The following is a 144,179-nucleotide window of genomic DNA, read 5'->3' as shown; positions in this document are numbered from 1 at the left end:
ATCCAACAGTAGTTACGTGGCCCAAGAAATAAGCAATATAGAAATTTTTCACCTTGAGAAAACCATGGCAGAAAAAGGTGTACAAAAAGAAATCTATATGCTGAGAGGTAAAATCCTAAGGGACATATATGGAGCAGAACAAATTAAAGCAGGACTCCAGATGGTTTTTATATTCTTTATTTTATTATATTATATGAAATACACAAAAATACAGTAGTATCAGTAAAAGCACTAACAATCCTTATTGAATTCACATATTACTCCCCCCCCCCAAAAAAAAAAGAGAAACCCCCCCCCCCAAATCCCCCCACCCCCCGCCTCTCTCCCCCCTCTATCCATCAATGCCATGTACATCTTCGTATTCCTAAATTCAAGCCATTTTTGCCATATCTTTTGGTATTTTTCCCGTGTGTCTTCCGTCAGATGTATTGACTCTTCAATAGATCTCACCCACTCCACCCTTACTACCCACTCCTTCATCCTCGGGGCCTCCTGAGTTTTCCACAGGCATGGGATCAGGGCTTTAGCTGCGTTCAAAAGATATGGGACTAATGTCTTTCTGTACTGGGACACCGCCTTCCCCGTATCATGAAACAGACATACCCAAGGGTTTTTTTTTTATTAGTTCACCTGTTATATATAGAATTGCTTCTATGATTCTGTCCCAATAGGATTGTATTTTAGTGCACTCCCACCAAAGATGCGCAAAAGTCCCCAGAACATCACAACCCCTCCAATAAGTTGAAGGGTGTTTTCCCCCAAACCCATGCGCCCCCTGGGGGGGTCACGTACCCCCTCGCCATCAACTTGTAGCACATTTCGTATGTCATTTTATGGGGTTTACGTGCCCAAATATATTTTAGTACCATAGATTTCAATTTTCTAAAGTAATCTGGGGGGAGTGCTATTGGGATCTTTTGAAAGATATAAATTAACATTGGGAGTATAAACATTTTTACTGCATTTATCCTGCCAATCCATGAGAGGGATTTATATCTCATCATATTCAATTGGTCCCTGATCTCATTGAGCAAAGGGATATAATTGGCTTTGAACATATCACCCAGGGCTGGTGTCAATTTTATGCCCAAATACCCCAACTCCTCCTTACACCACACAAAAGGGAACTTAGGTTGGATTGCCTTCTGCTCTTTCATTAATAAAGATATGTTCAGAATATCAGATGTAGCCATATTTATTTTAAAGTTTTGTTAATTTCCCATATCGATTTAACTCCTTCAGCACTATAGCGATTGCTGTTCTGGGGTTGGAAATATAACAGAGAAAATCGTCCGCAAACGCAGCTACTCTGTATTCCCTTTCTCCCACCCAAATGCCTTTAATAGCTAATAGGGGTTCCAATGCTATTTTAAACAAAATTGGGGAGAGAGGGCAGCCCTGTCTTGTCCCGTTAAATAATTCAAGGGGAGAAGACAGGGTTCCATTTATTTTGATTCTGGCCGTCGGGTGGTGGTAGAGGGACGGAGTCCATCTCATCATCCTTTCCCCCAACCCTAGATGTTTCAATGTTTTAAACATGTACCCCCAATCGACTCTGTCAAAAGCCTTTTCGGCATCGATTGACATGAGGACTGCCGAGGTTCCCCTCCTAATTACTTCCTAAATCAGAAAAATGGATTTCAGAGAGTTATCTCTCCCCTCCCTCCCAGGTACGAACCCCACCTGATCAATATGTACCCACCTTGGTAGCCATAATTTCAATCTTTCTGCTATTATTTTAGCAAAAATCTTTATGTCTGTATTTAATAGCGATATTGGCGATATATAACTGCCTGGGGATGCTGAGTCCTTCCCTTCTTTCAGAATAAGAGTGATATGTGCCAATAATGACTCCTCACGGAGCATCTCTCCCTCTCCCAGTGCATTCAAATAGTCGCACAATTTAGGAACCAAAAACTTGGAGAACTTTTTATAGTATAAAATAGAGTATCCATCAGGGCCCGGGCTCTTTCCCAGGGCTATATTCTTTATCGCTCTGTCCACCTCCTCCTGCGAGATAGGGGCTTCAAGGAGCTCCACCTCCTCCTTCTCTGCCCTGGGAAGGTCTAGGTCCTGCAGATGCTCCATCACTGCTTCCTTCCACTTCTCCCCATCATCCCTTCTCTGATTCACATTATATAAGGCACTGTAATAGGAATGGAATATTTTTGCGATATTAGGAGAAGAGAATTCTAACCCTCCCCTATCATCTCTGATCTTAGGTATGAAGGCCCTATTCTTTTTTTATTTTACCCTTCTCGCCATCCATTTTTCTGATTTGTTACCCCACTGGTATTTTACCTTATTTATTGAGTGGAAGGCACATTTCCTCTCCTGTTCTAACAGCTCTTCTATCTTTCTTCTTTTTACTATTAGTTCTTGCCTTTCTGGGATCCCTTTAGGTCTTGTTCTTTGTTCGAGTTCCTGAATCTCTCTATATAAGAGGGTCATCTTTTTTCCCCTCTCTTTCTTTTTCCCTGCTCCAATCCCGATCAAGATCTCCCTTATAAAGGCTTTGTGTGATTCCCAGAGAGTTGCCTTGGATATTTCTGCCGTATCATTGATCTCAAAAAAGGCCTCCAATTCCTGCTCTATCCTTCTAATTGATTCCAGGTCCTGAATAAGGGAGTCAATCAGTTTCCAATTTTTCCCTGTCAAAGCATCCCCCAGTATTTCCAGTTGGATTTTCACTGGGGCATGGTTGGACAGAGTAATTGCTTTAATTTGTGCTCCCTTAAGGGATGGAGCTAGTTGGTGTTCTATTAGGATATAGTCAATCCTTGAAAATGACCGATGAACAGGAGAATAATAGGTATAATCTCGCTTCCTTGGGTGACTAATCCTCCATGCATCCAGCAACTGAAAATCCAACAATACTTTTTTTAATGCCTTCTGCCTTTGAGCTGTAGATCTGAGAGCACCCCCTGAAGTATCCACTCTTGGGTCAATACTCCAGTTTAAGTCACCTGCAATAATTAATTTACCTTCCTTAAAAATTTTAAGTTTTTTCAGTACTTTCTTTAAGAATTTGTCAGGGTCCTTATTTGGAGAGTAAATTTTCGCTATTGTACACATCATATTAAACAGTTTCCCTTTCATAAAGAGGTACCTTCCCTCCGGATCGGCCAGACGCTCCCCATCCACAAACCTCATCGTCCTATCAAATCCAATGGCCACGCCCCTTGAGTGCGATGATGCTGTGTCTCCATAAAACCACTTCAGGAACTGGTGTGATGCCAAGCCACCCCCTGAAGCATGCGTAATATGTCTCCTGGAGGCACACCACGTTCGCACCCAGGAACTGCAGCTCCTTGTTTACTTTATTCCTTTTTTTGCTGTATTTAGTCCCCTTACATTATACGTGACCCAATTTACCACCACCATGATTCACCACGTAAGGAGCGTCTGGTCAGGCAGAGGGGGCACCCCTTAAGGAGAGAGAAAACCCCCCGAATCCCCCTCTTCTTTCTGGAACAAAACACCTGGAAAGGCTGGACCCCTTTTTCTTGTTCAATTTATGGGCCTGGCTAACATCATCCTGATGCCGCCTCGTCACCATTTCTTCCAATGGGCTCCCACCTCAGACCCCTCCAGGCCCCCCCAGTCCCCCTAACCCCTCCTCCCACCTCCCCTCACCGCTCCTCTTCTTCCTGACTCTTTCCTTTTGACACTGAATACTACTGCTATTAAGGACCTCTTCCCCCTCTCGCACCCCCTCCACCCCCTTTATTCCATCTCATATTCCTTTGAGGGAATAATATATTCCTTCCTTCTCTCCCCATCCTGGTATGGGAGGAGGCGGGATGTCCAGTTTCCTACAGAAGTCCCCCAAATCTTCAGGGAATCTCAGGACTGCAGTTCGGCTATTTTTTTTTCCCTATCAGGCAGGCTGGGAACCCCCATTGATAGGATATCTTCGATGCCCTCATCAACTCAATTAAGGGTTTCAGAAGTCTCCTTCTTGTTAAAGTATCAGCAGACAAGTCTAAGTAGACCTGTAGTTCCACTCCTTCAAAGAACATTCCCGGTAAATTCCACATTTTTTTTCTATAATGTTGGATTTTTCTTCCACATAGTGAAACCTCACTATCACATCTCTCGGGGTTTCAGTCCTTTGAATGGAGTATCGTGTAATCCTATGGATTCTGTCTACTTTCAGGGACTCTGTCATTTCTCTTTCCAATAGAGGGTTAAATAACTGCTGCATTACTTTTATCAGTTCCTCATTGCTATGTTTCTCTGGGAGACCTTTAATTTGCAGGTTTTTGCGTCAGGTGCAATTCTCTTGATCCTCTAATTTGTAGAGGAGGCTTCTATTTGCTCTTTGGAGGGAATTAATTTGTTCCATTATGCCCTCAAATCTTTGGTTGTGGTCATCCAATCTGCCCTCAATCTCTTACACCCTTCCTAGAACTTGCCCGATGTCTGCCCTTACTGCGGCAATGTCTACTTTCAATGATACCTACATTTTTGCCAGCATCTCTACTAACATCTCTTTGATTTGCGGGACTCCCTCCTGCGTTGGTGATTGCATACATCTTTCCCCCCGATGGTTCATCCTCCCCCCTCTTTTCCTCTGTGTCCCATCTTGGGCCTTAGAGCTTCCTTGGGGGTTGTTACCATCGCTTCTTGGCCTCGTAATCTTTACATTGTTTACTTTCCCTACTTTATTCTACTCTTCAACCACCTTTTGTCTGTTTGTCCCTGAGCACATTGGGGCCCCCACCTGGGGCTGCCCTGCGCTTCTTCTACTATGCTGATGGGGAACTTTTACCTGCTTTATTTGTTTTCCCCCTCATTTCCATTTATTCGCCTACTAAAAGTATAACTTTTATTCAGTCCTGGATTAACATCCAGTAATGCTCAGGTATTGGGGGTATGGACATTCACAGTTCATGTAATGTAAAAAAATGAAGCTTCCTCTGGATCACCACACACATTATTCAGCATCTGTCCCCCAACCTCTAAGTCCCTTTGTTATAGCGTGGAAATGGGACAAAAGGACAGTTAGTTCCCCAAGCTAGTCATGTTATGCTGGGTATAAGATGAATAGCATAGTCCCAGATTATACTCCAGACCTCCTGCTATTCCGTTATTTCACCAGAGGGGGGGGGGCATAGGTTCCATAACAGTCTTTTTTACCAGCATTAAATAGATACCTTTAACCATTTGCAGGCAAAGTTCATCTTTTCCAGGTGGTCTCCAACCGCTTCTTTTCAGAGATCTAGGGCAGTTTCCTCTCCCATAGAAACAATCACTCTCACCTCCTCCACATTTAGCAGCAAGGTCCTGCAGCGAACTCCTCCTTCCAGCTACAACTTCCACACCACAAGCCAGCCAGATAAGGGAGCTCCACAAAACGTCTCCTCAGCTGCCTGAGCCACCAGGATTCATCCGCTAGGCGGTCGGAGGGCATCCAGGGTCACAGAGCGGTGGGGGGTCCCCAACAATCATCCAGTGCTGAGGGCTGTAGTCCGCCGAGCGGAGCGGGCGCTGTCATTAAGCGCCGGGGGCTCGGCATCTCGCCATGCCAGCCGTGAGCAGAGCAGGGATACGAGCAGGGCCACGGTTTCTGGAGAGCGCCCGGAGCCTGCCTACGTGTCAGCGCTCCGCCCCCTACTCGTCATTCCCCCAGACCTGGACTCCAGATGGTTAAAGCTGAATGCAATATATCAACAATAATTTCAAATGTATTCTCAACAGTGGCCAGCATAGTGGCTGAGAGCAAATATTCTTCAGAAATATGTTCATGCCATTCTGGAGCTTCAAGCAGGGTCATCTTTAATATGGGGCAAAGGGGGCAGCTTCCCAGGGCCCTGTCATTGTTTTTAGGGCCCAAAACAGCTGCCTAGTAAACCCGCACTGCTTGCAAATTGGGAGCCCCATCGGGACAGCAAAAAGACTGATCCACTCCACGCAGACGACAGCCAGCATTAGCATGCTGAGCAAAGAGTGGGTGGGGCTGTGAGCTCCATTGACACTCTGACCCCGCCCCATACCATGCCTGTACAGTGAGTCTCGCAGGTAGGCGCCGATCTCAGAGTGCCAGTGGAAACTGGCAGCACTCCTGTGAGCCCGAGCTTAGCAGACCAGGACCAGATAGGTCCTTCTCCTCCCCTGGCTCCCCATATATAGGTACCAGTCTAGTTAAAAATCTCTGACCGGCCTGTTATTTAGAGAGCAGCATGGTCCACAAGACCAGTGGCACTGTGCTGACATCTTTCATACTGTGAAACGCAGAACTGCTTGATGGGCTTCTTTTAGGCCTGGTTCACACGTATGCGGGTTTGTGCAGGCACAGCAGCTCATTCATTGGAAATGGCTGCCATGCCTGCATTTCCTTCAGAAAAAAAGGTGCATGCAACATTTTAAAAATGCAGTGGCCTTGAAATCGCATCATGCTTTTGCGCCATGTGACTTACCCGCAGTTCCTGCACCCGCATCTAAAAATGCAGCATGTTTGCAGGTACAGGAACTGAAGATAAGTAGCATGGTGCAAAAGCATGATGCGATTTCATGGCCAATGCATTTTTAAAATGTTGCATGCGCCTTTTTTTTTTTTTTTTTGCAGGAAATGCAGGCATGGCAGCCCATTCAGATGAATGGGCTGCTGTGCCTGCACAAACCCACATACATGTGAACCAAGCCTAAAGTGGTAATAAAGTCATTTTTAAAAATAACACTGGTCCCCCTGCAGGTTTAAGTCATAATGTGCTAGTATGTATTGCATACTAGCACATTATGACAGACTTGCCTGTAAACTGAGCTCTTTTGGCCCTCAGCACATCCCTCTTCTCCCAGTCTTCTTTCTGGGTGATCAACCTTTGAGCGCTTGAATGGACAGGCTGCGGTGACCTCACTCCTGTGCATAGGCAAGGGAGTCACATCTCCGCAGCACACAGAGTGGGCTCTAAATGTGATGTGAGCTGCACATGCGTTGCTCAAATCACATTATCGCTGACAGGCAGTGGGGCACCACTAGGGTCTCTTCTGTTATGATCACTTCAGTGCTGGACACTTTTTACCCCCTTCCTGCCCAGGCCAATTTTCAGCTCTGTCACACTTTGAATGACAATTTTTTATAATTTTGGTCAAACAAACAGAGCTTTCTTTTAGTGGTATTAAATCACCACTTGTTTTTTTTTTTTTTTTTTTTTTTTTGTAATGCTAAATAAACAAAAAAGACTGAACATTTTAAAATAAATGTGTTTTCATTCATTTCTGTTATAACATTTTGCAAATAATCTTCCTTCATAGATTTATGCCAAAATGTATTCTGCCACATTTTGTTGGAAAAAAATTACCCCAAATCAGTGCATATTATTTATTCTGTAGAAAAGTTGTAGAGTCCACAAACTATAGGATATACACTCACCAGCCACTTTATTAGGTACATCTTGCTAGTAGTGGGTTGGACCCCCTTTTGCCTTCATTGTTCGTGGCATAGATACAACAAGGCATTTTACTGCACATAACTGCCAATCACTGGATATTTTCTCTTTTTCCCAGCATTCTCTGTAAAGCCGAGAGATGGCTAAGTGTGAAAATCCTAGAAATACTCAGACCAGCCCATCTGGCACCAACAACCATGCCACCTTCAAAGTCACTTCAATCCCCTTTCTTCCCCATTCTGATGCTCAGTTTGACCTTCAGCAAGTCGTCTTCACCATGTCTAGATGCCTAAATGCATTGAGCTGCTGCCATGTGATTGGCTGATTAACTCTTTGTGTTATGAAGCAATTTAACAGGTGTACCTAATAAAGTAGCCGGTGCGTGTATATTCTTATCTAAAAAAAAAGTAAATTCTCTTGCTCAGCTTTTTCCAAATGTCCCTTCTTTTCTGCTGTGATCAGACTCTCTGTTAGAGGGTGGATAAGTTTCCGTTTCATGGTCCTACTGTAGGTAGAAATGTAGCCACCCACTCTTGCTGAGATGGACTATTGGATGTGTAGTGTGCATAGAGCAGTGTACATGGCTGCAACTAACATGATAGGGAATAGGAGAGGTTTTTTGGGTTGTTAGGGTGGATTGCAAAATTCTATTGGGGGGGGGGGGGGGGGGGGCATGAAAATGTTTGCCCAGGGTCCAATCCATATTAAAGACGGCCCTGGCTTCAAGAAATATTGCATTTGTATCAGCTGACCAAGACACACTGTAGTAAAAGAGGAGTTTCAGCTTTACAAGAAGAAGTCAACAATTTTTTTTTAAACCTTCACCATGCCTATCACGGATCCACAATGTGCAACACACTCCCCGGGAAATGCAGTTTTTGACCCTTCAGTTTCTGGAAACACTGTTTGTAATGGTACTGTGGAACACACCATAACAGGACAGCACCTTTGTGTTGATACTGACATAGGTTTCTGGGAAGCTGGTGAAGCACAACGCAAAGGTTCAGAAGAGATATTTCTTGAAGCAGAACTCTTTAAATTTCCACAGGACCTTGAATTAAAGGGAAACAGGTTCACGTTAAGAGGTGTTGTTGCATTCTGCGAACCAGCTTCCAGAAGCTCTTTAGGCCATTACATAGCCTACTGTAAAAGGTCTGATATCACCTGGGAAAAATATGACGATTTGTCAAATGGTATGGCAGTGGTGAATTCACACACCAAGATCTGCCCCCACGCTGTTCTGTACACAAAAGTTAGCTGTTTGTAGTTCCCAGTTTCATAAATGTAGGTAGCTAAGGTTTTGGCTTTTCATGGACAGGTGAAGCTGCCGTTTAATGAAGGCTGAGAAAAAGTCAGAACCTGATATGGTTATCTCTATATTTTGGTTTGTTTGTTCTTTATTTGTCGTAATTTTTCATACAAACGTCATGATCCACAAGTCAGAACATGATTTGTGGAATTAAAATGTTTAAGACAGATTTTACTATTGTAATTCTTGAGATTTAGTATTTCCTTTTGGCTGTTGCTATAATCATGCTGACCTCAAGTGAAGCTAGTTCATATTACCCTGTCTGCTAGCTGTGTAATGAAGGTATGCTTCAACACTATTAATGGTATTCATAAAATTAAGTCTCATGTTATTGATGTAAAACTTGAAGAAGAATGAAAAAGAGCTAATAATCCAGTGCTGCGCAAATTATAATGTGAAATAAGACAACAAGAAACACATCTTATCACCTGCTCCATTACAACAATTGTGCTGTTAGCACTCAGTATTCAGAGGAGACTATTGTGAAACATTTCCCAATCAATTCAGTCAACCCATAAGCCCCTTTCACACGGGGCACGTCCATTTTGACAGACTCTGCTTGCTCAGCAGGGATCAATAAGTTGATCCCAGCTGAGCAGGCCCATGACAGATCCTTCTCCGCTCACTGTGCTGAGACGGACCTGTCAGAGTCCCACTCTCTTCTATGGGACTCTATCCCTTTTCATCCGATCCCATCTGATTTGATCCGCCAGACAAATGTAAAATAGGACCTCCATCCATCTGGATTTGGCGGAACGGATCGGATCAGGTAATGGCAGATGTCAATGGACATGTCACCGCTGACATCTGTTGCTCCATAGAGGTGAATGGCGTGTCCGATCAGGTACGCCTGAAAAACAGACAGGTGGACCTGATCAGGCAGCATGTGTGAAAAGTGCCTAAAACGAAATTTTGTTATGTGCAGACACATAAACATGGTTACAATGTAACACAAATAAAAAAATCTAAAAATAACCCATTATAGTATGCAATTAATCAATATACTGTACATAAAGTTAATGTTACGTAAGTGACATAGGGAATAACAAAAGTTGCTTATATTTACGTACAAATTGTACACAATTATGGTGCAAAACTATAGTATATACTATATAAAAAAATAACTGTTAATATATCAAAACCTAAGAGAATGGATGTTTAAGCAGCACAGTAGCAGAGTAGCAGCACTAACTAATCAGCCAGTTTCACGTCCGTATGCTTTTATAGAGGGGAGGCTGGGTTTTGACGGGTGGGTGGGGTTTGATCAAATAAAAACAAACTTTTACAATTAAAAAAATCAAAGCAGCACACATAATAATTTTAACAGCACAAACTGGCACAAACGCAGCACTAACCAACCAACCCAGTTTCATGTGTGGGGGGCTGAGTGACCTTTGGTGACCTTTAATAAACAGTAAATAGCAGAAAAACAAAAAGCGGTAGAACTGATATTTAAACAGCACAAACCAGCACAAAGGAGGCACCAACCCGCCCGGTTTCATGCCTTTTGTCTCTTGTAGGGGGGCTGGGTGACCTTTGGTGACCTTTTATTAAATCAACAATAACTGAAAAACAAAAGAAGATAGAATGGAGAGTAAATAGGCACAAACCAACACAAACGTGGCACTAACCAACCAAACCGTTTTCATTTTGTTTGGCTGTTGAAGGGGGTGTCAGGGAAGGCTTGCCCATATCAAAAATAATGTCTCCCTGTGCATACATATGCCCAATGCGCAGACTGGCAACTGGCCGGGCAGATGAGCGCGAGCTTGTCACCAATGCTGGCGCCAGACAGACTATTTAAACAGGCTGTGTGCAGCTTCTAGAGCTGCACAATTAATCGTTAAGAATCAAAATCGCGATCTTTTACTCTTCCTGATCTTCAAAACAGCATGTCACGATTCTTTCTAACAAGTGCAGAGAATTCTTACAGTTGGGAAAAAAAAATCCAGGCAGCCTGCCAAGTTTAATCACAACAGGTGAATAAGTAGAAACAAAGTATCTTTTCATTCTTTTATCAAAGGAAAGAACTCCAGTGTGTTAAGGAAGTTTAACCATTTAAAAACCAAACCTTTTCTGACATTTGTTGATTACAAGTAAAAATCGTTATTTTCTGCTAGAAAATTACTTAGAACACCCAATTGTTGCAATATTTTATGTAACACCGTATTTGCGCAGCAGTCTTTCAAACGCTTTAAAAAAAAAAAAAAAAAACACTTTAATGAATTAAAAAAAAAACTAAACAGTAAAGTTAGCCCAATTTTTTTGTATAATGTGAAAGATGTTACACCGCGAGAATCATGAGAGAATCGTGAACTTTTCTAACTATTCAAAGCAAAAAAACGTGATTCTCATTTTAGCCAAAATCATGTAGCTCTAGCAGCTTCTGTGTGTTCATTCCTGATTCATGTGTTTGACCTCTGATCCTAACCCAGCTTGCTCCTGACCTCCGTTTGACTGCTACCTGCACTGACCTTGGCTTGTCTCTGGATTCTGCTTCTGCCTTCTGTTCTTGCTTGATCTACCTCTTGTTGCTGACTTGGCTTGTGACCCAAATATCCTGTTGTCTGCCGTCTATGCCCGATCTGCCCGACCATTATGGACCCGGCTCATCTGACCCTGCATCCTGCTCATCCAGCCTGCTACAGCTCTTCAGTCCAGCAAGGTCTCATTTGTCTCCTGCTTCCAGCTGCTTACCCACAGTCTGCCACCAGCCAAGCTCAGTGCCAGCTCATCTGCCAGTTCTGCTGGTCATGTCATCGTCTGGAAAAAACAAATTGCTATTATCTTAAAAATTAAAGCAGCACAAATTTTTATTTTTATGACACAAAAAAGTACAAAGATAAAAACAAGCTATTATAACTAAAAAATAGGGCTGTGGAAATTAAAGATTAATTATTCGTTAATTTTTTTGATCGATCAAAATTTTTTAGAATCGGCAGGCTGCCTGCCCTGGGGCCGCTTTGGACCAAGCTGTGGCTGCAGCGCAGCGCTCCACTCCCTCCTCCTCCTCCACTATATGTCATACACAGTCTGCGGGCATCTCCCGCTGTGTCTCGGAGCTGAGACTTTGGCCGTGCTGTGAGAAAAGTCCCGCCCTCCTCCTAGATCAGCTCGTATGATAGACGCAGTGTTCTGTCTATCACACGAGCTGATCTAGGAGGGCGGGACTTTTCTCACAGCGCGGCCAAAGTTTACACACTCAGCTCCAAGACACACAGCGGGAGATGCCCGCAGACTGTGTAATCCAGGCACATGCACTGACTACAGTGAGGCTGCGATTATAGGCACAGTGAGACTGCATTATGGGCACGGTGAGGCTGTAATTATGGGCACAGTGAGACAGCATTATGGGCAAGATGAGACTGCATTATGGGAACGGTGAGGCTGCTATTATGGGCACGGTAAGTCTGAGATTATGGGCACGGTGAGACTGCATTATGGGCATGGTAAGGCTGCGATTATGGGCACAGTGAGGCTGCGATTATGGGCACGATAAGGCTGAGATTATGGGCACGGTGAGGCTGAGTTTATGACGTGTGACGTCCTAGCCATGCCCCGCTATGTCCAGCTTCGGCCATTGCCATAACAACGGTGCTAAATCAGCTGAAAGTAGTTGGATCTGTATGTGCGTTATAATTAATCAAAATTAGTTGATTAATCGATTAAAAAAAAAAACGATTAATTGAACACGAAAATTTTAATCAGTAATAGCCCTACTAAAAAACCATAACCGCACAAATAAAAGTTTTAGCAGTACAAAACAGCACAAACGTAGCACTAACTAACGAGACCAGTTTTGTGTCATTTGGGTGTTGTAGGGGGGGGCTGAGTGACCTTTGGTGACATTTAATAAATCATTAATAATGCAAAAATGATAAAAGATAGAAAACAGAAAATTGTATACTTACCTGATGGTAATTTTCCTTTCCTGATGCAAAGTATGACAGCATGCACGAATGGGATAGGCTCCGCCCTCGCCCAATCAGGACTGGTTTTACTACCCTGTTTCCCCTAAAATAAGACCTAGCATGATTGGCAGTGATGGCTGCAATATAAGCCCTACCCCCCAAATAAGCCCTACCCTGAAAATAAGACCTACAAGGACTTTAACTAGGGCTTATTTGGGGGGTAGGGCTTATATTGCAGCCATCACCAACAATCACGCTAGGTCTTATTTTCGGGGAAACAGGGTATATATAAAATGAGTCACCTCCCCCCAGGCGGCATTCTCGTAACTATACTCAAATGCGAAACCCACAAGGGAGGGACCTGTCTGCTGTCATGCTTTGCATCAGGAAAGTAAAATTACCGTCAGGTAAGTATACAATTTTCCCTTTTCCTGACACAAGCATGACAGCATACACGAATGGGATGTAGCACGCCAACAGAACCTATAAGGGAGGGCCATGCTGAAGCGTTTGAATCAACAGAACTGAAGTCAACTCCCCTGCTTCCAATGTTGCTTAATTGACTTTGCAATAGGCAAAAAAATTGTTTGTAGTATATGAACCTGGTTGGCATCCTGTAAAATTCTGCACCTCTGAATTTTGCCCATGAGCACGCCACTCATCTGATAAAGTGAGCCTTGCACTAGATTGATGAATTTATCTTTGTCCTGTAAGCCCCAGGCTACTCTGACCCGAGATAATGCCATTGCCCTAGTGGACAGTGAAAAGTCTTCTTCTGATACTGCCAGGCCTGAAAAGGCCACTGTCTGACCTTCTAGAGAAGGGCCACTTCCATGTTTTTCTTCCACATAGAGTCCATTACTCCAGCTTGTGCTAATGCAGACATTTCAGTTTGGACATGCCAGAAGGGTGATGTCTTGACCCAGAAGCAAGGATGCAAACCCTTGTCTGGTGCTGGAGAGGAAGAAACCAGAGCTATTTTGTTTGATTACGGTAGCAATGAAGTCGTTTACCGCTTGACGCTTGGATCTCTGAAATAATTCAACCAGATGTAATATCCTCAAGAAATACTGCTTTAGTGTCACTGAACCTATTGAGGTAGTCTTGTTCAGAAGAATGGAGGAGTGGGACAAACACTAGTTGTACTGCAAGTTCTACGGGGAAAGAAAGATCTGTACAGGCCTTTCGGAATTGGTTCCCCCAGATGTGCGGCGGTCACTGGATCTCAGGAATTGAGGACCTGACCAAGACTTGACTACTGCTCAATCTCTTATCTTATATTACTTGCAGATATCTTAATCTTTGCAGCTGGGAGCAGAGGATTCTATCGTTAAATCCGGTGAGATTTCGCACGTTCTAGTATACCTGGAGTTTGCCGCAGGTTCCCCTGGTTTCCTCAAGGTTTCAAATAGTGGTGAGACCCCTCGATGAGCCTTCCTAACTCGGTCTCCCAGTTGCTAGATCCAACATGACTGAATTTGGATACACTTGGCTCCGCTGTGTAAGGTCTGAGATCTCAGAAAGAATAGAATAGGAGGTTCTTGGGCCAAAGACTGTACTTTGAGGACACCATGGCCTGTAAGGCCACCGGATCATTATTGCCCTTATCCCAGCTGTATGACTACGGATCTTGGTTGAACTAGATGGACTTGTGTCTTTTCTCAACCTGCCTAACTATGTACTATGATCCTGATGAGGAGCTTGGAGATCACCGAGTCTGGCAGCTATATAGGCTAACCTGCCGACCCAGCTGGATGTTAGTAGATCCACTGCTTCCACTTCTGGAAAGCTCCTCTTGCAGGAATAACTGCCCTTCCTGACCATTGAGTTTACTGCCAAGTTGAGATTCATTGAACCGCTTGTTGGTCTAGGGACTCACCCCTGATATCCAAGGCTTCGTATTTTACCCTATCTTACCCTTATCTCTGGGAAGCCAGAACACAGAGTGATGAGATGAGACAGGTTTTACTGTTGGCAAACCTGAGTGGGAGATACCTCTTGCCATGATGATAGGAGATTACCTATTGCCATCTGTTTGGAACATAACTGAGGCCTCCTAGGCTGTATTGCCCAAACGACTTCCCTAATTGGGAATCACTGTAGCACTGATATTAGACACTTTGTCCTCCATTGGCCTATGTCATTGACCTTGAGCTAGGAGGGCACTGAGGTGAATACCAAGAAAGTGAATAGACTTTGATGATTGGTATGCCTGGAAGTTGATAAGATTAACTATCCTTAGCCACCATCAACAGGACTAGTCCCATATGTGTGGTAATCTTCCCTGGAATAGGAAGCAAATCTTTCATTACCTTAGAAGGCCAGTTTATGATGTTCTCAATCTTCCAGTGCGTCCAACCGAATGCATGGATTACTGCAGACAGCTCAGCGAAGCTGGCCCCCCTACAATCAGCACAAATAAAAACTCAAGTGTGTTTCTTTAGTGCTACGTTTGTGCTGTTTTGTGCCGTATAAATTTATATTTGTGCTGCTTTTATTTTTAAGATATTAGCAATTGTTTTTTACAGACTATGACATCACCTAGCCCTCCTACAACAGCCAAATGGCACAAAACTGGTCTTGTTGGTTAGTGCTACGTTTGTGCTGTTTTGTGCTGTTTAAATTTCCATTCTATCTTTTATCGTTTTTGCGTTATTAATGATTAAAGGTCACTAAAGGTCACTCAGTCCCCCTACAACACCCAAATGCCACGAAACTGGTCTCGTTGGTTAGTGCTACGTTTGTGCTGGTTTGTGCTGCTAAAATTTTTATTTGTGCTGTTATCGTTTTTAAGTTATAACAGTTTTTTTTTTTAAACCCCACTCACTTTGCCCCCCCTACAATCAGCACAAATAAAAAAAAGTGTGTTTCTTTATTGCTACATTTATGCTGTTTAAATTTCCTTTCTATCTTTTATCGTTTTTGCGTTATTAATGATTTATTAAAGGTCACCAAAGGTCACTCAGCCCCCCTACAACACCCAAATGACACGAAACTGGTCTCGTTGGTTAGTGCTATGTTTGTGCTGCTAAAAGTTTTATTTGTGCTGTTTTTTTTTGGTTTTTAAGTTATAACAGTTTTTTTTTTTTTCACACACCACTTACTTTGCCCCCCCTACAATCAGCACAAATAAAAACTCAAGTGTGGTTCTTTAGTGCTACATTTGTGCTGTTTTGTGCTGTTTAAATTTCCTTTCCTGACACAAGCATGACAGCAGGTATCAAGGATAACAGAGGTATCGAGAGTGAAGGTAACAGCCCACTTTAAACCAGCAGCTCCACCGAGAGTTAGTGCTACACTACTAACTATTTTTCAATAAAGGCTAAACATGTTGACTTTATGGCTCACAATATTTTAAAATACATTTCTTGTTGAGCCCATGTATACGTAATAGTCTTTTGTTCACAATTCACTGTAAAAGAACCACTGGAAAGTAGAGGAAATCAGTAAACAGTAAACACTCACAAAGCAGAGTCAAAAGACTGTGAGAAGGCATGTCGCTAAGTGCTGACATCATAAAGTAAACCTGTCACAAGTAACAGAACAATTCAGATGGACCATACAGGTACCCACTGATAGCAGAGTTTTAGTGCTTATCAGGTAATGCTGATGAATGGTGTGACTTGCTAGTTACAGCATCACACATGGTCAAGGAACTTACTCTGCACTCTGCAACTGAATACCAGCAGTTCACAAAACCTAAGCAGAGCTAAAATGAAATATTTACATTGGATCTGATGCTCTGCCTTGTAACAGGGTGTAGGTGCCCAGCCAAAATGCCACAGTTGGTCACCGGATTTATTTGTCGAAAATGTTCTGTGAATGTGTTGTGCCATTACCAAATTTTCGGACATATGAAAGTTTCTAAGTAGTCCAGTAAATGCCTTAAAAAAATAAAGTGGAACTAAACTGAATCAGAGCACCACCAACTGAAAATGCTATTTCATGAAATGTTAGTATTCAAAGCAAACTCACCCATCTATTCATGACTTCGTGCTTTACATTTTTGAGATTCGCTTTGAAAAACATCCCCTTAGTATTTCTAGCCATGGCCATCTTGAGTAAGGGTAGATATAAGGGTAGATGATTCATGTAGCATTTACTTTCTGGAATTTTTCAGCCCTTAGCTCAAACATGCAGACAAGAGGGTCTTCTTAGCATAAAATTAACAAGAAAGCCCATAAAGACTCTTGAGATGTATGTCGTCATTTTAGCCTAGGTCACAAACCAGAAAGCAACTGAAGTAATGTATTTAAAAAACAAACAAACAAGTAAATATGCTGGTGTAACCACCCACTGCTTATGAAAGATGCCAGTGGCCTTCTAAGCAACACATTTCCAGGGCAAGAATCAATTATAGGAAAATCATATATCTATACACAAATTGATAGTGATACTTTTACCTACCTATATGCTAAAGATGGTTTGCACCTAAATGGAAGGGGGTCTACTGTGCTGGGCGAGAGGTTTATGGGAAGGCTGGAGGAATATTTAAACTAGAATTGTGGGAGGAAGGATGAATTTGATTATAATGGGGCAGATAGGTTAGACAGGGGTCAGCCCCTATTGGTGGGTGGAATAGGGAAAGATGGGGGGAGGGCTATGGCAGATGATATTGAGGTTCCTAAGCTACAAACAACCATTGGAAATAGTACTATTTGTACTAAAAAAAAAAAAAAAAATAGGCAACATACGTTTGCAAAATGTAACAATGAATTAAAGTGTTAGTTCACCAATGTCAGACGTCTGCCAAGCAAAATAGGTGAGTTGGAAACTCTGGTGCACGAGGAGAACTATGATCTAATTGGTATTGCTGAATCTTGGCTTCATTCTTCTCATGATTGGGCTATTCATATTCCTGGATATGCTCTCTTTCGGAAAGACAGGGTAAAATGGAGGGGTGGTGGTGTTTGTCTCTATGTGAGAAGTGATCTCAAAGAAAGTGTGAAAGAGGACCTAGTTGATGGAGAGTGTGATGAGTCTGAAGCATTATGGGTGGAACTGTACATGGGTGTGAGTACTACAAAGGTTGTCACTGGAGTCTGTTATAGACCTCTCAGTGTTAGTGAGGAGGTAGAAACTAAGCTCCTTGCACAGATGGATAGGGCTGCAAGGGCTGGGACAGTGATAATAATGGGGGATTTTAACTTCCCGGATATTGACTGGAGTAATGGCACTGCTGGGACAGTTAAAGGACAAACATTTATAAACCTATTACAAGACAATTTTATGGTCCAGTTTATTGAGGCCCCGACTAGGAATGATGCTCTGCTGGACCTGGTAAGCTCAAACCATGCAGAGCTTATTACCAATATTTGTATAAAAGAACATCTGGGTAGCAGCGACCATAACATGATTTCGTTTAAATTTAGCTGTAAGCAACAAACACATACGGGTAAGATAAAAACACTTAACTTTAAGTGAGCAAATTTTCCAAGGATGAGGGCTGCTCTCCAGGACTTAGACTGGGAGGGAATATTGGCATCAATGGACACATAACTGAAATGGGAATTCTTCAAAAAGACTGTATGCAAACTCACTGCAAAGTATATTCCCATGGGCAATACATTTAACCGCTTCCCGACCACCTCACGCAGATATACTGCGGCAGAAGGGCATGTACAGGCAGATTAATGTACCTGTACGTTGCCCTTTAAGAGGCGGCTTGCGGGTGCGCGCCTGCTGGGAGCTCCGTGATCGTGATCGCAGGTCCCGTGGACCCGATGTCCGTGGGAATACCCGCGATTGTCTCATGTTGAGGAAGAATGGGGAGATGCTAATGTAAACAAGCATCTCCCCGTTCTGCCTAATGACACTGTCACTGATCACAGCTCCCTGTAATCGGGATCGGTGATCAGTGATGTGTCACACACAGCCCATCCCCCCCACAGTTAGAATCACTCCCTAGGACACACTTCACCCCTACAGCGCCACCTAGTGGTTAACCCCTTCACTTGCCAGTCACATTTACACAGTAATCAATGCATTTTTAATTGCACCGATCGCTGTATAAATGTGAATGGTCCCAAAATCGCGCGAAAAGTGTCCGATGTGTCCGCCATAATGTCGAGGTCACAATAAAAATCGCTGATCGCCGCCATTACTAGTAAAAAAAAAATTATCAATAAAAGTGCCATAAAACTATCCCCTATTTTGTAGACGCTATAACTTTTGCGCAAACCAATCAATAAACGCTTATTGCTATATTTTTTTTTTTTTTTTTTACCAAAAATATGTAAAAGAATACGTATTGGCCTAAACTGAGGAAAAAAAATGTTTTTTTTTATATTTTTTTTGGGGATATTTATTATAGCAAAAAGTAAAAACTAATGCTTTTTTTTCACAATTTTCGCTATTTTTTTGTTTATAGCGCAAAAAATAAAAAACGCAGAGGTGATCAAAAACCACCAAAAGAAAGCTCTATTTGTAGGAAAAAAAAGGACGTCAATTTTGATTGAGTGCAACGTCGCACGACCGCGCAATTGCCTGTTAAATCTGTGCAGTGCCGTATCGCAAAAAGTGCTCTGGTCAGAAAGGGGGTAAATCCTTCCGGGGCTGAAGTGGTTAAAAGGCTAAAAATAAAACCTATGTGGCTCACGGCCAAAGTTAAAATGGCTATAAATAATAAAAAAAAGTAATAATAATAATAAATAATTTTAAAAAAATAAATGAAAAAAAGGAACGCGATCATTGTTTAAATGTTACAAAGAATATAACAGAATATGTAAAAAGGAAATCAAGGACGCAAAAATTAAAAACGAATGACATATTGCAAAAGATAATAGGGCAAACCCCCCAAAAGTCTTCAAATATATTAACCACTTAAGGACCGGAAGATTTGCCCCCTTAATGACCACTTCATGTTTTGCGATACGGCACTGTGTCGCTTTAACTGATAATTGCGTAGTTGTGCCCACAAATAGAGCTTTCTTTTGGTGGTGTTTGATCACCTCTGTGGTTTTTATTTTTTGCGCTATAAGCAAAAAAAGAGCGAGAAATTTGAAAAAAAAAAACCCAATATTTTAGAATTTTTGCTATAATAAATATCCCCAAAGAAATGTAAACAAACAAATTTCTTCATCAGTTTAGGCCAATATGTATTCTTGTACATATTTTTGGTAAAAAAAATTGCAATAAGCGTATGTTGATTGGTTTGCGCAAAAGTTATAGCATCTACAAAATAGGGGATATATTTATGGCATTTTTATTATTTTTTTTTTACTAGTAGTGGCACTGATCTGCAATTTTTTTTTAGCGGGACTGTGACATTGCGGCGGACAGATCGGACTCTTTTGACACTTTTTGGGACCATTGACAGTGATCCAAACTAAAAATAGCCACTGATTACTGTATAAATGTCACTGGCAGGGAAGGGGTTAACACTAGGGGGCAATCAAGGGGCTAAGCGCGTTCCCTGGGAGGTGTTGCTAACTGTATGGGGGCTGGGCTGACTGGAGGAGGAGAGAGAGCGTTGTTCCTAATCACTAGGAACAGGCAATCTCTCTCTCCTCCCCGACAGAACGGGGGTCTGTTTGTTTACACTGACAGATCCCAGTTCTGCCTGTCTCTGGAGTGATCGCAGGTGCCTGGCAGACATTGAGTCCGCCGGACCCGCTCGTTGGCTCCGCCGCTCGTGAATAAATCGCTGTGTACGCACCCGATGTACAATGATGGCGATTCACGCAGGGGAGCCAACTTGCCGCAGTGCAACTGCGGCGGGCGGTCCGTAACTAGTTAATAGTGAAAAGGTCAGGTCTGAGCATGTAGGGCCTTTACAAAATAATCTAGATTGGGTGACTGGGGACAAAGAGTAGGCAAATTTATTAAATACTTTCTTCAGCTCTGTGTATACAAAGGAAAACAGGGGAGCTCATATCCATAATGGGGGTGGTAGTAACACAGCTCCAAATGATCCACAATGGCTCAAAAGTGATATGGTCCAGAAATATTTAGACAGAATAAAGGTGGATAAAGCACCTGGACCAGATGGCATCCACCCACGGAACCTAAAAGAATTGAGCTCTGTCATTTCAAGGCCATTGTTTCTAATATTTAGGGACTCCGTAATGACTGGAATGGTACCATCCGATTGGTGTAGGGCCACTGTGGTATCTACTGTATATTTAAAAAGGGATCAAAGTCTTTACCAAGTAACTATATAACTTCTATAGTCGGGAAGATACTGCAGAGTTTAATAAAAGACCACATAGATGAGTTCTTGCTGGAAAAAAATATTTTAAGCAACAGACAGCATGGGTTAATGAAAGACAGAAGTCAAACAAACTTTATTTTATGAGGAGGTAAGTAAAACCTTGGATAGCGGGGTGGCTGTGGACGTGGTATACCTGGATTTTGCAAAAGCATTTGACACCGTTTCGCACACACGACTAATGTGTAAAGTAAAGTCTACAGGCTTGGAAAGATCAATTTGTAAATGGATAGAAAACTGGCTAAGGCTCCATTCACACTAACGCGTTTTTTGATGATTTTTGCATTTTGCAGAAATGCATGGGAATTTTTTAACATGGGTTCCTATGGAACATGTTCACATCAATGCATTTTTGTACCTCTGCGTTTTTGCAAAGGGTCAGGGACTTTTTTTTTCAAGCAAAATGCAGCGTTTTGCATGTAATAGAATTCAATGGACCAGCATCAAAAAGGCAAGTACAGCGTTTTTACAGCGTTTTTACAGCGTTTTTGCGGTGGTTTTGATGCGTTTTGCGTTTTTTTTTTTTTTTTTTTAGCCTGTATACAGGCTAAAAAAAAACTGTCAAAAAAACCGCGAAACGCCGCAAAAACGCAGTAAAAACGCTTCTCAAAAACACGGCAAGCACCACAAAAAACACTGCAGAAATGCTCAAAAGCAACATGCATAGATGTGAATTGAGCCTTAAAGACAGAATTCAGAGAGTAGTGGTTAATGTCTCTTTGTCAGGAAGGCTCTGTCAGAAGACAGAATAATAGCAGCAGAAGAATCCCTGTTCCCCGAATGCCTGGAAGAAGAGGAGCGTTAGCGCGTGCAAACGCATATGTGCATGTGCGGAAATGTGAACATGCGTACGCATATGCGCATGCGCGCGGCACATTCTGTGATAGATAAGGGTGGCAAATGGGCTATTTAAGCTGGATCAGCACCTAGGATCAGTGCTCTCTTATCTACAGCGTTCTGTGAGTATACTGTTTCCTGTTACCTGTATCTGATCTTGAAGTATTGATCCGGCTTGTCCTTTGACCATTCTCTTGCCTCCGCATCTGTACTTGATCTAATCGTTTTGTGTATAACCCGGGTTGTTTGACTCTGCTTATGTTCCAGCCCCTCCAGAGCTACCAAGTTGCTAGCACCTGTCCAGATACCTTTGGGACCTGCTCTTCAGCTAAGTACCAGCCTGTTCCTGCCCACGGAGTTCCCCTGCCATCTGGCGAACTACTGGATCAGCAGCCCAACAGCAAGCACGTTTGACCTACACTCGTGCGACTCTTCACTCCTGCGCTACCTGTATACACTACCAGTTGGATCACGGTGAACCCATCATAGCAAATATACAAAAGGGCTCACCCTATTTGGCATTGAGGCCCTCCCTATGAGCTTAACAGAAAAATAATGATTTTCCAGGCTGTGCCAAAGGGAAACATTGTGGGTTTTGTGGTAAGAAGGCTTAAGTGTGGGCAAGGCTTGGGAACCAATGTGACATAGGTATACATTTTTATGATGAACATCAGCTTGGCATAGCTTTAGAGGCACTGCTCCTACATTCTGCAGCCAGCACTTAGACACAGATACAGCATTAGGAAACAGAATAAAGAGGACTTGGCTGTGCCGACTGAGTCCACCGAAACGGTGGACTCAGGTCCAAAACGAGGTCCAAAACCACAGAGAGTGGCAATATTGCAGAAATATTGCAGCTAAGTTGAATATCAGAAAAAAATTAAAACATTCCTTCATCCACACAAGCAGGGTAGATGGAAGAACCCCCCAATGGAGTAGTTTTCCCCCACATAATAGTTGTAGTTTAATGGTTGGCTGTTGGTGTACATAATGCCCACAGAAATGTAATTTCCTGTTTGTGTGATTGACTCACTGATTTTCTCTGAAATCTGCACTATGACAGGAGTCAAATTATATGCATCCTCTGTTTTGGTGAGACACTCTACAAGCACTCTTAAATGCCGAAAGGGAGTCCCCCTACTGCTATAGCTACTGGTCCCTGAGCCTGACCCAGCCAATGACTGATCAGCTGCTTTGTGCACAATTGTGTTGCTAGGTGTGATTGGTCACAGTGATCACATGGTACAGACAGTGCTAATCACAGCCCATCTGTACCATGTGGTTAGATGTGACCAAACACTGGTATAAACAATCATAATGTGTAAAAAAAAAAAAAAAAATCCTGATCACTTCCCCAGAGTAGTGCAGTGTTACTATGGAAACACTGTATTGCTCTGGTCACAGCATAAAAAAAATTAATAAAAAAGAAGATTATTGAAAAAGTTGTTAACTTTTTTTTTTTACATACTGTCACCAGTCTCTGGTCACCACCACACCTGTTATATTATAATGCTGTACTACACTTTTTTAATTTCTTAATTTTCCAAAAAAAGGGACAAAAAATTTGACTTTCTACTTTCCAAAAAAGGGTCATTTTGGGGATATTTGTATTGTCCTGGTGTTTTCAGGCCATCAGTGCATCATTATTAATCGATTTTCAGATATATAGTTTCTGGACTCTATACCTTTCCTACAGACTGAATAATGGTTTAAATTTATGAAGAAAGATTATTTATATGCAAAATTTTATAACAGAAGCTAATAGAAATAACCGGAGAACCCCCAGTATCCTTTAATACTGGACTATATCAGTCACAAAAAGGAGACAAAAAAAAAAAATTTCATATGGGTATAGTGTTGCATGACCACGCAATTGTCATTCAAAGTGCAACAATATTGAAAGCTAAAAATTGGCCTGGGCAGGAAGGGAGTAAAAGCATCCAGTATTGAAGTAATAAATTAGAACATGACGTGTGCACCAGCTGATTCAATCAAAGAAGTCGCTTCCATTCAGAGTCATTATTGAAAGGATATAGTGAAACAAACAGCTTTTTGTTTAGAGCAGAAACAGGTAAGAAGAATCTGCAACAAAGTTTGTTAAAATCCCTGCAATGTACATAAATCACCCAGAAGGGGTTTGATTGTTTTTTTTAACAAAAGTAAAGTGTCTCTTTATACCCCTGCTTTTCTCCCTTTGGGGTGTTTTGTTATGCATTTAATTTAATTTGATATATATATATATATATATATATATATATATATATATATATATATATATATATATATATATATATATATATATATATATATATATATATATATATAATTTTTTTTTTTTTTTTTAAATATATAAATAGATTGTGTCATTTGGAGATATACTGTGTATCAAAATACTTTTTCTTCCTGAAGAGTTAAAAAAAAGTGCAAATGTGTGGCTCCATTATCAGTACTGATATGATCATTCATGATTGTACATTTAGACATGATTTCTATGTGCAACATTTAAAATTCTATGGGGTTTTACTGTTTTTTTTTTTTTTTTTCTTAATATATTTACATATTTTTTTTATTGTATTGATTTAGGATGGTAGCACCGGAAGGATTTGCCCCCTTAATGACTAGGTCATTTTTTGTGATACGGCACTGCGCTGCTTTAACTGCCAATTGCGCAGTCATGCAACGCTGTACCCAAACAAATGTTTTATTTTTACCCACAAATAAAGCTTTCTTTTGGTGGTATCACCTCTGCAGTTTTTATTTTTTGCGCTATAAACAAAAAAAGACCAACAATAAAAAAAAAAAAAAAAAAATTTTACTTTCTATTATAATACGCCCCCCTCCTAAACCATACCAGGCTGCATGCCCTCAAAATGGAGGGGTGGGTGTGACAAGGGGCAAGGGGCGGGCTCTCCGGGTGATGTCATCGGATGGTCATGCCCCATTGTTATATAAGAGTAGGCAGAGAGCGGGCAACAACAAGACATCAACAGAACAAGAGCGGCTTTCAAAAATTTTTTAACAGGTAACCGGCGGCGAGGAAGAAGACAGCAGCAGGAAGAGATGGCGGGAAGAGGTGTCTCAAGGAAAAGACGGTGGGAAGAGATGGCGGGAAGGAGAGGACGGCTAGAGAAGACAGAGCTATTAATAAAGGAATTGTCAAAAACCGGCTCATGTGTTTTTATTACATTTCACAGCTTTTTTGGTCAATGGGTAGGGGTATAATGTACCCACTATTCACATGGGGGGGCCCTTCTTAAAGGGGGGCTTTCAGATTCCGATAACCCCCCCGCCTGCAGACCCCGACAACCACCAGCTAGGGTTTGTCGAGAAGAGGCCTTTTGGTGCTTTGGGGTGAGGGGAAGCAGAGCTGTATAAGGGTCTGGTATAGATTTTGGTGTGGGGGCCCACGCCATTTTTTTTAATTGTGGGGGGGGGTCCCCTCTGAATCCATACTAGACCCGAAGGGCCTGGTATGGACCTGGGGGGGAACCCCACACCCTTTTTTTCACAGGTTTTTTTGTCGGCAAATTGTGATATTTTTTCTTACATTTCGCTTTCAGCGGGGAACCCTGCTGACAGCTGATGACTCATTGGTTGATAAGGATGTGGCAGCCAGCTTCCTGGCCCCCTCCTTAGCAACCAGCTATATACAGTGTGTTTTACAGTGTGTTTAAAGAGAAAAAAATATATAAACTGCAAAATGTATTAAAACTGCATGCAAAAACGCATAAAAAATGCTGGTTTAAAAAAGCAAAATGCACTGAAAAATGTGCCTAAAAAACTAATCATAGATTCGCATAGATGTGAACCTAGACTTAGCGACTTTTGTTTTTTTTATTGTCTTTACTGGTAATGGCAGCAATCTGCAATTTTTAGCAGGACTGCGACATTGCGGCAGACAAATCTGACCCCAAATTACACTTTTTGGGGACCAGTGACATTATTACATTGATCAGTGCTATAAAAATGCACTGACCAATGTAAAAATGACACTGGCAGGGAAGGGGTTAACACTAGGGGGCACTCAAGGGGTTAAGTGTGTTCCCTGGGTATGTTCTAACTGTAGGGGGGATGGGCTGGCAGGGACATGACAGAGATCACTGTGCCCGATCACTGGGAACAGAAGATCTCTGACATGTCATTAGGCAGAACGGAGAATTGCCTTGTTTACATAGGCAGCTCCCCGTTCTGCCTCTGTACACAGCGATCCCGGGTCGCCGGTGAACATCGAGTCTGCGGGATATGTGGGCATGCTGCTGCGGCACACGGCGGGTGCGTGCACCCACTATCCTCCTTGCACGGACCGACATACAGGTACATTGGTTCACGCAGGAGAGTCAACCTGCCGCAGTATATCTGCGTGAGTCGGTCAGCAAGTGGTTAAACTTATACTATGCTACATTTAAAATCCTGTGGGATTTTGTTGTTGTTTTTTTTTAAATTAATTATTATTACGATGATTTGGGATGGTAGCAGGTTGGTGATGAAATTGGTGTAAAAGGTATTCTTTGACTTAGACCATAAACATGTAGCTTTTGGTGTGACGCTGCATAACCCTTATAGTTTTCTTTCCGTGCTAAAGAAGATACAAAGGTTGCAAACGTAGCTGCTTGGGAGATTGACAACTCTTCTCTGCATAGGAATGAGGTTCTAGAGAAAGATATTTCTTTTACCAAAAGTAACTTTTGTATCTGATGTTTCAAACCAGGCGAGTGTTGTGGATAAGGCTCCTCTTCTTCTTGGTGATTTAATTGTAAAAATGTAATTGTAAGGTGTTTTTTTTTTGGAAATCATGTGGAAGTTAGATGTTTACCTATCCTACTGTCAGGAGAGATAAAAGGTGCATTTTAAATATTGTCAAGAATCTAATCAAGAGTGTAGTGTAGATGTTGTGCACCTTTGGCCAAATGATTTGTCCCAGAATGATGTACGTTCTCTACAGGAGGACTTACAGAATTTGGGCCAGGCTCTTAACCAGTTTTGGTGTATGCTTACATTTTCAGAGGTATTTCCTGTCCTACTGCAACAAGGGAAAGCACTTTGTATAGCAGAGTTCAAATTTTGGTTAAAAGATTGGTGCAATGCTGAAGGTTTTGGTTATGTTAGTCATGATGCTAGTAGGTTATCTGGTATTGAGCTTTACAAACGAGATGGTCTGCATATCTTACACAAGGGCACTGAGATTCTTGGAATGGCATTCTGGAGTTTTTTTTTTTTACATGCATTTAAACTGAGAAATGGGGCACAGATTTAATTGATGAGGGGCATTTCTGTCCCCAGCAGGTTAAAACAAATGTGAGGGTTTTTGTTGCTAGGAACTGGGCCAACGTGGTTGTTAATTTGGTTAATGTTTCTGGTGTTAAAAATGCAGCTGTAGATAACGGTAATGTCACATCCTGTGCACCAATACTTGTAATTTAGGCAACAAGCTTTCTGAATGAAAAACCCTTATGTTTAGGGACAACGTGGAACTTGTTTACAAAGACATGGTTCAATTATTCAAATGACTGGGAAAAAACTATACCAGGGTATACACCATACAGGAAAGACTGGATAGGGAAGAAGGGAGATGGCCTCCTTCCACCCCATGTCAGGAAGGAGCCTAGGGAAAGCTTCCTTCAGCTCTGATTGATTGTGTATTATTATGATAGGCAGCCAGTGGAGAGAAATGCCAACTGTCATATAGTGGGCAACCATAGTGTTGGGGACCACTGCCAGGTACAGTAGTGGAGCCAAGTTGCCGATCCACAGAACCCTGGCATTTTGTTGAAATCCTGGGACAATAGCACAAAATCCAAGATGGTTGGGAAGTATGCCAACGGTACCTTGCTGACTGCAGGCAGTGATTCCTGTACTGAGCACCTCTGTATTTCAGAAGGCAGGCTCTGTGAAATGTGTGACACAGCATTGGCTCCTGACAAGGCTTTGTAAATACATGTCACATAATTTAAAGTGGTTGTAAAGCCTTAAGGTTTTTTACCTTAAGGCCCCTTTCTCACTGGGGTGGGGGCGGCATTTTGCCATCGTATTTGCAGAGGTATTCGGCCGCTAGCGAAGCGCTTTATACTCACGCTAGCGGCCGAAAAAGGGTTAAAACCACCCGCAAAGTGCTGCTGCAACAACGCTTTGCCGGTGGTATAGCCATGCTGCCTATTGATTTCAATGGGCAGGAGTAGTGGAGGAGCAGTATACACACCGCTCCTTCACCGCTCCAAAGATGCTGCTAGCAGGACTTTTTTTTTTACCGTCCTGCCAGCGCACCGCTCCAGTGTGAAAGCTTGGGGCTTTCACACTGAAGAGACAGGAGCGGCTCTTTCAGGGCCCTTTGCAGGTGCTATTTTTAGCATTGTAGTGCCTGCAAAGAGCCCCAGTGTGAAAGGGGTCTAATGCATTCTATACATTAAAGTGGAGGTCCGCCCACCCCTGCAAAAATGAAAAGCCAGCAGCTACACATACTGCAGCTGCTGACTTTTAATAATAGGACACCATTATGTCCTGGAGTCCAGTGATGTCGGCACTGCAGTTGATGTTTCCATCAGCTGTCGGGTACTGCTGGCGCCATTGCCAGTAAGAGAACCCAGCAGTGCAACATTACGGCTTCACGCTGGGTCCCTACTGTGTATGCGCGAGGCACCGCTGGGCTCTTCTACAGGCTCGGCGGCGAGGGAAGGAGAAGGGAGCCGCGGCCTGGACTCCCGGAAGTGCGGACAGGATACCTGTCAAAGACAAATATCCGCTCCCCTCTCTCCCCCGAAAGGTTGGGTAGAACTCCGCTTTAAGGTGAAAAACCTACTATGCTGCAGCTCCCCGTGACCCCCCCCCCTTTTCTTACATGAGTCTGATCCGATCCAGCGATGTGCACAAGCGCAGTGACTCCAGTCACTGCCGCTCTCCTCATTAGACAGATTGATACTAGCAGGAGCCATTGGCTGCCGCTGCTGTCAATTAAAAGCTGTGACATGAGAGCGGGCCCCGCTGTCTGTGTCAATGGATGCAGCACCGGGACTCGGGAGCGAGCCCACACAGGTCCCCTCATGGAAAGCCGCTTTCTGTGGGGGCATCCAATGAAGAGGAGGAGCCAGGAGTACCAACAGGGGACCCCAGAAGAAGAGGATCGGTGCTGCTCTGTGCAAAACTTTTACACAGAACAGGTAAGTACAGGCATGTTTTGTTATTTTTATATAAAAAAAAAATCAAAGGTTTACAATCACTTTAAAAACCCCTTCCCGCCGAGCATACGCAGATGTGTGTACTCGGCTTTCTGGGGTTATACCGGGATAATGCCCGCAGCTACAGGCATTATCCCGGTACTGTTTTTAAGAGCCGGCGATCGGCTATCCAGGTATAACAACCGATGTGGCTAAAAGCCGATCGGCTGTTATACCGGAGGAGCGGGAGGGGATGCCCCCCCTCCCGCCGCTCTTACCGGGCCTCCCGTTGCATCGGGAGGCCCGATGACCAATCCGCCGCCTCCAGCGGCTAGGGACAGACTGGAACGAAGCCGTGAGCGGCTTCGTTCCAGCCTCCTAATTGTAAACACGGAAGCAACGTCATGATGTCACTTCCCGTTTACTCGGCTGCCAATGGCGCTGGTTTTAAAAAAATACACAGTATTCAGACTCGCGGAAAATGGCGATCTGAATACTTTGAAGTGCAAAGGAGGGATCGGGGGGATCGGGGGTCTTTTAGACCCCCGATCTCTCCATAAAGAGTGCCTGTCACCACCTATTACTGTCACAAGGGATGTTTACATTCCTTGTGACAGCAATAAAAGTGATCAAAAAAAATTTTTTTTTTTTTTAAACACAATTTATTCATATAAAATTAAATAAAATAAATCAGAAAAAAATATTTTTTAAAGCGCCCTCGTCCCCGTGAGCTCGGACAGCAAAGAAAACGCATACAGAAGTCGTGCCCGCATATGTAAACGGTGTTTAAATCACACATGTGAGCTATCGCCACGATCGTCAGAGCAAGTGCAATAATTCTAGCACTAGACCTCCTCTGTAACTCTAACCTGGTAACCGTAAAATAAATTTAAAGCATCGCCTATGGAGAATTTTAGGTACCGTAGTTTGTCCACGAGTGCGTGCAATTATAAAGTGTGACATGTTTGGTATCCATTTACTCGGTGTAACATCATCTTTCACATTATACAAAAAAATTGGGCTAATTTTACTGTTTTGTTTTTTTTTTTTTAATTCATGAAAGTGTCACTTTTCCTAAAAAGTTGCGTTTAAAACACCGTTGCACAAATACCGTGTGACATAAAATATTCCAACAATCGCCATTTTATTCTCTAGATTCTCTGCTAAATATATATATATATATATATATATATATATATATATAATGTTTGGGGCTCTAAGTAATTTTCTAGCAAAAAATACGGATTTTAACTTGTAAACACCAAATGTCAAAAATAGGCTTAGTCATGAAAGGGTTAAGGAAGTAAATGTGTGCGTTACAATTCCTAGTAATTTCCAAAACAGTGCTGCGCTACCAAAAGTACAAAAAAGTACAAAATGATCCTAAAAATAGTGATTACTACTACTTCACCTTACTGATGAAGTCACGACCATTTGACGTAACGTGTATAGGAGGAGGAGTCTCAGTTGGTGATGCAATTATCTTGTCTTTTCATGTGTTTGTAGCCCGCACTGCTGAACTTCTTTACTTGTGAGTACCATATTTGTTGTATCTATTGGAGAAATAAATTATTTGCAAACAGAGACCACTAGTTTTGGTTTTTTTATCACTATGATCTCCTGGAAACAACCGAGGGAAACCTGAGACCGGTGAAGCCAGGAAGAGGAAGAGGGTGACACGAGGGATTATCAGCTTCACGCCGGGCCCATTCATTGATCACCCCCATAGGGGATCTGCTTTATCTGACCTGCTGGTAAAACAGGGGTCAGATCTTAAGGTGAGTGGCTAGAGCACAGTGGTGGAGGAGAGCACCAGCACCCTTTGATTCTCAGTGCACAGTTTTGGGGGAAGAAATTTAAGACACTTTTTTCATTACTGGAAATTATCACTATTTTTAGGATCATGAACTTTGATTTTTTGATGTTGCACATTATTATTATTGTAGTATTGGTAGCGCAGCACTGTTTTGGAAATTATTTTGGATTAATGTGAAGTGAACATGTTTTTTAGTGTCAGCAGCAACCAGGTGGAGGTGCAATTATTGACTTTTGCATTTTTGCACATACTTTGCACTTTTGCACGTTTTGTATTTTTACAGGTTGAACTCACTGTATATACATCACCATTATATCATAGCTCCCAATTTTCCCTGATTTGGAGCAATGTCCCTCATTCTTCCTCATTTGTCCCTCATTTTGGTCTGATATATATATATAGTTGTATATAAAATACACTTTTTATATACCAAAAAGTGTTTTCCAGCGCTAAATCTTTCATCTGATTTCTAAATTTCTGCATTTGTAAATTCCAAAAGCCAATATAAAGGAATAGTAGTGGTAAAAAAAAGCACTTGTGGGTTTAACCAATCTTGTTTTTTTGTACGATTCTCCTTTAGGGGGGCGTGGCAAGGGGTGTGTCCTATCCCTGCATACTTTTCCTGATAAGTGTCTCTCATTCCAATCTCAAAAAGTTGGGAGGTATGTTATATTGTAGTTATTTGTTCATTAGTGAATTGCGCTGATATTTATTGGAACAATTCATAGTAACAAACTTGTTCAGATATAGGAATAAGATAGAGGTAATTATAATGTGGAAATGAAAATGCGATTTTACATTTTCACCATACATATAGTAATACACAGCTGGAAGGTTCTCAGTACACAAAAGATTCTAAAAAAGATTATACGAGAAACACTGCTGTAATTGCAAAGATTTTTTTTTCAGCACAAACAGTTCAAACAAATCAGCTGCCATAAGACAAAATTCTCTACCGCCAGTAGGTGGCAGCAGCAAACCTGAAGAAGTGTGTTACATGACCAGTTCCTTTGACAGGGGAGATCACATGACCAGTTCCTTTGACAGGGGAGATCACATGACCAGTCCCTTGATCAGAGACAGCTCAGACTTCCGCCAGTTTCTCCGGAGGGCTTTCGGTTTGCTTCGCTACGGAGTTGTCGTTGAGTGACGATTGTATATACTTAAGAAAAAAAAAAAGTCCTGGTAGTATTTAAAGATACAATTGGTCGGTCGATATGCAACGTATGTATATGAATGTAGCTCAACCCACAACAAAGATGGTGGCGCCAGACTCAGCCGGGAGACTGTAATGTTTCGTAGAACTACTATTAGAACATAGAAGTACTACCTGCTGAATACCTACTGTTCGCTGCAAGAACAACACCTGGAAAATGGGGTCTCAGGAAGATGTGCTCACAGACACCACAAAGCTGGCATCTTACACTATGCTTCTGCAGGTACTGTGCCAATACAGAGACTGAATATATATATGAACCATCACATGGAATCTGCTTAGAAATCAGTGTTATTCTATTCATCTTCCAATATTGCATTGTGTATGCTAACAAGGTCCAGAAGCATTTTGGTTTCAAATAGTTCCTTGATAAGGAGGTTGAATTTCTCTTTGAGGGCTCATTCAAATGCTGGGCACCGAGTCCTACATACAGAGCTCCATCACAGAGTTGTGTGCAGACAGCCCATAGAAGTGGATGCAGAGTTGCAGACGCAATGGTGTGCACAGTGGATCCAAACACCTGCTCCAGCCATGTGTGGAAATTTTGACATGCGATTGTGCAGCTTCTGCATGTACATCAACTTCTAAAGGCTGTCTGCATGAGATTTCCAGATGGAGGCAAACGCAGCAGACAGCCTCTCTGCATGGGGAAGGGACTCAGCGCCTGTCTGAATGAGCCCTATGGCTCATTTCATATAGCAGCAGTGTTTATGCATCCCCCCTGAAAACCATCTGCAGTGGATTGCTTTTCAAAGGAGGGGAAGTTTGCATCCGTTTCGGGAGGTGATACTGCCTTCTCCTGATGCCAGTTTTTTTCTACTTTTGAACAGCAATTTTGCCAATCACATTTGACTTACAGTTCTGGCACAGTCCCATGTACTTACATGGGAGAGTTTGACAGGTGGTGTCATCTGTCAAACTGGGCATGCTGCGTTAAAATCATTGCACCATGATGCAAAACATTGCGACCGCAGCAATGTGTAATCAATTTTTCTTGTAGGTGGGTGGTCAGGGTGCGGTAAAAAAACGCAAATCAACTGTCTGTTTTTTACTGCCCCTCGGCCGCCCGTGTGAAAGGAGTCTTAGTTAAAGTGATGCTCCACCCAAAAAGGGAAGTTCCGCTTTAACCACCCCCGCCCTTCCCCTGCCACATTTGGCATGTCATTTTTTTGGGGGAGAAAATTGGGTACCTAGTTTTGAAGTTCTCCCTTCCTGCAGTCTCCTGGGACATGTATGATGTAATAGACTGGAAAAAAAGTTGTAGTTGTATATGAATATAGTTTGCAGCATGCACCAGTGTTAAGACGATCTCCTTCTCTCCACAGGTTCTCTTTCGTCTCCTTACTTTTGCTTTGAATGCATTTACTCTGCGGTATGTTTCAAAGGAAATAATTGGCATTGTAAATGTGCGGTAAGTACTATACATTTATTTGTAGATTTTGTGAACTTGTAGTTTGCTAAGAAACAATGATAAGGCCTCCTGCACTTTTGGACGTTTATACAGCTGCTGTTTTTGGCTTCAGGCCTTTATTTCTGCAGCCAATAAACTCCTCAGCATGTTATCCTATGTGTCCATTATTGGTTATCAGCGTTTTATGCCAGGGCGTTTTCTGGCTGGAAAAAAACTCCAGAACTAGTGGGTTTTAAGTTGTAAAAACGCTCTAACTTTGATAAAAGCCAAAAAACACAGCTCTTCAGTGTTTATCAGCGTTTTTGAGCCATAAGCTTTTGTGGGAGTATAGTTTTGCTAAAAAACGCTACTGCAAAAAACATCCAGTGTGCATGAGGCCTAAAGGTTTGTCTTTAACCGCTTGCTGACTGCCACACACAGATGTACATCGGCAGAATGGCACAGGCAGGCAAATGGGCGTACCTGTATGTCCCTTTAAATTTTCTGCCTATCGGGGGCTTGTGTGCCTGCTGTGGGAGCGTGCCCGCGGGTCCCGGGAACTCGATGTTTGCCGGCGGTCCTCAATTGCAGTGTGGAGAGGTAGTACGGGGAGATGTAAACAAGGCATTTCCCCATTCTGCCTAGTGACATGACAGGGAGCTACTGCTCCCTGCCATTGGGAGCAGTGATCGCTGTCATGTCAGTGGTAGTCCATCCCCCCTACAGTTAGGACACACTAAACCCCTTCCCTGCCAGTATAATTTACACAGTAATCAGTGCATTTTTATAGCACTGATCGCTGTATAAATGACAATGGTCCCAAAATAGTGTCAAAAGTGTACGATGTGTTCGCCATAATGTCACAGTCACGATAAAAATCACAGATCGCCGCCATTATTAATAAAAAAAAATTATAAAAAAAAATGCCATAAATCTATCCCCTATTTTGTAGATGCTATAACTTTTGCGCAAACCAATCAATATACACTTACTGCGAATTTTTTTTTTTTTTACCAAAAATATGTAGAAGAATACATATCAGCCTAAACTGAGAAAGAAATTTGTTTTTTTTTATATATTTTTTGGGGATAATTATTATAGCAAAAAGTAAAAAATATTGCTTTTTTTTCAAAATTGTCACACTTTTTTTTTTAGCGCGAAAAATCAAAACCACAGAGGCGATCAAGTACCACCAAAAGAAAGCTCTATTTGTTTGGGTACAATGTCGCATTACCGTGCAATTGTCGGCTAAAGTGCCGAATCGCAAAAAAAGCTCTGGTCAGGAAGGTGGTAAAATCTTCCGGGCTGAAGTGGTTAAGAGAAGTAAAGGTTTTTTTTCGGTTTCATACTTACCTAGGTGGATGCAGCATGGGTCCGATGCTGCATATGTCCCCCTGTAAAGCAAAAAGAAAAGCAGCGCTGCTCTAAGGGTAGTAGGAAGTTAAAAACAACACTTTATTATTACAAATTGTACATTTGTGTGATAAGAAATAGGCATAGGTAGGTTCTCCTGGGCAACGCAGAGTCACATCACGAACCAGCTGGGCTGTGGCAGGGCCGGCCTCGGCCGCTTGCGGTGGAATCCGTAGTTTCTGATGGCTTGGGGTTCCCTCAGACAGCGCGTCAGCAGGTTCCTAGGAAGATGACGTCAGGTGGAGGAGAGCGGGTGGCGTGGCCGTAGCGCTCGCGTTCGGAGCATGCGTGTTCCTTCCTCAGGCTCCTACCCTTAGAGCAGCGCTGCTTTTCTTTTTGCTTTATCATACCACAGAGTCCCTTCTACTCTGACAAGCCGGCTGCCGCTCATCATAGAAGCCTTAACCATCTTTAACTGTTTTTAACTGTTTATTACCCCCTGGACATATCTTATCCCCCACGCTACTGCCCCTTATCTACCTACCAGCAGCACCTGTCAGCACTCCATTCCCCCTCTGTTAATATGTCCCCCTGTGCCTCTGCTCTGAGAACCGAGCGATTGAGCACCGCCGATGGCTTGGTTATCACAGCTTTCTGAGCAGAGAGCTGCTGACTGTCCTTTTCACTCACTGGAGCACTGAGCTGTGGAGGGGTAAGAAGCGGCCGTCTCATGCTCTCAGCGGCTCGCTGACAGGCTGAGACGGGTGTCAGTCCAGGCATCTGGCGGATCCAGACTTCCATTGTCGGGATGATGTGGGGCCTGGACTGATTTCTGTGACGTCAGCAGAGAGCAGACTTCAGTCCACTCTCTGCTGAAAACGGATCACAGGAGTGCAAAACAAATTGCACTCCTGTGATGCATAGGAAAAGTCCAGCTAAACGAGCTTTGGCTGGACTTCTCCTTTAAGTGCTGCTGAACAATGAGGTGACTCTTATGGTCTAAGACCTTTCTCTACACCGCATCCCTTAAATGTAATATTTCATTCCAATCATAGCATATTGGGATTGTTAGGGTGCCAAAACACAATTTGTTCTTAAAAAGAAATTAAAATAATTTTATTTCACATACATTAACCACTTCAATACTGGGCACTTTCGCCCCTTCCTTCCCAGGCCAATTTTCAGCTTTCAGCGCTCTTGCATTTTCAATAAGAATTGCGCGGTCATGCAACACTATATCCAAATGAAATTTATCATTTTATTCACACAAATAGAGCTTTATTTTGGTGGTATTTATTCACAAATCTGTTTTATATTTTTTGTGATATAAGCAAAAAAAAGAGCGTAAATTAAAAAAAACAAAAAAAACCAATATTTTCTACTGTTTTAAAAGAAATCCAATGAAATCTAATTTTGTCATAAATGTAAACAAAATGTATTCTGCTACATGTCTTTGGTAAAAAAAAAACCACGTTAATTGTATAATAATTAGTTTGTGTGATTACGGGCATATGTACGCAGATGATCATGTACAGATGTGCGCAGATGATCATTGGGACATATGATTTTACTGTTACATATGTGGGGGGCAGGTGTTTTTACTGTGTGGGGACATGTGAGGGGACAGTGTTGTAGTGGGGACACGATTTTGGGGACGTTGTGATTTTACATTGTGTGGGGACACTGGGCCGGTGATCAGTGTGTAAAAACAGCTCATATTCATTGATCACCAGCTGGCTTCAGTGATCCGCTCTCCTCTCCTCACTGACAACTTCCGTGTGAGGAGAGGAGAGCCGATCGCCTAGTAACCGGCTCTCTATTTACATCACATGAAGACTGTGATTGGACACAGCCGTCATTTGATCAGGAGGGCCAATCATAGAGCCGCCCTGCCGATCGGAGATGCGCCTTGTCCGAGTGACACGAGTGCATCGGGATTGTGCCTATGAGCGGGCACGCGATACCCCTGCTTCTGAGGGACGTTCCTGAACATCCACTCAGAAGGAGGAAGCGCCAACCCGGCCGTATATGTGCAGTGGCTGGGTGGGAGGTGTTTAAAAACATGTTAAAAATACATTATCCATATACAGCAGAACTTTACAATTAGTTGTTTCTTCCGTATAGGCTACACTGTTTCATCTATATATTTTGCCGGCAACGGCTTCTTCTGCAGGAGTGCTGCCCAATTCTTTTTATATATAAGCTAGGTCCTTATCTATCAATAGGAATCCTTACTTCTAATTAGCATTGTTGCTATTGACATTTTTTGTTATTAGATTCCAAGGTGGCACTTAAGCAGCCATGGAAGGGGCATTGCCCATGAAGGGGAGAGGAGGGAGGCGCCAGACTTACCCAACACAGGACAAACTACAGGTGATCTAACTTGCTCTCCATGGAGCCATGAAGATGCCATTAGGATAACCTTCACATGATATACGCTGCTTTATTGCAAGATAGACCACCTGTAGTTTTTGGGCAAGTCTGATGCCTCGCTCCTCTCCCTTTCTTGGGCAATTGACATTGTTATACAGCATTACCAGGACACTAGTATGGGCCCAAATCCTTGATGGCTGATGTGACACCCCACGACTTGTACTTGGCCTTTTATCCAGGTGTACTGCGCTGCTGGTGCTTGCCACTTCCCAAGGATGTACTGCACTGCTGGTGGTTGTCTTCTGCTGTTCAGAACATCTGATCCTCTGAATCATTACTGAACTATTGCTTGCCACAGGTTCAATTCAGAATCTGAATCTCATAGAGTTCCACCCCACTACTGTCTTCTGCGTGCTCCAGAATCTGAAAGGCCTCCTCGCTTGTGTACTTTTTTTTGGACATTTTTTTGGGCATTCTGGTGACACTGTACTTGGTGTGAAAATGATCAGGTACACAGTTGCAGGTTTGCACTAGTCTGATGCTGGTACAGATACTACTGGCTGCATTCGTGACATGGTACTTGTGTGACGGTAACACTGGTAGAGATGTTTTATGGCTGCAGTGATGACACTGGTACAGGTGTTGCTGACAGTACTGGTGACACTGGGACAGGTTTTGCCGGCAGCACTAGTGACACTGGGACAGGTGTAGCTAGTAATTAGGGACACAATGAATGGCTGCACTGGTGTGTAACAGTTTCACTGATTTGGCTAGCAATCGGGGCAATGTAGATGGCTGCTGTGGTGTGTGTCTAACAGCAAAATGAGACCGTAACTCACTGCAAGCACAGATTGATTTCCTCTCATACCACTCTCTATGTGATAGGAAGGAGAGCCAATAGCTGCAACATGCAGCCTTTGTTTATGTTTATGATCACTGTGATTGGTCACTGCGATCACATGGTACAGAGCTCTCAAGGGCACTCGAGGGCAGCTATAGTGAGAGGATGTACCAGTACGTCCTCTCAACTCAACACATTTCCTGTCCGGCTATATTGAAATATTGTGGCCAGGCGGGAGGAGGTTAAACACTATCTGCAACATTTATAAGAAAAAAACATTTTAGCAACTTTCTCAGCATTTGCGGAGAGACATCACAATTAATTCCAGTAATGTGCATATCATGTGTGAAATGTCATTCTCTGTTTATTTCCTATGACCGTCAGCTCCAACTAGTGTCCCAATGCGGTATTTTCCTGAAGTGCCAAAAACATGAAAACACCACATTATGGCCTCTAGATGAAGCTAAAGATCGTAGGAAATAGAAAACATTTCACACAAAATACAAACGTTATGGGGGCACAATATCTGTGCAAATGCTGAGACATTTGCACATCAATTTTTTTTTATTTTATAAATAAACCCTTATGTATTAAAAACAGAGGTGTTGGTAGCATATATTTGCATCTATATGGAAGCCGCACTGCCTTATTAACATTAAACATGTTAGGGGCCGGCCGATTATCGGGGGCAGATTTTCACATTACCGATATTACCGGTATTACCGATATTGGTCAGACCTCCTCCCCCTGTCCCCGTGCGGCGCTCTCTGCCAATCTCTGTCAGTGGGGCAGCAGAGAGATGACATCATCTCTCACTGCCCGCCTGGCATCACCGCTGTTCCACCCCTACGCTAAGGCTACTCTTCACAGAGCTGGAGCCAAGGGCGAACAGAGAGATAGCTACGTCATCTCTCACCGTACGCCCACCTGCATGTGGAAGTTTACTCGCTCGGACGCCGCAGGAGAGAGGCTGCCAAAAGTAGTGTAAATAGTGACATACTGCATATGGGTGGCAGGTGACGGAGGCAAGTGACTTGCTGCATCTAGGTGGCAGGTGATGGTGGCAAGCTGCATATGGGTGGCAGATGACAGTTGCAAGTGACATGCTGCATATGGTGGCAGGTGATGGTGATGTACAAAATATCGGCACCTGATATCGACTATCAGCCTGAAAGGCGGCCGAAAAATCGGTATTGACCCTGAAAAAACTATATTGGTCGACCCCCTATAAGGCACCAGAGGGATTCCTCTGGTCCCTTAGATTTATCTTAATGTTTCAAGTAAATTTTGGATTTTTTTTTTTTAATTATTCTTGTAGTACATGCATTGAACTGGGAGCACAGTACAGTCTAAACAAATTTAAAATATATGCAACTATACCTCTAATGCTAAAGAAAAAAAAAAAAAAAAAAATATATATATATATGCAACTGTTCAGGGATGATCTAGCATTCACATATGTGTCAACACCTTAGCATATTTGGGGTCTCTGTATTCAGGCTAAGACCCCCTTTCACGCCAACAGATCAGCCCACTCAGCAGGGGATCTCTCCGCTGATCCCCGCTGAGCAGGTAGATGACAGGTCCGTGTCCGCTTTGCTAATACAAAGCAGACATAGCCTGCTGTCCTCTATGGGTGTTGGATGAGAAAGGGACTGCCTGTCTGTTTCCATCTAAATGTCATCCAATCCGATCCGCCAGACAGATGGGGAATAATCCTCATCCGTCTGTTTTTAGCAGACAGGATCGATGTTGGATGCTGGTGGGTGTCAGCTGACATCCACCTTTCCATAGAGCGAAATGAATGGTCCGATCGGGTCCACCTGTCAAACTGACAGGTAGGCCCAATCGGTCCATCATTGTGAAAGGGATCTAAAAAAAGATTCTTACTGATTCTTATTGTAAATATTTAAATTAGTAAAAAGAATACAAAACACATTAAGTGCTTGTTCACACTGGAATTGCACAGGAAGGTGGAGAATATCAGCCCATTTATTTATTGGTACCAGGCAATCCGGTGCAGGCAAACGTACTGGGTTTGCGATCTATGTTTGGGGTCATACCCAGTGTGTTTGGAACACGGTGCAAGCCCTAAATGAGAATTGCATTTTTGTCCATTTTTCTGCTTAATGTAGCAAAAAAAATGTATTTAGGTTATTATTTAAAACGAATGACTAAATTAAGACCCAATAGGAGAGATTTACTAAAACTAGAGCACACAGAATCTGCTGAAGCTGTGCATGGTAGCTAATCAGCTTCTAACTTCAGCTTGTTCAGTTAAGGAGCAGGGCCCTCTGATTCCTACCGTATTAAAGTATATTGTATTTGTACTGTCTACCCTCAAGCTGTAAAGCGCTGCGTAAACTGTTGGCGCTATACAAGTCCTGTATAATAATAATTAAGCTTTGACAAAAAACCTGGAAGCTGGTTGGTTTCTATACAGAGCTGCACCAGATTTTGCACTCTCCAGTTTTAGTAAATATCCCCCATGTATCCTAAAACAAATGCATATTAAAAGAGAAGTTTGGGATTAAAGAAAAACAAACATTTATACTCAGGTTGATGCAGCATTGATTTGATGCTGCATTTGTCCCCTGCCACCTCTACACCAAGAACTGAGCAATCAAACACAATTGATCTCTCAGTTCTCAGATTTCAGTAAACAGAGAGGTGGTGACTTTTAGTCACCGCTCTCTGCTCTGTCCCTCCAGCTTTCACTGGAATGCTGGGCTGTAGAGGGGACAGGAGCAGCTGGCTCAGGCTCTCAGGTATTCCAGGCATCTGGAGAGAATCCGAATTTAATGTCGGGATCCACCCAGAGTCTGGACCGGCTGAGTGATATCAGCCAACAGTGAGCTTTTAGGAGTGCAGAAAAAGTACACTCCTGTGATCCCCAGGAGAAGTAGGACCAAAAGAGTTTTGGCCCTACTTTTTCTCCCTTTTTAAAACTTCAAAATTTTGGTATGGTCACAAAAGTTTTTTGATAACCTCCACACATGAAAAGGTTAAAGTGGAACTCCAGCCAACCTTCTTTTTTTTTTTTTTCTCTTAGTTTTGAAAAGAGTGGGGAAGAATGTGAACCTCTTTCAGGTTATTATTGCTGTTCCACTTTAGAAATAAAATACAGTAGTTGTTAAAGTATTTGTTTTTTTATTGATCATATTTTTTTTTTTTTTTTTTTTTTAGGCTGACCCTATTATATACCACAGTAGTGTTCCTTGCCCGAGAAGCCTTTCGAAGAGCTTGCCTGAGCCACTCCACCCGGCAGAGCTGGACACATACTATACACCTCACCTGGCTTGCGTGAGTATCACCACTGAAATGTCTCCGGGCTGTGCTGTCAGATTCCATTGCTGAAAATGCAAGCATATCCTTGTCATTCAAGTCAAGTTATTGTATTCTGTTGACTTTTATTTACTGACCTAGCTATCTACTGTATTTAGATCAAGGTCATGTTGAATGACAGAATATATTACTTTGTGGCTTTTCATGAACTACGTCCTTATTTTTTAAGTATTTTGTATTGCCACAGCCTTTTCTGTCAGTGCTTGTTCTTGACAGTTGTCTCCTTGGTTCGCTTTATAGAACCATTGATCTTTCCCGTAGATCCTATTTTGAGAGACTATTTAATTTGATAATGGGACACAAAAATACCCAGTACGCTATAATGCACAAAGGATTTTATTAGGCAAATAATTAAAAAGCTGTGTCTAAGAGAATAAGATTATACAGATCAAAACAGGATTTATCATTAGGCATACCCTGTTTCCCCGAAAATAAGACCTACTGTTATTTTCCAGGAGGGCTGCAATATAAGCCCTACCCTGAAAATAAGCCCTAGTTTAAAATGCTTGTGAAATCCTATACTCCACTCTATTATGGCGCGTACACACGGTCAGAATTTTCTCCCCCCCCCCCCTCCCCCATGCAGTGATGGAAGCAGGGAAGAGAGCTCCAGCGGGTGATGGAAGCGCTGTAACAAAGGTATTTGACACAATTATATTACAGAAACACACACATTGTACATTATATACTACTGTAATATAGTGGATTATAGGATTTTTTAAGCATTTTAACACAGCACATTACATGGTAAGACCTACCCCAAAAATAAGCCCTACTGTGCCTTTTGTTGCCAAAATTAATATAAGACCCGGACTTATTTTTGGGGAAACATGGTAGGTAGCCTGTGCTGATATGTAGAAGAGACAGAGACATCCCCAATATTGTTACAAATAGTCATCTTCTTTAGGGTTATTTAAATGTTGTATTTATGTAGTGAGCTATATTAGGACAAAGGATAAGAAAATGTACTTATAAAATATAGGTATAGTAGAAAGTATGTATCCTAATTCTTCTGTGAAATCATGAATGTTGCAAAATGTTACCAATTGGTTATTATATGCACTATGATGCCAGCTTTCTTGCATTGCTTTAATTAAAGAGCATACATTTCCCACCTGACCATTTGAAAATAATCATAGGTCATCTATAGTCTGACATACTTTGTTGTGCAATGGTTTTAGTGTTCCATTAGGAATCGGCTGGTCGTTCATTCTAGGGTGGATATGGCTTAGAGTCTTGGAAGTCCCGGACCCTGAAATTATCCCACATTATGGCACCAGCGTTTTGGCTTTTGGAGTGTCTGCTGTGGTGGAACTTATAGCAGAACCATTTTGGGTACTTGCACAAGCTCATCTTTTCGTAAGGCTAAAGGTATGTAAGTATATAAACTGATATTTTATATAGATATATACAGTGCCTTGAAAAAGTATTCATACAGTCCTGTTACAACCAAAAACGTAAATGTATTTTTTGTGATGGACCAACACAAAGTGGCACATAATTGTCAAGTGGAAGGAAAATGATAAACGGTTTTAAATTTTTTTTTTTTTTTTTTTTTTACAAATATCTGAAAAGTGTGGCGTGCATTTGTATTCAGCCCCCTTTACTCTGATACCACTAACTAAAATCTAGTGGAACCAATAGCCTTCAGAAGTCACCTAATTAGTAAATAGAGTACACCTGTGTGTAATTTAATCTCAGGATAAATACAGCTGCTCCGTGAAGCCCTCAGAGGTATGTTAGAGAACCTTTGTGAACAAACAGCAACATGAAGGCCAAGGAACACACCAGACAGGTCAAGGATAAAGTTGTGGAGAAGTTTAAAGCAGGGTTAGGTTATAAAAAAAATATTCCAAGCTTTAAACATCTTACGGAGTGCAGAGGCGCTTTGCGGTGGTATTTAACCCTTTCTCGGCCGCTAGCGGGGGGTGAAACCGCCCCGCTAGCGGCCGCATACCGACGGTAAAACGCCGCTAATAATAGCGACGTTTTACCGCCGACGCCGCCCCCGCCCCAGTGTGAAAGGGCTCTAACGCTTCAGCCTCATCACATTCTATATCAGTAAGGTCTTCTTTTGCACTCACTTTGAGATCGTAGAGACAGACACCACCATCTTTCATTTCTACCATGTCTAACGAAAGAGAGCTTAGCCAGGAATATTATTAACTCATTCATATGAAGAATGAAGCCAAGATTCAGCAATGACAATTCAGTCATAGTTCTCTTCATGCTTTAAAGTTTCCAACTCCATTTTTGCTTGGCAGACTTCTGGCATTGGCGACCAAGCACTTTAAATCATTGTCACATTTTGCACTTGTGCATATCATTTTTTTTTTTTTTTTTAGTAGTAGTACAAACAGTACTATAATTGACATTGGTTGATTGTACCATGGGAAACACTTTATTACTTGCACTAACCCCCCCCCCACCCCATCTTCCCCCATTTCACCCTCCATTAATTATCAGGCAGTAGAATCTAGAGCAGTGTACCTGAATCTTTGTCCAGTCAGAGTGCCCTTGAAATGTATTTTCAGTCTGAGGCTTGGTTCACATTACTGTAAGTCAGGGAATGCATGCATTTCTGACACGCAGCCTAACACACCTCTCTTTAGCAGACAAGCAGGGGTGGTGTTAATTCTAAATGGCACCCACACAGATTGGCAGATGTAGTGCTGCGGTACCCCAGGTGAAAGAGGCTGATCAAGAGCATCATAAATATCCTTTCATGGGGGTGCAATCCATGTTGTAACACAGAACTAAACTAATATAAATATAAGGACTTTCAGTGTGCTGCCAGGGAGACATAAGACATTATACAAATATAAAAAGATGCTACCAATATAATATGATTTTTATTGTAATAAATGCCATAAAAATAATCATTATCAAGATTGTAAATGTATAAAAGATATAAAATGACCTATAAAGTGTATACAGTTATGTGTTATATGGATGTAGCACCCAATGTAGTATCAATACTTTTCGCTTCATCAGGATTTCTTTGATCCATACAAGTTTGATCCAACTATTAAGAAACAGCAATATTGTAGTATAATGTATGTGACCAACGTTTTTTACTCATAAGTATAGGCATTACTTACAGAAATTGAATTGTGAGTCACCTCAACAACAATTTACAGTACTGGGTGTCTGTCCTACATCCATGTAAGCTATAACTGATGATCGGTCCTTGAGGCAATCTGCTTCCAAGGCTGGTCATCTGTCGCTAGGCACAGGCTGAGCGGCCACAATTGTTCGCATTCCTGTGTTTCCAGCGGTAGGAATTCGCTTGATGGCCTTACTGGTAGTTTAAATTGTTTATTTTTTTTGCCAGGTGGTTGCTGAGAGTCTTGCAATTATTCTACGTTGTTCAGTCACTGTAATTCTGGTGCTTCTGTTTCCTCAATGGGGACTTCTCATATTTTCATTCACTCAGGTAAGGCATATGTCTGTAATCAAAAGAAATCCACAATGCTTTTAAAAATATCTGGAAGTTATCATATAATTTGTTTGTAAATTTCTTTCCTTTTAGAAATGTTGTAAATTTTAATCATACATCCCGGGATACAGAGGAGTTCATATTCATGACTCCTTTGGTTTGGTTAGGCTATCACCTTCAGCTGAATTGACACTGGAATCCAGCGAATTCACTCTGGAATCCAGGCATAACCCCTTATAGCTCCACTAAGTCTGTTTTGGGCTAGTGACTGTATGGGTAGACTTTCGTGTATCTCTCTGATAAAGAGGTAGGACTGTCCAAATGGGCTGCTACAGATAATAGACCAAGAGGAACTGTACCTGGACACTGTCCTCTCAGTAGGAATCTCAGGGTCCAAAGTTTTCTCAAACACAGAAGACCACTACACTACACTTCATGGTGGATGTGGTGTGGTGTGGACTAACTGTTTTACAGCTGCTGGAATCCGCTTCCCCTAAGTCACAGGTTTTGGGTACTGGAAACCACCAAGATTTCCCAAGTCTTTTCTACTGCACCATCATTTACAGGAACTGATGTATGCTAATTGGGTCAACTCGCACAAGGTGTTTTCACCACCAAATTATTATACTTACAGTGGTCCGTGGAGCAGGAATTCTACAAAATTTGGGGTTCTCTGACTGTTGACTTGAGTATTTCATACTTAAAGCGGTTGTTGAGCCACTATAATATAAGCATGCCATCCCCTCTGTTAGATAACATTATGTGTCCCTGTGCCTGTGCTGTATAAACAAAAAAATGGCAATTATACCTTATATCGGAGCGTCTCCCAGTACTCACGTGACTTTTTGGCAGAGGAGTCACGTGAGCGCCGGGAGATGCTCTGATAGAAGGTATAATCTGCATTTGTTTTATACAGCAAAGGCACAGGGACACATAATGTTGTTTAACAGAGGGGATGACATGCTTATACTATAGATATGAAAGCAGCAGGAGGGGAGGATCATGGCGTGCACAGAGCTGACAGGCAGGGAGGGGAAGGGGGGAGCAGGACAGAGCGGGACACAGGAGAGCAGAGAGTAGAGCTGCGGATGATGGAGACACGTAAACTGACCACATTGTCAGGGCTCAGCAGCCATGATATACCTTGGTCAGTTTACAGAGGGGAGGGCAGAACCAGGCAGGATCAGCCAGGTATTTTAGGTGATAGAAGGGGCCAAATTACACAGCACAAGCACTGTGCTGTTATTAATGCTTTAAGGGAACAGGATACATTTTATTTTATTTATTTTATTTTTTTCGGGTAACAAACACTTTAAATAGGACAGTCCAGATGGATGAGGGCCTGGTCTTTTTAAAGATGCCACGAATAAGAGGTTAGAGGCCCACTTTAAAGCATCCTCTCTGGTAGGAGCAGTTCTGCAGGCTGCCAAGGGAAATTTGCCAAGTCCAGGTGAAGCGTATTCTCCATTCCAGGAAATCAGACCTGGAAGATCCTGCCAATTGGCAGCTCCTGGAAGACTTTCCAAAAGGCTAGAGTTTCTCGGTGGATGCCTTGGAAGACTCTGTAAGGCAGCTTTCATGGGTGTGCTGTGGAATGGTGGATATCCACGCTGATGCTGGATAGCAGAAAATACTTCCTTCTGATGAATTGGAAGGTAATGACGACAGATGAAAGCGCGTCGGGCCAGGGAGATGTACAGGAGAGCCTCTTGGTTTAGGGATTGTGGTTTCTCTAAGGAGCAGAAGTTGCCGATCAGCATCCTGGAAATTCAGGCAATCCAGCTAACTCTTCTACATTGGTCTGTCTACCTTTTGGGGTCTTCCCGTCAGAGTGAGTTGGACAGTGCTATGACTGTAGGATACATCAACCATTAGGAAGGGTTAAGAAGCCATCCTGCTCAGGAAGAAGCAGATATGATCTTGTCTTGGGCAGAACTTCAAGTTCCAGCCCTCTCTGCCATGCATATTCCTGGGCATGAAAGACTGACAGGTGGATTTTCTCAGCCATCAGCAGCTGAATCCAGAAGAATGGCTCATTCACCCAGAAGTGTTCGTAGAGATTTGCCTGCGGTGGGGAACGCTAGATCCCAAGTCCTTTTTTTGTGTCCAGATCGAATAGCAAACTAGATAGATTTGTGTTCCACTCCCATGGATTCTCCGGCATTTGCAATAGATGCCTTGGTAGTTCCTTGGGATCAGTTTTCCCTGATTTATGCCCTGCCTACACTATAGCTATTCCCTTGCCTGTTGTGCAGAATAAAGGTAGAGGGCATTCTTGTGATTTTGATAGTGCCTGTCTGGCAAAGAAAACCATGGTATACGCAGATCATGAATTTCTAAGCATACAAACTGTGGGCTCTTCCAGATAGACAAGATTTGCTACTGCAGGGTCCGATCTACCATCCTGCTTTACAGTCACTAGCCTTAATGGCATGCTTGTTAAAGCCCAAGTCCAGAGGGAGAGGGCTGTTTCTGACTCTGCAATCCCTAGCCTCCGCAGGGCAAAAAGTCAACCTCTAGGAAGTTGTACCGACATATATGGAAGGCTTACCTCACCTAGTATGAGGCTTGTAAGTTTCATTCTTGACTGTATGCTGTGGGACGTATTTTGGCTTTTCTCCAGTGTGGTGTGGCAATGTCTCTAGCCTTTAAAGGGTGAAAAAACTTCTGGCAGTGACCGGCTCCCTAGACCCCCCCCCCCCCATTTTACTTACCTGAGCCCCTTCAACCCCTCGGCGGAGACGCGCTCTCCCTCTCTGTACGGGGTCCCGACACTTGATTGGCTAGATTGATAGCAGCACAGCCAATGGCTCCCGCTGCTGTCAATCAAATCCAATGATGCGGGCGCCGGGGGGGGCAAGGTAACCCCCCCGGGAGAGCGCTTCTCCTATGGGGTTATCTGATGACAGGAGGAGTCGCGAGAGCCACCGTGGGAACCCAGAAGAGGATAATCGGGGCCACACTGTGCAAAAGTTGCACAGTGTAGGTAAGTATAACAACATGTTTGTTATTTAAAAAAAAAATAAACATGAAACTTTACAATCACTGTAAGTACCATTAGCCTTGGCTGTTCATTGGCCTTGGCTGTTCTATTTCAAAGACCTACTGCATATCTTTCCTTGGTTAAAGCCTTTGCGGAGGTTGTCACAAGGATTGTTGTGCCTGTGTGGCCACCCTTGGGACCTTAACTTGGTCTTGTGTGTTTTGCAGCCTTCTCCCTTTGAACCTCGCTGAGAGACTCCCTTGGCGCTCCATACGCAAAAGGTGGTATTTTTGGTTGCCATTTCCACAACTTGCAGGGTCTTGTAGTTTGCTGCACTTTCCTGCAAGGAACCCTTCCTGGTTCTTAATGAGTATAAGGTGGTGTTAAGGCTTCAGTCCTCTTTCCTACTTTGTTCATTCCACATGAATCAGGTCATTGTGTTTCTATCTTGTTGCCCTAGTCGTAAGCAACCTAAGGAGAAGGTGCTTCACTCTGGATACCGTTAGAGCTGTTTGACTTTATCTGAAGACTGTAGTTTGGTTTCCACAATCTTATTTTCCATATGTTCTGCCTGTGGGCCCTTGCAAGGGTCAGGCTGCTTTTAGATCCACCATTTCCAGGTGGATTCATACAGCATATTTCTTAGGCCTATGATATCAAGGGCAAGGTTCATGCTTTCCCAGGCAAGGCCCATTCCACCAGGAGTGCCAGTGCTTCCTGGGCTATTTAGCATCAAGCTTCTGTTTTTCACGTTTGTAAAGCTGCTACCTGGTCCTTTCTTTACGTTCCTCATAGCCTGCTACAAAATTGCGGCTTAGTGGAGCTGAAAGCTTTTTTGGCCGGTGTCCTTTCACCTGTGTATGTATGTATATATATATATGTGTGTACTTAATAGTGTCTAGATTGATTGAATCTGTTGATGCATTCATTGAAACGAGCCAACACATTTCAGTGGTTCCAAGGGGGCTTCCTTCGTCAGGGCTTTAAAATACACATCCAAACAATAAATCAACAATTAAAATGTGCAAAGATAGATAAGATACTGTCAGCAGATATTACAGTAAGTTGTAAAACTCTAGTGTTGAATGGTGTTCTTGTTATATTATTGACGATTATCTAATGTGTCTAATTGGGAAATATCCTTAAATGACAAACAAAAAAAGTGGTTTGTTTTTATATCCATTATCCACCTTTCTCAACCAGGGTGCCACATGTGGTTTCATCAGCGGTGTTGTCAAAAATGAAGTAAATTGGAAAATATGTCAACAAACCAGCTAGGAGACCATGAGTGACATCACCGGTTGCTAAGACAGCTGGCCTACACCGCATCCTTGGTCGCTCTGTTTAAAGGGTGCTGTGACTAAAGAAAGGTTGAGAAATGCTGGTTTATATAGCATTAAACCTCTCCTGGTTATACTTTACAAATGTTAATCGCAAAAGGAAGTAAAAAGTAAGGAAGTTTTAGAAATCATTTGTGATAATACGTCATTTTACTTCTTTGTAATCAAATTTCAGCAAGTGACATTAGGACATTACCAGTTCTGAATTGTTTACTTAAAGAATATGTTACCCCAACATTTCATATTCCTAATATGTATCTGTTGAACCATGTGCTTGTGTTACAAAAAAATGATAGGATACTTTTTTTTTAATTGATTCCTTCCTGGTGATCCTGCCAGTCCCCCAGTGTTCTTATTTAAAACTGACCACACTAGGCATGGAAGCACATCCATCCCAAAATGGTCAGTTTTCTGGCTGTGCTGGGAGAACATCCTGCCTGTCCTCCAATAATCAGACTTGTGCTGACACTTCCCCTGATTGAGCAAGTTTTGGGTGTAGGAAATTGACTGGCCTGCACAGAGTCCTGACTCCAACCAGATAGAACACCTTTGGGATGAATTAGAGCAGAGAATGCAAGCCAGGCTTTCTCATCCACATTCGTGCCTGACCTCGCAAATGAGCTTCTGGAAGAATGATCAAACATTCCCATAGACACACTCTCCTAAAACTTGCAGACAGCCTTCCAAGAGGAGTTGAAGCTGTTTTACGTGTGTGTGTGTGTGTGTGTGTGTGTTTTTTTATATATATATATGAAAGAAATTACACTTTGCTACAATGTAGTGAGTGTACAGCTTGGATAACAGTGTAAATTTGCTGTCCCTCAAAATAACTCAACACACAGCCATTAATGTCTAAACCACTGGCAACAAAGGTGAGTACACCCCTAAGTGAAAATGTCCAAATTGGGCACAAAGTGTCAATATTTTGTGTGGCCACCATTATTTTCCAGCACTGCCTTTACCATCTTGGACATGGAGTTCACCAGAGCTTTACAGGTTGCCACTGTAGTCCTCTTCCACTCCTCCATGATGACATCACGGTCCTGGTGGATGTTAGAGACCTTTCGCTGCTCCACCTTCCATTTGAGGATGCCCCACAGATGCTCAATAGGATTTAGGTCTGGAGACATGCTTGGCCAGTCCATCACCTTTACCCTCAGCTTCTTTAGCAAGGCAGTGGTCGTCCTGGAGGTGTGTTTGGGGTCGTTATCGTGTTGGAATACTGCCCTGTGGCCCAGTCTCTGAAGGGAGGGGATCATGCTCTGCTTCAGTATGTCACAGTACATGTTGGCATTTATGGTTCACTCATGAAGGCCCAGACCATGACACTTCCACCACTATGCTTGACTGTAGGCAAGACACCCTTGTCTTTGTACTCCTCACCACACACACACGCTTGACACCATCTGAACCAAATACATTTATCTTGGTCTCACCAGACCACAGGACATGGTTCCAGTAATCCATGCCCTTAGTCTGCTTGTCTTCAGCAAACTGTTTGCAGGCTTTCTTATGCATCATCTTTAGAAGGCTTCCTTCTGGGATGACAGCCATGCAGACCAATTTGATGCAGTGTGTGGCGTATGGTCTGAGCACTGACAGGCTGACCCCCCACCCCTTCAACCTCTGCAGCAATGTTGACAGAACTCATGCGTCTATTTCTCCAAAGATAACCTCTGGATATGACGCTGAGCATGTGCACTCAACCTCTTTGGTTGACCATGACGAGGCCTGTTCTGAGTGGAACCTGTCCTGTTAAATTGCTGTATGGTCTTGGCCACTGTGCTGCAGCTCCGTTTCAGGTTCTTGGCATTATTCTTAAAGCCTAGGCCATCTTTATGTAGAGCAACAATTCTTTCTTTCATATCCTCAGAGAGTTCTTTGCGATGAGGTGCCATGTTGAACTTCCAGTGACCAGTATGAGAGAGTGAGAGCGATAACACCAAATTTAACACACCTGCTCCACATTCACACCTGAGACCTTGTAACATTAAGGAGTCACATGACACCGGGGAGGAAAAATGGCTAATTGGGCCCAATTTGGACATTTTCACTTAGGGGTGTACTCACTTTTGCTGTCAACGGTTTAGACATTAATGGCTGTGTGTTGAGTTATTTTGAGGGGACAGCAAATTTACACTGTTATACAAGCTGTACACTCACTACTTTACATTGTAGCAAAGTGTCATTTCTTCAGCGTTGTCACATGAAAAGATAGAATAAAATATTTACAAAAATTTAAGGGTGTACTCACTTTTGAGAGATACTAACTTATATAGATAGATATTTTATACACTCACCGCCCACTTTATTAGGTACACCTTGCTAGTACCGGGCTAGACCCCCTTTTGCATGCTTTCAGAACTGCCTTAATTCTTTGTTGGCTGCACATACATGATGTGAATCTCCCTTTCCACCACATCCCAGAGGTGCTCTATTTGATTGAGATCTGGTAAATGTGGAGGACCAAGGTATGCAGAATACCATCTCTGAACGTACAACACATCGAACCTTGAAGCAGATGGGCTACAGCAGCAGTGAACTCATTGTCATGTTCGAGAAACCAGTTTGAGATAATTGAGCTTTGTGACATGGTGCATTATCCTGCTGGAAGGAGCCATCAGAAGATGGGTACAATGTAGTCATAAAGTGATGGACATGGTCAGCAACAATACTCAGGTAGGCTAAGGTGTTTAAATGATGCTCAGTTAGTACCAAGGGGCCCAAAGTGTGGCAAGAAAATATCCCAGCACACCATTACACCACCACCACTCTGAACCGTTGGTACAAGGCAGGTTGGATCCATGCTTTCATATTTATGCCAAATTCTGACTCTACCATCTGAATGTCGCAACTGAAATCGAGACTCATCAGACCTGGCAACATTATTCCATTCTTCTATTGTCCAAATTTGGTGAGCCTGTTCGAATTGTAGCTTCCTGTTCTTAGCTGACAGGAGTGGCACCTGCTGTGGTCTTCTGCTGCTGTAGCCCATCTGCTTCAAGGTTTGATGTATTGTATGTTCAGAGATGGTATTCTGCATACCTTGGTTGTAACAAGTGGTTATTTGAGTTACTGTTGCCTTTCTATCATCTCAAATGAGTCTGCCCATTCTCCTCTGACCTCAACAAGGCATTTTCATCCACATAACTGCCGCTCACTGGATATTTTCTCTTTTTCGGACCATTCTCTGTAAACCCTAGAGATGGTTGTGTGTAAAAATCCCAGTGTATCAGCAGTTTTTGAAATACTTAGACCAGCCCATCTGGCACCAACAACCAAGAAATCCCCTTTCTTCCTCATTCTGATGCTCGGTTTGAACTTCATGCATGGCGTAGCTGCCATGTGATTGGCTGATTAGCAGTTTGTGTTACTAAGCAGTTGAACAGGTGTACCTAATAAAGTGGCCGGTGAGTGTACTTTAAAAATGAGTGATGCCACGCGATTATGATGACAGGCAGGAAACTAGTGTTTTTAAAAGAAGACTTTAGCTATGGCAGCTTACATACGTTCTCACTACTAGTTTAATTTCATGTGTAATAATGGTTTACTAGTTTACAAGTCTTCAGTTGTTGATTTTGGACCTGCTTTTTCTGAAAAATCTTTTGTGTCGTAGATCCTGTACACCAGTCTGCTGGCTTTGTGTTACATGTTGTACTTTGCAAAGTTCCTGGGCTCTAAGGAGGCAGAGAAAAAGCAATTCCCATTGCACAGTATGAAGGAATTCTTACCTAGATATTCTGCAAGTCAGGTAAGTGTTAACTGAATGGGCCACAGTTAGTACTGTTGAGTTCAATGTTTGTTTCTATATGTAGCAAAAAAAAGTGGAAAACCCACACGATTGTGGTATGATGTTGAACTGTGAAACGGCGACTAAAGCTGTTGTTTGTGCCTCTCCAGAGTGATCCGGAGACAGCATTAAAGCCTAGTTTAGTCAAATAAACCAGCAGAAAGGATGGTACCTACATACAATGCAAAGTGACCCTTGTGCTTCTGGCTGGTCTGTTAGTTGAAATACTAAGTCCCTTTCCCCCTCACATACCTCCACAGCTATATACTTCTGGCACCGCAGGGATTATTCTAAGTGCTGGACCTGTGACAGACACTTGTTATAAGTCCCGAGTATGCCTGCCTTTTTCCGCTCCCCCTTCTACATTCCTGGAAATTGTACTATAGCTTCCACCAATTAAATGCAATCTATTAGTGAAGCACGGGCAGATGGATGAAAGGTCCTCCTCCACTGTTCACAGAGAACTTTTCATTCATGGAAGCTGTAGTACCGCTCCTGTGAATGGAGGAAGGGGGAGGGCATAGTCGGCACTCTTGACGAGTGCTTGTGACAGGTCAGTGCTCATTCTAACCCCTACAGTGGCATGAAATAACGGCTGCTGTGCAATGCCAAATCAGGCAGTTCTTATGCGCTATAATATGTACAAATCTACCCTGTTTCCCCGAAGATAAGACCTAGCGTGATTGTTGGTGATGGCTGCAATATAAGCCCTACCCCCCAAATAAGCCCTAGTTAAAGTCCTTGTAGGTCTTATTTTCAGGGTAGGGCTTATTTTCGGGGAAACAGGGTAGGGCTTATTTGGGGGGTAGGGTTTATATTGCAGCCATCACCGTCAATCATGCTAGGTCTTATTTTCGGGGAAACAGGGTAAATATGACCGCTTAAAGTGATAGAGGCTGCTTTTGTGTAAAAACAAGTGAGTAACTGTCCCCTTGCTATCCCCTTTTGTTCTGTTTCGAATACCATGACCCTCCTGGGTTCTCACCATCCACAGGCAGCTTATCTTTTCAATAATAGACACAGAAGTTGAATCCAACACAGTTTTACTTTAGCTAATTGTTGTACAGAGGATGTTTTCTAGTCTTTTGAAGTGTAAGAAGACAATGACTTCCCTAAGCCCTGTCTCTGTGAATAACTAACACTGACCAAGGAAACATGGAAGATGTAGGGAAGGTCTAGCTAGGATTAAACTAACATAAAGCAGATAAGGAGAACAGAGAGAGATGCCAAAATCACTTTAGTAAACAAGTTGTAGTGGCTCAAAACCTGCCATTACATGTCAGCATTCTACAAGCTAATAACCTAATGCAGTTAACCTGGAAAGTTTAGAGTTTAAATTATACCCTTTATTAGCTAACCTGAGTTACCGAAAATGTAAGTTTTGGACCAGTTAGGTTCCTCACGCAAGCATCCTACAATTCTCTTGGAAGATTCCATCTTTAATAGGTTAGCCAATTTAGAGCATCACTCAAACTACGAGCTTTCTATATCTAAATAAAATAAAATAAATATTCTTCTAAAGGAAAACCCTTAAGAAGAGAGACCAGAGGGAAGATAAAGGATAAAGTGGCTAGATCTTACAGATGAGATGATGGGAACATAAAGCTGGAACTTAAGTACCTACAGAAACACCTGTAGACCCCTCTATAAACTTGGCCACACAGGGATGGAAGGAAGCAAAGATGTTAATGATGTTCATTTAACTTACCGTATTTATATTTACTAAACAGGACTTCATAGACTGGAAACAGGCCTGGCTAGCCTGGAGTTTCTTCAAGCAGTCATTTTTAAAGCAGCTTCTAACAGAAGGTGAGTCACTGAGACACCGTGTAATGATCATATTTGGTGATTCTTGTCAGTAGATGTGAACAAGGTCCTGGACCTTCATAGATGATTAAAGTGAACCTTTAAAGATTCTGTTTGACGCTTTAAAATTTAAAGTGCAGCTTAACCGCTTGCAGACCATATAACTTACAGATACGGAGGCAGAGCGGCATCCATGCGATGGATTACGTACCTAGTATGTGATTTGCGCGCTTGGGCAGAGAACGCGCATTGTCGGCCCGGCTGTGTTGTGATTTGTCACAGCACATGCCAATAACGGGTCCCAGTCAACGATTGACCACTGGCACCTGGTGTTCTGCTCGAGCTTCACTGAACACCGCTGTGTGAATGGAAACAACACAGAGCCGTGTTCAGTGACCTGGTTTGTTCATTCCCTCCTAAGCAAAGAATAAAAACAACTAGATCTCCAGTAAAAGCAGCACACAGTACACACAAACACTTGTTAGGCATGTAATAAACCCCTTGATCCCCGCAGATGTTAACCCCTTACTGCTCAGTGTCATTAGTACAGTGACCCTGCATATTATTAGCACTGATCACTTTAATAACGTCACTGGTAATGTCGGTCAGTTCCCCCCAGTGTCAGTGTCAGATTGCCCTCCGCACTATCGCAGTCCCGTTATACAGTTGTGCTCATAAGTTTACATAATGGTGTAACAAGTAATTCTGTGCTGCCTTTAAAAAATAGCAGCTAACACAGCAAAATGGATAAATAGCAATACAAAGAAAAACAAATAATGTAGCGCTTTTTAAAAAAACATGACGTGACACATACGTCAAAAAGAGGGTGATAAACCCAAATGATCACCACTAAAAATTAAAACAAAAAACATGTGCAGATATAGTGAACACTATAATAAATACTGAATGTCCAAGAAAAATTGACAATAAAAAAGTGACAATATTCAAAATAGTTCAAAAACTAAAAATAATAGTTCAAAACTTCATGTGAATATCAAAATGCATTCAAAGCTTCATGTAAATATCCCAACCGTGAACCAGGATATATGGCTAAAGTGAGAAGTACCACCACCGAAAAATGGGAGGCTTACCAGAGCATTTGAACCCACAAGAGCATATGTTCTGTGAGTCAAAGGGCTTGTGTTTGTGTAAACAACCAATGGGAATGGACACTGGAACCTTCAGATGGCTGGAACAGGAACAACCAGCTATCCACAAGATGGAAGATATCTATGTAGGTGTGTCTCATAAGAGACGATGATGACTGATAGATTCTTGTAAATGCCTGACAAACCGGAACTATTTAACGAATATATAGTGTAATCTGTACGATCTGATTGGGCTGCTCCTTTCTATGGTGTAGAGAGGAGCCATCAGAAGGTTCCAGTGTCCATTCCCATTGGTTGTTTACACAACACAAGCCCGTTTGACTCACAGAACATATGCTCTTGTGGGTTCAAACGCTCCGGTAAGCCTCCCATTTTTCGGTGGTGGTACTTCTCACTTTAGCCATATATCCTGGTTCGCGGTTGGGATATTCACATGAAGCTTTGAACTACATTTTGATATTCACATGAAGTTTTGAACTAAATTTTGAATATTGTCACTTGGATTTTTCTTGGACATTCAGTATCTGTTATAGTGTTCACTATAACTGTTTTTTGTTTTAATTTTTAGTGGTGATCATTTGGGTTTATCACCCTCTGTTTGACATGTGTCACGTCATGTTTTTTTAAAAAGCGCTACACTATTTGTTTTCCTTCATAAGTTTACATACCCTGGCAGAATTTATGATTTCTTGGCCATTTTTCAGAGAATATGAATGATAACACACAGACTTTTTTCTTTCACTCATGGTTAGTGTTTGGCTGAAGCCATTTATTATCAATCAACTGTGTTTACTCTTTTTAAATCATAATGACAACAGGAACTACCCAAATGACCCTGATCAAAAGTTTACATACGCCAGTTCTTAATACCGTGTATTGCCCCCTTTAACGTCAATGACAGCTTGAAGACTTTTGTGGTATTTGTGGATGAGGCTCTTTATCTTCTCAGATGGTAAAGCTCCCCATTCCTCTTGGCAAAAAGCCTTTAGTTCCTGGAAATTCTTGGGCTGTCTTGCATGAACTGCATGTCTGAGATCTCCCCAGAGTGGCTTAATGATATTGAGGTCAGGAGACTGAGATGGCCACTCCAGAACCCTCACTTTATTCTGCTGTAACCAATGACAGGTGGCCTTGTGTTTTGGCTCATTGTCATGTTGGAATGTCCAAGTACGTCCCATGCGCAGCTTCCTGGCTGACGAATGCAAATGTTCCTCCAGTATTTTTTGATCACATACTGCATTCATCTTGCCATCAGTTTTGACCAAATTTCCTGTGGCTTTTGTTGCTCACACATCCCCAAAACATCAGCGATCCACCTCCGTGTTTCACAATAGGAATGGTGTACCTTTCATTATAGGCCTTGTTGACTCCTCTTCAAATGTAGGGTTTATGGTTGTGGCCAAAAAGCTCAATTTTGGTCTCATCACTCCAAATGACTTTGTGCCAGAAGGTATGAGGCTTGTCTGTGTGCTGTTTGGTGTATTGTAAGCGGGATACTTTGTGGCATTTGCGTAGTAATGACTTTCTTCTGGCGACTCAACCATGCAGCCTATCTTTCTTCAAGTGCCTCCTTATTGTCCCTCTTTAAACAGCCACACCATATGTTTTCAGAGAGTCCTGTATTTCACCTGAAGTTATTTATGGGTTTTTCTTTGCATCCCGAACAATTTTACTGTCAGTTGTGGCTGAAATACTAGTTGGTCTACCTGATCGTGGTTTTAACAGAACCCCTCATTTTCCACTTCTTGATTAGAGTTTGAACACTGCTGATTGGCATTCTCAATTCCTTGGATATCTTTTTATGTCCCTTTCCTGTTTTATACAGTTCAACTACCTTTTCCTGCAGATCCTTTGACAATTCTTTTGCTTTCTCCATGACTCAGAATCCAGAACGTCAGTGCAGCAGTGGATGAAAGATGCAAGGGGGTCTGTCAGGAGTCCAGAAATGTATTGACCTTTTATGCACACACACACTAATTACAAGCAAACAGATCACAGGTGAGGATGGTTACCTTTTAACCCCTTCCCGCCGACCGTACGCAGATATGCGTACTCGGTTTTCCGGGCTTATACCGGGATGATGCCCGCAGCTGCAGGCATCATCCCGGTACCGTTGTTTACAGCGGGCGATCGGCTACCCGAGTATAACAACCGATGCGGCTAAAAGCCGCTCGGTTGTTATACCGGAGGAGCGGGAGGGGACATCCCCCCCCTCCCGCCGCCTCCCGCCGCTGTTACCGGGCCTCCCGTGCGATCGGGAGGCCCAGTGTCCGTTCGGCTGCCTTCGGCGGCTGGGGGCGGGCTGGAACGAAGCTGCGAGCGGCTTCGTTCCAGCCTTCTTGTTGTAAACGCGGAAGCGACGTCATGACGTCACTTCCCGTTTACTCGGCTGCCAATGGCGCCGAATTTAAAAAAGTACACAGTATTCAGAATCGCCGTTTTCGGCGATCTGAATACTTTGAAATGTAAAGGAGGGATGGGGGGGTCTTTTAGACCCCCGATCCCTCCATAAAGAGTACCTGTCACCACATATTACTGTCACAAGGGATGTTTACATTGCTTGTGACAGCAATAAAAGTAAAAAAAAAATAAATAAATTTTAAACACAATTTATAAAGTACAAAAATAAATAAAATAAATAAATTAAAAAAAAAAATTTTTTTTTAAAGTGTCCCTGTCCCCGCGAGCTCGCGCAGCGAAGAAAACGCATACGGAAGTCGCGCCCGCATATGTAAACGGTGTTCAAACCACACATGTGAGGTATCGCCGCGATCGTCAGAGTGAGAGCAATAATTCTAGCCCTAGACCTCCTCTGTAGCTCAAACCTGGTAACCGTAAAAAATTTTTAAAGTGTCGCCTATGGAAATTCAAAGGTACCGTAGTTCGTCGCCATTCCACGAGTGCGTGCAATTATAAAGGGTGACATGTTTGGTATCTATTTACTCGGCGTAACATCATCTTTCACATTATACAAAAAAATTGGGGTAACTTTACTGTTTGGATTTTTTAAAATTCATGAAAATGTCACTTTTCCAAAAATTTGCGTTTAAAACACCGCTGCACAAATACCGTGTGATAAAAAATATTGCAACAATCGCCATTTTATTCTCTAGATTCTCTGCTAAAAAAATATATATAATGTTTGGGGGTTCTAAGTAATTTTCTAGCAAAAAATACGGATTTTAACTTGTAAACACCAAATTTCAAAAATAGGCTTAGTCATGAAAGGATTCAAACCCCTTTGTGTCAACTTGTGTGCATGTTATCAGGCCAAAATCACCAGGGTATGTTAACTTTTGATCAGGGTCATTTGGGTAGTTTCTGTTGTCATTACGATTTAAAAAGAGTAAACACAGTTGATTGCTAATAAATGGCTTCAGCCAAACACTAACTATGAATTAAAGAAATGTTTTTGTGTTATCATTCATATTCTCTGAAAAATGGCTAAGAAATCATAAATTCTGCCAGGATATGTAAACTTATGAGCACAATTGTAAGTCGCTGATCACCGCCATTACTAGTATAAAGAAAAAAAAAAAAGAAAAAATCCAGTATATATCCTATAGTTTGTAGACGCTATAACTTTCATAGAAATCAATTAACCTACACTTATTGGGATTGTTTTACCACAGATATGAAGCAGAATACATTTTGGCCAAAACTTATTAAGAGATGTGATTTATTATTATTATTATTATTATTAATTTTTTTTTTTTTTTTTTTTTATGGAATATGTTTTATAGCTGAAAGTTAAAAAAAAAAAAAAAAAACATTTTCAATATTGTCAGTCTTTTTTCATTAATATAATAATTAATATAATTATTAATTATATAATTAATAAAAAAACTAAAAACCCAGAGGTGGTTAAGTACCACCAAAAGAAAGCTCTATTTGTGTGAAAAAAGAGTTTTGTTCGAGTATAGCATTGTGTGACTGCGCAATTTGTCGTGGTGTGTTTTTTTTTTTTTTTTTTTTTTAAATCAGATTTTAACTATTTATTATAGTTTATCATTTTATTATTATTTTTTTTTATACCACAACAACATATATACAAACATAACATTAAAATCAAAACACAAAAAACATACACAAAGCGAAAAAAAAAAAAAAAAAAATTTGGGCATTTTTAACCCAGCCCTTTTCCCACTCCTTCCACTGTCAAGTCAATACACAATCTTTTTAGCCTATAAATGAAAAACTGTTTTTCTTTTTTCATACATCTATATTCTGGCAAAGGTAACTCCTAACTCAGTCCCGTATCCGTATGGTCAAGCCACGGCTTCCAAATAGTATCAAACCTCTTAGATAAATTCCTCATAAAGAAAACATGCCTCTCATAGGACATGGATCTATCCAGATCGAATATCCAATCAGATATAGTTGGAGGGTGAGGGGAGGTCCACCTAATGGCAATTTGTCTCCTAGCCACAAAGAGCGCTCGTGCCACAGTAAACCACCTTGGTGGTTTAAGCACTGAGCTATCAAGATGGCCCAGTAGACATATATTAAAGGATCCACTGAAAGATTCAAATCTAAGAGCTCATTAAGTGTACCCACAACCTCTGCCCAATACCTCCTGAAGTTTCGGGCATCGTTATAGGAAATGTATCAATTACCCCGAATCGCCACGTCTCACGGTTGTTAAGCCAATGTTAAACAAAAATTGTGGGGTCCTATACACCCTATGCGATATATAAAATTGTGTTAATCTAAATGAGGGTAAAAGAGATATAAGGGGAAGAGTCCGAAGAATCTTATCCCAGACATAGAGATAGGGCCAATATCGCACTCCCATTTTTCTCTAGGTGGACAATGAAATTTATTAGAAGTACACTGTAATTATACGCAGCGCATATTGGGCCTTTAGTAGCGGTAGCCTGAACCACTCTTTCCAAACCTGGGACCAGGGGAAACCAAACGGAAGAAGAAAATTTGGCATATAAGCCAAGTCACAGCTGCAAAAATTGGTAGAATCATCTAGGGTTAAAAGAAAATTCCCTTACCTACTGATCAAAAGATTTAAGTACACCCCTATCATAAAGTTGAGAGAGGGTAAGAATCCCCGCTTGTTCTCATCACTGAAAGCCCTGGAGGGTCAATATCTCAGGCAGCGCATCATTGCCCCAAATAGGGTTATATTTAGTTGGGGAGGAAACCCCCAGTATCCTTGTAGCCTCCCTGGCGGTATTCCCGAGTGTGGCTCGGGGTTAAAATTCAGTACCATTAGCGGTAACCCCGAGCCACACTCGGGATCGCATTGCAGGATCCTGGGGCGGCTTTACTTACCTTGTCCCCGGGATCCTGCGATGTCACCCGCAGTGTCCGAGGGCTCCATCCTCCTCCGAAGCCTCTCCGTGCCAGGCTCCGTTCCCTGCGAGCGGCGCGACGCACGGGGGCGGAGCCTGGCGGCAAATTAAAAAAAAAAGTAAAAATCATAACACATACAGTACTGTAATCTTACAGATTACAGTACTGTATGAAATGATTTCACATCCCTTTTGTCCCCAGTGCTTTGTCCCATGCCCTGCATGCAGTTTTACATGATATACACTGTTCTTTCTGCCTGGAAACTGGAGATTGTCCATAGCAACCAAAAAGTGTCCCTTTACGTCAAAAGTGGCTTTAGACCAGCTAGAAAACAGCGATAGTAAATTAGAACACTTGCAGAATTGAGCGATAGTGAATTGTGGGGAAATTTATTTTATTACTATTTTTTTTTTTAATTATTTATTTTTATTTATTATATTATAATTTATGTTTTTGTGTTTCAAACTTTATCATACCCGGGATATCTACTAGACTCTGGTTTGGACAGATTTAAGTGTGTTATTGTTAAGATTTACAGACCTACAATATAAAACGCCAAATTTCCATGCAAAATAATTGTACCGCTTTCAGCACCTAAAATCTGAAATAATCATACCGCCAGGGAGGTTAACAGATTCCCACACCTTATACCCACCCTAGTACTTATATTAGAAAATGAGGAGCACCCCGATGCCCCCTCCACGGCTAATAGCGGCTGGCGTCCTTGGAAACCAAAAAAGACTAAGCAAAATGAAGGGGCAGTTGAGGCCTCCGATACCCACTGTACTAGATGCTGCAATTGAGCAGCAAGAAAATAAATCCTCGGGTTTGGGGCCACTAACCCCCCAGCCGCCTTTTGATATTGTAGGATATCTACTTTGATACAGGGGGTCTTATTTCCCCAAATCAAATTTATAAATATCCTATTAATCTTAATAACGTTCTTCAGAAGGGTCCAAACTGGGGAATTATGTAAAAAATATAAAAGTTACGGCATCCAGACCATCTTAATTAAATGTATGCAGCATATTACTGAAAGAGGAGGTTTACACCAAACCCTACTTTGAAGTTGAAATCTTTTCAGTAATTGAGCAATAATATCCGCTACATATGACAGGGGATGCGGTCACGGTAACTCCCAGATATTTTAAAGAGGAAGCAATTAGAAGTTGTAGGCATATAAATGGCAAATCCTTTGGGAGTGGATCCAACGGCAGAAGCACAGACTTTTCCCAATTAATAGCAAGCCCTGAGAACCTCGCAAACTCATTAATATAGCTCATAACATAACATAACATTGTCAGCATATAATGCTACTTTTTCCTCCATATTTCCTCTTGCCAGACCTATTGCGTCCAAAGCCGCCCAAAGAAGGGATGCCAATGGTTCAATGGCAATGGCAAAAAGGAGGGGTGACAAAGGGCACCGCTGCCTTGTCCCACGAAATAACATAAAAGGGGAGGATTGCACGCCATTAACCCTAATCGAAACCCTAGGGCTAGAGTATAACAATTGGACCCATTGACAGAATATACCCCCATACCAAATTTTTCCAGAACGGCCCATAGATAGGGCCATATTACACTGTCAAATGCCTTGGTGGCATCCAGTGCCAAAAACGCCTGATCCCTATTAATAACTGCCGGAATCTGCATATTAAGATAAGCTCGCCTACTATTAACAGCTTTTAAAAATGCAAAAAGTGATTTATACAAATAGTATGTACACATTCAAAACCGTGTATAAATGCATATTAGTAAATGGCTTCACTTTTTATACATGTGCACAAAAATTTCTGAAAAAAATTAATTAATACATTTATGATTTCTCAAACAAATATATCATGAAAAGTTCAAAACCGCTCCAAAATTCTTTCTAGATGATTCCACTCCAACACCATGTGAGAAATAAAATCCGTGTTCCAAATAAAATTCGTGACTTTTCACCCAAAGTGACAACAAATTGCGCTCACCAGATGGCCCTGGCCAGCAAGTGACCATAAGACATGAAGTACCTCCTCGAATCCTGGAAACCATTCAACGATCTTTTTCCAATCAATCGTTCACATGTATGGTGAACTTGGTCGAATGAGCCCGGGAACAGCCAGATCAAATCTTTGTTATTTATCCTCCGCTCCAATCTCCCACATCTGAAAATCAAGCTCCACCAAAAAGAGCCAGGGAAGGCAGATATAGTGTTGTATCGTTTTGTTTATTGTTAAATGTTGCTTACAATATTTCCAGCAGGGGAGTGCATCAGTATATCGGAAACACCTAGTGCAGTGGAAGTACGTTCAGAGCATTAGGCAACCCCCCAGTGGAAGTGACGTGGGGTGTGTGTCAGACCTAGCTTCTATGCATTTTGCGTTCCAGCACGTGTCATCAGGAAGTGGGTCTGACACTAATTTTTTTTTTTAGCTTAAATAGCGGACCAGATCAAAACGTGTACTAAAACCTAAAGTTCCTCTTAAAATTTAAAATATTTTCTATTGTAAACAACGGATTTCCACTACTGCTAGGAAATCCCATTTAGTAACAGATATAAATCAATATGGTACGTTTAAAATATCATTGGGGGCAATGGCATTAACAAAGGACGGCTATCCAAAAAACACAGCTTATTTTCTGGACCTTTTCTTATGGAAAAATAAAATAAAAACTGTCATCTCCCAATACCATCTCAATCAGCATAAAAGCTGTACAAATGAGGATCCATCAAAAACTCATTGATACAGTAGGGTATACGTTTATAAAACATACACAAAAAAAAACCCTGCCTAAACTTTATCAGAATAATAAAAGACACAGGGAGACATCTAGTGAACAGATTTGAGTCTGCAAGAACTATGTCAACAAAAGAGGAAACAGAACCTTCCTTTCGGATGAAACAATCATATGCTCTGCCAAGACAGACATGCTTTCTTTAAAACACATGTATCTTCAGCAGAACCAAAGCCCTACCGGCTTGTGGATATATATGATCATACATCCGAAAAAATTAATTCATAAAATAATAGAAAAACCAAATACTAGCTGAATAGATGTAACCATTTACTTCCATTATGGTTACATCTATTCAGCTAGTATTTGGTTTTTCTATTATTTTATTAATTTTTTTCGGATGTATGATCATATATATCCACAAGCTGGTAGGGCTTTGGTTCTGCTGAAGATACATGTGTTTTATAAAAAGCATGTCTGTCTTGGCAGAGCATATGATTGTTTCATCCAAATGTTGAATGCTGTTCTGGTATTAAACGCAATTTTCCACTCGTTGCCCTCCTTAATCCTCACAAGATTGTATGCCCCTCTCAAATCAAGCTTTGTGAAAACCGTAATCAACGGAATCGGATAGGCTTTCTTAATTGTGAGACGATTGAGACCCCTATAATCAATACAAGGTCTCGGTTCACCACTCTTCTTCTTCACAAAGAAGAAACCAGCACCAGCAGGAGACAAGGATTTGCAGATGAAACCTCAAAAGTGCGTCTGCAACATACTCCTCCATGGCCTTATCCTCCAAGACCGACAAAGGGTAAACCCGGCCACGAGGGGGTATGGCACCAATCGTATGACCGGTGTGGAGGCAAACTACCGGCTTGAACTTTGTCAAAAACATTGCTAAAATTGCAGTACTCCTTGCGCTGGGAGGCGAGTGAAGAGGTGCACAGGACCTTGGCTACCTTCTGGAAGCATGTCTTACTGCATTATGGCGACTAGGAGAGAACCTCAGCACGGAGCCAATCAAAAGAGGGGTTGTGCCTCCTGTAACCAAGGATAACCAATAACCAGTGGAAACTTAGGTGAGGAAAATAACTTGGAATTGGATTATCTCATGGTGAAGAGCCCCTACGGCCATGGACAGCGGAACAGTCTCATGAGTCACATGGGCAGGCTGTAGAGGTCTCCCGTCAAGAGCCTCAATGGCAAGTGGAATGTCACGCAGCTACAGTGGAATTGAGTGCTTCAATACAAAGGCAGCATCAATGAACAGGCCTGCAGCCCCAGAGTCGATTAGAGCCTGTATCTCGACAGACGACTCAGCCTAAGAAAGGGTAACTGAAACCAGGGGCTTATCCTTCTGGATAACTGGGGACGAAACAACGCCACCTAAGTTCTGTCCGTGACAGAACCTCAAGGTTCGGGCATTCCTTGGACGGGTAGGACAAGACTTCAAAAAGTGACCTGCCTGGCCACAATAAAGGCACAACCTCTTCCTCCTCCAAAGGGTTCAGTCATCCGCAGAGAGACACGTGAAGCCCAAGTGCATGGATTCATCTTCACTGACCGACTCGGTACCAGGAGGCATGGGAGGTGAGGGAGGTAAGGGTGGGACTGCAAAGCTCGGAGACAAATGTACAGGAGGCTTCCCCAAGCGCAAACGTGATCAACTCCTCCAGCTCAGTGGGTATATCTCGGGCCGCTATCTCATCCTTGATGGTATCCGAGAGACCATGAGAGAAAGCAGCCACGAGGGCCTCATCGTTCCAAGCAACCTCTGCTGCCAGAGTACGGAATTCAATGGCGTAATTGGCAACAGTTCTCGTACTCTGATGGACATGAGGCGCTTGGCAGCAGAAGCAGAGCGTGTGGGAACGTCAAATACACTTTAAAAGAACCCACAAACTCAGAGTAACTCAAGACAACAGGTTTTTGCATCTCCCATAGAGGGTTTGCCAAGGCTCTCTCAGAAAGCAAAGATATCACAAAACCTACTTTGCTTCTGTCAGTGGGAAACGCCTGGGGCAGGATCTTAAAGTATATCTCAACCTGGTTGAGAAACCCTCTGCTTTGGACTGGATCGCCCCCAAATCACTGGGGAAGCGAAGCGGAACCAGACATACCTCTTATAGAGGTAATACTCGAGGCGGGTGCCTGCACAGAGACTGGAGCAGCAGCAGGGATGGCCTGCAACAGTGGGAGATTCCAGGTGAGCCATGCGACTCAGGAGTGTTTGTAACGCCATTGTGAACTGATCCATGTGGTGACCCTGCTCATCCAATCTGGAAAAAATATTACCAAAAAGTGGATTGACGGCATCTTCTGAATTCATGGCCTTCGCCTACTCTCAGAAACCATGACCATGGGAAGGAAAGGACCCTAAAGAGGAGAAGATCATTTCCGTTCACTCAATCTAATTCTGTCATAAAGTTGAAAAATGTTGGGCAAGCCATTCCTGGGCAGCTTAAGGAGAGTCAAAAAATGTTATTTGATCATCGTAAACCACACGTAAACAAGCTGGATACATCATAGAATAGCGAAGGTTCAGTTTCTTAATCTTTTTTTTTTTTTTTTTTTTATTTATTTATTTATTTTTTTTTTTATTATTTCCTGAAAGGAAAGCCCTTGATTTTTGGAGAGCAGGCGAGAAATCTGGGAAACGCGTAATTTGAGAGCCATTGTAACTAATTTCCTTCATAGCTCTAGAGCCCTATGTAACATATTTTCCTTATCTCTGACGTTTAAAAACCGGATAAGAAAGGATCTAGGGGCACTACCTGCTGGGAGTGGACGGGTGGGAACCTGGTGGACCTGCTCTACAACAAAAAGTGCAGAGAAATTGGCTCTATCAAAACTATCCAAAATCTAGCGTTCAGTAAACGTGCATGTTTCATTTCCTTCAACTTTTTCAGCCAAGCCCACCACGCGTATATTATTTCTACGTAAGCGGTTCTCAAGGTCTTCCACTTTTACAGTATTATCATTAGTCCGTTTTATAACTGATTCAAACTTCAGCCTTTAATGGTGATAGAGAATCTTCCATATCACTAATTCTGATTTCAAGACCCGTTGTGCATTCCTGCAGTTTAGGCAGATCCTGGCAAATCAACGTAACATCCCCACGAACTGCCTGCACTTGACCAGAAAGTGCTATCAAAAATGCAGAACATTGCTGCATAACTGAAAAAAAGATCCTGCATGGTAGGCTCAGGGGTAATATCAATCTGGCTGCTCCCAGCTCTATGAGCAGAAAACTCAGCCACAATTTGTGTATTCTGTACTGCTCCACTCTGAGTAGATAAATGATCCACAGTGCAGCGTCAGACTGTGAGACTGTTTTCCCCCATAGTTGTTTGTTTGCAGAGGGATAGATGACACACAGCTTCCTATATCTAAGCCTCCTGCCTCCTCCACAGGCAGATCCGCACATAGCAACTGCAATGAGTCCTGTAATGAAGCCTGTGAGGCATGTACCGAAGACTTGATGGATTTAACATTAGCAGACCCCGCTTCCTCCATACTGTGTGCTGTAAGCATTGACAGTTTTCCCAGAGTCACTAGAATCACTGTTGTTATCGGGCTCCTACACATGCAGCAGGACACAGCAGAACACAGGGAGTAAGGAGGAAACAGATCTGCTAATAGATCTGCTAATGAGGTTAAACAAACCGAGAGAGAGCCCAGCAATACCAGTCCCAAAGCTGCTAGATGTCAGAAGTCAGCTGCTAGATGTCAAAAGTTCCCAATAGAAGCGTGTTCTCCTCTGCCACCACGCCACAAGGACACATCACAGGAGAGAGAGATACAGGCTCTGTAAAACCAGCAGGGTCCCCACGCTCACAGCCTTCAGCTCCAGCCACAGACAGCCCAATGCCTCTGCTATCGCTCACTGTACTGTACCACGAGCTTGGATCTCGGAGCAGGAAGCAGAGCTAATTTCCCACACCAGGTAACAGGAGGAGACAGGATATGCCAGCCAGTATACTCCACGGTCACACCCTCACATACTTCACCTCACTGCTCCACCTCAATCTCCTCACTGCTCCGCCTCCACCTCCACTGCGCAATTGTCAGTTAAAGTAGCACAATGCCCCATAACAAAAAAAATGGCCTGGTCATGAAGGGAGTAATACCTTCTGGAGCTGAAAAAATGCCAACTTGTAATAGCTCCTTGGTGCCCTCTTTTGGTTTTGTTTCTTTTTGTTTCTGGGACCTGTCTTTCCCAGACTTTAGAGCTAAGTTCACCAACTGCCGCCCCGCTTCAGTGAGAATGCTGTTATTACCACTGGCAATTTGTGCGGTGAAATTGTAGTCGCTAGAATTTAGCTCTGAAGTCTGGGAAAGTCATATCCCAATAACAAACAAACTAAATTTAAAGAGGAGCTAATGAAGGTATGTGCAGCTAGCCAAGACATGTTCTTTTAAGGTGTAAAATTGAATATTGGGTTAGTTGTGTTCAAGTAAAAATTTAAAGTTTTTTGAAAATAATTTTATTATTTCTTTTCCAATTTAAAAATTTTTTTTTTTTAACTTTTATATTTCAAAGGTAAAGTACAAAACAAGAGTCCATGCAAATACTGTTGAGTAGTACACCACGATGGGCAACAAACATATTTCAGATTGTGTGATTTGAAAATGGAAACCAGTACGCTTGTAAAAAAAAAAAAAGACATATTAAAGACTATACAAAATATATTGAACCCAAATAGCCAAAAAAGCTGGAATCTATTGGTCTCCTATTGCCTATGCATTCTCCTGAATAAACTAAGATCATACTGGGCCGTAGGAAGCCATTCCATCCAGTAATATAGGCTATGACTCTATAAAGATATCTTTTTGTCTATCGTAGCACAATGTAAAGTCTGAACCAGTCCAGTCAAACCAACCCTCCTCTGGGGAAAGGTTTCCAATGCCTGCGCCCCTCCTAGGAAGCCCACCGCTTTTATCCGTGGGTAGGGGCGAAGGAGCTAAAAGTTGCTCTTTCAAGAAGAGAAGGATAGAAAAGAGTAAAGGAAAAACTGAAAAAGAACACAAGGGAAGCCGACTACCGTCCCATTCTCTCCACTGGTGAATATAAGACCTCATATAGGAGTATTAGGTCCTCCCCGAAATGTATGTGAGCCAGAGCCCCCAAGTTTACTCAAATTTTTTCATTTTATCTTTCAAGATTGCAGAGAGCTTTTCATTAATCATGAGCAGGATAACTTAGCTTTGAGTAAATCAAACAAAATGGTAGGGGATTTCCATGACCTAGTTTTTGTTATCCGGGCTGCTACAAAGATATATGCTATTAATTGTCTCGTGTTTCGGGGGTTCCCTCACTGGTTGGCCCAAAAAGGCATGCTGAGGAGGCGTCTTCAGATTCGTCCCAGTCAAAGAATACATAAAATAATAATGCATTAATCCCAATGCACACGTTCCTGTAAAAATGGCTGTGCTAATAAGTGGGTGCTGAAACGACCACTGGCTGGAACCACGTGCCTGATGAAGGGGTCCTGCGTGGCTCTGAAACTTTGCAATCCTCTGTAACTATGTGATCTCTGATTAAAGCTTTGGACCCACTCTGGAGTTCCTTGGTATGCTGGTGGCATTCTTTCGCTCCTACATAAGATTATAGACGCGTATCAAAAATCGATGCACTTTTGGGCAAGCCCACCAGATATGATTAAACACGCCTTCTTGGCCACAACTTCTAAAGCAAAGAGAGGAAGCCCCGGGAACATAAGAGGCTAGTCTCAATGGCACAATATATCATCTGAGTACTACTTTTACAATTGGCCTCTAAAATGGAGGTATCGATTTAAGATTTGGATGCCCAGCCTACGATTTTGTGCCATTCAGCTAAAATTAGTTCGGTGTTTAAATCACTCTCCCATTTTGTCGTGTATGGGAGCTTCACAGATTTTGAAGAAAATATAGACTAACGCTCTGTAATGTAACCAGAATGTTTATCAATAGATATGGATAAAGATTCAAGGACAGTAAGTCCAGACATTTCAAATTTCCACGGTAAGGAGTTAACAAAATGTGCTATCTGAATGTATCACACAAGAGTTCCACATTTGGCATTTGGTGATATTCGTAAAGGAATTGCAAAGAGCGAGCCTTTCCTCCTTTTGCACACATCATCAATACATAAAAGCCCTTTATTAGTCCACCAATTGCACACAGATGGTGTGAGGCCCATGATGAACTGAGGGTTGAGAAACAGGGGAGCCAGGGGACTGTATGGAGATTTAAGGCTATAAGATGCACACAGCCTGTCCCATAGGCTCAGTGAGAATGATAACATGGGATACAAAATTGGGGGTCTTTTCTTAGCAGTTGACCACATTAAATGACCAATAGGTCTTGGGCAGTAAGGCATAAATTCCATAGACATCAAGGGTAAAAAAGCTTGTTGAGTATGATACCAAGCTGACTATGCTAATTGAGCAGCCTTGTAACATTTAGTGAGATCAGGGGACCCCAGTCATTTTATTTGTAGTAGATTTCGCTATTCGTAGCTCAGTGCTTTGGCATGTTGCACTCCCCCCCTCCCCCAATATCAAAAGTAAAACTGTCACTCTTGTAATGTCCTGTCTTGTACATATGTCTTCATTGGCATAGCAGCTTGTGAAATTGTACTGCAATGTGTCCTTATTCACATAAACGTCATCTTTAACGTGGCCATTAAGCAACCTTAATCACAGAGAAGGGGCTGAGAGCAGAATATGTTGTACATTTGCCAATAATTCGCTAACAAGTGTTTTCACGCAATTGACACACCGAGGCAAAAAAAATTATATTTGGACATGATGATGATAACAAAAAACTAAACACAGTTGTAAATGATTACATTGGGTGAAATGCTGAAATTTCCTTTCATGGGAACACTTAAGAACTAAACGTTTAATTTTGTCCTTTACTTCCAATCAGGTGAACGCTATGTAATGACATTTCTGAATGTATTATCATTTGGTGATCAGGGTAAGTTTACACTACACACCCTCCTTTTATTGCTTCAGATCTGTTTTTAAAGTGGGCCTTGAATGAAAATTCTTTTATCAGTATAATTAGCACTGGCTGCTCAGCTTGATAAAGCAAGTAAAGTGGGAAATCCTTACATTTTTATAATTTTAGTACACAGTCTGGCCCTGCTAATTCCATGCTGCAGTTTACTTTACATTTCTGAGCTTATAAAATGGGCTCACATTCTACAGCTTGCTGGTCATATAATATGTGATGCAATATCTGTCATTCCCATCCTTGGCTACTGCTGAAATGCCGATATGGAAACTAGACATGGGCAGAGCTAAGGATACTAAAGCCATACAGGTGGTGGGTGGAGGCAGAAGCCAACTGCTTTGATGCTTTCCCTGAGGTGCAGGAGGAGCTGAGGCTCAAAACGCTTCCCCTCAACACTAGACCCAGGTCAGGTACCCCTTTGGCCCCTGTCCCCCCTCCTTGTCCCTGGCCGTATTGGGTATTTAGTACTCGTAGCTCTTTTATTTTTTTAGGGCAAGGATTACAAATATATGTACGAGCAATACAGTTTGCAGTAGCACATAGCATTTTTAAACATCACAACCTTTTTATAAGCCAGATGAATTAATCTCTCTTATTTTTTGTCTTCTCTTTAGGAGTGTATGACATAGTGAACAATTTGGGTTCACTTGTAGCGCGATTTATTTTCTTGCCTATAGAGGAGAGCTTCTATGTGTATTTCTCAAAGATACTGGAAAGAGGAAAAGATGTTAGTAGTCAGAAGAAGGTGAGTCAGTGTGCTAAATGTTTATCACTAGACCCAGCCATTTCTAATTGAAGCCACAGATTTCAGATGGCCATCCTTAATCACACTTTTCCTCCACTTGGATTCCATAGTGGTGTTCTCCCTGACTTGTATGACAGCTGGGTTGGGCATACTTATGGTTATAGTTCCCATCCTTAAAAAAAAAAAAAAAAAAAAAGGGACAGTCAAAATTTGCTCACCTGGAGCTTTTTTAAGGAGGTTGGGAAACTTCTCTGTGAAGTAAACAATTGTTCTGTGGTCAGAGAGGCTTATTATGACCCATCTAGGGAACCGCTACATAGCTAGAATGTCACAAGCAATTGGGCTGTAACTGGAACACTGGGAGAAGGTGTTTACTACCTTTGGGAATTTCAGTAACATGGGCATGTAGAACGGTTATGCCCTTCTGTAATTACATTGTATGCTGTCAGGAATTGAGGTGCCAACACAGAGACAAAAGTTTTTAAAATGGCACTGAGAGGACTTCAGGGGGTAATGATTTACTATTTTGGGTACTTGGTATTGCTTGATGTAACGTAACAAAATTAAAAATGTAATATTTTGCTGCTTACCGATCATTAGATGTGGTGATTGCATCAGTTTTCTTTTTTTAGGCTGTTTTCACCTGGTGATCTTGCAGTAACACACCTCCTGTTAAAGAGTGCCTATGCTTTGGATGAAGGAGTACAGGTGGCACATTTGGACAGCAGTATTTTCAGTCTGGGGGGAGGGGAGGAGTGTTAGATGCACTAGCAGATTTAAATAAGAGTATAGCCAAAGCTGTTTTTGCTATACTTCTCCTATGGATCAGAGCTGGTCCAGGCTCTGAAAAGATCTCACCATATGGTTGAGATCCACCCAGATGCCTGGACCAGCAGCTGGATCATCCCCTCAGTGAGCCGCTGAGAGCCTGAGCCAGCTGCTTTCACCCCCTGCACAGCCCAGTGCTCCAGTGAGTGCTGGGGGGCAGAGCAGAGAGCTGGTGCCTGACAGTCACCGGCTCTCAGCAGGCTGAAGACTGAGAACTGTGTGACCGTTTTTTCGGTCTTGGAGGCGGCGGGGGATAGCTGCAGCTGGGAGTATGACTATGTTTTGTTTTTTAAAGCCATACTTCTCTTTTAAATACACTAACAATTTGAAGCATAACTCCAGGTAACACTTTATAAGCAGTTAGATTTAAAAAAAAAAAATCTTTTGGTATAAAGGTTTTACATTAAAAAAATATATATATTATCATTGTAAGCACCTCTGTCAGCGGGAAATGGTTTGTCTCATCTCTGTAACTGATACATCTGCAAGAGAGCTGTTCTTTTGAAAAACAACAGACTTACTGGCCAAATTTACCAGGTAAAAATAGAAAAAAGAGCCTAAAAAAGAAAACTAATGCAGCCATAACATCTAAGAATTGATAAACTGCAATATAATAAATGTTTGCTTTTAGGTTTAAAGTGGTTGTAAAGATTGAAGGTTTTTTACCTTGATGCATGCATCAAGATAAAAAACCTTCAGTATGCAGATTCCCCCCCCCCCCCCCCAATACTTACCCAATCCAGCGATGTGCATCAGAGCGGCTGCTCTCTTGGCTGTCTGCCTCCTCATTGGCTGAGACACAATCCATCCATCACAGCCAATAAAGAGAAAGTGGGGAGCGGGGCCAAGCCACATTCTGTGTATCTTATGGACACACAAAGCAGGGCTCGGGAGTGAGCACACACGAGTGCCCCCATAGCAAACAGCTTGCTATGGGGGCACTCAAAGAAGAATGAGAAGCTAGGAGCACCTGCATGGGATCTGAGAGGAGGAGGATTGGGGTTGCGCTGTACAAATCCATCGCACGGAGCAGGTAAGTATAACAAGTTTGTTATTTTAAAAAAAATACAATTATTTAACCTTTTAATATCCATTAATACTGATTCAACCTCGGACAGGGAGAATTCTGAATTTTAGGTAATATGTGAGCTAAAAGATTTTACTCTCTGCTTCCCAAGTGCTGTAGCTAACCGTCTGCCAGGTTTATTGCCAAATTCATATTATGTTCTTCTGCATCTGGCAAGGGTGGCTTTGGCTTGTGTAACAAGAGAAAATCAAGATTTTCCCCAAGTGTGAATGGCTTCATTTTTTTGTCCCATGGCCTGAGATAATTTGTATATAGCTTCCAGCGTATGGGTAAATTAAAGAAGGAAGTCTGTTTGTCTTGGTCTTTCTTTCCTTTTTTTTTTTTTTTTATCCGGGACCCATGTTTGATAAACAGGCTTCTAATGAAGCATTTATGACCTTTCCATGTTAATAGTGGCTGGGAGGGGTTTTCATTTGACAAAGGGAGTTGCAAATCAAGTTTATTTTGCTCTTTTCATTACTTAATGGGGAATCTTTTATCTTTTCTTTTCATGTATTAAATGTTTATTTGTAAAAATAGTATATTAGTATATATAAAAATAAGTGCGCTTGCATTAAGTGACATATATCACTATATCAACAATCATATACTGAAGATATGAGTAGAATAAGACTGCAAGTGAGTAAAGACAGCGTATCTCTAAACCACACTATTTGAAATTCGTGCTGAAAAAATGTTGAATACAGATAAGATAAACTGAAATAAATAAATACATAAATTGCTAAAAAAATATCAAGACAAATATTAATGCGTGAGTAAGTGCAAAAATTGGTGATAAAGTTCAATCCATAAAAAAGTGCAAAAATAAAATCGCATGAAGGAGGACCATGATCACAAAGGAGAAAAACGCATATCCACAGTTCGTTCAATACAGCCCATGTGAGTGAGGAAAGATAATAGGGACGTGAAGAAACTCGAGCCACCAGTGAATCTAAGGGTTAGTAAGGATGTACCCTTACCAGACAAGTTGGACCTCCTATATAGCAAGGTCATATAGGCATGCAGATATAGCCCTCTGCAGGGACAGATGGATGGCAGCGTCTGCCTCGTCCAACTTGTGCCGTGTTCAGCAGGGAAAGGTTCCAATATGTCAGCCTAAAGGGAGGCACTCGCTCGTCCCAAGGGCCGTGAGTAAAAAAAAGAGTAGAAAACTCCGATGGTGTAGTAAGATTATGAAAAATGCATTGCCTCATAAAAAACAGGGATCACATTACATCATATAATGGATAAAAGTAAAAAGTTAAAAAGCCGGCATACAAACGAACACCCGTGCATAACTACATGGGCTATTCATCACGCTATTAGCCCCATGTAGTTATGCACGGGTGTTCGTTTGTATGCCGGCTTTTTAACTTTTTACTTTTATCCATTATATGATGTAATGTGATCCCTGTTTTTTATGAGGCAATACATTTTTTATAATCTTACTACACCATCGGAGTTTCCTACTCTTTTTTTTACTCACGGCCCTTGGGACGAGCAAGTGCCTCCCTTTAGGCTGACGTATTGGAACCTTTCCCTGCTGAACACGGCACAAGTTGGACGATCCAGACACTGCCATCCATGTGTCCCTGCAGAGGGCTATATCTGCATGCCTATATGACCTTGCTATATAGGAGGTCCAACTTGTCTGGTAAGGGTACATCCTTATTAACCCTTGGATTCACTGGTGGCTCAAAGTTTCTTCACGTCCCTTTCATCTTTCCTCACTCACATGGGCTGTATTGAACGAACTGTGGCTATGCGTTTTTCTCCTTTTGTGATCATGGTCCTCCTTCATGGGATTTTATTTTTGCACTTTTTTATGGATTGAACTTTATCACCAATTTTTGTACTTCCTCACACATTAATATTTGTCTTGATATTTTTTAGCAATTTATGTATTTATTTATTTATTTCAGTTTATCTTATCTGTATTCAACATTTTTTCAGCACGAATTTCAAATAGTGTGGTTTAGTGATACACTGTCTTTATTCACTTGCAGTCTTTTATAGGGCGTACACATGGTCGGACTTTGTTCGGACATTCCGACAACAAAATCCATGGATTTTTTCCGACGGATGTTGGCTCAAACTTGTCTTGCATACACACATTCACACAAAGTTGTCGAAAATCCGATCGTTCTGAACGCGGTGACATAAAACACGTACGTCGGGACTATAAACGGGGCAGTGGCCAATAGCTTTCATCTCTTTATTTATTCTGAGCATGCGTGGCACTTTGTCCGTCGGATTTGTGTACACACGATCGGAATTTCCGACAACGGATTTTGTTGTCGGAAAATTTTATCTCCTGCTCTCCAACTTTGTGTGTCGGAAAATCCGATGGAAAATGTGTGATGGAGCCCACACACGGTCGGAATTTCCGACAACACGCTCCGATCGGACATTTTCCATCGGAAAATCCGACCGTGTGTACGGGCCATTATTCTACTCATATCTTCAGTATATAATTGTTGATATAGTGATATATGTCACTTAATGCAAGCGCACTTATTTTTATATATTTTGATTTACACCTCACTGATATTTGTGGTATTTGTTGCAGCTGAAGTCCTGGTATTTCTTCTTTGCTTTTTAGCGCAGGTTTCCCTCCCTGGTTTTCTCTTATATAGTATATTAGTATGCATGTTTGTTTTCCCAGGACCAGCATCGGAAGCAACATTGCATGCCATAATCTTAAGACTTTTTGTTATGTAGTAGGTATTTTGTTCTAATAGTTTACATCTTTTTCTAGGAAGACATTTCTGCAGCATCTGCAGTCCTGGAGTCCCTTCTGAAACTAGTAACTCTGATTGGCCTTATTATCGTTGCATTTGGATATGCCTATTCCCAGCTAGCTCTTGATATTTATGGAGGATCTATGCTGAGTGGAGGCTCTGGTATGTCAAATCGAAGCTAAGCTTATGTCAAATAGAAGAAAGAAGCCATAATCCAGATAAGTAACCATGTGTTTGTAATAAATGAATCCCAGGTATACCAGCAATTTACATGAACTCCCCCTCTCTTAAATACACACATGGTTATTGATTTGGCTTGCGTCACCTTTCTTCTATTTTAAATATCCTATGTGTGGTGGAGGCAAGCGGAGTGCACCAGAGAATGAGTAACTGTGGGGACACATATCTGGAGCTTAAAGCGGTATCCCCCCCCCCCCCCCCCCCAAAAAAAAATTATTCAATTACAGCTCAGCAATTATTGGATGTGATGCTGCATTCATCATATTATTATATTTATTATTTTTTCAGGCTTTTTTCCTTTAATTTCACCTGGCGATATGGCCAGTAAACCTGTTATTGTTAAACTTGCTTTACTGTTTCATTCAGAATGCAGACTCCCTAAGACAGGAAGTATGCTACTGGCTAGTTCACAATGTGGAATAAAAAAAAAAAGACAAAAAAAATGAATGCAGCCACTGCATCTAATGATTGGTAAAATGCAATACACTATATTTTTGTTTTGGGGTTTAATACCGGTTTATGCCTTCTTGAGTAATATGAATATACAGCCTGAATTGAGGGCGAGTTTGGGCAAGCTATTCTAACATGTTTGACCCTGCGGTAGTAAAGCTAAATCTGTACAGTCTGTTTGCTTGGCACCCCTGCCATACTTTGCAGGAACAATAAACATGGTATCACAGTACCTGCGTGCATATGCAGATATCGTCATTTCTTGCATACCTAGATGTTTTACCCTTTAATCCCAGGGTCAGCAACCCATCGATCGCGGAAAGTCAATGGGTAGATCACAAACAGGCCGATGCTTCCCCCAGCCTCCGGAACCTCTCCTTTTAATAGCAGAGCGGGGTGAGAGGTAAAACAGTGCTGGATGGAGGGTGGTTGGTTGGTGCTGGTTAACTTGGAAAGTTAAATAAAGCAGATCCCGTGCTTCCACCTTCCACTACTGTGGGGGGGGGGGGGGGGCAGAGGAAATGACTATGGAGGGGCAGAGGACACTACAGTGAGGGGGGGGGGGTAGCAGAGGGCACTGCTATTGAGAAACAGAGGGCACCACAGCGGGGGGAGGGGGGGAAGAAGAATACGTCTTTAGGGGGGCAGGGGGCACAGGAGATGTTTGAGGACACTACTGTGGGGGACAGTGGACACTAGTGTGTGTTTTGTAGGGGCAGAGGACACCACTGTGTGTGTGGGGGAGGAAGGCAGAGGACACTTGCTGTGTGAGGAGGGGGCAGAGGGGCTGAAAACACTACAGTGGGAGGGGGGGGTGATGTAAAAGGGGGCAGAGGATATCACTGTGGGGGAAAGCAGAGGATACTACAGTGGGGGGGGGTGTAATTTGAAGTAGGGAAGAAGACATTACTGTGACACACTGTGTTCTTCATGCCGTCTTTTTATTGGGCTTGATATTTTTTATTGTTATTTTTAAAGAGGGAGAACAACGCAGTCCCCCCACCTTCCCAGGGATCTTTGATTTCCTCCATGGATTTCCTCCATGTTGTCCAGGTAGATCTCTGAAAGGTTGCCTACCTCTGCTCCAGTCACATGTTAAGTTATAGTAATGCATAGCTCCAGGCACCAAGAAAAGCAACTGACCTAGTGCATTAAAAAAAAAATGTAATTCCAATAAAACATGTAACCCCAGTATGCTGATGCCATTGAACTCTGATGTCACTTTAAATGTTCTATACTTTCTTTCAAATAAAAAATGTTTTTCTTTTGTTTTGTTTTTTTAATTCACAAAATCATTGCTCCCTTTCTTTTGTGCTTTTCTCATGGCTACAGCTGTGGATTGCCCTACTTCAGTAGAAGCAGCAAAATAAAGTGCTTTCTTTTTTGCTTGTAACAGGTTTTTGTTTGTCTGTGATTCTTTTGGCGAGAGTTTCTCTCACTTCCTGTGATGCCCAAGCAAGTAATGCAGGGTGTTAACAGGACAGAAAGGCATTGGCAGCAATAACATTTTTTTTTAGCTCTAAACCTTCAGCTTCGGTTCACATTAGTGCGCTCTGCAAGATCGCATGTGATTCGCACCACAGTGCAAATCACATGCGATGTCCGTGCAATGTGATTTCAGCCATACAGATAGTATGGCTGAATTTGCATCACATTCAGACCAAACTCACACAGGACCCTTTTTTTGTTCCGCACCAGAATCGGATCGCATGGGTGTTCACACCCATGCGATCCGATTCATGTCCGAACTGTCAGATCGCAGTGCAATATGCGAACTGAAATGAGGGTGTCATTAACATTGTATTGACACTCCCAGCAGTTTGCATATGACAGTGTGAACTGCTTCACGTGTCAGGTGTGATGCGGGAACCTGCAGTGGATTTGCAGGGTTCCCGCATCGCACAAGTGTGAAACGGGACATAATCTGTTAGTTTTTTCCTTCTTTGACGCATGTTTGTTCTGGTCTGTGTCCCTGATAGATGTAGCGCGATGGGAAATCTCCCCAACAGTGACATAGACATCAATAAAAAAAAAATAAAAAACAATAGAATCTCTAAACTTTTCTGCTCTAACTAAACAAAATAAAATTATAAGGTTTTAGAGTGGACCTATGGCCAAGCTATGGACATTCAATTATTTACATATTCCTACCAAGCAGTAAGTGAGATTTAAATGATTCTGTAGCTGCAGGCAATGGAGCAATTTATCCTCAAAGTTCAAGCAAAAGCTTTGGAGTTGACAAATTCGTTATTTCAGGCATCTCAGCTCATTGTGTTCCCTTCCTGTTTACATTAGTCATTATAAGGATTGAGGGGGAGCAGAATGAGCTTAGCTGCCAAGAGAAGCTGTTAGATGCCTTTGGTGATTCTGCTGTGTATTTTGTGGATGAAGTGATCCACAGTGCCTTCAGCTACATTCACTGTTTGTTAGGATTATGGAAATACTTGAATGTCCATACCCAGGCCACAGGTTCACTTTAATCTTAAAGTAAGATGTGATGCTAGAATGATATGAGCTGCCAAGTTGAAAGCTCCAATGCCTTCAACCTATTCCTTGCTTCACTATTCAAACAGCTGCAGCATTCACCTCTCATCACTATTTACACTTCTCTCTGTTCCATTTCCTTAGCTGTCAACTCACTACCCGGCAGTAGCTCTTTAACCACTTCGGAAGGATTTACCCCCTTCTTGACCAGAGCATTTTTTCCAATTTGGCACTGCATCGCTTTAACTGCTAATTGTGATGTCATTCAATGCTGTACCCAAACGAAATTTGCGTCCTTTTCTTCCCACAAATAGAGCTTTCTTTTGATGATATTTGATCACCTCTGCGGTTTTTATTTTTTGCGCTATAAACGGAAAAAGACCCAAAATTTTGAAAAAAAAATGATATTTTCTACTTTTTGTTATAAAAAAAATCCAAAAAACTCAATTTTAGTCATACATTTAGGCCAAAATGTATTCGGCCACATGTCTTTGGTAAAAAAAATGTCAATAAGTGTATATTTATTGGTTTGCGCAAAAGTTATCTCGTCTACAAACTAGGGTACATTTTCTGTAATTTACACAGCTTTTAGTTTATGACTGCCTATGTAATTCCTTGAGGTCCTAAAATGGCAGGGCAGTACAAACCCCCCCCCCCCAAATGACCCCATTTTGGAAAGGAAATTGCTGAGAGGCATGTTGAGCCCATTAAATATTACATTTTTTTGTCCCAAGTGATTAAATAATGATAAAAAAAAAAAAAATTACTAAAAGTTGTCACTAAATGATATATTGCTCACACATGCCATGGTTATATGTGAAATTACACCCCAAAATACATTCTGCTGCTTCTCCTGAGTATGGGGATACCACATGTGTGGGACTTTTTGGGAGCCTAGCCGCGTACGAAAAAACCGCCTTCAGGATTTCTAAGGGCGTAAATTTTTGATTTCACTCCTCACTACCTATCACAGTTTTGAAGGCCATAAAATGACAAGATGGCACAACCCCCCCCCCCCCCCCCAAATGACCCCATTTTGGAAAGTAGACACCCCAAGCTATTTGCTGAGAGGCATGTTGAGTCCATGGAATATTTTATATTTTGCCATTGGTTGCAGGAAAATTACGAACTTTCTTTTTTTTTTGCACAAAGTTGTTACTAAATGATGTATTGCTCAAACATGCCATGGGCATATGTGGAATTACACCCCAAAATACATTCTGCTGATTCTCCTGAGTACGGGATACCACATGTGTGGGACTCTTTGGGAGCCTAGCCACGTACGGGGCCCCAAAAAACCAATCACCACCTTCAGGATTTCTAAGGGCGTAAATTTTTGATTTCACTCCTCACTACCTATCACAATTTTGAAGGCCATAAAATGCCCAGATGGCACAACCCCCCCCCCCCCCAAATGACCCCATTTTGGAAGGTAGACACCCCAAGCTATTTGCTGAGAGGCATGGTGAGTATTTTGCAGCTCTCATTTGTTTTTGAAAATGAAGAAAGACAAGAAAAATGTATTTATTTTTTATTTTTTTATTTTTCAAAACTTTGTGACAAAAAGTGAGGTCTGCAAAATACTCACTATACCTCTCAGCAAATGGCTTGGGGTGTCTACTTTCTAAAATGGGGTCATTCCATTTTTTTTCCATGGCCTCCGAAACTGTGATAGGCAGTGAAGAGTGAAATCAAAAATTTACGCCCTTAGAAAGCCTGAAGGCGGTGCTTGGTTTTCGGGGTCCCGTACGCAGCTAGGCTCCCAAAAAGTCTCACATGTGGAATCCCTGTACTGAGAAGAAGCAACAGAATGTATTTTGGGGTGTAATTTCACATATTCTCATGGCATGTTTGAGCAATATATCATTTAGTGACAACTTTGTGCAAAAAAAAAAAAAAAAAAATTTTGTCTTTTTCCCACAACTTGTGTCACAATATAAAATATTCCATGGACTCGACATGCCTCTCAGCAAATAGCTTGGGGTATCTACTTTCCAAAATGGGGTCATTTGGGGGGGGGGTTGAACTGTCCTGGCATTTTATGCACAACATTTCATATCACCCACTCTTCTAACCACTTGAACACAAAGCCCTTTCTGACACTTTTTATTTACATAAAAAAATTTTTTTTTTGCAAGTAAATTACTTTGAACCCCCAAACATTATATATTTTTTTAAAGCAAATGCCCTACAGATTAAAATGGTGGGCGTTTCATTTTTTTTTTCGCACAGTATTTGCGCAGCGATTTTTCAAATGCATTTTTTTGGGGGAAAAACACACTTTTTTAAATTTTAATGCACTAAAACACACTATATTGCCCAAATGTTTGATGAAATAAAAAAGATGATCTTAGGCCGAGTACATGGATACCAAACACGACATGCTTTAAAATTGCGCACAAACGTGCAGTGGCGACAAACTAAATACATTTTAAAAGCCTTAATAGGTTACCACTTCAGATTTACAGAGGAGGTCTACTGCTAAAATTACTGCCCTCGATCTGACCTTCACCTTCGCGGTGATACCTCATATGCATGGTGCAATTGCTGTTTACATTTGATGCCAGACCGACGCTTGCGTTCGCCTTTCCGCGAGAGCAGGGGGGACAAGGGTGCTTTGCTTTTTTATCTTATTTTTAAACTGTTCCTTTCATTTTTTTTTTGTTTTTTTTCAATCATTTTTATTGTTATCTCAGGGAATGTAAATCTCCCCTATGATAGCAATAGGTAGTGACAGGTACTCTTTTTTTGAAAAAATTGGGGTCTATTAGACCCTAGATCTCTCCTCTGCCCTCAAAGCATCTGACCACACCAAGATCGGTGTGATAAAATGATTTCCCAATGGCGCTGTTTACATCCGGCGAAATCTAAGTCATGAAATGCTCGTAGCTTCCGGTTTCTTAGGCCATAGAGATGTTTGGAGCCATTCTGGTCTCTGATCAGCTCTATAGTCAGCTGGCTGAATCACCGGCTGCATTCTCAGGTTTCCTGTTGGGACAGGAGAGCCAGAGAAAAACATGGAAGACGGTGGGGGGGGGGCATTCTCTCCCACTGCTTGTAAAAGCAGTCTAGAGGCTAATTATCCGCTAGGATTGCTTTTACATGAAAGCCGACCGCTGGCTGAAAAGAATGATACCAAGATGATACCTAAACCTGCAGGCATCATTCTGGTATAACCACTCAAATTCCAGCAACATACCAGTACGTTGCTGGTCCTTGTTGGGCATATATTGTAAACTTTTTTTTCATGCAGCCTATGAGCTGAACGAAAAAGAGATTGATCAGTGGGTATGCCCACCATTAGAATACCTCCCTTCGTTCACCCACTTGTAATGATGGGCATACATGCACCGTTTATATATGCCAAAGCATGGGGGCAACCGCCCCAAAAGGTAAGAGCAAATCGCTCCTCCACCCCTGCTGCCCCCATGCTTTGGCATATATGCTCTTTTTTTTTTTTTTTTAACTGTGGTGGTGAAATCATCTCCTACAGCGCTGGAGTCACGGCTTTACGTATCATGGGAGCAAACGCTGTTGCTGTCAAGATGAATAAATACTCACTGCAACTGAATGGCATACCTGCTAAGCAAATGATGGTTAACAGTAAAACAAAGTAACATTACAATATAACAGTAATACAGAAGCAAATACTCTTGCGCACAGATGTGTAAGCTAGATGATCCCAAGGGTTCAGAAAGGACAGTGAATTTCAGCCTTGCTGCTCTCCAGGATGGGATTATCCTAGTAGTGAACGATAAAGGCTCTGATGAAGAAGGGACACCTTCGAAACGCGTTAGCAAGCAGCGGTTCGTACGTCCTCTTCCTAGGACCTGGAAACTGCTACCAGTGGACCAATCGCCTTGTGACTGTATATAGTGTGATTTTTTTTTTTTCTTCCTACCTTTGTGAGTAGATTTTAATCTTGGTTTTAATAAATTTACCTTAGGATAATGCACTAGGCTGGTGCGCTCTCTTTTTTTTTTTTTTTTTCTTATCGTGCAGTATAACAGTAAGACTTACCATACCTGCAAAGCAAATACGAAAAAAACATAGTAAAAAATAAAACATTTTTTAATGCAACCTGTGCCATATATATATATATATATATATATATATATATATATATATATATATATATATATATATATATATATATATATATATATATATATATATATATGCCGAAGCATGGGGGCATCCTCCCACAAAAGGCAGGATTGCTCCTCCTCCCCTGCTGCCCCCATACTTCGGCATATATGCTGAAGTATGTAACTGTGGTGGTGAACTCACCTCCGACACGACAGCGCAGATAAATAAATCTGCTCTGCAGCTGAAAGACGTACCTGAAAACAAAAAAATGGTTAACGATAAAACACGGTAAACAGTAAAGTATAAAAAAATTGCATACCTATAAAGCATGATAAAACATAATAACAATAAAACATTGCAGAATAGAATACAGTAAAAAAGAGCAGAACAATAGAGAGAGAATAGAGAGAGAACAATAAAACGACAACTATTTTTGTTTTTTTTTATTCTATATTTTTTTTTGTGTGTTTTTTTTTTTTTTTTTTTTTTTACACTTTTTTTGTAACTGTAACCGGCTCCAGGTTCGGGTCTCTCAAAATGCGATGGCATCTTGGGAGACCCTGTGAAAGTGTGCCTAGTCTGTGCAGTGCTGTACCCTACGCTAATACTCAACTAGTGTATGGTAGCGCTCAAAACATTCACCAATGCAAAGACCAGGATTGTCAGGACAGGAGGGACAATAATAGCGGGTGTCACGCCTATATCCGCGCTTGCTGCAGACACGACATCTTTTTTGGGGGGCTTGTTGGGGAGGGGTACTCGGGAGGACATAAAGAAAATGCTTCTCATGCAGCCGGCTTACTGCATTTGGCTGGGGAAGGTGAGGTGGAGCACCTTCTGGAAACAGAAGGGCTCTGACGATCTCTTCCTGGAATTTAAGGAAGGATCCAGTCCATCCTGAAGCTTTCTTGTACCAGCGTCTGGCCTTACCGGCAACTAGGTACGGCACCAGCAACTGGTCGTTGAGGTCCACCCCTCCCATATTTTGGTTATATTCCTGGACACAGAGGGGTTTCTCCACAACACCAGTCGCCGTAGTAATTTGGACCGTCGTGTCTGCATGAAGGGAGGTAAGAACGAAAACATTATTATCCCTCCACTTCATAGCGAGCAAATTATTACACTGCAAGCAGGCTCTTCCCCCCCCCCCCCCCCCAGCCTAAGACTGGAATCTACAAGCCGCTGGGGAAAGCCCCATAAGGTCGCACGGTGCCACATGCTCCAATCTGATGATCAAAAAAGTGGCACGAGTCCATGTAATGTCCACGTATAAGTGGTACCCCTTTCCGAATAAGGGTGACACCTATCCCACACAATCTTGCCAGCGCTTCCTATGTAGTTAGGGCAGTTTGTCGGCTCTACGTGACTATCTTTTCCCTCGTAAACCATAGAACTACATGTGTAGCCTGTGTCCCTGTCACAGAGCTTATACATCTTGACCCCGTATCTGGCACACTTGCTGGGAAGGTACTGTTTGAATGACAAGCGGACAGAAAACTTAATCAGGGACTCATCAACGCAGACAACTTGATGGGGAGTAAACAAGTCTGCAAAACCTTGGTTGAAGTGGTTTACGAGGGGCCAAATTTTGTAGAGCCGATCGTATCCAGGGTCTCCATGAGGACGACAGAGTTCGTTGTCATTGAAGTGCATGAACCGCAAAATCTGCTCGTATCGTGCCCTGGTCATGGAGGCAGAGAACAAGGGCACATGGTGAATTGGATCAGTGGACCAATATGACCACAACTCACTCTTTTTAGTTATGCCCGTGTTGAGGGAAAGGCCCAGAAAGAGCTTAAATTCGGAGACCGTAATTGGTCTCCAATCTCTGGCAAGGGAGGACTGGGGAATAGTGGCGATGTGTTGACCGGCGTACAAATTGCTTTGGTCCACAATAGATCTATAGAGATCTTCGGTGAAAAACAGCGAATAAAAATCAAGTGACGTAAAATCAACTGTTTCCACCTGAATGCCAGGTTGGCCAGTGAATGGGGGAAGTACGGGTGCTGCAGAAGTGGTGGGTTCCCATTTAGGATTGGCGTATGCAGCAGGAAGGGCACTATGGGCACGACAGGCCTGTGTTCATCTTGTTGGTGGCAGCGGGACACTACTAGTGCTTGCCACCTCGCCAGCTTGAACTGCACTTATGGGACTCGCTACGTCACCACGTGATACTGCAGTGCTGGATGTGCGACCAGGATGTACTAGGCCGCTGGTGCTTGCCAGTTCACCAGAAGGAATGGCGGCGCTAGTACTGCTTTGCTCCATACGAGGGACCTGCGGTTTTTGCACATCAACGATAGAAGAAGAAGTTCGGGGTCTGGTACGCCTGACCTTGGCAGGAACCACAACTCAGTCGTCAGAGCTATCTGTCATGGAGCCGCTGTCGTCTACAGGATCGTATTCTGAGCCTGAATCTGACACATGAGTGTCTTCCTCTTCACTATCTGTCATGCTCAGAAACGTGTAGGCCTCTTCACTAGTGTACCTTCGATTTGCCATTTTGGGCTCTAAATTTAGTGGTACACTAGTGAGACTCACAGGAAAATAAGCTCCTGAATGTTAGCGACTCTATCAAAACGCTATCAAAAAAACTGTTTGCGATCGCAGGGATCAGGCCTGACTCTGCGAACGCTGCAGTTATGTGTGTTTAGTGTTTTGTAAGTGACAGTGATCGATCGATACTGCACTTGGGTGGGCTGGGCAGGCCTGGGCCGAGGGGCAAAACGCAGGTGCTAGCAGGTATCTGGGCTGATCCCGCTAACACTGCGTTTTTGGGAACCCCAAACTGCTGGGGATATTGATCCGTTCAGATACTATACCACTAAGGGAGGTGTATACTGCGTGCGTGGGTGTTAGCGGTACTGGCACTAACCTGACGCTGCCTGGGGCGACGCAGACTCTATCTGACCCTAAAACTTAACTTATATCACTGCCAGGCGATCAGGGGGTTAAACCTTTATTAGGTAATAAACGGTGGGTGCCCTGAAACTATAAAAAGCAAATTAACCAGCATCACCCGTAACAGTTATACGGTGATCACTGGTGAAAGGGTTAACTAGGGGGCAATCAGGGAGTTAAAACCTTTATTAGGTAGTATATGGGGGCGCTGACGGTGAACCTAAATACTTGCCTCCCTAACTAGCGTCACCAGTGACACTAATACAGCGATCAGAAAAACGATCGCTTAGTGACACTGGCGACGGGGGGTGATCAAGGGGTTAAAACTTTGTTAGGGGGGTATCCTTGACCCAAAGGGGGCTAACGCTAACTGCCCTTCCACCTATAACTGTCACAAACTGACACCAATGCAATAATCAGTAAAAAAAAAAATGCTGTTGGTGTCACTGTGACAGGATGTACTGGGGGGTGATCAGGGGGTGATTGGGGGGGGTGAAAAGTGTGCCTACAGTGCTCTACTGTAAGTGTAGTGTTTGGTGCACTTACTTGGATGTCTTCTCTCCCCGGCGTCGGAACGAAAAAGACCGACACGAGGAGAGATGACATCACTTCCTCTGCCGCTGTTTACATTACAGAGGCAGAGGAAGATTCTATTAGTTGGGAGCGATCGCGAGGTGGTGGCCACGAATGAGTGGCCTCCCCCTCAGCATGGATCCCTCCCCTAACAATGGCGTCCTCCTCGGGCACCGGGGGGGGGGGGGGGGGCTTGGCGATGCACCCCCCCGCCTGCGGGAGGCAGATCACGTACCAGGTACGTGATTTTGCCTGCCCGTGCCATTCTGCCACAGTATATCTGCATTAGGCGGTCGGCAAGTGGTTAAAGAGCCCATCACTTGAATAATAACAAAGTGAGATATATACCTTTTGGCCAGTACAACAGATCTATAACAAATTAGCAGTGCCATAGACGTAGACAGTGTTCTAAATGGGCTGCTGCAATGATTGCACAAGTTCAGTACAAATGCTGATATTCTGAAAATATTAGTAAGGTACTGCCAATTAATTCTGTGTGTATTTTTTCCAGGTCCTGTTCTTCTGCGCTGCTTCTGTCTGTATGTTCTCTTGCTGGCTATTAATGGCGTTACTGAATGTTTTACCTTTGCTTCAATGAGTAAGGAGGAAGTAGACAGGTGAGTGCATCCTTTTACAGTATAATATGGATCAGCATGTTTTAGGCTCGATTGACCCTAATGCGTTTTTTGGTGCATTTTGCAGAAATGCAGGGACAATTTTTAACATTAGTTCCTATGGAACATGTTCTCATCAATGCATTTTTGTGCCTCTGCGTTTTTGGAAAGGGTCGGACTTTTTTACCCGCAAAAATCAGCACTTTGCATGTAATAGACTTCAATGGACCTGCATCCAAAACGCAAGTACCGCGATTTTGCTGCAATTTTATTTCTTTTGAACTGTGCGTTCATTTTATATAACTGGTTGCTAAGGAGGGGGCTGGGAAGCCAGCCGCCGCATCCTTAACAGCTGATGAGTCATCTGCTGTCAGGGGACTTCCCCGCTGAATGTAAAAAAAAAAGAATTGCCAGCTAAAAAATAGTGAAAAAAAACTGTGGCGTGGGGTCCCCCCCAAAATCCATTCCAGACCCTTATCCGAGCATTCAGCCCAGCAGATCAGGAAAGTGACTAGCGAGCGCTCCCCCCCCTTCTGAACCATACCAGGCCACATGCCCTCAACATGGGGGGGTGGGTGCCCCAAAGCACCCACCCCCCCATGTTGAGGGAATGCGGCCTGGTATGGTTCAGGAGGGGGGGGGAACGCTCGCTCGTCCCCTCCCTTTCCTGACCTGTCGGGCTGCATGCTTGGATAAGGGTCTGGTATGGATTTTGGCGGGGACCCCACGCCATGTTTATTTTTTTATTATATTGGAGTGGGGGGTCCCCTCCGAATCCATACTAGACCCAAGGGCCTGGTATGGACTTGGGGGGATTTTTTTTACATTTAGCAGGGAAGCCCACTGACAGCTGATGACTCATCGATTGTTAAGGACCCGGCGGCTGGCTTCCTGGCCCCCTCCTTAGCAACCAGTTGTATAAAGTGTAAAACAAAAAAAACGCAAATTGTTTTAAAATCGTGGTAAAAACGCAGCAAGCACTTCAAAAATCACTGCAGAAACGCTCAAAAGCAGCGTGCATAGATGTGAATCGAGCCTTAAAGAGAAATTTGGGATTAGAAAAAAAAACAAACATTGATACTCACCTGGGTTGATGCAGCATTGGTACGATGCTGTATCTGTCCCCCACCATCTCTAAGACCGAGAACTGAGCGATCAAAGACCGCTGATTGCTCAGTTCTCTGTCTTCACTGAGCAGAGAGCTGGGGACTGTCAGTCCCCAGCTCTATGCTCTGCCCCTCCAGCGCTTACTGGAAGGCTGGGCTGTGGAGGAGGTGGAAGCGGCTAGCTCAGGCTCTCCGCAGCACACTGAGAGGCTGGGCCAGCTTCCTGTCCAGTCATCTGGGTGGATTCCAATGTTAAAGTCAGGATTTCTTGAGAGCGTGGACCAGCTGAATACGGGTCACAGGAGGGGAGAACGAAGTGCATTCCTGTAATCCCAAGGAGAAGGAGGTCCAAAATAGCTGTGGCCTTACTTTTCCTTTAAAGTAGAACTATAGGCAAAACCTTTTTTTTTTTTTTTTTTTTTTTTTTTTTTCCATTTTGGATAGATTAAGGGAGGGTTATAGCCCTGTCGTTTTTTTGTTCTTTTTCCCCGCTATGTCCCATTGGGGAGATTTCCCTTCACTTCCTGTCTCATAGCGAAACAGGAAGTTAGAGGAAATCCCTGCAAATTAAGGGAATTTCTTGGGGACCCCCCATTGAAAGATTTACCTGCTATTACTTTTCTGGGGACAACACAAAATTAGAGATCTTCTTTTACTTTCAGTGATCATGGTAAACAGGACAAATAGAGAGGGTGAATCTCCTTAATGGGGGCACCGACTGCAATAAAAACTGACAAGCTCTCTAATCTGTCTTCCCTTCATCCAAAACTAAAAAAACCTTTTTGCCTTTAAAGTGGGGTTCCACCCAGGGGGTCCATTAAAAAAAAAAAAAATTAAAAGTCAGCAGCTACAAATACTGCAGCTGCTGACTTTTAATTGGACACTTACCTGTCCCTGGGTCCAGCGATGCGGGGGATCGAAGCCCCGCTCGTCCCCCCCCTCCGCTCGTCGGCGCTGGCATTTCAACTGTGGGCTCCGGGCTGTGGCTCACAGCCTGGCACCCACTGCGCATGCGCGAGCGGCGCCGCGCGCCGTGATTGGCCGCTCAATCACCTGGGACCTGTAATGGGTCCCAGATGATTGACAGGAGGGAGGGAACAGAGCGAAGCCCTTCCTGTGCCGAGGCGGAAGTGATGTCACCAGCCCAGGCAAAGGAAGAGGCAGACTACGAGGGACCACCTAGCAACAGGCATTTAGAGGTAAGTAAAAAAAAAAAAATATATCCAAATGTTTTTTTTTTTTTTGTTTTTTTTTTTTTTTTAATTTTTCAGGTATGTTTGTTTTTTTGGGTGGAACCCCACTTTAATTATACTTTTATGTATTACACTTGTTGAACATAGAAAATCATACCATCATACAAACATGTATGACCGGACTGATGGTTAGGTTGAAGCATTCTCTCATGTTAAAGCAGAGTTCAATAAATGCCCATGAAACTTCAGTCTGACTGCACAGCCTATGTCCTGCTTGAAAATGTATGAATATTTTGTTTTCACAAATGGGTTAAAACTCAACTCTTGTCCTGGCAACAATTCTAACATTTTGGATTTCCTATCACTTAGGCCCCTTTCACACGGGACGGATCCGTGTTGATCCGCCCCGTGTTTATCCGCTGCTCAGCGGGGATCGCTCCGTTTTCCCCAGCTGAGCAGGCAGATGACAGGGCGGGACCCGCACACTGTGCAGGGACCGCCCTGTCAGATCTCCGCTCTCCCCTATGGGGGGATCGGAGGAACACGGACCGTCTGTCCGTGTTCATCCGATCCGCTCTGCAGACGGATAGAAAAATAGGATTTTCTTCCGTCCGCAGAATCGGACGAGAGCGGAGCCGGACAACATCGGGTGTTAGCGGATGTACATCCGCTGACACCCGCTATCCCATAGGGATGCATGTATGTCCGTATTTCATCCGAAAACGGATGGATGAAATACGGACATACGGTCCGCATGTGTGAAAGGGGCCTTACTGTCTTGGTGACAATGGTCAGCAAGACAAATAAAGAGGGTTAATTTTTCTTTAGCAGGTCCACACAGCAATGAAAATGTGACAATAGTTCTAATCCATCCGTACTGCATCCAAAACTAAGAAATAAAAGTTTTGCTTTTACATACGCTTCAAATGGAGCCCATATTGTATTTTCACATTTGTACAGGTTTGCTCTTTTTTGTATTTTATGTTCTTATTATATGTGGGGAAATGTAGATAAGACACAAGACGCAGGGTGGTTTTCCTACTATGATGACCCTGCCTGACTGTTGGAAAAAAATATCAGCTGTATAGAGAGTGCATTGTTTTCAAACAGTTGGCTGAATTATAGATATGCATTGTATTATGCACAACCCATGTGTACAGTAGTACTGCAGATGATTAGGACTATATACAGAAACCAACATTTTAAAACATTACCACATATTAAGATAATTTATATCCAGCTGATCTTTTACATGTGCATGTAAAAAAAAAAAAAAAAAAGGAGTGTTAAAAGTACAAATTAAATATGACTAATAGTTAAATTTTTATTTTGGAAAACATCTTGCTTTTACCTGTATTCATATACAGAATACCCAATACTGCATATTGCAGTTACCTCTGTGTGATCCTTTATCTCAATGTCATCTCTGTACAGTAACATAGAAGAGAAAGTGGAAAAAGTAGCATCATTCCTTGTTTATGGAAACCCTGGTAATATATTTAGATTTCTGAATTATGTCCAGTTCACTGTAACTGTATTTGAGAGGAATATGGGGAGCATGATGCTTCTAGCTAAAGTGGCCTTTAGAGTGAGACTGCTTATGACTTTGGTAGTGACATTACATCATAATGTAGTTCCTCTGGGGCAGATGACATGAATGAGTGGTGTATTTGGTGATTTATTGCTGCTGTAAACTTTTAAAAGAGAAGTATGGGTTTTTTTTTTTTTCTTGCAGGTTTATACTTGGGTGGATGCAGCATCGGTCCCCCCCCAGCACCTCTACACTGAGAACTGAGCGATCGAACATCGCCAATGGCTCGGTTCTCACAGCTCCCCCGAGCAGACATCTGTAGACTGTCAATCAGCATCACTCCGCTCTGCTCCTCCTCGCTCACTGGAGCCCTGAGCTGTGGAGATGGTGGAGCGGCCATCTCAGGCTCTCAGCGGCTCGCTGCAAGGCTGAGATGGGTATCAGTCCAGGCACCTGGCGAATCCAGACTCCGTGGTCGGGATGACATGGTGCCTGGAATAATCTCTCTGACGTCAGCAGAGAGTGGACTTCAGTCTGCTCTCTGCTGAAAATGGGTCACAGGAGTGCAAAATGAATTGCACTCCTGTGATCCATAGGAGAAGCCCAGCCAAACAAGCTTTTTTTTTTTTTTTATTTTATTCATTTTTACAATTTACAAAAAAAAAGGAAAAAAATAGAATTGACTATGCACCTTACAGATTCTACAATCATTGTTACTTAAGACCTTTTAATATAACATTAATAAATACATTATTCATATATAAAGCTAGCAACAATATAAGGTAAGCCAATATATCCAATTTAGAGACTACGCCTTAACGGCTCATATGTACAGTTATCTCATACCTTACTTACAACAAATTCAGGGGAGTTTGATTTCCATTTCCGCAATATGAATTTACGGGCTATATACATAGACCGCAGCCATATCACATGCATTTCAGATGGGAGGATATTTTCTGATCTAATCCCTAGCACTATTTTTGGATCTGAATGAACATGTGTGGAGCATAGAATGTTTAAGGTATCGAATATATACTCTCACTATCAATGCAGGTTAGGGCAACGCCACAACATATGTGTGTGCCCGTTTCCATAGTACATCTTGGACAGTTTGGTGTAGCTGCTTTACCCCAAGTATGTCGTTTTTGAAGAGTATAGTAATAACTGGGCCAGACACAGTGAGGAGAATAAGGCGACTCTGGTCAAATTCACCAGAGCTTGCTCCCATTCCTCATCGCTAATGGTCTCCAGATCCCTACACCACTGCTCAAAACTGCCACCATGTGTACTATCGCTAGTTGTTGCTTGTAGGGAGGAGTATATGTCACCAATAAGTCCCTGTTTGGAGCATCTTGTGGATACTGCCATAGTTAGGGAGGGTTTATATTTTAATAGGAAAGTCGCTGCCTGACTCTGCAGAGCATGCTGCAACTGCAAGTATTCAAAAAAAATATTTGTTAGATAGATGGTATTTCACTGCCAGTTTATTAAATGAATATATAAGCCTTTATTATCAAAAAGCTGATGAGGAAAGACAACGCCAGCCCTTTTCCATGAGTCAAAGCCATTTAATCAATTTACTGTATGTTCTAATTAAAGAAACTTGTACTGGGAGACATATGGGCTGCAATTGACTCACTTCTGAATATGCCAGTTTGACCAGAACAAACATGCTGTAAATAAAGTTAGGTATAGGTGGGACCTGCGTGATTCTAGAGTCTTTGACTCAACAAAATATTGAAGTCAGTGGCGTTGCTATGGGGGTGCGGGGGGTGCGGCCCGCACCCGGGTGACACCCGTCAGAGGGTGACACCCGGCTCAGACTGGCACCGGCGCCGCATTGAGAGGGGCGCCGCCGCCTCGGCTCCCTCCTTCTCTTCCGGGATCTCCTCCTCTCCTCTGCTCTATGCGATCTGCGGGGAGAGTGGGGGAGGAGGGAGTGAGGCAGAGATAGACTGGCTGCCCAGGATCCGACCGTCCCCACACACACCTCCACATGGCACGGCCGCGGCTGCACTCACTGCAGCTTCCTCCTTGGCTGAGTTGACTCTGACGTGGTGTACACAGGCAGGGAGGAAGACCCGAGGATGTGGATGCACACCATCCATGCTACAGCACCTGCCCTGAGGTATGCAACAGGAGTGTTGCAGAGGAGGGGGACATAGTGGTTGGGGACATTGGCAGGTAACAATTATGCTGCCAGGAGTGATTTTAGGGGGGTTAGAGAATAGGTGCTAGGGGGTGCTCTTTGTTTTGGGTTGGAGAGGACTTGTACTAGAAGTAGGAGAGGGCAGATTTGAAGTTTGACCACCCTCCCCCCAGCGCAATTCCTCTCCCCTCCCAAAGCACCCCCTAGCACATATCCTTTCACCCCCCCAAATCAAAGATCCTATCTCGGATCCATCCACCCCCAAATCCCATTCTGGCTCCATCCACCCCCCAATCCCATCCAGCTCCACCCACCTACCGATCCCATACCTGCTCATCCACCCCCCCTGATCCCATCCCGGCTCCATCCATCCCCCCTGATCCCATACCCACTCATCCACCCCCCCCTGATCCCATCCCGGCTCCATCCATCCCCCCTGATCTTATACCCGCTCATCCACCCCCCCTGATCTTATACCCGCTCCTCCACCCCCCCGATCCCATACCCGCTCATCCACCCCCCCTGATCCCATACCCGCTCATCCATCCCCTCTGATCCCATCCCGGCTCCATCCATCTCCCAATCCCATTCTGGCTTCATCCATCACCCCTCTATCCATCCCCCCGTTCCCTTTCCGGCTACATCCATCCCCCTGATCCCATCCCCAATCCCATCCCGGCTCCATCTATTCCCGCGATCCCATCCCCGCTCTATCCATTCCCCCGATCACATCCTGGCTCCATTCATTCCCCCCATCCCTTCCCAGCTCCACCCAGCCCCCGATCCCATACCCGCTCCAGCCATTCCCCTGATCCTGATCCCATCCCGGCTCCATCCATCTCCTCAATCCCATCCTGGCTCCATACATCCCCCGCCTGATCCCATACCCACGTCATCCACCCCCCCTGATCCCATCCCCGCACCATCCATCCCCCAACCATCCAATTCCGGCTCCATCCATCACCCCAATCACATCCCAGCTCCATATATTGTGGTAGATTAAGGGGGGGGGAAACCACGCCAACCCACTAGCCTGCTTAGTGCCGGGGTGTGGGGGTGACACCATGTATTACCGCACCAGGTGACACCAACCCTAGTGACGCCACTGATTGAAGTAATTGGATTATCCTTGCAAATGGGCATCTAGCTTCTTCAGTAGAATAAGTCATCAGTGGCTATCAGCATGTTCCTTTAGTGGAGGTTTTTCACATAAAAAGCCTCTTGTAATTCGCTGTATAGCAGCCATCAGCTTGGAGGAGAGGCAGCAGTACTCCAAGCCCATTATGGTTCTATTACTTCAAATAATGTGGCCAACCTCAACATGCCTAGAGGAAAAGAGAAAGAAGGGAATGACCTTAGAATTGAGCTGCTTCTCCTAGTGTTGGGTCCTGGACTTAGTTTCCTTGTTCATTTGTAAATTAGTCTGCAGGATGGTCTAGAACTGGACAGTACTGTCTGATGGCAGTGTCCACATTGCAAGACTATCGGAATAGACTATAGCCAAGTATTTTGACAGGTAAAATGGTTTACTTATATGTATTTCAAGTGTGATTTTTTTTATTTTTTTTTTATCCCTCGAGTTGATGCGTATTTGTTTCCTACTTTGCAGCAATGTAACACCTAAAATTTGAACAATGTGTTTCATACCAGTGTTGCATTTGTGTTTTACTATTTGATTTTCTGCCTTTTTTTTTTTTTTCCAGGTACAATTATGTCATGCTGGGCCTTTCCCTCAGTTTCCTCTGCCTCTCCTACTACATGACTCTTTGGTTAGGAAGTGTGGGATTTATCTTTGCAAACTGTTTTAACATGGGCTTACGGATCACTCACAGCTTACTCTACATTAGGAGATATTTCAGGGAGAGCCCCTACCAGCCCCTTGCCGGGCTTCGTCCATCCGCTGCTGTCGTTGGTGTTCTTTGTCTCTGTGCTGCAGTAACTGGATATTCAGAGGTAACCCCATGTTCACTTTTTCCATTCACGTTTAAAAATGTATGTGAAAAGGGAAAATAGGAAAATGACAATCCATACAACAACCAGTCAGCATAGTATTCTTACTAAAAATATATATGACTCCCTCGTTATACCAATAAATGACCATTAATAAAATTAGCTGAAAAACATACTGATTAATCTGAAAAAAAATGCTGCTAAACACCAATATGTGTAATCACTTCACAAAGATCATAAAATGAACCAGAGAGTATGGCGCAACGCTCCCTTTAAGCAATATATGACAAACTTATAATTAAACCAAACATAATATAAATAATACCGTGTTGTGCATTTCAAAACTATATACAGCAAGTGATAAGTGAATCGGTATAACCTTTCAATATTTAAATAAATAAAGTCCCATTCATTCAAAAAACAGTCCTTCAAAGCAAAAAAAATTCAAATTTTTTTTATGTATAAAGATAAATACACTGTGACTGTGTCTTTAAGAGTTATCCACCATGCCTTTCTATAATCTTCATATGCTTGTGAAACACCACCACCATGCCACAGCAGATGTGCTCTCACCTTTTGAGATGGACCCCACTACTTGTATAAATAGGAGGTCAAACAGCGCTTTTTGATAAAGGTCATTCATCCTTTGGACAGTCTGCAGATTCTTCAGCAATCCATTAAACAAGAGTTACAATGGCTCCCACCTCTCTCTATACATGACTCCAATGCTGGCCATTCCATATGTAATAAGAAAACTCCATAGTGTAAAACAAAAAAACAAAAAAAAAAATATTCAACAAGTTAAAATGCACTCACATTTTGTGATGGGAGATAAAGGGCATTTAATAATACAGATTTCTGAACAAACAAGATGGTGCCATCTTGTGAGTAGTGAGGTCCACAGGTATAACATTATTTCTACAAAGATCTAATTACTCCATAATACAGAAATTACCTTTCTAAAGCAAATTGACAAATCCCAGGTGCCATGTACTATAGATAATGCCCCTAGGACTGGTTCACAGGTTTCTGATTCAAAATGCATGCACTCTCCAGAGGGATTACCTCCTGTATTTAAAATTCATGAATAGTACATTTTAGATGTGCCCTTTGTGAATTTTATTGGTAGCAGTTACATTCTATGGCAAATATGTGTTTTTGTCAAAATGCTGCCTGCAAGACTTCTAAAAAAAAAATCAGCTGGATAAAGATGCAGAGAAAAGAGAACAGTGCCATATTTTCTCTGACTAAAATAGCACAGATGTCTTGTGTATCTTCTGTGCAGTTTCACATACACCTCACGGCAGCAAGATTGCACAAATGTGGACAGGGCCTAAAGCACTATCAGCCTGCGCCTTTTTTGTTCGCCTTTACTGGTAATAGAAGTAAATGTCCCCTGACCCCTTAAAGGAGGAAGCCTATAGTTGGGCGCTTCTGACCTTTTGAAACAGCTTGGCCATCATACTGACTCAATATTTTGGGTCATCAATCCTGAACGGGCATGTTAAGTATTTCTGATTTTCCTGCGAGTCAGTAAACCAGAAGCATTGAATCAAGAGGGTCACCATAACAGCCAGACAATTATAATTTTTAGACGGTCAGCAGTTTCAAATTTCTTTTTTCCAAAAATAATTGTTCCAGGCAAAGCAGATAAGAGATCGGTTTGTCTAAATTTGTTTGTTGACATCTTCCTTTCATTGAAAACAGTCATGGGTTGAACCACTTGTTTAGTATGCACAATTTTGAAAGCATTGTGCTTTAATTGAATCAATTCTTATATCAAACAATTATATTGTCATATGTGTATGGCCTGCAGCAGGTTGGACTGACTGGCTACTGAAATAGTGAGAGTATGAAAAAGTAGGATTACATTGGAAGGTTATTTTAATTCCTGCATCCATTGGTTTATTCTTTCTGTTCTTTGACAGGTGAATCTGTGCTGTGACATGGGCTGGCCATATCATCTTGCACACATCTTCGTAGGAGCTCTATGTCTGGCTGCGACATTGGCTGCTCTTGTCCTTTCAGAAAGCAAACTGATTAATTTCATACGTAGCCATTTTCTGTCAAAAAAGCCAAAGAAGAAGGTTTAGGAAAGGTTCCGGACTGTATGGTTGGTTATCTGGAAATGAGTGTAAACCTCGGGATGTTATGTCATTCCCTCTTATTTGTGGATATCACAATCTGTGGACTGTAACTATATTGATGAGACCAAGAAGGTGAACGGGAGAGACAGAAGGATAAATAAAATATAATGGACCAATACAGAGGGAAAAGGACATGGTTCATGAATTATTCCAAAGACAACAACAAAAAAAAAAACATGAAGTATTTATTTTTTTAACCTGGATTACTTGTAATCATGGGGTTAGCAGTTTATTTTGGATAGAGTTTGAGATTATGATATATGTACAATAGTTTTTTTTTTTTTTTTAATGTCCAACGTTTCTCATGACTGATTGAAAATTTTGTGTGAATTTTAAAATGACCAATTATAAGGCAACTTCACAGTATAAAAACTATCTGGTTCATTTTCAGCTTTAGAAAAAGAACAATTGTATGCTTTAACCCATGACAACCAATTATAAACTATCTTTCAGCTACCTAAAGTGGGCAGACTAATGCAAGCTAACGTGTGATTGGCTTCTTCAGGTCACAGCAAACAATTGATGTTTGAATCTCTCTGGTCAAACCACTAAATATACAGTTCAAATGCATAAACATCTGTACATCTGTCAAGAACTATGTAGTCTTGATTGGACACAAATTGAATGCAAGGCAATAAATAACTAACTGGTTTATCTAAAGGAGACTAAAATCAGATGTTAATGTATGGATAGCTGTAGAACAACAAGCTCCGCCACTCTGTTTGTCTAGCATATTAACTGCCTTTATTCACTTATATGTACTGATTCAGCACTTATACCGTGATTATTGTTGGTCAAATATTACCAGTACCAGGAGAATTGGCAGAATTGTGAAAGACTTTGGGCACACTGGGAAAATGAATTTTGGTGGCCTGATCCTGTGAAACAGTGGGAGTGGCTTAAAGGGTTTACAGAACACACTAGGATGGAGAGAACCCTCCTTATGACAACATTCATTAGACATATTGTTCAGATCACAGAAAAGCATTGCATTATTGGATAAGTTTCATAACAAAGTAAAAAATATTGTTTTTTTTACAAACGTGTGGGTCTTTTTTTTGTTTATATAATATAAAAAACCCAGTGATAATCAAAAATGATATAAACTTGATTTGCATGCAGTGTTGCATGACCGCACAATTGCCAGTTAAAGTAGCGCAGTGCCAAATAGCAAACAATGGCCTGATCACAAAGGGGGTAAAATCTTCCGAAGCTTAAGTGGTTAATATGTCTACAATTTACTTTCTGAAGAATCTTCCAAGAAAGCAAAAGAACCCTCTACAGTGCAGAATTTGGGGGCCATCCGGTATTGCTGTGTGTACAAGAAAAGCCAATTCAATTCCTCCCTTGTTTCACACCAAACTGGTAGAATGCAATTTTTGTATGAATAACATTAATGGCAACACACATGGCATTTTTTAGGCAACTTTAATCACATTTATGCAACTTGCAATCACAAATTCAAACAAAGTTCAGGGCAACTTATAACCGTTTAGTAGAAACTGTTTTGGTAAAATTCCATAATAGAATCGAAGTAAAACAGTGTCCCATCGCAGAAGCCTGTTAGCATAAGCAACGCTATTAACAAATGTATACGGTATATAATGTACTTATAGGTTTAACTTCAAAAAAATTAGTCCATTGATGCATGTGATTTTCTGTGTTTTTCTTAGACCACTTTTATTAATCCAAAAGAATAAAACTATATAAGGCTTTCCCATGCAGAGGGTACATCCAACATAATTCAAATTGAAGCCCCCCTCCTTAAGGTCTGGGCTCTGCTCAAACAGGCACTTCCACTTGATTTTCAAACCAGGCAAAATCCTAGTTGGGGCTAGGGAGTCCACTCAGCTAAAACATTAAGATCACTGACAAGTAAAGTAAATAATATTGATTATCTCATTACAATGGCATTTGAAAGTCCGTGGAGTATTAGATAGCAAGTAAAGATGGTGTCCATTAAGTTGATGTCTTGAAAGCATAAAAAATGGGCATTACAGTTTTGTAGAGTATAGAGCTGTTTAGCCACAAACCGGTGAGGGTGCCCATGCTGACCCGTGTCCACAGCCAAAAGTACCTACAATGGGCTTGTGAGCGTCAGAATTCGTGAATAAATGTAAAGAGTATATCCGCGCTAGGAACTAAAATTTAATAAGCAGCTGTGCACTATAACCCAGACACCAGGCACAGACAATATATGTAAAAAAAAAAAAAGTGTGCAGCGCTAAAAATATATAAATAAATATATAATATACAAATGTACTAATATGCAGACAATCAATTATATATAAATAATAACTGTGAATAAAGTCTGAGACACATATGCAAAATTAGATCACATGTGAATAAAGTGCAATAGTGCAAACAAAAAATTCACACAGTATAGAGCTGGATTCCATCAATGGGAGAAAAGAGTGTTTGGAAATGACGATCATACACCTTATGGCTTTCCGGTAAGCCTCCATTTCTGATTATGGTGATGGATGTCATGCCGTCAGGTGTATGATCGCCATTTCCAAACACTCTTTTCTCCCATGGGACTTTCTTTGATGGAATCCAGCTCTATATTCATTTTTTGATTGCACTATTGCACTTTATTCACATGTGATGTAATTTTGCATATGTGTCTTCAGACTTTATTCACAGTCATTATACATGAATTAGTATATTTGTTTGCATTTGCATGAGAAAATATAAATATATATATATTTTAGCGCTGCACTCTTTTTACATATGTGAGCATCAGAACTAGACCACGGAGCAATAGAAGAAAGTGGCCTGGCCTGATGAATCACATTTTCTTTTGCAACATGTGGATGACTGGGTGCATGTGCATCGCTTACCTGGGGAAGAGATGGCACCAGGATGCAGTACAGGAAGAAGGCAAGCTGGTGGAGGCAGCGTGATGCTTTGGGCAATGTGCTGCCATTCATGTGGAAGTTAATTTGACATGTGCTACCTACATAAACATTGTCACTGACCAAGTGCACCCCTTCATGGAAACCGTATTCTGTGATGGCAGTGGTCTCTTTCAGCAGGATAATGTGCCCTGCCATACTGCATGAAGGGTTTGAGGAACACAAAAATGACTTTGCTGTGTTGGTTTGGCCTCCAAATTTTCCAGATCTCAAACCATCGAACATCTGTGGAATGTGCTGGAAAAACAAGTCAAATCCATGGAAGGCCCCACCTTGCTACTTACAGGACATAAAGGATCTGCTGCTGCTGGCTTGGTGCCAGATACCACAACATACCTTCAGAGGTTTAGTGAGGGGCTCTTTTGGAAGCAAAAGGGGGACCTACTCAATATTGGGTGGATCATCATAATGTTATGGCTGATAGGTGTATTAAATGTATTTAAGGTTGCTGATGTTAAAAATTAAGAAACACCTAATGTGATATCAATTTGAAAGCCCACCATGCCTTCCTAATGTCAGTAGGTCAGCACCAGACAGATTTTTCTGTCATTTTCAGCTGTACAGTCGAAAACTGTATTACTGAATGTATTAATTTTGCTGAAGGATGTCTGTACTGAGAGGAATACAGAGGCTGCTGTTGCTGACCTACTCCCAAAATGATTTGTTGTTTGACCATTTCTGACTGCCATACTTTTTGAATTTTGACCTGTAAAACAGAACTCCTGATCTGCATACTTTTTCCTGGTTAGTGACACAATATTGGAGCCTTTGGATGAATATAACAGCCAGACAACTCTGCTTTACAAAAGGAAATTGTAACAATGGCAGCTCTGTTAAAATTGTGCATCCAACTGACATCTGGGTTGGCATCTAGCATATACACTCGCCAGTACACCTATTCAATTGCTTGGTAACACAAACTGCTAATTAGCCAATCACATGGCAGCAACTCAATGCATTTAGGCATCTAGAGGCGAAGACTTCGAAGTTCAAACTGAGCATCAGAATGGAGAGTATTTCTAAAACTGCTGATTTCACGCACAATCATCTCTAGGGTTTACAGAGACTGGTCTGAAAAAGAGAAAATATCCAGTAGCAACAGTTGTGTGGACAAAAATGTCTTGTTGATGTCCGAGTAACTCAAATAACCACTTGTTACAACCAGGGTATGCAGAATACCATCTCTGAATGCACAACACATTGAACCTTGAAGTGGATGGGCTACAGCAGCAGAGGACCACACCGGGTGCCACTCCTGTCAGCTAAGAACAGTAATTCTCACAGGCTCACCAAAATTGAACAATAGAAGATTGGAAAAACATTGCCTGGTCTGATGAGTCTTGATTTAAGCTGTGACATTCAGATGGTAGGTTCCGAATTTGGCATAAATGCCATGAAAGCATGGATCCATCCTGCCTTGTATCAATGGTTCATGCTCTTGATGTAATGGTGTGAGGGATATTTTCTTTCACACTTTGGGCCCCTTGAGCATCGTTTAAATGCCACGGCCTACCTGAGTATTGTTGCTGACCATGTCCATCCATTTATGAGTACAGTGTAACCATCTTCTGATGGCTCCTTCCAGCAGGATAATGCACCATGCCACAAAGCTCAAATTGGTTTCTCGAACATGACAGTGGGGTTGATTTACTAAAACTGGAGAGTGCAAAATCTGTTGCAGCTCTGCATGGAAACCAATCAGTTTCCAGGTTTTTTTTGTCAAAGCCTAATTGAACAAGCTGACATTAGAAGATGATTGGCTACCATGCACAGCTGCACTGGATTCTGCACTCTCCAGTTTTAGTAAATCAACCCCAATGAGTTCACTGTACTCCAATGGCCTCCACAGTCACAAGATCTCAATCCAGTAGAGCACCTTTTGGGATGTGGTGGAATGGGAGATTCGCATCATGGATGTGCAGCCGATAAATCTGCAGCAAATGCGTGATGCTATCATATCAATATGGACCAAAATCTCAGAGGAATGTTTCCAGCACATTGTTGAATCTATGCCACAAAAAATTAAGGCAGTTCTGAAGGCAAAAGTGGGTCCAACCCGGTGCTAGGAAGGTGTACCTAATAAAGTGGCCGGTCCGTGTACATTTGGCTTACACGGTAAATGTTTTTTTTTTTTTTTAAGAGTTAGTTTTTATCCAAGCCTACACTTTGGGATATTCATATAAAAACATTGCATGGCTATTTGTCCTGTGAAACTGCATGTACATATGTTCCGTGCGAATAGGGGCAACATTTTATTTAATTTTATAAGGCTTTTTTCTCTCCAGGACAAATGTGTGAACCGGGAAAATACTACATTATGACCACTAGATGGAGCTGATGATTTTAGCAAATAGCCTAGAACATGATTGGGTGTGTGAAATGAAAGCTAGACTGAAGATTCAACTTGCAGCAAAACATCCCCCCATGGTGCATCTAATGGGAGTGTTTCTAAGTTCAGTAATGAAATTTACAGATCATTAGTTCATTGCACATTTCAAATGTGAAATTGAATTCCTTTGAACCTGTAATCTTCTTTTTTGAATAAGTGCTATTTTTTTCTTTTTTTTTTTTTTTAGGTGTGTTTTGTGTGATGCCAGTGCAGTGGTCTCCAAATTGCAGACTGGGGGCCAGTGGCTGCTTGCTTTTTATCCGGCCCCTGGGGCATTATTCCTCCCACTGATATTAACAATGGGGCATAATTGCAGTTACTGACACCAGCACTATTTCTCCCACTGACACGAATGATGGGGCATTATTTTTCCCACTGACACCAACAGTGGGGCACTGTTCCTCCCACTGAAACCAATAATGGGGTACTATTCCTCCCACTGACAGCAATGATAGAGCACTATTGCTCTCTTGGACACTAATGATGGGGCACTGTTCCTCTCATGGACACCAATGATAAGATTGCCAAGGCCCTGAAATTGACCTGCAGCACAGTGTCCAAGACCATACAACGGTGACAGGACAGGTTCCACACAGAACAGGCCTCGCCATGGTTGACCAAATAAGTTAAGTGCACATGCTCAGCGTCATATCCAGAGGTTGCCTTTGGGAAATAGACGTATGCGTGCTGCCAGCATTGTTGTAGAGGTTGAAGGGGTGGGGGTCAGCCTGTTAGTGCTCAGACCAAACGCCGCACACTGCATCAAATTGGTCTGCATGGCTGTCGTCCTAGAAGGAAGCCTCTTCTAAAGATGAGGCACAAGAAAGCCCACAAACAGTTTGCTGAAGACAAGCAGACTAAGGACATGGATTACTGGAATCGTGTCCTGTGGTCTGATGAAACCAAGATAAACTTATTTGGTTCAGATGGTGTCAAGTGTGTGTGGTGGCAACCAGGTGAGGAGTACAAAGACAAGTGTGTCTTGCCTACAGTCAAGCATGGTGGTGGGAGTGTCATGGTCTGGGGCTGTACGAGTGCTGCCAGCACTGGGGAGCTACAGATCATTGCGGGATCCATGAATACCAACATGTACTGTGACATACTGAAGCAGAGCATGATCTCCTCCCTTCAGAGACTAGGCCGAAGGGCAGTATTCCCAAAACACATCTCCAAGATGACCACTGCCTTGTTAAAGAAGCTGAGGGTAAGGGTGATGGACTGACCAAGCATGGCTCCAGACCTAAACCCTATTGAGCATCCGTGGGGCATCCTCAAATGGAGGGTGGAGGAGCGCAAGGTCTATAACATCCACCAGCTCTGTGATGTCATCATGGAGGAGTGGAAGAGGACTCCAGTGGCCTGTGAAGCTTTGGTGAACTCCATGCCCAAGGGGTTTAAGGCAGTGCTAGAAAATTATAGCCACACAATATATTGACACTTTGGACCCAATTTGGACATTTTCACTTAGGGGTGTACTCACTTTTGTTGCCAGCGCTTTAAAATGTAATGGCTGTGTGTTGTTATTTTGAGGGGACATCAAATTTACACTGTTATACACGCTGTACACTCACTACTTTACATTGTAGCAAAGTGTCATTTCTTCAGTGTTGTCACATGAAAAGATATAATAAAATATTTACAGAAATGTGAGGGGTGTACTCACTTTTGTGAGATACTGTAAAATTACACACCAAAACACATTCTTCTACTCCTCCTAAAGATGGGGATACAACGCATGGGATTTTGTTTTTGCAGCCTAGCCACATAGAGGGGCTCAATAGCCAATGAAGCTTCTTCTGGCTTTCAAGGAGCATAAATTATACATCTAATTTCCTATCTATCAGTTATTGAGGCCCTGAAGTGCCAGGAAAGGAGAAACCTCCACAAAACAACTCCATTTTGGAAAGTAGACACCCAAAGGTATTTTATAAGAGGCATAGTGAGTGTTATGAATATTTCCACTAATTTTCAGAAAATGCTTAAAAAAGTGTAATTTTTTTACACATGACTGGACATTTAATGAGATATTTCTCACACACAGCATAGGTATACTTAAGCTGGGTACACACGGGCTCAATGTCAGGAGACAGCACCTGGTTAAAAAAGGAAAACATCCGACATTTGGCCCGTGTGTATGTCTGTCCGACAGAAGCTGGCCGTTTGCTGGGAAACTAGCAGCCGGCCAACCGCCGATTGGCGCCCTCAGCCAATGGCAGAGAGCGCTGATTGGAGTGTTTTGGCGGGAGGCCGTCCCCCTGTCAGAACACAACAGCTCAGTGGGGAGATCGCTGTACTAATGTCAGGTTGTTTAGTACAGCCAATTCCAGCCAGCTCCAATCGGAGCTGACAGTTTTTTCGTTTAACCAGCCGGCTTTAGAACTACAGTCCAAAACACATTCTGCTACTCTGCCTTATGGTGATACCACGTCTAAAAAAATTTCAGTGTTTGGACTGATTACGTACTGGACATTGCATCTTGTTTATATCAAAAATCAATCAACGTTGTATCAAAAACCATGTACTGTAATGCTCACCTTTGTAGCGGTTAGGGAATATAGCTTAGTGTAGCCTCCCATTTGAGAAATCTATTGCTGGTAGACAAAACTGCTAAGCTGCAACCTCAGAGGAGAGCAAGTCGGAACTATACATTTGTGGCAAAACTCCTGTATTGATTTTACGGAATACATTCTGTGAATGGGGGAGGGATGGATACATGGCAGGATCCCTTCCTTCACTCACAGAACGTGTTGCATTCTGTGAAAACGATACAATGAGTTATCTTAATGGAGGAGGGGATAGGAAGGGGAGAGTGGGCATCGGGAGACTTTCACAACCACAGCTGCAAGGAGGATCCAAATGAATGATTTGCTTACCAGTCTTTACTGTGCCATACCTGTATATCTCTACCCTTTTTGCATGTTTTATTGCAGTTGATAGTTGGGTTGAAATGACTCCCCTTTTCCTAGTCTTGGGGGTCAGTGAGGTTAAACCCTCCCCTTTCCCAGTATAGGAGGTCAGTGGATAGAACCCTCATCATCATACCCCCAGGTGTTCCAGACCAGATTGTTTATGCAGAGACAGAACCAGAACCATAGTGAAACAACTAGAAACATGTTCGTAGAATTAGGGCTAGTTTCCAATGGCAGAAGGCACATCTGAGCACAAATTGCTTTTCAGTGGCGTTTGACAGGCCTGAGTTTAATTGCCTTACTACAATGCCGCAATCGCTTGCTTTTCACATGGGTGCCGTGCAGATCCAGGGCATCCCCATAGAACTGCAATACTCGTGCTGTTTGTTTTGCTGCAACCGCGAAACAAAGCAGTATGTGTACAGCTGTGAGTGGCTCTATCTTTAGTGTTCATGCGAGCAGTCTGGGAGCGGTAAAACCAAGGTTCCACCTCCCTGGTTTTACCACCCCCTGACCTCACGTGTAAATGAGCCCTTACAACGTCGTGTGCCTGTTAGAGGCCGAGCAGACAAGCGGGCAGTCTGGATACTCCGACTAGAACTTGTGCAGAACTGTGGCACATAGGTGGAGGACAGGAACTAACAGTTGTAGGAAGTAAATCAGTAATTAAGACAAGTTATAGTCAGTAACAACCAGGCAGCAGAGGTACCAAATCAGAAGGCAGGAGCACAGTCAGAAAGCAGGCTGGAGTCAGTATCAGATAAGCATCATGTAAGCAAGTGTAGTTAGCTAGTCTGCTGCTAACTGGCTCTGTCCCAAAATAGTGTGTGGTAACAGTGGATAATGTAATTGGGTGTTAGGTCCTTTTTAGACAAAGCCTCGCTGTAGTGATGTAATGGGTGGAGTTAGTGCCCATATATGGTGTATACTAGGTTGAAAGGACCCTAATGCAGATGAGGCATAGGCAGGGCCATCTTTAATGTTGATTGGACCCTGTGCAAAAGTTTTCTTGGGCCCACCCCTTCCATGCAGTTTTCCTCTCCGCCTGCTCTGAGTAATACAATAAATAGCAGCTAGACTCAAAATCTGTTTACTGAATCAGATCAGGCTGCAATTGCAATTTGTTGCCAGAGGTTACAGTGTATCATTACCGCTCACTGACTGGTTGCTAGAGGTTACAGTACACATTACGGCTCACTGATTAGTTGCTAGAGGTTACAGCACATGATTTCTGCTTGTTGATTGGTTGCTAGAGATTACTGTACATCAATACTGCTCACCGATTGGTTGCTAGAGGTTACTGCACATCATCTCCTTACTGCCTGCACACCATGGACTGGGGAGGTGAGGGGACCCATTAATAGACAGACAACTCCTAGGGATCCTAGGACTCCTGGGATCAGTGGCAGTGCTGGGGGGAGGGGAGGGGAGGGTGTGATCAATGGCAATGCTGATTTTTTTTACCGACTACCAATATAAAGAGGAGTTTCAACACTGGCCACCCATTTAATAGGGGTTTACACTGATCACTAATGTAATAGAAGAATTCACAGTAACCACCATTGTAAGGAGGGATTTACACTGACCACCAATGTACGGGGGACATTCACACTGGCCACTAGTGTGAATGAAAGAATTCTACACCAAGCACCAATGTAATGAGAAGATTTACACTGACCACCAATGTAACTGAGACATTTAGCCTGCGTTCACATTTGTGTGTTGGGAACTCATGCAAAATCACTTTCCTGACACCACAGAAACGTGCTGCCCTTTAGCAGATACACAGCAGTGCCATTAATTGTTAATGACACCTTCATGCATCTGCTGACATGTGCCTTGGCACCATGTGATTTTGTAAAAGGGTTTGGGATCTACCCACCTTGGATTTTTACCTATTTTTTTGTTACATTACGGCTTTTAGTTCAATGTTTTTTTAATCTGAATTATATATGATGGATCAGAACACAATAGTCTAAGTTGGTGAAGTAAAATTAGAAAAACGTGCATAAAACTATTTTTCAGAAATGAAAAACTGATAATTGGCATGTGCGTATGTATTCACCCCATTTGTTACGAAGCCCATAAAAAGCTCTGGTGCAACCAATTACCCTCAGAAGTCACATAATTAGTGAAATGATGTCCACCTGTGTGCAATCTAAGTGTCACATGATCTGTCATTACATATACACACCTTTTTGAAAGGCCCCAGAGGCTGTTACACCTAAGCAATATATAAATAAATAAATATATATATATATAAAATAAATACTGCGCTAACACTCATTCAACTTACATGAGCTGCGACTAAAAAGTAGTAAACCATATAATCTAATAAAGTTCAAAAAGTCGCACTAAAAAAATAAAATGAAAGTGGCAACAGGCAAGTGCCTAAAGGCCTCAAAGGATATGAGGCTGAATAGTGGTCACTAAGGAAATGCTAGTCAGTGTGTAAATGCACCATAAAGGATTGAACATATAGAACACAAATATTGCTATATATATAAGTAACTTAATACAAATAACAAGTGAATGCCTAAAAACACTAAGGCAAAATATGACAATGTGACAGATAAGTGTCTAGAAAAAACGTGTCACAAAACTAAAAAGTAATATTCAGTGCATAAATTGACTAAGCTTATAAATTCAAAAAAAAGAAAAGAAAGTCCATAGCTGTACAAAAACAGCAGTGATTAAAGTCCGTACATGCTTAGTAGCACACATACAAATCAGAGTAATAAGTGTCCCCAAGTGCTGAGTGAATATGGAACCAAAACTTGCTGCAGTGAATAAGGTGCGTAGACAAACCTCCACCAATCAAAAACTGCTGCCTCTTACCAGAAAGAGTTGGTCTCTTAATTATGGGAGACCTAAAGGGCGGATGGCTGCAACCCCAGCCAGGGATCTGTACAACAGGCACTTGTTGTCATCCGAATCCAGGGACTCCCTCCGCCAGTCACACCTCAGTATGTAAGATGTATCCCCATAAAAGAGAAAAAAGCTCCACATAGCATAAAATCTAACGTTTTATTGAAATATAAAAGGTATGGATTGCAAAAACAGTTGTATATAAAAGCGTGTATGCAAGCCGGCCGGCTCCAAGACAACCCGTGTCTTCCGGGTATACGAATAGCGGTGTCGTCGGGACGTAGCTCCTCCTCCCTACGTCGTTTTGTCACAACAGGACGTGGTCACGGGATCCGAGCAACGTCCCGACGCACCGCTTAAATAGACACACCAACAACATCTCATTACTATAGAAGGAATTAAAGCACCATCTTGCTTGAGGGAAACAGTATGGGCAAATACAAAACATTATCTCTGTGAGAGGAATTGGAGCGCCATCTTGTTTGAAGGAGACAGTATGGACACATACAAAGCGTTACCTCTGTAATAAATATTCAGGGCAAAAAGACAGTGTATGGATAATCCCTATCAAGCCTATCATATCCAACACATATAACTAAAAAATCACAAGACTGCTAATGGAATCTCCATGCAGTCCAATGATAAATTATTTTTATTTGAAAAAATAAATAAATAAAATTATAAGTATCACACACGCATAGTTCTACAGTAAAGTCATGTGTGCACACCCTGAATGATCCTGGTAAGGCTTAATTCAAAAGCTCAGAAAATCTGAGTCTAATCCAGGGATGATTATGACGTCATGGGGGAATAAAAATAAAAATAAATATAAAAAAAATAAATAAAAAAAAAAAATAAAAAATAATAAATAATAAAAAGTTAATTAAAAATTAAAAAGTTTATTGAATACAGAAAAAAAAAAAAATTAAAAAAATTAAATAAATAATATATGTTAAAAAAATGATAAAGTTCGATCATCAAGAATACCAGGGGTCACCAAACACGAAAACACAGGTAAAAATAAATAGGAAATATTGGAATAAGGAATTAAAAAGGTAAGGTACCGTTTCCCTGAAATGAGAGGGCACTCCAAGTACAAAAATTCATAAAACGTCTATATATACCATAAATACAAATGAATACAAATAATATCCTCACATATGATGTATAATTCTAAAAAATATATAAAATAAAAATAAAATAAAATAAAAAATGTAAAAAGAAGCTGGATGGTAACGTAATTAACCCCCACTCCCTAAGAATTGTCTATAAAGAGTTAACATCGACATCAATATTAAGGCCAAAGGGGGTATAGGTCTTCAATTTATGGACCCAAGCCATCTCTAATCTGGAAATACTACGGACCAAGACGCTACCCCTCCAGTGGGGCTTGAATTTGTCTATCCCGAGAAAAATAGTGCCTGTGGGGTCTCTGCCATGGGCTAATAGGTAATGTTTCGATACAGAATGTTTCGTGAATCCTCTCCTGATATTATTGATGTGTTCATTTAGTCTCACCTGTAGGGGTCTTTTCGTTCGGCCCACATACTGCAGGCCACAAGGGCACTGCAGTAAGTAGACGACCCCCGTGGTGGAGCATGTGATAAAGGGCTCAATGGTGAAGGATTTACGTGTGCAAGTAGAAGTAAAGTTCAAAGATCTTCTACAACCATTTAATGAACAAACCTGACACCTACACTGGAAATATCCTGTCAGCTCCGAAAAGAAACTGGGTCGTGAAATAGGAGGGTCAAATATGTTGGGTGCCACTTTATCTTTAAGTGATGGTGCTCCCCTGAACACTACTTGTGGTTTAACTGGCAAAATAGATGCCAGCACCCTATCATTTTTAAGGATATGCCAATACTTATTTATAATACGTTTGACTTTAGAGTGTTGGCAAGTAAAGTCGGTGACAAAGGGGCAACAAAATGAAGCATCGATCGGATCCTTAGCTCGCTCAACAAGCAGATCTTTGCGGTCCACTTTTTCGACCTGGTTCAACGTGCTGGCCACAAAGTCTGGGGAGTAGCCCTTGGCAACAAACCTCTGGGTCAAAATCTGTGCTTGATTCCGAAAGGTGACAACATCTGTACAGTTCCGTTTTAGTCGGAGAAATTGACTCTTAGGCACAGATTTGAGCCATGAGGCGTGATGACAGCTGTCATGGGGGATAAAGGAGTTCCTATCGGTGGGTTTAAAATACGTAGAGGTGACAAACTGATTGTTATAAATGGAAATAGTAAGATCTAAAAAGTTGATCTGTTCCGAACTAGCTTCATAGTTAAGCTGGATGCCCCTGTAATTGTTGTTAAGGAAGCACATGTACTCAGACAGATCAGAGACTGTACCATCCCACAGGAGGAGGATGTCGTCTATGTAGCGGACCCACAAGGCCACCTGGGGCCTTGGTTGGGCATAGACGACATCCTCCTCCCACCTGGCCATGAAAAGATTCGCCAGGCTAGGGGCGTATTTAGCCCCCATTGCAACCCCCCTGTCCTGACGGTAATAATTCCCGTCAAACCAAAAAAAGTTATGCGTCGCTGCAAACTCCAACAAAGACATAATAAATTGAATTTGTTCCTCAGGAAGATTGGACAGTCGGTGAAGATGGTCCGATATGGCCTCCAGACCCAATTGGTGGGGGATGACCGTATATAAAGAGGTGACGTCGGCCGTCACCAATATCGTCCCTTCCTTCGGTGTATGGTTCGAGAGGAGATTGATAACATCCCGAGTATCCTTGACGTAGGACCTCATGGTACGTACCAAAGGTTGCAAGAGGCACCACTAAACAAACACTGCCACGAAGACCAAGGAACTCTTCAAACAAGTAAGGGACAATGTTGTTGAGAAGTATAAATCAGAGTTTAGGTTATAAAAAAAATGTCCAAATCTTTGATGATCTCTAGAAGCAACATCAAATCTATCATAACCAAATGGAAAGAACATGGCACAACAGCAAACCTGCCAAGAGACGGCCGCACACCAAAACTCACGGAGCGGGCAAGGAGGGCATTAATCAGAGAGGCAGCACAGAGACCTAAGGTAACCCTGGAGGAGCTGCAGAAGTTCCACAGCAGAGACTTGGAGTATCTGTACATAGGACGACAATAATCCATATACTCCATAGAGTTGGGCTTTATGGCAGAGTGGCCAGAAGAAAGCCATTACTTTCAGCAAAAAACAAAATAGCACTTTTTGAGTTTGCGAAAAGGCATGTGGGAGACTTCCAAAATGTATGGAGGAAGGTGCTCTGGTCTAATAAGGCTAAAATTGAACTTTTTGGCCATCAAAGAAAACACTATGTCTGGCGCAAACCCAACGCATCACATCACCCAAAGAACACTATCCCCACAGTGAAACATGGTGGTGTCAGCATCATGCTGTGGGGATGTTTTTCAGCAGTCGGGACTGGGAAACTGGTCAGAGTTGAGGTAAAGATGGATGGTGCTAAATACAGGGATATTCTTGAGCAAAACCTGTACCGCTCTGTGTGTGATTTGAGGCTAGGACGGAGGTTCACCTTCCAGCAGGACAATGACCCCAAACACACTGCTAAAGCAACACTTGAGTGGTTTAAAGGAAAACATGTGGATGTGTTGAAATGGCCTAGTCAAAGCCCAGACCTCAATCCAATAGAAAATCTGTGGCCAGACTTAAAGATTGCTGTTCACAAGCGCAGACCATCCAACCTGAGCGAGCTGGAGCAATTTTGCAAGGAGGAATGGGCAAAAATCCCAGTGGTAAGATGTGGCAAGCTCATAGAGACTTGGTGCTGTGATAGCCACAAATGTGGCTCTAAAGAGTATTGACTTTTGGGGGGTGAATAGTTATGCACATTGACTTTTTCTGTTTTTTTTGTCCTATTTGTTGTTTGCTTCACAAAAAAAAAAAAAAAAAAAAACAACATCTTCAAAGTTTTGAGCATGTTCTGTAAATTAAATGATGCAAATCCTCAAATAATCCATGTTAATTCCTGGTTGTAAGGCAACAAAACATGAAAAATGCCAAGGAGGTGAATACTTTTGCACGACACTGTACATCTTTATCCACCCTGTCAGTAGACCTTTGCATCCTAAAACCCAAGCCAACTCCTGCACCCCAAACCTCCCCCATCCTCTCTACTACAATCCCCCTCCCCTTTAACGCTACCTGCCTCCTCTGCTCATCTTTGAACCCACCTCCCTTACCTCCATAAGATATGGATATGACCTCAGGGGAGTATGATATACATATGAATATCGCCTCTATTTATATATGAATGCTTCCAGCCTGCCGCTATTTACGTATGAATGCCGCTGCTATTTACATATCAATGCCGGTGTTTACATGTAAACACAGGGTCTGCAGGGGAGTCATCTGTACACAACAATACGGAAGAGCTGGGCAGCATTAGTAACAGAACTTCGCATTGAGATATAAGGACACAGCACGGGACCAAAACCTTCAAGAGATGAGGGAATTTAAACTGGGATAGTTGGCAAGTATGAGGCAGCTGCTTTGGTCCCCACAACAATGACAGGGCCCAAAGCAGCTGCTCTATTTGCCCTGCGTTAAAGACAGCCCTGGGCATAGGAGCCAGATACCCCACCAGCATGCAGATGTAGTCAGCCATGCATCCTTCTTGCTCCATGCAGCTCAGTTGTTCTCAACCTAAGTCCTCAAGTACCGTCGATGGGCCATGCTTGCAAGTTTTGCTTTATTTTGTCTGTTGCCATTGCCAAACACTCACCCCAAATGACTTCTCAAACTGGAGAAGAGGTGGAGTTCTTTGTGTTCTGGCACGGCCCTGGACCATGGTACATTGCTCTGTGCTAGAGGGCAGCCGCCATTTTGCCTCCCTACTCTACTGTAAATTTAATCTAGCCTGCCAGAGACAACTGTGTTGATTTAAGGATTCAGCACCAAGGGAATGTATCTGTTATTTTAACTATAATTATTTACACTGCATATTGTTTTACTTTCATGGCTTCTCTTCCTATGAATATTTTATTCAGCCACTGAATAAACAAGTTTTGCTAAATAAAGTGTGCCTAAAATGATTAACCTAGTGTTTGTTCAACAATTTTCACAGCTATTGAAATGATAGGGAACATTCACTTTGTCTCACTTTTGTTTCAGTGCATAACAGTAGTACTCATTGTGAGTGTTTTGTTTTTTATTTTTTTGAATTTCTATCACCTATAGCAGTGATGGCCAACCCATAGATATAGAGGACCTCAACTGTGGCCTTGACTACCCCAGGGGACATCGCATAATATTCTGCATACTGTAAATCATGCTACAGGAGATTTCCGAGCCTGTGAACATACTTTTTGAGATGGTCAGAGACCAAGTAAATTGTGGTGGTATGGTTGGAGACTGGAGACATGTTAGTGGAGACTTCTGTAACTTACTGCCATTAAGGCCCCTTTACATGCTCACCCTATTGGCTGTTACATCCAAAAGGGCGCACAATAGGCACCAGAGGACCACAGGTTGGGCATCCAGGATCTATAGGGTAAGTGCACTTATCCCCCCACCTTTCCTGACATAAAGTAAGTTCCTTTTTTCCTCTCCAAATATGTAGGGCACTCCATCCTTTGATCCACTAAGTGGTCCAAGCGGCTTGCTATGGAGCCAGGAGCATCAGTGGGGGACCCCAGAAGAGGAGGATCAGGCTGCTCTGTGGAAACCAAGGGGGAAAAGGTCTGCTTTAAGTTGTAATTGGTGCAATGTAATCTTTTCAAGTGTTTACAATTTTATTTTAATAATATAGCCTGCTCATTCTACTGATATTGTTCCCAGATGATCAGGTTGAGCCAAGATGTACTACTGGACAATTAAGAGCTGTCAACTGTTTGCTGTAACTGCTAATAAGTTGGAGTTTGGCTTCAGTTTATTAGTGTATCTAAATCTGCTAGTCCATCTAACACTCCCTCAACTTGAACTGACAATGTTGCTTTCCAAAGGTGTCCCCTGTGCTCCTTCATCCATAGTGGGGGCACTCTAGTATGGCAGGTGATTTACTGGCCAGATCACCAAGTGAAAACAGAGGGGAAAATTTTTTTTACAGTGTCAGGCAGCTTGGCCTCTACAATCCAATAGTTCTTTGTCATGTCCTCCATGTTTCCCTCCTTGTTTGGCACAAAGCAAGGATCACATGAGAGGCCTACCCCAGGGTGGGTTCTTCTGGGTTACACTAGGCACCTTGTATAGGGCCACTTTACTACACCTGGGGGTACCTTTGGTTTGTGCCATTTTCATCAATGCCCTGGGATAGTAGGGCTGAGGCTGCCGTGGGGAAATACTTGACCTTAAGGTGGGCCTTTACTCTTAGAGATGAACATATGACGTGTACACTTGCACTGTAACTGTTAACCAGTTAACTCTTGGGTCCCTCTGACAATGTACATCTCTGTAATTGGCATTTAGGAGGGACGGACATGCTGAGCCTTGTCCACATCTACCTATCCAGCGTTTTCCACTACCATTCCCCAGTAGCGGAATGGGCCCCACTGAGCACCCTGCGTGGGCTCCACATGTGCACTTAACTTAACTCTTGAACTTCCGTACCTCTCTTTAGGATGGGAGACTATGCAGTGCAAATCCACTCCCATTGCTATGGGAGACAGACCACTGGCAGAAGAAGTGCCAACAAGATCTCCCTCTCTGCTAGAGGCTGTTCCACCTGCAACAGGTACGCACAATCGACAGGCTGCTATAAAACTTGCATTACTCTAGGTAACCACTTGTGTTTTCCCACTACTACAATCCATACCGATGTCTTTATACCCCATTGTGTTTAAGACCCACGTGGTAGACTGTGTGCCTGTTACTTGCATTACACCCCTTTTAGTAATTTCAGACCAGGCAGGGACAATGTTTCAAATGCTTTACTTAGAAAAGTGCAAACGCAATTACAGAGTCCAACATTAAAAGGCATAATTCTTCCCTAACTCTAACTACAGGCTGTGGGCTGCCCCAACATACCTGCAAAGGTAGTGATCGTGTAGCACAGAGTCGAACAGAGGCATTCTTCCAGAGCTGGTGTCTTTTGAGGGGAACCTCAGATTCTGATGACTTTACATCCAGGCAGTGATAAGCGACTTCCTTCTGCTCCTTGCAGGTATTGTTCTCTGTCTTATTCCTTTACAGGCTTCGGATATGATGCAGGCCCAGGACTTCTTGTAGCCTCTTCTCTGGATCTCTCTCGGGGGCCTCCCGCAACAAACTCTCTGTACCGGACCACTGTCCCTTTTATATAACACAGGATTAGTGGGCCGAACCCAGAGAAGAACTTCAAAAGACCAAAGAACCGGAAAAGGCATTAACTCCTAACTGGCTATTCTAACCTGCTGATATGGAATTAACAAATTCCCTCTTAGGGCTCATTTACATTTGTTTTGGCTTCAACACACATTAACGGCTAGTTTACACTTGCTTCAAAACAAGCTTTGAGGCTTTGTTAAAGCTCTCTGAAAGCTAGTCAAAGCCCCTGTCACTAAATAAAATGGTTGGCTTACAGTCCTGTTTACACCTTCTGCTTCTGCTTTGCTTTGGCTTCACTTAAAAAAATTAAACCCCATGTAGCTTTAGTGGTGCTTCAAAGCGTCTTCAAAGGCTTCATAGAAGTCTATGGCAAAGCTTGCTTGAAGCCCCACCGAAGCGCCACCAAAGCCTCATCGAAGCCCCACCGAAGCCTCAGCAAAGCCTCATCGAAGCACCAAGCAAAAGCAAGGTGTAAACAAGACTGTAAGCTAACCATTTTATTTAGTGACAGGGGCTTTGACTGGTTTTCAGAGAGCTTTAACAAAGCCTGTCCGAAGCCATGTTTTGAAGCAAGTGTAAAGTAGCCCTAACATTCCTGTTTATACCCTGCTTTTGCTTTGCTTTGGTTTTGCTTCAAAAATTATACCCCATGTAGGATTAGTGGTGCTTCAAAGCGTCTTGAAAGCCTCCATAGAAGTCTATGGCAAAGCTCGCTTGAAGCCCCACCGAAGCTTTATCGAAGCCTCACCGAAGCCCAACAAAGCACCACCAAAGGCTCATTGAAGCCCCCTTGAAGGTCCACCAAAGCCCCATCGAAGCTCCACCAAAGCCTCAGCAAAGCCTCATCGAAGCACCAAGCAAAAGCAAGGTGTAAACAGGACTGCAAGCTAACCATTTTATTTAGTGACAAGGGTTTTGACTGGTGTTCAGAGAGCTTTAACAAAGCCTGTCCGAAGCCATGTTTTGAAGCAAGTGTAAACTAGCCCTAACAGTCCTGTTTACACCTTGTATTTGCTTTGCTTCGAAAATTATATTCCTTGTAGCATTAGTGGTGCTTCAAGTGTCTTCAATGCCTACATAGAAGTCTATGGCAAAGCTCACTTGTAGCCCCACCGAAGCCTCATTAAAGCCCCACAAAGCCTCACCAAAGCCCCAACAAAGCCCCACCAAAATCTCAGCGAAGCTCCACCAAAGCCTCTTCGAAGCTCCACCAAAGCCTCAGCGAAGCTCCACCAAAGCCTCAGCGAAGCTCCACCAAAGCCTCAGCGAAGCTCCACCAAAGCCTCATCGAAGCCCCACCGAAGCCTCATCGAAGCACCAAGCAAAAGCAAGGTGTAAACAGGACTGTAAGCTAACCATTTTATTTAGTGACAGGAGCCACCCACTTTTACAACTCTTCAGCATCCCTCACTAAACTGCGCACTGTAAACGAATTGGATATATATATATATTTTTTTTTTCTCAGCACCTACTGTATATCTGCTGTATTCATTTTTTACTTCCTCCTCCCTGGCCGTGGCCCATCGCATCATTTCCTGTTTGCAATGCCTTCTGGGAAGGGGCGGCAACTTCCTCTGACTCTGCCGTTGCTATGGAAACCTGACCTGAAACCTATTACACTGCTTGTGCTGCACTGAGCATGTGCGAGATCTGCAAGGATGAGATCCAGGAAGAAATACAGTCTGGCTTCAGATGCCCACACTTAAGATGGCCACGGCCTGCTGTAAGTTTATAAAATAACAAACTACTGCTATAAACTAACAAAACAGACCTTAGTTTACAGACTAACTTTACTAGAATACATTAAGCTTGTGTATTATAGGGGTATTTTTATTTAAAAAGTATAATTTCGGCCGGAACACCACTTTAATAAAGTGTGTCCGAAGCCATGTTTTGAAGCAAGTGTAAACTAGCCATTAACCACTTCAATACCAAACACTTTATCCCCTTCCTGCCCAGGCCAATTTTCAGCTTTCAGCACTTTGAATGACAGTTGCGCGGTCATGCAACACTGTACTCATATGACATTTTCATTATTTTTTTTCACATAACTAGAGCTTTCTTTTGGTGGTATTTAATTTTATTTGTTGCTAAATGAACAAAAAATGACAAACTTTTGAAAAAAAAAAATTGTTTTTCTTTGTTTGTTTATAAAATTTTGCTAATAAATAATCTTTATAAATTTAGGTCAAAATGTATTCTGTTGCATTTCTTTGGTGAAAATAGCCCAAATTAGTGTATATTATTTAGTCTGTAGGAAAGTTATAGAGTCTACAAACTATGGTATCTACTGTATCAGAAAATTGATCAATCCTGATGTACTGACGGCCTATCTCATTTCTTGAGGCTGGAAAATGACCCTTTTTTTTTTGAAAGTAGACAGTCCACGGTATTTATTAAGAGGCATGGCAAGTTTTTTTGAGTTGTCATTTTCTTGAAAATAAAAAAATAATAATTCACATTTTTTTTTTACATGCTGTCACCAGTGCAGTACAGCATCATCATATAACTGGTGTGGCGGTGATCAGGGACACCGACTGGTGACAGTATAAAAATAAATAGAAAAAAGAATAATAGTTTTTTTTATTTTTTTATTACATTTTTTTCCACAATATTTTTTTCTAAAGTACTGTGACCAGAGCAATAAAGTGTTACCATAGTAACACTGCTATGATGGGGAAGTTATCAGGATTTTCTTTTTTTTAATTCAGTGTCTTTTGTTATGATTATCTGTGATTGGTCAATTTTATTCACATGGTACAGATGGGTTGTGATTGCATACAATGGATGGCATGAAAGGAAGCCATCCATTGTTTACAACTGTCATGTGATCTGCTGTGATTGGTTACAGCGATCACATGACACTGGCAGCGGGCCGATGCGGTGATCAGTCACCGGAAACAGTCGGTGACAGAGTGGGCCGCTGCAAGACACATTCTCAGGAAGACGTCACTTGACGTCCTCCCAGAACTACAGTGCTCTCACCCCACCATCATTTTTCTATCGGCCGGGCGGGAAGGTGTTAAAGGCATAATTCACCTTTATCAAAAAACTGCCTTTGCAGATGAAGGGGCCCCTGTAGATAAAAAACAATATTGCGGCTTTGGCCAAAGTTGAACATTGCCGTTGCTATAGGTGTAGTCAATTTACATACCCCCTGAAACCTGACTGAACAACTCCCAAGAGATGGCATTATCCTGTCCTGTCTTGTTGCTAGGACGTTGCTAACAAAATCCAAACCCTTATGCCCTGTACACGCGATCGGACATTGATCGGACATTCCAACAACAAAATCCATGGATTTTTTCTGACGGATGTTGGCTCAAACTTGTCATGCATGCACACGGTCGCAGAAAGTTGTCGGAAAATCCGATCGTTCTGAACGTGGTAACGTAAAAAACACTATAAACGGGGCAATAGCCAATAGCTTTTGTCTCTTAATTTATTCTGAGCACGCGTGGCACTTTGTGCGTCGGATTTGGGTACACACGATCGGAATTTAAGCGATCGGATTTTGTTGTGGGAAAATTTTATAGCCTGCTCTCAAACTTTGTGTGTCGGGAAAAAAAAAGTCCGATGGAGCCCACACACGGTCGGAATTTCCAACAACACAATCCGATCGCACTTTTTCCGTCCGGAAAATCTGACCGTGTGTACAAGGCATTACTGTTCACCTCCATCATCACAGGAGTGAGCTCTTTCTATCATTCAAACCCCTTCATATGCGCTTTGTCTTCCCTGATGCAGTAACTCTGAGCTCAGCATTTGGGAGCTCGCTCCTGTGATGGTGGCAGTGAACAATAACAGCTGAGGGTATCTCCTTTTTTCAGAGGATGAACATGAAGGATATAAGCCTTGTTTTCACCTTGCTATAAGGATGTACAGTATCTCACAAAAATGAGTACACCCCTCACATTTTTGTAAATATTTTATTATATCTTTTCACGTGACAGCACTAAAGAAATCACACTTTGCTACAATGTAAAGTAATGAGTGTACAGCTTGTATAACAGTGTAAATTTGCTGTCCCCTCAAAATAACTTAACACACAGCCATCAGTGTCTAAACTGCTGGCAACAAAAGTGAGTACACCCCTAAGTGAAAATGTCCAAATTGGGCCCAATTAGCCATTTTCCCTCCCCGTTGTCATGTGACTCGTTAGTGTTACAAGGTCTCAGGTGTGAATGGGGAGCAGGTGTGTTAAATTTGGTGTTATCGCTCTCACTCTCTCATACTGGTCACTGGAAGTTCAGCACGGCAGCTCATGGCAAAGAACTCTCTGAGGATCTGAAAAAAAGAATTGTTGCTCTACATAAAGATGGCCTAGGCTATAAGAAGATTGCCAAGACCCTGAAACTGAGCTGCAGCACAGTGGCCAAGACCATACAGCTGTTTAACAGGACAGGCTCCACTCAGAACAGGCCTCGCCATGGTCGATCAAAGAAGTTGAGTGCACGTGCTCAGCATCATATCCAGAGGTTGTCTTTGGGAAGTAGAAGTATGAGTGCTGCAAGCATTGCTGCAAAGGTTGAAGGGGTGGGGGGGGGTGGGGTCAGCCTATCAGTACTCAGACCATACACCGCACACTGCATCAAATTGGTCTGCATGGCTGTCATCCCAGAAGGAAGCCTCTTCTAAAGATGATGCATAAGAAAGCCCGCAAACAGTTTGCTGAAGACAAGCAGACTAAGGACATGGATTACTTGAACCATGTCCTGTTAGCTACAGTCAAGCATGGTGGTGGGAGTGTCATTGTCTGGGGATGCATGAGTGCTGCCAGCACTGGGGAGCTACAGTTCATTGAGGGAACCATGAATGGCAACATGTACTGTGACATAATGAAGCAGAGCATGATCCCCTCCCTTCGGAGATTGGTCCGCAGGGCAGAATTCTAACATGATAACGACCCCAAACACACCTCCAAGACAACCGCTGCCTTGCTAAAGAAGCTGAGGGTAAAGGTGATGGACTGGCCGAGCATATCTCTAGACCTAAACCCTATTGAGCATCTGTGAGGCATCCTCAAACAGAAGGTGGAGGAGCACAAGGTCTCTAACATCCACCAGCTCCATGATGTCGTCATGGAGGAGTGGAAGAGGACTCCAGTGGCAACCTGTGAAGCTCTGGTGAACTCCATGCCCAAAAGGGTTAAGGCAGTGCTGAAAAATAATAGTGGACACTGTTATACAAGCTGTACACTCATTACTTTACAAGTTTACATTGTAGCAAAGTGTCATTTCTTCAGTGTTGTCACATGAAAAGATATAATAAAATATTTACAAAAATGCGAGGGCTTTACTCACTTTTGTGAGATACTGTAAGTCAGATCCCCATATCATTGTTCTAATAGGTTGATATACCTTAACCACTTGCTTACAGGGCACTTAAACCCTCCTCCTATCCAGACCAATTTTCAGCTTTCAGCGCTGACGCACTTTGAATGACAATTGCGCGGTCATACAACACTGTACCCAAATGAAATTTTTATCATTTTTTCACCACAAATAGAGCTTTCTTTTGGTGGTATTTGATTACCTCTGCAGTTTTTACTTTTTGTTAAAAAAAAATGTAAAAAACTGAATTTTTTTTTTTTTTAATTATTTATTTTTTTATATTTTGTTATAAAAAATTTAAACCGGGTATTTTTTCTCCTTCATTGATGTACGCTGATGAGGCAGCAGTGATGGGCACTGATAGGTGGCAGTGATGGGCACTGATAGGAGGCAGTGATGGGCACTGATGGGAGGCAGTGATGGGCAGCACTGGCAGGTGGCACTGATTGGCACTACAGGTGGGCATTGGTAGGTGGCACTTGTGGGCATTGATAGGTGGCACTTGTTGGCATTGATAGGTGGCACTTGTTGGCATTGATAGGTGGCACTTGTGGGCACTGTTAGGTGGCACTTTTAGGTGGCACTGATGAGGCAGATGTTGTGCTTCCACTTCAGGACTGATGTCTCTGACATGTGAGCCGGTGATCGGCTCTTTTTTTCTACTCTTTACATTGGTGATCTTTTGACCTGTACAAAATCGTGGCAAAAAAAGTGGGACTTTCTGCCTGAAAACAAAATGCCTAGGTGTGTACAAGAGCCTAAGGCAGCATTCACACTTGAGCATTTTCAGCTCATAAAACGCTTGTAAAATGCCAGAAGAAACGCCTAAAAAAACGCCCAACAAGCAAAATCACATTCATTTCAGTGACACCTGTTCACATCTGAGCATTTTGTCACCTGAAGCAAAACTCCTTAACCTCAAAATGAACATGAATTTCTTTGAGGCAGATTACAGGCGTTTTTCTGCTTTTTACATTGGTGACCTATACAAAATCGCGGTAAAAACGTGCAACTTTGAAACGCTCAGGTGTGAATGCAGCCTAAACGCTATTTAGCACATCTTTATTATTCCCATATTTTGCCAAAGAGCATTATGCAATGCCTCAAGCAACGTATATTTAATTAATTTTTTTTTTACCAACATGGTTACATAAAAACTATTCAGATAAACAAAATCTTGACTCCATTTTATTTGGCCTTAATTAGTTTTCAATTATTGTTTTGATTACTACTGAAAATACTTTTAATATATAGAGGAATTTGGGATGTTACAAAATAATCCAGTCTGGGTGTCATCTACACAGATATACCTCACGGTCAGATTTGTGTGACTCCTGGAGACAAAAAGAAAATGTATGATTTCTGTACGCAGTGCTCAACATTCATTCTAAATCTTACATTGAAGAAAACTGGCTCCACTTTACATTCTGGAGAGAATTGAATAGCAAGACGCAGAAAAAAACTTCTTTCTAATACAATAATGAAAATTCCCTCCCAATGGTCTTTAGGCTCCAAAGAAGAACATGGGCTCAGCAGATAACTACCTCTTTGGATCTGATCTCTGAGGCCTATGAGATATTTATGGGTTGGTATTAGCCTATCAGTGGTTACACTGGGGCTGTGATTAGTGCGTAGACTGGTGCAGGTCCTCCATTCTATAGGTGGCCCTGTGCCATTATTACAGATGGAGTGGAGTCTGTTAGGGGAATTGTCCTCTTAAGGACACTATTGCCGCATACACAGGATCGGAATTTCCGATAACAAATGTTCGATGTGAGCATGTTGTCGGAAATTCCGACCGTGTGTAGGTTCCATCGAACATTTGCTGTCGGAATTTCCGACAACAAATGTTTGAGAGCTGGATCTCAAATTTTCCGACAACAAAATTTGTTGTCGGAAATTCCGATCGTGTGTACACAATTCCGATGCACAAAATTAAACGCATGCTCGGAATCAAGCAGAAGAGCAGCACTGGCTATTGAACTTCATTTTTCTCGGCTCGTCGTACGTGTTGTATGTCACCGCGTTCGGAATTTCCGACAACATTTGTGTGACCGAGTGTATGCAAGACAAGTTTGAGCCAACATCCGTCGGAAAAAAATCCAGAATTTTGTTGTCGGAATGTCCTATCGTGTGTACGCGGCATAAGAGTTTCTCAGCTGTCTGACTGGATGCTGCAACCTCTTGTGAGCTCCGGTAGCCATCAGGGTGTGGGACCTTATATAATAAGGTACCTGCACCATTTGGGTGTTCCTGGACAAGTGGTAGGTCGGGGACAGAGACCCTACTGGTGACAGAAAGTGGGGAAGGTTCCTGGTGAGTAGGGTCAGCTCAGAGACAACACCTATCTTGAGGAAACATCTCAGTATTCGGACCAGTAAAGTGAGGTCCTTCCCAGCAGTATTATAGTACCGTTCTGGTACACTGCAAACCACCATTCCTCCAGTGGAAACCGTTCCTCCAATAATACAGGCTCAAGCCTGGTGACATTGAAAGTGTTATAAATAACAACTGCTACATTGCCATATATCAATGCCTATAAAAAAAGTCTTTATTCATTACCATTAACCTGTATACAATATACAAGATAAATTATAACATCAAGAATTGTGTGTGTGGTCTCTCCCTGATTGGGTACCCTGGGCCTAGGCCCTGCCTACAAGTGCAGTGCAGTTCTGTTACATATAATACTGTACCTCTAAAGTGAGGGGTTAAAGAGAACCTGTACTTGGTGTAATACCAGATATGTGGAGTTTAAGGCCTCCTTCACACGGCAGGATATCTGCATCCTGGAGATTACAGCAGCAGATTCTTGCCAGTGGAATGACCGGGTCATGCAAAAAGCAGCGGACGGTCAGTATCTATAAACTAACTAATGACAGGCTGACAGTGGCCATCGCTATTTGCATTTAGCCATGGAAACATATACCTATGGATGTTCAAGTCTTGATGCAGTCAGCTACATCCAGGCTTGGACATCCACAGGTAAACGTGCGGTGTGCGAATAGCTGCATGGCAGTTCATAGAGTTACTCTGTAATTGGAGAAGAGCTGGTCATGTGTGATAGGTCAGCTAACCAGGCTGTCCCTTAGTTATTTATTTTTTCACAACCCCATTTTAATAAATGGTCAATTTTTTCTTTGACCACTTAGAATAACATACATTCTCTGTAGAACAGAGTAAATAAGCTTGGTGGTTTCTATCAATCTAACTTCTCTGTAGAACAGAAATAGAAATATGTCTGTGTTCAAATCCAAATAGCTTTACACATACTGTATCCATAACCCATCATGTGCATCAATCCTCTGCACACTGCTATACATTTTTATACATTTCTTGCAAACTTTGCATAAAAACAGGGATTTTTGGTTCACATGCATTGCAATACATGTTTAAGCTGGCCAACTGTGTGAAAGTAATCCCTCTCTGGCCAGTCCACACCACACAACACACACACACCACACACCACATAGTTGTCAACATTGTAAAAAAATTTATAGGGACACTTTTTTTGGCTGTAGATGGAGTCTTATTATAATTAGGGGGAGGGGCATGCGTTTGTAGGTGTGGCATAGTAAAAAAAGAAAAATGGGCGTGGTTTACGTGAATAGTGGGCGTGGCTTGTATGGACGTGGTTTACATGGGGGTGTGGTTAGAGTCTGATATGAATGAGAGATGGAGAAAGAAAGGGGAAAAGAGGGAGGGAGGGAGAGAGAAAGAAGGAAAGAAGGAGGGAAGGAGAGAGAAGGAAGGAAAGAGGGATGGAGGGACAGCAGGCCTAGATGCTACAACACAATAGAAATGTGTATTCCAGAGTTTAACAAATCAGCAGATAAAGATACTCCAAACACCTGGTGTTCGCGATTCAATCATCCCAGCACCATGGTTGTTGTGGTGTCAGGATGATTGATGCGCATTATTACTATTATTACATTGTAATATAGAATGAAATCATTCAACTCACCATAATCCAGAATCAGTGGGATCCCTGAGCGTATCACCTGCCACGTCGCCTGCCACCAGGTGCCCACAGCAGAGTCTGTCCTACATCAGGTGCCCCCAGCAGAGTCCCTCCTTACATCAGATGTCCCCAGCGTAGCCCCCCTTACATCAGGTGTTCCCAGTGGGGAGCCCCCCTTACATCAGACGTCCCCAGAGGAGCCCCCCTTACATCAGACGTCCCCAGCAGAGCCCCCTTACATCAGACGTCCCCAGCAGAGCCCCCACTTACATCAGATGTCCCCAGCGGAGCCCCCACTTACATCAAGATTCCCCAGCAGAGCCACCCTTACATCAGGAGTCTCCAGCGGAGCCCCCCCTCACATCAGGAGTCCCCGGCGGAGCACCCCTTACATCAGGAGTCCCCGGCGGAGCACCCCTTACATCAGGAGTCCCCGGCGGAGCACCCCTTACATCAGGAGTCCCCGGCGGAGCACCCCTTACATCAGGAGTCCCCGGCGGAGCACCCCTTACATCAGGAGTCCCCGGCGGAGCCCCCCCTCACATCAGGAGTCCTCGGCGGAGCCCCCCCTCACATCAGGAGTCCTCGGCGGAGCCCCCCTCACATCAGGAGTCCCCAGCGGAGCCCCCCTCACATCAGGAGTCCCCAGCGGAGCCCCCCTCACATCAGGAGTCCACAGCGGAGCCCCCCTCACATCAGGTGTCCCCAGCGGAGCCCCCCCTCACATCAGGTGTCCCCAGCGGAGCCCCCCCTCACATCAGGTGTCCCCAGTGGAGCCCCCCTCACATCAGGTGTCCCCAGTGGAGCCCCCCTCACATCAGGAGTCCCCAGCGGGGAATCCGCCGCCATTACAGAAGGCAAAGGGGGAACAAAATTATGTCTCCGCCGGCCGCGTGGTTACAATAGAACCACCGCCCACCCCCGCCCCTTTCCATAACAGACTGGCAGTGGAGAGGAGTGGGGCAGAGCGGGGCGGGTGTGGGCGGCGCCGCAGCAGCTCGGTTTCTATTGTAGCCACCCAGCTCCACTTCTGGTCTTCTCAAAAATGGCGGCCGGCGGAGACATTGTCTCCCATTGTTACCCTGTCTGAACAGGGTAACAGGCTTGGCGGCTTCCATCAAACGTCTCTGTAGAACAGGGTAACAGGCTTGAATGCTTCTATGGAGCTAAGGAATGAAGGCATCTTCTGGAACATCCTGGTGTGCCTAAAAATACATGCTTTTTTTTAATTTAAGTAATGGTTGTTACCGTGCATGAGGTCACGTGTTTTTAAGTTGCACTGTAATGCCCCGTACACACGGTCGGATTTTCCGATGGAAAATGTCCGATCGGAGCGTGTTGTCGGATATTCCGACCGTGTGTGGGCTCCATCGGACATTTTCCATCGGATTTTCCGACACACAAAGTTGGAGAGCAGGAGATAAAATTTTCCGACAACAAAATCCGTTGTCGGAAATTCCGATCGTGTGTACACAAATCCGACGGACAAAGTGCCAGGCATGCTCAGAATAAATAAAGAGATGAAAGCTATTGGCCACTGCCACGTTTATAGTCCCGACGTACGTGTTTTACGTCACCGCGTTCAGAACGATCGGATTTTCCGACAACTTTGTGTGACCGTGTGTATGCAAGACAAGTTTGAGCCAACATCCATCGGAAAAAATCCTAGGATTTTGTTGTCGGAATGTCCGAACAAAGTCCGACCGTGTGTACGGGGCATAATGCATTTTTTGCAGGTGCTCTAGTGCATTTTATTATCCGTTTCTCTTTTTTTTGTAATTGATACTATTACTATACACTGAAGAAAAAATCCACCATGTCCTATTATTTTCGGCGCAAACCAATGGAGGGCATTAGTGTAATCTGAAACAATAGGAAACATGCTATTTTCCTTGTGCTTGCATTTAAACTGTGTTGGGCAAAACTGCTTGTGGGAGCAATCCAGGTTTTTAGTGTGATTTCAATCACGTTCAGTGCGATTTCATCCAGGTTCAAATGCGATTCCACTGCGATTTGGATACAACTGTGATTCTCTCTCTGGAAATTAGCTCAGAAAGATGCTATAGCCTGCTAGAAACTGCATTGGAATCACTTAGTCTTTAAATAACTATGCTTGGCTCGTCCATCACCTTAACCCTCAGATTCTTTAGCAATCAGTGGTCGTCTTGGAGGTGTGTTTGGGGTCGTTATCATGTTGGAATACTGCCCTGTGGTCCAGTCTCCAAAGGGAGGGGATCATGCTCTGCTTCAGTATGTCACAGTACATGTTGGCATTCATGGTTCCCTCAATAAACTGTAGCTCCCCAGTGCCGGCAGCACTCATACAGCCCCAGACCATGAAACTCCCACCACCATGATTGACTGTAGGCAAGACACACATGTCTTTGTACTTCTCACCTAGTTGCTGCCACACATGCTTGACACCATCTGAACCAAATATGTTTATCTTGGTTTCATCAGACCACAGGACATAGTTCCAGTAATCTATGTCCTTAGTCTGCTTGTCTTCAGCAAACTGTTTGTGGACTTTCCTTGTGGATCATCATTAGAAGAGGCTTCTTTCTGGGGCAACAGCCATGCAGAACAATTTGATGTAGTGTGCAGTGTATGGTCTGAGCACTGACAGGCTGACCCCCCACCCCTTCAACCTCTGCAGCAATGCTGGCAGCACTCATACGTCTATTTCCCAAAGACAACCTTTGGATATGACGCTGAGCACGTGCACTCAACTTCTTTGGTTGACCATGGCATGGCCTGCTCTGAGTGGAACCTGTCCTGTTAAACCACTGTATGGTCTTGGCCACCGTGCTGCAGCTCAGTTTCAGGGTCTTGGCAATCTTCTTATAGCCTAGGCCATCTTTATGTAGAGCAACAATTCTTTTTTTTCAGATCCTCAAAGAGTTCTTTGCCCTTGATGTGCCATGTTGAACTTCCAGTGACCAGTATGAGAGATCGAGAACGATAACACCAAATTTGACACACCTGCTCTCCATCCACACCTGAGACCTTGTAACACTAATGAGTCACATGACACCGGTGAGGGTAACGGGCTAATTGGGCCCAATTTGGACATTTTCTCTTAGAGGTGTACTCACTTTTTGTTGCCAGCGGCTTAGACATTAATGACTGTGTGTTCAGTTATTTTGAGGGGACAGCAAATTTACATTGTTATACAAGCTGTACACTCACTACTTTACATTGTAGCAAAGTGTAATTTCTTCAGTGTTCTCACATTAAAAGATATAATAAAATATTTACAAACATGTGAGGGGTGTACTCACTTTTGTGAGATACTGTACATCTTTTTTAAAACTTAGCACGGATGGTGAAAACCCCTCTACAGATATTTGCCATACAAATTAACTTCAAGTGCAAAAACTTTATTTGGAAGGTTTACACCATTATAGCACTTTGGAATTTTCTATTTTTGTTAGATTGTTACACCTAATTTTATATGTTTTAATTACTATTATAATGTGAATGATTGCACTTGAAGTTCATTTTCCAGCACCCCTGCTAAGTCCATGTCTTTATGGACCTTTCTTTGTGCACTGGTGCGCAGTCATGTTGGAACAGGAAGGGGCCATCCCCAAACTGTTCCCACAAAGTTTGGAGCATGACATTGTCCAAAATGTCTTGGTATGCTGATGCCTTAAGAGTTTCCTTCACTGGAACTAAGGGGCCAAGCCCAACCCCTGAGAAACAAACCCACACTATAATCCCCCCTCCACCAACTGATTTGGACCAGTGCGCACAGCAAGGTTCATAAAGACATGGATGAGCGAGTTTGGGGTGGAGGAACTTGAACTTCCCGGAAGAGTTGAAGCTGTTATAGCTACAAAGGGTGGGCCAACTTAATACTGAACCCTATGGACCAAGACTGGGATGCCATTAAAGTTCATGCGCATGTAAAGGCAGGCGTCCCAATACTTTTGACAATATAATCTGTGTGTGTGTGTATATATATATATATACACATACATATATATATATACACATACATATATATATATACACATATATATATATATATATACACACACACACACACACACACACACAGTATCTCACAAAAGTGAGTAAACCCCTCACATTTTTTTAAATATTTTATTATATCTTTTTATGTGACAACACTAAAGAAAATACACTTTGCTACAATGTAAAGTAGTGAGTGGAACGTTTGTATAACAGTGTAAATTTGCTGTCCCCTCAAAATAACTAAATAAATAAATTTGCCCCTATTGGCTGAGACACCCCATCCATTTATGATCTGTCCTTGCTATGCCCTTGTCGATCTAATGTCACCAGCCACAATGCCACCTAGTGACAGAAGAGAAAAGATTCAGAAATTCCAGAATTGGAGGGGGGGGGGGGTCAGTGAATCCCCTAACAATTAGCCAGGACAATTACTACCTGGCAAACTAAATTTGTTAGCAACCCTGCCTAAAAACCAGGGTGCTATACTAATAATAAAGTAGATGGCCAGGCCTTAGATGTAGTCACTACATTGGTTTTCCCCTTGTCTGGCTTTTTCCCCCCTGTATTTTTATCTGGGGATCCTGCCAATAACACACTTCCTGTCAGGGGCGTAGCTACAGGGGTCGCAAGAGTCACAGTTGCGACCAGGCCCCATGCTCCATGGGGCCCGTACAGCCCCCTTTACAATTGGGTAAGAAGAGCAGCAGGGGCAGCTGCATAGAGAGGAACCAATCCTCTCTATCTTCCGCCTGCAGCCACTAAATGTGTGAGGGAGAGGAGAAGAAGCATTTAGTGGCTGCAGGAGGAAGATAGAGAGGATTGGTTCCTCTGTATGCAGTCGCCCCCGCTGCTCTTCCTATGCAGTTTCCTTCTCTCCCCCATCCAGGCAGTGCCCAGGAGCCCTATGTGCATCGGTGGGCTGCAGTTTCTGGCACTCTGAAACTCTTCCAAAATTCGTGAACACGGGGGGAGCAGTCAGGAATAGAAGCTAAACCAACTCCATGTGTGCAGTTCCACCGCCAGCTGTCCCATATCAGCTGAGCTTGAGTGGCCACACGCACTCCAAAATACAGTGCACACTGAGAGGTGTTCACTCTCCACTCTGCATGTATGTGTTGTTCCTCCTTCCCCACAGAAGCATGAGAGCAGAGCACCTGGAGCTGCATGCAGGATTCCTGATGGTCACAGTAAGCAGGGCCGTTTTTACGGCAAGGCAAAAGGGGCAGCTGCCCTAGGCCCTTGTCATTGTTGGCCCAAAGCAGTTGCCTCATACTTACCAACTATCCCAGTTTAAATTCCCTCGTCCCTTGAAGTTTTAGTCCCATGCTGTGTCTTGATATCTCAGTGTGCAGTTCTGTTACCAATGCTGCCCAGCTCTGTCCTATTGTTGTGTACAGATGACTCACCTGCAGACCCTGTGTTTACATGTAAATACCGGCATTGATATGTAATTAGCAGCGGATCGGCAGCATTCATATGTAAATAGGGGCAGTATTCATATGTATATCATGCCCCCCTGAGGTCATATCCACCATCACCTATACTGAATGCTGCCCACTGGGGAGATAAAGGGGCATGAAAGTTCTGCCTACAACTGTGGTCATTAAGCCTAACATTAGCCTGTTCTGCAAAGGTAAGCAAATTAGTGTGTGGGGGGGAGGGTAGTGTGGGGTGTGCAGAGGTAGGCAGAGAAGGATTTACAGTTTGGGATGCATAGGTGAGCAAGGAAGGGATGTATATAGGTAAGGAAGGTGGGTGCAAAAATGAGCAGAGGAGGCATGTAGAGTTAAAGGGGAAGGGGATTGGAGTTGAGAGGATGGCGGAGGTTTGGGGTGCAGAGCTTAGAATGGGTTTTAGGATGCAAAGGTGTACTGACAGGGTGGATAAAGATGTAGGTCATGTGTAGGGCAGCCAATTCATTTAAATGGGCTGCTCTATGCGCTACAAATGTGAAAGAAAGTCTCAAACCCTTTTTCAAAATCACACGGTGCCAAGGCACATGTCAGCAGATGCAATACACACAAATGTGAACACAGGCTAAATGTCTGTTACATTGGTGGTCAGTGTAAATCTTCTCATTACATTGGTGCTTGGTGTAGAATCTTTCATTCACACTAGTGGCCAGTGTCAATGTCCTCCTTACATTGGTGATCAGTGTAAATTCCTCCTTACATTGGTGGTTACTGTGAATGCATCTATTATATTAATGGTCAGTGTAAACCCCTATTACATCAGTGGTCAGTGTAGTGGTCAGTGTAAACCCATATTACATTGGTGGCCAGTGTTGAAACTCCTCTTTATATTGGTAGACGGTAAAAAAAAAACAAAAAAAAAACCCATTGGTCACACCCTACCCCCAGCACTGCCACTTATCCCAGGAGTCCTAGGATCCCTAGGAGTTTTCTGTCTATTAATGGGTCCCCTCGCCTCCCCAGTCCATGGTGTGCAGGCAGTGAGGAGATGATGTGCTGTAACCTCTAGCAACCAATCAGTAAGCAGTAATGATGTGCAGTAACCTCTAGCAATCAATCAACAAGCAGAAATCATGTGCTGTAACCTCTAGCAACTAATCAGTGAGCCATAATGTTCGCTGTGACCTCTAGCAACCAGTCAGTGAGTGGTAATGATACACTGTAACCTCTGGCAACCAATCGCTGCCTGATCTGATTCAGTAAACGGATTTTGAGTCTAGCTGCGATTTATTGTATGTCTCAGAGCAGGTGGAGAGCGAAACTGCATGGAGGGGGCCCAAGAAAATTTCTGTCCAGGGTCCAATTATTATTAAAGATGGCCCTGACGGTATGCCTGACTATATGCCCTTTCCAGGTCAAAGAGCTCTTTATTTCTAACAGTTTTCCTGTTTGACAGTTCCCCTGGGATAAGGTCATCAGAGGGACACAGTGCCTGAGCAGAGGAGACTGTGTGTATGTACATAGCAGTCTGCTTTTTTACTTTCATGCTTTTGTGTTACATAAAAGGTAGAAGAAGACTATAGTGCTCCTCTTATGTACTTTGGGCTAATTTACTCTAGTCCAGAACAGTTGGGGGGTGAAATCCTAAAGTGAACAGTAAAGTTTGGACAGAAGTGACAGCTGCATAGAGAACAGAGCTGGGAGGAAGTGTAGTTGCTGCTATGCTCTTTCCCCTCCTGTCAGAACAGTACTGTAATATTATTATTATTATTATTGTTATTATACAGGATTTATATAGCGCCAACAGTTTACGTAGCGCTTTACAACTTACATTGCTGAACCCTATACAGTGCCATCCTGGCCTCCCCTTTACTGTGCCCTCCTGCCCATCACATACAGTGCCCACGTATTGTGCCCTCCTGCCCGTCATATGCTGTACCCTCCTGTCTGCCCCGATACTTTGCCCTCCTGCCCGCCACATACTGTGCCCTCTTGCTTGCCCCATACTGTGCCCTCCTGCTTGCCCCATACTGTGCCCTCCTGCCCATCACATAATGGCCCCTCCTGCCTGGCCCTATACCATGCCCTCATGCCCATCACATACCTTGCCCTCCTGCTTGCCCCCATACTGTGCCTTCCCCCATACTGTGCCCTCCTGCCCACCACATACTGTGCCTTCTTGCCTGCCCCCATACTGTGCCCTCCTGCCCATCATAACTTGTGCCCTCCTGCCTGCTCCTGTACTGTGCCCTCCTGCCCATCACATACTCTGCACTCCTGCTTGCCCCCTTACTGTGCCCTTCTGCCTGCCCCCATACTGTGTCCTCCTGCCCACCACATACTGTGCCCTCCTGCTTGCCGCCATACTGTGCCCTCATGCACGCTACATACTGTGTCCTACTGCCCACTACATACTGTACCCTCCTGCTTGCTGCCATACTGTGCCCTCCTGACCACCACATACTGTGCACCACATAACGCAGATCACCAGCTCCCTGATAGGGGCCCCAGTGCATTTTCTCAGGGCTGATGCTATTAAGCTGGCACTGCTCCCACCCCATGCTCTCTCCATCTCCTGTGGTGTCTCTCCTGCCCCTGTGCGCACTCTGGCTACTGGGGTCTCTCTAGGCTCCTGTACTCTCTCCTGGCCCCCCTACAGTGCTGCCCAGGGGGATGCTGTCAGGATGGGGAGCAGGAAAGGGGCCTGTAAATGTGTCCTTTGCCAGCCCCTTCCTTGTCTGAATGAAAAGAGTCAGTGATCTGTACCGATCACTGACTCTCTCCATTCATAACTAAAGCAGAGTAAACTATGTTTACTATGGTTCAGTTTGTGAATGAACGTGAGGCCTCTGTACAGAGCTACTCCTGTCCATTCATTCTGTGCTGCTGAGGCTGCAGAGAAGGAGATTGAGGGCTGTGTCCTCAACCTCCTTTCTCTTTTTCAAAGGTGAAACATCAGAGGTCTGTTTAGACCCCTGATATTTCACCAAAGCCCCCCAATGGTGCTTCTAAAAAAAAGAAAAAAATATATGAAAAAATATTGTAACGAAATGTAAAAATAAAAATAGTAAACATTTTAAAGAAAACAAAAACAAAAACCTACTGACACCAGTGGCGGAAGTACCAGGGTCCCAAAGGTTGCATTTGCACCGGGGGCCTGGCATTCCGTCACTGGGCTTGGAGGGAAAGGGCCCTGTTCGGGGGTCAGGGGGGCCCTTCATGGTTTCTTGCATCGGGGCCCTGAAGGTTCTAGTTACGCCTCTGCTTCCTGTTCTAGGGTGACAACACTCACCCATTGTAGTGCATCTGTAGAGAAACAGCTTTGTCACCCCCCAGGACAGGATATGTGTTACGCCCCGTTTACACCTGAGCTACGCTGTCATGTTGAGGTTTCTTGTGTGATTTTGTGGTGCTTTTGGGGTAGCACCATTCATTGTGAAGGGGCCTTCCTCTGCTCCAAAATGCACCAAATTTTGGCACTTAGCTAGGTGCGTTTGACGTTGTGTTTGCCGCGATTTTCGTGTGTTTTGTCACACAACAATCATGCCAAAAATAACCACGATTCATGGTGCCTTGCATTTTTCTGATTCTGAAATAGCAGGCAGAATCATACAATGTCTGAGATTTCAGAACACTTAGGCGTGAACAGGGCCTTAGGACTACAGAGCACCTTCCTAGCTCCTTGTAACATACAGAATGTGGAAGGTGTTCTGTGGTTCAGAGATAAACCGGGGAGGGCTGATAACATTGCACAATGCAGCGCGAAAAGGCCACAGGGCAGCACTGGATTATTGGTAGGATCAACTGGTTATTTTTGCGCTTATAGAACAGATTTAGCAGAATGCTTTAACCACTTGACCACTAGGCACTTAAACCCCCTTAATAACCAGACCAATTTTCAGCTTTCAGTGCTCTCACATTTTGAAGGACAATTACTCAGTCATGCAACACTGTACCTATATTCAATTTTTGTCCTTTTTTCACACAAATAGAGCTTTCTTTTGGTGGAATTTAATCACCGCTGGGTTTTTTATTTTTTGCGCTATAAAAGAAAAAAGACTGAAAATTCGGTAAAAAAATGAATTTTTCTTTGTTTCCGTTATAAAATTTAGCAATTTAGTAATTTTTCTTCATACATTTTGGCCAAAATTTATACTGCTACATATCTTTGGTAAAAATAAGTACAAATTGGTGTATATTATTTGGCTTTGTGAAAGTTATAGAGTCCAAAAGCTATGCCAATATCTGAAAATTGATCACACCTGAATTACTGATGGCCTGTCTAATTTCTTGAGACCCTAACATGCCAGAAAAGTACAAATATCCCCCAAATGACCCATTTTTGGAAAGAAGACATTCCAAGGTATTTAGAAAGATGCATGGTGAGCTTTTTGAAGTTGTCAATTTTTCCCACAATTCTTTGCAAAATCAAGATTTTTTTTTTTCACAAAATTGTCATATTAGCAGGTTATTTCTCACACACCGCATATGCATACAACGAATTACACCCCAAAACACATTCTGCTATTACTCCCGAGTACGGCGATACCACATGTGTGAGACTTTTACACAGCATGGCCACATACAGAGGCCCAACATGCAGGGAGCACCTTCAGTCGTTCTGGAGCACCCAGGCCAATTCTGACATTTCTCTCCTACATGTAAAAATCATCATTTATTTACTATAAAATTACATAGAACCCCAAAACATTATATATGTTTTTTTAGCAAAGACCCTAGAAAATACAATGGCGGTCGTTGCAACCTTTTATCTCGCACGGTATTTGCGCAGCAATTTTTGAAACGTGTTTTTTTTGTAAAAAAAAAACAGTTTTGTGCTTTAAAAAAAAAAACAAAACAGTAAAGTTAGCCCAATGTTTTTTCATAATGTGAAAGATGAAGTTACGCCGAGTAAATAGATACCTAACATGTCACCCTTCAAAATTGCACACGCTCGTGGAATGGCGCCAAACTTCGCTACTTAAAGAATCCCCATAGGCGACGTTTTAAAAATATTTACTGGTTACATGTTTTGAGTTACAGAGGAGGTCTAGGGCCAAAATTATTGCTCTCACTCTAACGTTCGCAGCGATACCTCACATGTGTGGTTTGAACACCGTTTTCATATGTGGGCGGGACTTACGTATGCGTTCGCTTCTGCATGCGAGCAAACGGGGACAGGGACGCTTTAAAAAAAAATTTTATTGTTCATTTTACTTTATTTATTTTAGTTTGACACTTTTTTCCCAAAAAATTTTTTGATCACTTTTATTCCTATTACAAGGAATGTAAACATCCCTTGTAATAGGAATATGGCATGACAGGTCCTCTTTACAGTTAGATATGGGGTCAATAAGACCCCACATCTCACCTCTAGGCTGGGAAGCCTGAAATAAAAAAAAAAAAAAAAAAACGATCCTGGCTTCGATTGTAGAGATGAGTCGGTAGAAGCACCAGAGGGTGGCGGGAGGGGGGGGGGGGACGTCCCCTCTCACCTCCTGTAAGAACGATCAAGCAGTGGAACAGCCGCTATGATCATTCTTATGGTGTAGGGAATCACCGGCTGAAAGAGCTTATATCTGAATGATGCCTGTAGCTGCAGGCATCATTCAGATATCCCCGCACAAAGTCAAGGACATCAAATGACGGCGGGCAGTGGTTAAAACACAAAGTTGTCCATTTATGCAATATTTCTAACATATAGCATGTACATACCAAAAATGACACCCCAAAATAGATTCTCCTACTCCTCCTGAGTACGGCGATATCACATGTGTGAGACTTCCACAGCCTGGCCACATACAGAGGCCGAGTACAGCCGAGTATGGCCGAGTATGACTGGGTATGGCTGGGTATCGCCGTGTATGACTGGGTATGGCTGGGTATCGCCGTGTATGACTGGGTATGGCAGAGTATGGCTGGGTATGGCAGAGTATGGCTGGGTATGGCAGAGTATGGCTGGGAATGGCAGAGTATGGCAGAGTATGGCAGAGTATGGCTGGGTATGGCAGAGTATGGCTGGGTATGGCAGAGTATGGCTGGGTATGGCAGAGTATGGCTGGGTATGGCTGGGTATGGCAGAGTATGGCTGGGTATGGCAGAGTATGGCAGAGTATGGCTGGGTATGGCTGGGTATGGCTGGGTATGGCTGGGTATGGCAGAGTATGGATGGGTATGGCAGAGTATGGCTGGGTATGGCAGAGTATGGCTGGGTATGGCTGGGTATGGCTGGGTATGGCAGAGTATGGCAGAGTATGGCTGGGTATGGCTGAGTATGGCTGGGTATGGCAGAGTATGGCTGGGTATGGCTGGGTATGGCAGAGTATGGCTGAGTATGGCACAGTATGGCAGAGTATGGCACAGTATGGCACAGTATGGCAGAGTATGGCTGGGTATGGCACAGTATGGATGGGTATGGCAGAGTATGGCAGAGTATGGCAGAGTATGGCAGGGTATGGCAGGGTATGGCTGAGTATGGCAGAGTATGGCTGGGTATGGCTGGGTATGGCTGAGTATGGATGGGTATGGAAGAGTATGGCAGAGTATGGCTGGGTATGGCAGAGTATGGATGGGTATGGCAGAGTATGGATGGGTATGGATGGGTATGGCAGAGTATGGCTGGGTATGGCAGAGTATGGCAGAGTATGGCTGGGTATGGCAGAGTATGGCTGGGTATGGCTGGGTATGGCAGAGTATGGCAGAGTATGGCAGAGTATGGCTGGGTATGGCAGAGTATGGCTGGGTATGGCTGGGTATGGCAGAGTATGGCTGGGTATGGCAGAGTATGGCTGGGTATGGCAGAGCGTGGCAGAGTATGGCAGATTATGGCTGGGTATGGCAGAGTATGGCAGAGTATGGCAGAGTATGGCTGGGTATGGCAGAGTATGGCAGAGTATGGCTGGGTATGGCAGAGTATGGCTGGGTATGGCAGAGTATGGCTGGGTATGGCAGAGTATGGCTGGGTATGGCTGAGTATGGCTGGGTATGGCTGGGTATGGCAGAGTATGGCTGGGTATGGCTGGGTATGGCAGAGTATGGCTGGGTATGGCAGAGTATGGCACAGTATGGCAGAGTATGGCTGGGTATGGCTGGGTATGGCTGGGTATGGCACAGTATGGATGGGTATGGCAGAGTATGGCAGAGTATGGCAGAGTATGGCAGGGTATGGCAGAGTATGGCTGGGTATGGCAGAGTATGGCAGAGTATGGCTGGGTATGGCTGAGTATGGATGGGTATGGAAGAGTATGGCAGAGTATGGCTGGGTATGGCAGAGTATGGATGGGTATGGCAGAGTATGGATGGGTATGGATGGGTATGGCAGAGTATGGCTGGGTATGGCAGAGTATGGCAGAGTATGGCTGGGTATGGCAGAGTATGGCTGGGTATGGCAGAGTATGGCAGAGTATGGCTGGGTATGGCAGAGTATGGCTGGGTATGGCAGAGTATGGCTGGGTATGGCTGGGTATGGCAGAGTATGGCTGGGTATGGCAGAGTATGGCTGGGTATGGCAGAGCGTGGCAGAGTATGGCAGAGCGTGGCAGAGTATGGCTGGGTATGGCAGAGTATGGCTGGGTATGGCAGAGTATGGCTGGGTATGGCAGAGTATGGCAGAGTATGGATGGGTATGGCAGAGTATGGATGGGTATGGCAGAGTATGGATGGGTATGGCAGAGTATGGCTGGGTATGGCAGAGTATGGCTGGGTATGGCAGAGTATGGCTGGGTACGGCAGAGTATGGCTGGGTATGGCAGAGTATGGCAGAGTATGGCTGGGTATGGCTGGGTATGGCAGAGTATTGCTGGGTATGGCAGAATATGGCTGGGTATGGCAGAATATGGCTGGGTATGGCAGAGTATGGCTGGGTATGGCAGAGTATGGATGGGTATGGCAGAGTATGGCAGAGTATGGATGGGTATGGCTGGGTATGGCAGAGTATGGCAGAGTATGGATGGGTATGGCAGAGTATGGATGGGTATGGCAGAGTATGGCTGGGTATGGCAGAGTATGGCAGAGTATGGCTGGGTACGGCAGAGTATGGCAGGGTATGGCAGGGTATGGCAGGGTATGGCTGGGTATGGCAGAGTATGGCTGGGTATGGCAGAGTATGGCTGGGTTTGGCAGAGTATGGCAGAGTATGGCTGGGTATGGCAGAGTATGGCTGGGTATGGCAGAGTATGGCTGGGTATGGCTGGGTATGGCAGAGTATGGCTGGGTATGGCAGAGTATGGCTGGGTATGGCTGGGTATGGCAGAGTATGGCAGAGTATGGCTGGGTATGGCTGGGTATGGCAGAGTATGGCTGGGTATGGCAGAGTATGGATGGGTATGGCAGAGTATGGATGGGTATGGCAGAGTATGGATGGGTATGGCAGAGTATGGATGGGTATGGCAGAGTATGGCAGAGTATGGCTGGGTATGGCAGAGTATGGCTGAGTATGGCTGAGTATGGCTGAGTATGGCACAGTATGGCTGGGTATGGCACAGTATGGATGGGTATGGCACAGTATGGATGGGTATGGCAGAGTATGGATGGGTATGGCAGAGTATGGATGGGTATGGCAGAGTATGGCAGAGTATGGCAGAGTATGGCTGGGTATGGCAGAGTATGGCTGGGTATGGCAGAGAATGGCTGGGTATGGCAGAGTATGGCTGGGTATGGCAGAGTATGGATGGGTATGGCAGAGTATGGATGGGTATGGCAGAGTATGGATGGATATGGCAGAGTATGGCAGAGTATGGCTGGGTATGGCAGAGTATGGATGGGTATGGATGGGTATGGATGGGTATGGCAGAGTATGGCTGGGTATGGCAGAGTATGGCTGGGTATGGCAGAGTATGGCAGAGTATGGATGGGTATGGCAGAGTATGGCAGAGTATGGCAGAGTATGGCTGGGTATGGCTGGGTATGGCAGAGTATGGCTGGGTATGGCAGAGTATGGCTGGGTATGGCAGAGCATGGCAGAGTATGGCTGGGTATGGCAGAGCATGGCAGAGTATGGCTGGGTATGGCTGGGTATGGCAGATTATGGCTGGGTATGGCAGAGTATGGCTGGGTATGGCAGAGCATGGCAGAGTATGGCTGGGTATGGCTGGGTATGGCTGGGAATGGCAGAGTATGGCAGAGTATGGCTGGGTATGGCAGAGAATGGCTGGGTATGGCAGAGAATGGCTGGGTATGGCAGAGTATGGCAGAGTATGGCTGGGTATGGCTGGGTATGGCAGAGTATTGCTGGGTATGGCAGAATATGGCAGAGTATGGATGGGTATGGCTGGGTATGGCAGAGTATGGTAGAGTATGGCAGAGTATGGATGGGTATGGCAGAGTATGGATGGGTATGGCTGGTTATGGCAGAGTATGGCAGAGTATGGCTGGGTATGGCAGAGTATGGCTGGGTATGGCAGAGTATGGCTGGGTATGGCAGAGAATGGCTGGGTATGGCAGAGAATGGCTGGGTATGGCAGAGTATGGCTGGGTATGGCAGAGTATTGCTGGGTATGGCAGAATATGGCTGGGTATGGCAGAGTATGGCAGAGTATGGATGGGTATGGCTGGGTATGGCAGAGTATGGTAGAGTATGGCAGAGTATAGATGGGTATGGCAGAGTATGGATGGGTATGGCAGAGTATGGCTGGGTATGGCAGAGTATGGCTGGGTATGGCAGAGTATGGCAGGGTATGGCTGGGTATGGCAGGGTATGGCTGGGTATGGCAGAGTATGGCAGGGTATGGCTGGGTATGGCAGGGTATGGCTGGGTTTGGCAGAGTATGGCAGAGTATGGCTGGGTATGGCTGGGTATGGCTGGGTATGGCTGGGTATGGCAGAGTATGGCAGAGTATGGCAGAGTATGGCTGGGTATGGCTGGGTATGGCTGGGTATGGCAGAGTATGGCAGAGTAGGGCTGGGTATGGCAGAGTATGGCAGAGTATGGAAGAGTATGGCTGGGTATGGCAGAGTATGGCTGGGTATGGCAGAGTATGGCAGAGTATGGCAGAGTATGGCAGAGTATGGCTGGGTATGGCTGGGTATGGCAGAGTATGGCTGGGTATGGCAGAGTATGGCAGAGTATGGCTGGGTATGGCTGGGTATGGCAGAGTATGGCAGAGTATGGCAGAGTATGGCTGGGTATGGCAGAGTATGGCAGAGTATGGCAGAGTATGGCTGGGTATGGCAGAGTATGGCTGGGTATGGCAGAGTATGGCTGGGTATGGCAGAGTATGGCAGAGTATGGCAGAGTATGGCAGAGTATGGCTGGGTATGGCAGAGTATGGCTGGGTATGGCAGAGTATGGCAGAGTAGGGCTGGGTATGGCAGAGTATGGCAGGGTATGGCAGGGTATGGCAGGGTATGGCAGGGTATGGCTGGGTATGGCAGAGTATGGCTGGGTATGGCAGAGTATGGCTGGGTTTGGCAGAGTATGGCAGAGTATGGCTGGGTATGGCAGAGTATGGCTGGGTATGGCAGAGTATGGCTGGGTATGGCAGAGTATGGCAGAGTATGGCAGAGTATGGCAGAGTATGGCTGGGTATGGCTGGGTATGGCAGAGTATGGCTGGGTATGGCAGAGTATGGCAGAGTATGGCTGGGTATGGCTGGGTATGGCAGAGTATGGCAGAGTATGGCAGAGTATGGCTGGGTATGGCAGAGTATGGCAGAGTATGGCAGAGTATGGCTGGGTATGGCAGAGTATGGCTGGGTATGGCAGAGTATGGCTGGGTATGGCAGAGTATGGCAGAGTATGGCAGAGTATGGCTGGGTATGGCAGAGTATGGCTGGGTATGGCAGAGTATGGCAGAGTAGGGCTGGGTATGGCAGAGTATGGCAGGGTATGGCAGGGTATGGCAGGGTATGGCAGGGTATGGCTGGGTATGGCAGAGTATGGCTGGGTATGGCAGAGTATGGCTGGGTTTGGCAGAGTATGGCAGAGTATGGCTGGGTATGGCAGAGTATGGCTGGGTATGGCAGAGTATGGCTGGGTATGGCTGGGTATGGCTGGGTATGGCAGAGTATGGCTGGGTATGGCAGAGTATGGCTGGGTATGGCTGGGTATGGCAGAGTATGGCAGAGTATGGCTGGGTATGGCTGGGTATGGCAGAGTATGGCTGGGTATGGCAGAGTATGGATGGGTATGGCAGAGTATGGATGGGTATGGCAGAGTATGGATGGGTATGGCAGAGTATGGATGGGTATGGCAGAGTATGGCAGAGTATGGCTGGGTATGGCAGAGTATGGCTGAGTATGGCTGAGTATGGCTGAGTATGGCACAGTATGGCTGGGTATGGCACAGTATGGATGGGTATGGCACAGTATGGATGGGTATGGCAGAGTATGGATGGGTATGGCAGAGTATGGATGGGTATGGCAGAGTATGGCAGAGTATGGCAGAGTATGGCAGAGTATGGCTGGGTATGGCAGAGTATGGCTGGGTATGGCAGAGAATGGCTGGGTATGGCAGAGTATGGCTGGGTATGGCAGAGTATGGATGGGTATGGCAGAGTATGGATGGGTATGGCAGAGTATGGATGGATATGGCAGAGTATGGCAGAGTATGGCTGGGTATGGCAGAGTATGGATGGGTATGGATGGGTATGGATGGGTATGGCAGAGTATGGCTGGGTATGGCAGAGTATGGCTGGGTATGGCAGAGTATGGCAGAGTATGGATGGGTATGGCAGAGTATGGCAGAGTATGGCTGGGTATGGCAGAGTATGGCTGGGTATGGCAGAGCATGGCAGAGTATGGCTGGGTAATGCAGAGCATGGCAGAGTATGGCTGGGTATGGCTGGGTATGGCAGATTATGGCTGGGTATGGCAGAGTATGGCTGGGTATGGCAGAGCATGGCAGAGTATGGCTGGGTATGGCTGGGTATGGCTGGGAATGGCAGAGTATGGCAGAGTATGGCTGGGTATGGCAGAGAATGGCTGGGTATGGCAGAGAATGGCTGGGTATGGCAGAGTATGGCAGAGTATGGCTGGGTATGGCTGGGTATGGCAGAGTATTGCTGGGTATGGCAGAATATGGCAGAGTATGGATGGGTATGGCTGGGTATGGCAGAGTATGGTAGAGTATGGCAGAGTATGGATGGGTATGGCAGAGTATGGATGGGTATGGCTGGTTATGGCAGAGTATGGCTGGGTATGGCAGAGTATGGCTGGGTATGGCAGAGTATGGCTGGGTATGGCAGAGAATGGCTGGGTATGGCAGAGAATGGCTGGGTATGGCAGAGTATGGCTGGGTATGGCAGAGTATTGCTGGGTATGGCAGAATATGGCTGGGTATGGCAGAGTATGGCAGAGTATGGATGGGTATGGCTGGGTATGGCAGAGTATGGTAGAGTATGGCAGAGTATAGATGGGTATGGCAGAGTATGGATGGGTATGGCAGAGTATGGCTGGGTATGGCAGAGTATGGCTGGGTATGGCAGAGTATGGCTGGGTATGGCAGAGTATGGCAGGGTATGGCTGGGTATGGCAGGGTATGGCTGGGTATGGCAGAGTATGGCAGGGTATGGCTGGGTATGGCAGGGTATGGCTGGGTTTGGCAGAGTATGGCAGAGTATGGCTGGGTATGGCTGGGTATGGCTGGGTATGGCTGGGTATGGCAGAGTATGGCAGAGTATGGCAGAGTATGGCTGGGTATGGCTGGGTATGGCTGGGTATGGCAGAGTATGGCAGAGTAGGGCTGGGTATGGCAGAGTATGGCAGAGTATGGCAGAGTATGGCTGGGTATGGCAGAGTATGGCTGGGTATGGCAGAGTATGGCAGAGTATGGCAGAGTATGGCTGGGTATGGCTGGGTATGGCAGAGTATGGCTGGGTATGGCAGAGTATGGCAGAGTATGGCTGGGTATGGCTGGGTATGGCAGAGTATGGCAGAGTATGGCAGAGTATGGCTGGGTATGGCAGAGTATGGCAGAGTATGGCAGAGTATGGCTGGGTATGGCAGAGTATGGCTGGGTATGGCAGAGTATGGCTGGGTATGGCAGAGTATGGCAGAGTATGGCAGAGTATGGCAGAGTATGGCTGGGTATGGCAGAGTATGGCTGGGTATGGCAGAGTATGGCAGAGTAGGGCTGGGTATGGCAGAGTATGGCAGGGTATGGCAGGGTATGGCAGGGTATGGCTGGGTATGGCAGAGTATGGCAGAGTATGGCTGGGTATGGCAGAGTATGGCTGGGTATGGCAGGGTATGGCAGGGTATGGCTGGGTATGGCAGAGTATGGCAGAGTATGGCAGAGTATGGCTGGGTATGGCAGAGTATGGCAGAGTATGGCTGGGTATGGCTGGGTATGGCAGAGTATAGCAGAGTATGGCAGAGTATGGCAGAGTATGGCTGGGTATGGCAGAGTATGGCTGGGTATGGCAGAGTATGGCTGGGTATGGCAGAGTATGGCTGGGTATGGCAGGGTATGGCTGGGTATGGCAGAGTATGGCTGGGTATGGCAGAGTATGGCTGGGTATGGCAGAGTATGGCAGGGTATGGCAGAGTATGGCAGAGTATGGCAGAGTATGGCTGGGTATGGCTGGGTATGGCAGAGTATGGCAGAGTAGGGCTGGGTATGGCAGAGTATGGCAGAGTATGGCAGAGTATGGCTGGGTATGGCTGGGTATGGCAGAGTATGGCAGAGTATGGCAGAGTATGGCTGGGTATGGCTGGGTATGGCTGGGTATGGCAGGGTATGGCAGGGTATGGCTGGGTATGGCTGGG

At 43.3% G+C, this 144,179-nt stretch overlaps 1 protein-coding gene across 1 annotated transcript; it reads left to right on the top strand.

Moving 5' to 3' along the window:
- The first annotated feature begins 31,662 nt into the window (after window positions 1-31,662).
- RFT1 (RFT1 glycolipid translocator homolog) lies at window positions 31,663-98,493 on the top strand. The gene is made up of 13 exons (XM_073592510.1): window positions 31,663-32,060; window positions 33,163-33,248; window positions 40,981-41,097; window positions 42,321-42,510; window positions 44,474-44,575; window positions 52,518-52,652; window positions 54,422-54,500; window positions 70,552-70,602; window positions 71,256-71,386; window positions 76,039-76,183; window positions 87,270-87,375; window positions 95,058-95,307; window positions 97,233-98,493. The coding sequence occupies exons 1-13, from the start codon at window positions 31,995-31,997 to the stop codon at window positions 97,395-97,397; spliced, it is 1,623 nt and encodes a 540-aa protein (XP_073448611.1). The 5' UTR covers window positions 31,663-31,994; the 3' UTR covers window positions 97,398-98,493.
- Window positions 98,494-144,179: the final 45,686 nt, after the last annotated feature.

Source organism: Aquarana catesbeiana, linkage group LG07 (genome assembly GCF_042186555.1).
Source record: "Aquarana catesbeiana isolate 2022-GZ linkage group LG07, ASM4218655v1, whole genome shotgun sequence".
NCBI classification, from domain to species: Eukaryota; Metazoa; Chordata; class Amphibia; order Anura; family Ranidae; genus Aquarana; species Aquarana catesbeiana.
The sequence above is the reverse complement of the archived record's forward strand: the minus strand, read 5'-3'. Positions and strand labels throughout refer to the sequence as shown.

Bases quoted from the DNA above. Each gene is read 5' to 3' on its own strand.
- RFT1 (XM_073592510.1), top strand. From the start codon at position 31,995: ATGGGGTCTCAGGAAGATGTGCTCACAGACACCACAAAGCTGGCATCT. The intron at 32,061-33,162 runs GTACTGTGCCAA...TTCTCTCCACAG, and splicing joins CTTACACTATGCTTCTGCAG to GTTCTCTTTCGTCTCCTTAC. The intron at 76,184-87,269 runs GTATGTCAAATC...TATTTTTTCCAG, and splicing joins TATGCTGAGTGGAGGCTCTG to GTCCTGTTCTTCTGCGCTGC.